The sequence below is a fragment of the Syngnathus typhle genome, linkage group LG2, assembly GCF_033458585.1.
Source record: "Syngnathus typhle isolate RoL2023-S1 ecotype Sweden linkage group LG2, RoL_Styp_1.0, whole genome shotgun sequence".
In the NCBI taxonomy this organism is placed as follows: domain Eukaryota; kingdom Metazoa; phylum Chordata; class Actinopteri; order Syngnathiformes; family Syngnathidae; genus Syngnathus; species Syngnathus typhle.
The window spans coordinates 21,454,586-21,564,173 of NC_083739.1; the positions used below are offsets into that span (position 1 = coordinate 21,454,586).

At 41.2% G+C, this 109,588-nt stretch overlaps 3 protein-coding genes and 2 long non-coding RNA genes across 16 annotated transcripts; 3 read left to right on the forward strand and 2 right to left on the reverse strand.

The window, feature by feature from the left end:
- The first annotated feature begins 1,599 nt into the window (after window positions 1–1,599).
- Window positions 1,600–71,325, forward strand: kazna (kazrin, periplakin interacting protein a). 7 transcript variants are annotated; one of them, XM_061264782.1, is made up of 16 exons: window positions 1,600–2,116; window positions 35,855–35,962; window positions 52,530–52,721; window positions 58,655–58,791; window positions 59,247–59,417; window positions 60,058–60,141; window positions 61,282–61,471; window positions 62,354–62,490; window positions 63,361–63,481; window positions 68,001–68,209; window positions 68,493–68,611; window positions 68,858–69,089; window positions 69,179–69,280; window positions 69,398–69,564; window positions 69,646–69,787; window positions 70,344–71,325. In XM_061264782.1, exons 1-16 carry the CDS (start codon window positions 1,942–1,944, stop codon window positions 70,500–70,502), a joined length of 2,445 nt encoding a protein of 814 aa, XP_061120766.1. In that variant the 5' UTR covers window positions 1,600–1,941; the 3' UTR covers window positions 70,503–71,325. The 7 variants fall into 7 exon arrangements, with proteins under 7 accessions (XP_061120766.1, XP_061120774.1, XP_061120783.1 ...); XM_061264790.1 differs by having other exon boundaries at window positions 59,250–59,417; XM_061264807.1 differs by lacking the exon at window positions 1,600–2,116 and adding an exon at window positions 15,942–16,312.
- LOC133143082 (uncharacterized) lies at window positions 54,056–56,883 on the reverse strand. Its single transcript, XR_009710353.1, has 2 exons — window positions 56,646–56,883; window positions 54,056–56,043 (listed from the first exon to the last, which is right to left on the reverse strand). It is a non-coding gene; the product is annotated as an uncharacterized LOC133143082 (long non-coding RNA).
- A 1,990-nt stretch (window positions 71,326–73,315) lies between the features above and the next one.
- On the forward strand, window positions 73,316–79,274 carry tmem51a (transmembrane protein 51a). 4 transcript variants are annotated; one of them, XM_061269667.1, is made up of 4 exons: window positions 73,316–73,660; window positions 75,865–75,960; window positions 76,408–76,890; window positions 77,335–79,274. In XM_061269667.1, the coding sequence occupies exons 3-4, from the start codon at window positions 76,460–76,462 to the stop codon at window positions 77,723–77,725; spliced, it is 822 nt and encodes a 273-aa protein (XP_061125651.1). In that variant the 5' UTR covers window positions 73,316–73,660; window positions 75,865–75,960; window positions 76,408–76,459; the 3' UTR covers window positions 77,726–79,274. The 4 variants fall into 4 exon arrangements, with proteins under 4 accessions (XP_061125651.1, XP_061125670.1, XP_061125641.1 ...); XM_061269686.1 differs by having other exon boundaries at window positions 76,434–76,890; XM_061269657.1 differs by having other exon boundaries at window positions 73,316–73,538.
- LOC133146203 (chymotrypsin-like elastase family member 2A) lies at window positions 79,132–81,870 on the reverse strand. Of its 3 annotated transcripts, XM_061269635.1 has the most exons (8): window positions 81,811–81,870; window positions 81,604–81,707; window positions 81,329–81,426; window positions 80,543–80,665; window positions 80,277–80,413; window positions 80,019–80,164; window positions 79,786–79,938; window positions 79,132–79,667 (listed from the first exon to the last, which is right to left on the reverse strand). In XM_061269635.1, the coding sequence occupies exons 1-8, from the start codon at window positions 81,848–81,850 to the stop codon at window positions 79,650–79,652; spliced, it is 819 nt and encodes a 272-aa protein (XP_061125619.1). In that variant the 5' UTR covers window positions 81,851–81,870; the 3' UTR covers window positions 79,132–79,649. The 3 variants fall into 3 exon arrangements, with proteins under 3 accessions (XP_061125619.1, XP_061125610.1, XP_061125627.1); XM_061269626.1 differs by lacking the exon at window positions 79,132–79,667 and having other exon boundaries at window positions 79,708–79,938; XM_061269643.1 differs by lacking the exon at window positions 79,132–79,667 and having other exon boundaries at window positions 79,835–79,963.
- LOC133146234 (uncharacterized) lies at window positions 80,666–81,483 on the forward strand. The gene is made up of 2 exons (XR_009711340.1): window positions 80,666–81,214; window positions 81,312–81,483. It is a non-coding gene; the product is annotated as an uncharacterized LOC133146234 (long non-coding RNA).
- Window positions 81,871–109,588: the final 27,718 nt, after the last annotated feature.

A 109,588-nucleotide genomic window follows, 5' to 3' on the forward strand; every position in this document is an offset into this window, starting at 1 on the left:
CCGTATATACTAGCCCTGATTAACTTTAAGCGCTCACATTTATTGTCAAATAATGAGACTTGCACAGAAATAAACTTTCCTTTATCTTGTTGCCAGGCAGTAAATAGCCTCACTATGTGTATGCAGCATGTATATGATATTGCTTAGCAACACAATTCATCTCTACTTTAAGGATGGGAAAAAGCAGGAAAAAAAATCACAGCATCCTAATAGCTTTTGTATTGAAGTGTCCATGGAGCACTTTTATTTCATGACTTAAAAGCAGAGTTGGTGCCTTGCATTGGTTGCAAAAGGTCTGCAGTGTATAGACAGATCCTCAACCTCAGCACAATGAAGGATGGCTGCAGACTTGCGAGTCCGCTCACCACTGGCTCCATTCACATGCAAATCCAAAACCCCGCCGTGCTCTCTAATTACCGGTCCTTCGCCACTAGGCACCGATTCACTCCACTGACCAGCACACGCATTCAAGACCTCCGACTTTAGCAATGGGATATTCATGCCGTCATCTCAAAGATATACAGTAGATTGGGGCTTGGATCACAAATAAACCACAAGCATTTGGAGATTTAATTAGTGTTTACAATGATAGTCATCTGAAACAGCTATGCAAGATATTTTCTAATTGCATATTCATCATCATGCACATGCAGGTGATTTTAAGGATATGGTTACAATGAACACAATATACAGTCTATTGTGAAAACAATGGATGACCACAATCGACTTCATCAATAGCAACCGCTAACCAGTATACTATAGCCACATCGATATAGTATTTCCTTGTATAATGGTCGGTGGTGTTTATTTACTCAACTCCAGTGAGAAGAGCAGATAATAAAGAAATAGAAACAATAACATAGCAGCCTCCCAGCAGAATAAAGGGGCACCACATTCTCAGGCTATACAACAACTAAATAACATGTTTTTACAAAATTTTCCAAGCATTGATTTTTTATTTTACATGGAAACTGGCACAATTAATGGCCTACATATTCACATGATAGTTGGACCTAATTACCACTGTTTGGTAGAAATATAACATTGTCAACCCCGTTCTTAATACAAATACAAAATATTCAATGTCAGGTGTTAGCATTGGTTTGTTGAATCAAAGCAAAATTTATATTCTTTTGTTTATTTTTGGACCCTCTTTCCTCAATGATTTTCAAAGGAATATATTTTTGTAGCATCCATCACATTTGGATGCATACAAATGCCAGTCATCCTCACAGCAGGAGGGTTAACTTGCTGTGATATTTTGATCGAAGCTTGATTTGTGAAACAACAATTATTTTTGCCTTACTATTACGTACTTATTTATCAACCTAATAACTTAATAAGTCCCTTCCCTTTGACCACTGAGGAGACACAGAAAAAGACGAAGGAGCAACATACTTTCACTTTAATCTCTTTTCTCACGCTTTGTAGGAGTACAGTTATTTACACTGCAAAGTGATTAACAGCAATATCTTCACAACACAGCTGTGCAAAAAAGACTTGTGACCTCTCTGAGCTCACATGTGGAGACTACTCCCCCCCGACTCTGTGTGCAAGTGGTACAGTCCATTTAAAAGGGTGCTTGTCATCTCTCAATGCGCTGTGTCCCTTCAACAGTCAGCTGCGGGGAGCACATTTCACTGAGGGGCTCTGCAGACTAACACTCTCACACATGTGCTTACAGAACTCACAAGCAGACACAAACACAAGCGCACGGACACTCTCCTGCACGCGCGCACAAACACACGCACAGTGTCCCTCCAGCAGATCCACATTTCCCCTGAGGAGAAGCAAACGAAAGGACAAACTCCTTTGAGGATTAACTTGGCTTTGTCATCAAAAGGCCAAAAAGAAGGATTTCTTTGGCTCCGCTGGAAATGCACAACTTGTCAGCATGACACCTTTTCCGGATTCTCCTTTTGGCAGGCAAAAATCCTGAAAATGATGGATGACAACAAGCAGCTGGCTCAGCGCATAGATGGGGCCATTCAGTCGGCCAGCCAGGAAGTGACCAACTTGCGCTCGGAGCTGAGCGCCACCAGCCGCAGACTGACCGAGCTGGGTGCTGCTGACCCTTCCGGCTGCATTCTTGAGAGCAGGCAGCACAACCACAACGGTAAGACACCGGTGCCTGCCCCAGAGTGGAATCATGTGCCGAGAATCACCAAACATGCAGAGACGCATACGAGTGCTGTCGTGTAGTACGAGCAGACACAGAGCACGTGCTGCAAACTGTTAGAAAACGCACACAGTCGAAGTGAGTGGTTGAGTTGCACAATAGAGATGGGAGTCGCAATTCTGGCTGCCTTGTGTCCACTCTCACCCCCTGCTTCCCTCCCTCTGTTGAATAATTAACCCTGTGAACCTTTAAGAGGGGGTAGTGCTGCACTTTGGTAAGGCTGGAGTGGGTAAAGTTACAGCCTCTTTTTTTGTCTCCTGACACACAGGACTGCCAGTCCATTCATTTCACACTATGCTGGCCAATGGATCCGCGTACCCTGAAGAGGTGGGCGGCTTTCGGGTTGCCGTGGGTTATGGTTACAGAAATCTCTTGAATAGTTGTCCCGTCTGTAAAATGCTGTCCAGTGTGTGTGTGCGCGCTATTGTTTACCCTTTCCTACCTTCCTATACTCAGTTGGACTTAAACAGCGGACAGATGTGTGTATTTACACATGGTCGGTGACATAAGCATGCTTGGCTTAGCAAATCCTGGCACACAGACGTACTTCCACACTCTGCCTGTTTCCATAGCAGTCAGCTGCTCCAGCCAGCTGTCTGTCTGCAGCATGTTCCCTCCCAACCAACATATTTGAGACACCTCAGAGGTCAAGCTACACTCATGCCGTAAAGGTTTGCACTACTTCCTCTTTGCATATTCACGAGGAAAAGAGGTCAGCCGGCATTCCCCGCTATGACTAAAAGTCATGTAGTCCTTGTTGACCTTTGTTCTGAGGAAACGTTAAACACAGCGAAGGCATGAAACAGCTGGTGACTTTCAAACTGCTCCATTTGCAATTGCTTTAGGTTCCTATGTGTGCAATTTTATTTTTTATTTTTTTGCTGTGAATTGTCCCCTTTAACTCTCATACACATTGCCATTGCCGCCGTTACCATAGCAGTTGCAGCAAAGTGAGTGACGACAAGCGTTCCTCTGAGAGCGCTGATGTCATTGTGCCTCGAACTGCTTGGCTGCTTAGATGAAATGATGGCCGCCGGCTTCATGTTCCGTGATGGAAATTACATGAATTTCAATTCTTATGACTTCTCTGTGACCAAAAATGCTCTTTGAAGAAGCAAATATGTGTGCATAGATCTTGCGTCTGCAACCAAGTGTTTCATAGTTCCCGGTTTGAACATGATTTAAAAATATCCCTGCTTTTATTCGACCTGCTTACCTTCCCACTCCTTTTGAAACGCGTTTATTTTTGCTTCATGCCTATCTCTCGTTATCTGTTCGTTCTCCCCGGAGCTGTCCTTTACCACCCGAGGTGTATGCGCGTAACGGCTGGGGCTTGGTGGATAAGGTAATTCATCATCAGTGGCTACATTTGGAAGGGAAGTGCGGGCTAAGGGTCGCCGGTTCATTGCACAGCCGGCACAGCGCGTGTCCTGAGGGAAGAGCAGTTGCTGGTGCTACCTGGCAGCACAGCAACAGAAGCTTGTGACCTCGCCAGCAGGATAGTTTTCTTCAATTACGTTGCTTCTACCTCAAGGCTGTCTTGTGCCGCACGGTGAAAAATATCAATATCAAATTGTATGCCCTCCTCTGCATATGTGCACTTAGCCACTTCATGAAAAGTTTGACTTTTTAGATCTGTCTGCTCATGCTCTGTCTTGCCATTTATGCACTGGATGGTCACTTCCTTCCTGACCTGGTCTACAATGGGAAAGCTTGTTTTCAAATACACGCGGCTTGATTTTAGAATGCTGTCACTCTGACAAAAGTCTAAAATAAAACATAATAGCTGTGCTAAAAAAAAAGACAACTGAAATCCATCATGTAATGTTGACAACAATCGGTTCATGGCACACAGCTGTAAAACTGCTCTTCTGATCAATGCAGTGCCATCGGTAAACGACGGATAAGATTAGATTGTGTCAGATGTAAAAAGTTGACCAGAGATCTTTTGTTATGAACCTTTTAAACATGCTCTCTCGATGAGCTATCTTTTTATTGCATGTGTGGTGAGATGCAAACTTCCAATCACTCTAAAATCACAAACGTTCCACATGGCAAACATGATTGTTTGTTTGCCGCTGCCGTGCACCTGTGCAGTGTGAAGGAATAGGAGATGGTCGCTACATGCACACAGACTGGCCTCCAGATGACTGCAAGCTGCAAAATCGGAGCTATGGGTGATCGGTTTTTATGATCGACAATAGAAATTGAGTGACACATGACGATCACATAGATTGGCTGATTGGTGCGCGATGGATTGGAGATCTGGAGCGCCTCTAATTTATACGGCAATCTCTGAATTTAATCTGCAAATCGCAAGTTAAACATCTGTTTAACATCTGACTCTGATGAAGGCGGAAGAACCCGCCGAATCATGTCAGGTAAATAAACCTAAAACAATTTGTTTGATATAGAAGAACCAGTGAAGTAATTGAAAAGGAAAAACAAGATGAACCTAGTACAACTAAACATCTGTTTGTTTCCTAATTGCATCTCAGAACCTGAATCTATAACATTCTTCATGAGGGTCGAAGATCAGAGCTGAATTAGCCTGATTATACAATTTATTTAACACAAGGGATTTACTGTCTACATGCATCATTAATGAGTAGCGGTATTTAAGCATTAAAATAGCACGAAGACCGCAGTGCTGTAGCTCTGCTCATGTAAAGTCTCCCTGGCCACTAACATAGGAAATTAACTTAGATATTATTGTTACATCAAGAGGCTGTCTCATTGAAAAGTAATTTTGAATAAATAGTCCATTAGAGCAGTTCAACGGAACCCTTGATGGGAACACTGAGAGCGTCTGCTTCTCTGTAAACCAATTAATTCAATATTCACTGTGTGAGCCTTACATATCTGAACACACCTTAATAAATTGATTAACTATTCAGGGGTCAGCATAGCCCCTCATCACCCTATAATAGTAGTAGTAATGGGACTAAGGACATTTTAATTTGACATTTTAGGTGAACTCGCATGCAAGAGAAGTATTGCATTTTTCAAGGTGCCTTTATTGGCCAACGACAAGTTTAGTTTTTACTTTTTCTTCAGGCCAGAGACCTACATCCGGCATGTTAAAAGTGGTAGGAGGCTTAGAGTTTGGAAAAGGTGGCCGTAGATGGAATGGCCTGGTGTCCAACTACATTTGTCCATGTAGTGCATTTCCCAATGTTGAAACAGTATGGATTAAGGCACATCAATTCCTCATGGCTGTAATGAATATCATTCCCAGACCGCTTACGTCTATTGGCGGTTGGTTGAGGTCCTGCCAAAATCCCATCAGATTTCTTGAGGTGTACAATTTCCTGACTTTAAATGATGGGTTTTTGCTTGAACAGCACTTAGTCCTGACATTTTATAACATGCCATTATTTTCATGCTTTTTTACATGCACAGGAACTAGCGTTAAACTTGCTGTCAATCACAGAAGCATTTGGTGTGGAATAACCATAGAAATAAACAACAAAGAGGAGAAACATATTGGGACAGTCCAATCACGAATGGCAGTGGTCAATTAGTTCTAGACGTGTAAACCGCACTCGTGAGATAGTTACTATTGATGAAGATGATATTGGAAATCCACTTCACAATGGGAAACAGGACCAACCCCCCCCATAAACAAACCGATATCCCTTTGCAGGTCTCATGTTAATAGCAGGATTGTGAGACATTTATTTGACAGTTGCTGTCCACACGACTACTCATTGAAGCAGTGAAACCCCACAGTCTCCTTTGGCTGACTTCATTTAGCACATCTCTTGTTGCCGTTACTTTCCCGATTAGGAATGAATTGCCACCCACCGGAGATAGTATTTCAAGTGTAACGACCTACGCTGGCATAATTAATAAGACTAAAACCTTAACAAGTGAATGAAGGGAGTCATTAGTTGCCTGTAATGCATGTTGATGATGGCTGATGCTAGTCTGGAACCCTACCATATGCTTTCCAGGCACTCATCTAGATATACTGTCCACAAAGGGATCATTGGAGAGAGACACAGAAAGAGTGAGAGAGACGGGATGTGTCATTTAGATTAACAAGCCATAAAAAGCTGTAACTTGGTGTTAGCCACATTTTGGGTGTGTATTCACTACACTGACGCTCTCACACCCAAATGTGGTCATACGTATACTGTAGCCTATTAGGAAAGGCATTAGTCATCCACTGGACCTATTCTCAAACACACATTTCTATACTCGCATATTTGTCTTGACTTTAGCAAACCATCATTGCAATTTGATAGGTCAAACCAGTCGGAAACTTTTGATTTTTTTTTGCTGATGTAATTTGAGTGGCTCTCCAATATGTAAATGTAGACCATTCTCTGTCTTTCTGCATGTATTTTCTCAAAAGAGATTCTCTAAACACGTTCATGCAGAAGCAGATGGTCCAGCAGAGTGTGCGGTGTGTTTAGTGTTGCCATTGAGTCAGACGTGGCTATAGCCAAAAAATGTGCTCGAGTATTGCTATTTTACAACAGTGATAGGCAATTAACATTGTTCTGTGTTACTATTATTGTACACAGGAAAAGGTTGTGCAATTTCAAAAGTCAAAGCAAAATGTTAAGGAACACTTGCAGGCGGAACAGTCATTGCTCAAGACTAAGAATCTATAACGTAGATGTCGAAATCATATATTTGTTAATATTTTCAAGTGTTCACAACTATACTTTTAAAATCATACTTTAAGTCAAGCAAAACATTATATTCAACTACAGATGAATGTTTTTTTTTTAAACAAAGTGAATCCAATGTTAAACTTTGGTACAGAATTTGCTTTAGCGGGCCCCATAAAATGATACAGTGGACCAGAATTTTCGAGTGAGTCAAAAGAATTACTTTCACAATTGTCCTTTTCCTTTTCAGAACCCTTTGACTGTTTGTTTTGTGCCACCGTTTAATATACAAGCTGAGGTAAAAAAGGGAGAGTAAGAGGCAAATGGCTCTCTGCTGAATACAGTATGGATGAAATGACAATAAATTGATGTCAATAAAAGAAGAACAAAGAAAAAATGTGTTTGGGTTAGGAGATGCTTCTCCCAGGCACATACTGTCAATCGTCCCTCTTCTCCATTACTCTGTCATGCTTCTTTAGACCTCGCAATTTGATATGTTAAGATATGCCAGTGCGTCTCAAATAGTGGGGCGGGGGGCTTGCGATGCCAAGGTTTGCGGGTGACCCCAGGGAACATCTTAATTAGCATACGATGTTATGCAGAGGTGTTCATATTACAATTTCATAGACACGTATTAATTATTGTCACTGAGTAGAGTTGGGGGGGCGTAAAATATTTTTTTCTTCCTGGGTGGGTGGGGTTTAACAAAATAAGCGAGAGGCACTAAGATATGCAGTGGATTACTTACTACTTTATTTTATTTACTTATTTTTACACTTGTCTGGCATTTAAGATGAGAGGTAATGAATATGACTGCGTCAACTGTTTCCAAATAGGTTGCTTGGCATTCGCGGGTTCACTGTATTAGAATGCAAACCCCCCGCCAAAGTTGCTGTGTCATATGGAAATGCTGCAGAACTAAAGTGCAGTAGAAATGTCAAAGCATTTATTATTTTGTATTTCCCTGAAGGTGACAAGCCAAAGTGAGTTATAGCATACCAAATAAAAAAAAAAAACTATTGTGGCCAACGATTAAAGTCATCCTAACATGATGAAAAACTATTTTGTTCCCCATTGTAACAACTATGATGTCCCATTAGTCTCCATGGCCTACTTTGTTGTTGATGTTTTGCCAAAGGCCCAGCAAAACAAATGAACCTTTCGATGCAGTGGAGGAGATGAATGTATTTTGGATCTACCATTGCCAGCAACAATGAAAGCAGCAAAAGTTGGACAAGAATTTATATTGCATTCGGGGACTTGCTAGCCTGCTTGCTCAAAGCCAAGTGGCCTGCGCTGCACTGTAGCCCCAGCCATTTGACTCCTCATCAATTGAGAAATGTGGGTGCTCGTCAAGTGCAGAGCCACCCCAGTGGTGGATGAATGATATGATGCGAATTTAGAGTGTAGGCAAAAGCGGAGAGTGACTTGTATAGGGTTCGCTGCAGGGCCTTCAAATATATTGTCACCAATTATTCACAGTGTGGCGCATGCATACTAGCGACTGTGGCAGCAGAACCGATAAAATGACATTTGCCTTGTTCATCTCATTTCTGGTTCTTGAACATTGAATGGATGTGAGCTTCATCTATTTCTGTCCCCTGTCCCATTTCTGGGAGGCCCATTGATGTGACAAATGCAGTACATGTGTTTGACGTGACTAATGCTGCAGCAGTAAAATTTGCCTGTCTTAGTGTCATCTTCTTTTGTACGTCTGGCATGAACCCAGTTTGTTTGAGGTTCCTGTGTAAAGGTTCCAACATCCATCTAACACATTTGTTCTTGTCATGGTAAGGAGTAGCAAGAGAAGTAGCTCTCCAAACTTTACAGACAGCATTGTACATTCTCCTATTCAAAGTGTGTATTTATGTGTTTGCTCAGGTTTATTTAGCTACCACTGGACGGGATTAATTTAGGATCCTCACTGGGTGTAACAGAGCATGTGAAATCCAAGATGAAAAAGATATTTTTGGCAGCTGTACAGATGAATGGCATTACTGTATAGTTCTGCAGATGGATTGCCATGCCTTGGAGCGTTTTCATACATCTGCACATGGCTCACGAGCATATTCCTCCATGTGAACGTTTAAGAACTGACGAATACAGCAGGATATGGGATCAGCGATTCTGTGAAGTCGCTTTAGAGGACAGAGGCCAGGAGAGCTGTGAAGGGTTTTGCAAGGCTCAGCCTTTGTGTATAGGGTGGTTTATTCTAAGGCTAAAGGACAGCCAATGTTAACACGAAAGAATGATGAGGCTAATATTGCGTAATAAACAGTTCAGTGGATGGAAACCTCCAACATGCCTCATAGAATGTTGGAACTTGGACATAAACCTCTGGCATACACTAACAATTCATAATCTGTCTGACTTGTTACTGGTAGAGGGGGCGGGGGGGGGGGGGTTGTTTATGCATTTCCTGGGGCTGCAAAAATGTAGCTTTACATTATTCAAATGGTTGTGTGTTTTTAAACAGATATGACTTGCATTAGGGCTGGACAATTAATACATTTTATTCATTCATTCAAGTGCCCCACAATACTTGTGAGGAGAAGCGTGTCAGAAAATGGATGGGTGGAAGGATGGATAATTCAAGTCCCTCTGTCCTTTTGCTAACATTAACATGGAGTTTGTGTTTCCAATTTTGGGATCTGGTTGCTATGTTTAGCAATTTTTCCAACCCCTCTGTCTTTCAAAAAAGCAACCAACAAGTTTGAGTCTCTGTAGGACGTGTCATCATACTTTTTGAGTATGACGAAAAAGCAGCTCAGTGGAAGGCAATCGGATTCACTTGCATTAAACATTGCCAAAGATGCACATTTTTTTCATTCATCAGTGTGTTCTTACACTGAAAATACATTTCAAAACTCCTCAAAGCTTGCATACAAATAATAAAATATCAGCTCACAAAAATGGTGGTATATATGTATGTGTATATATATATATATATATATATATATATCCCCAAATATTTTGCTGAGGTTGCCTAGCTTCATTTGTGCAACTCAAGAAAAGAACATGCAATTGATGCAAGGGTGGTTTTGAAAAGTGTCATTTTCTTTTTATGTCAGCAAACAGGAAAAAAGTAATTTGAGAGTTTATTTTTAGACCATATCTGCCAGGCTTAATATAGCTATTATTACACTTTTCAAATCAAAACTTGCGTTTGATCAAGGGTTCACAGACGTTCAGCTTCTCTACTGAAACCAAAAACAAAAGTAATATATGTACATAATTGAATAAATAAAAACAAAACTTATGTTTTATTGCACACAAGCCTGCTCATCAATAAACAGCTTGACTCTGACAATTGTTGACGCAATTAATACAGACCCATTTTACGTGACTTTTTTTACAAAGGCTGGTTGAGATATATGTGTTGCTCCAGGTACAAAATACCTTTTACAGTAAAATATTACTTTAAAAGTGCAAGAAGTTTTTCTGTTACTTACACATGTGAATTGTGAATAGCTGCTTATTTCCGTTTGATGGTTATTGACATTTCAAAATTGTTGCCACACTACATTTGGGAAATATTCCATTTAAAGCTCCCACAATACAACCAGACTTGTATATTGATGTGAGGTGTGGAAGCTGTGAATCATTCGGCTGTAAATTGTCCATTTATCAGCGTGCATGCTGTCCAGCCAGCTGGTGCCTGCTGGGATGAAGAAGCAGATTGAGTACGCCTGGATAACACAGTGGGTGCAGGTGGGCCTTGCCATCAGATACCAGGTTGCTCACTGGGACAGACTGGACCCACTCAGAGCCGCTCCATGGGGAAATGGACAGGGCGTGTTGCGGAAGAGTGAAGTGCCAAGCCTGACGAACTGGATGTGGCCTGTCGGGGATTGGAAGGCAGAGCCGTTGTGACTTCTGAGGTGGCTATAATACGAAGAAGCAGATGTGTGAATGTATGTGTCACAGCTGTGAGATCATGTTAAAGCAGAGGTGAGGGACAATATTTATGAACATGCACTTCAAGAATATGAGTCAAAATTGTGTGTGAAAGGAAGAGAAGGAGCTACCCTTTAATCGGGCTTAGAATGCTAATGTTGCTATTTTCACAAGTACAAAATATGTGTGAGGTGTACGGTTAATAGCTATTCCATGCATCAATGATCACATTAGTGTTTTTGTTCCAACAAACTTTTGTATAAAAATTACTTTTAAATGCTGAGGAGTCACTTTTATACTCGTTATACGTATACGCCGGAGAAAGTACGAGAACTTTCTTAGCCATATAAATAAGAGCCTATTAAATAGTGCAATATATTTTCTCCGGTCCTGTATTGTAAGTTGATTGTGAACTCCCATTGATCGCCCGAGTGCGGCTACGAGTAACGAGCTAATGTGTTTGAGGTCGATACGTCGGATGGCAGCACTGAACTAGAATTACACATGACCCTTCATGTTGGACCACGTGTGAAAAGCTGTAGTTGTGATTTCTTCATGCAGTCTTTTTAAACAGTGTCAATTTGCTGTAACCACCAGTAGCCACTGAATTTATAGCGGCAGAAAACTGCAGGCACATGAAGGACCAACAACGGAAGCTCAAGAGAAGGTTTTAACCCAATTTTATTTGCACAACTTCCCTGGTTGTCATTTAAGCATCAGAACCTAACGATCAGAAAGTATTATCCTGTGGAAAACGAAATGTTAACATATTTAAAACTTGATAATCTTCTCAAGGGAAGGTTAATGTAATGGTTCTCTAAACCCTCCCCCCCACACAATAAACTGTCACAGAGAGCACATCTATTCATATACTCAGCAAAATAGCAGCATTACTATAATAGACTAGCATTAACACTGCAAACAAGTCGATGTTAGCAAAGGCTGCTACGTTGATAGGGCGATTTATCTATGATGGGCCGTGACTGCGCAAAATCATAAATCCATATTCATTATGCCATGCCCAATCAAATGAGTGAACAAATTACAATTAATTTGATCAGAGCTAATTGTATCTGATACACATGCTTTTATCTATATTTGGAAAAGGTTTGATTTGGAGCTGCAGATTTAGTTTTATACAATTTTATTTTCACTCTTTGCTGCCATGATGGCTCTGTATTGTGCTGCTTTGGAGCAAAAAATCCCAATGGCCATTCATTCATGTAGTATTAATCCATTTTAAATTATGTTTTGTGACCTTTAACAGACATCTTCAAGTGCTTAGCGATAATGCCTGATTTTGCACACACATTTCAAGTCAAATTAAATGTGTGTACATGTATATAGCACTTAATCACAGAAACGTCTTAAAGGGCTTCACATCCCCTGATCTTAACCCCCAGGAGGGCAAGGAAAAATTCCAAAAACCTGAACTGGGGAAAAATGAGAACCCTTGAGCAGGCACAACAGATGGGAGTATCCTTCTTCCAGGACTGCCAGACTGCAGTGGATGCAGAGTCGGCAACAATTAACACAATGTAATATAAAACAGTATGAAATTAAGTAGTCCGTTTCATTAGATGAAGCCCTGTAGAAAGATGCCTTCAGTCATCATGGCAACGCTTTACGAGGAGATGGTCCACCTCCGATCTTGTCCCGGTCAGTTGGTGCAGAATCCAGACACCTAGGTCCCTCCTCAAGCCGGAGAGGAGGGGGCAAGACAGAGAGTAGCAGCGGTAGTCAAATCAGCCAACATTAACTAAAGGCAAAGGTATTTCTAGTGTAAAGGTTGCACGTAGAGTATCTAAGCCATAAGCAAAGCATAGGGATTGCAGGTTTCTCTCTCAGTCTCCAAGTCCTCCTGACACATCATCTCTCTTCTGCAAAGCGGCTTTGTCTTGTATCGCTTATCCAAACAAGGTGAGTTCAACCAGAGTTCAAAGGCAAGTTTAGAGGGAGGACGAGAGGTGACTGCTTCCCCTCATGTCTGTCTCTCTCAAACATTTGGGATTTATTTCTCACTTGAATACATTGATTAACTCGCACTATTTCCCTCTTTCTACGGCAATAATGCCACATTGTGTGTGGACTACGGTTGTACCAATTTGACTGGGGGATGCTCGTACACATTTCGGTAAGAATGCGATAAAAGTAACATTTCTCTTGTAATGTCGATCTCATAGTGCTCCTCAAACATTTGACAGCATCATGTCGTCAGAACCATCAACGGTGTTGAAGCATTTTTTTTAACAAATGCAATTTTGTTCAAAGCTCCATCTCACTTAAGCGATCTGACTGAATTGATGCGATGACTGTTGCAACTGTGCCTGCTCCTGCAAATGACACTCAAAGGGGAAAAATACTCATCCTTATACAGTACAGATGTGTGTTTACTTCAGTAATCATGAATGAAATGAGGAAAAGAAATTCAAAGAATGTTTAAAATGACATTCTCTATGGCTTTCTTCTTCCGGTGACATTGCTGACAAAGTTAAATGTCATGGTGACTTGCGTGGAAGAAATCCTACCACTGTATTGTCTGCTTAAATGTCAATGGTTTCAAACATTTCATGTGGCAGCCACAAAGCCAATAAATGATGCTGTTCAAGGCTGGTAAAAGATGCCACCTTTATTGTATTTTTATTTATTTTTTCCTTTTTACTTATGTATTGATTTGTAGTATTCCCATGCTATTTGGTGGGGAGAGGAACCAAGCCATGCCAAAATTTCTAAGACAGTAATTTTGCATCTCCCACCAAAATTCATAATTGTCTATTGATGGCACATTGTGATGGCAGAGCTTTGTCTGAAACTCCTGAAGGCCACAATATAAAAAATACAGCCAAGTGTAGCACTCTACTTTCCCTCTGTTGCCTCAAGACATAATTCAGCAATTGCACACAATCAACTAATTTCCTAATGATCAGATAAGGTAATCAAGACAGGTTAGCTCACTTGATATAGTCCTGTGCAAAATCCCCAAATTGTATCTAAGATAGTTGGCTTCATCTTTGCAAACAGTAAGATCAGAATGTGCCCCCCTCCGGTTATGCTCATCACGGTTATCGTGGCCTCATGATCACGCTATCAAAGCACCAATCCACGCGCCCTCATAAAACAGCACGCCGCAAAATTGGAGGAAAAAAAAGCTAATTTATGCCTAGTTAGGTGCGTTTGTTGGTTCAGCCGCTGCAGGAGCTCAGACAGAGTCCACGTGAGATAAGCGTGGACGGCGGCATTCTCGCCAAAGGGCTCAGAGGCCGGCACATGCGTCGGCTGCTCATTAGGATTCTGCACTGGCTGCTGGACGAGACTCAGATGAGAAGGGCCGTTGAGAGGACATGCAACAGAGAGCCAGAAATAAATCCAAACTAAAAGTGGACACGAAAAGGGAAGGAATGTTGTCTCTGTATTGATAGATGTGTTTGATAAGGCGCTTTGCGAGCAAAACGCCAAGAAGAATGGAATACTTAGCTGGCCAAAAGTAATGCAAACAGAGCATCAAAACAATACTGACATCAGAGTGAAAAATCTAAGGGCAAGATTTAACATCACAGCAGCCCTCAATCTCTTCTGTCTTCTCTCCCTTTTTTTCCTCCCCACACTTTTGCCATTCTGACTGTGATTAGTGGAGAGATAAGAGGACCATGACTCTTCCATTTTCTTCTCCATTAGTTGGCCGGTGTCCAAGAACACTCATCTTTTTTCTGGTTTTCCCACAGCCCAGCATCCAACTAATGGTATATTTATTATTATAAAGACATGTGATAGTAATTGAATGATGAGTGTTGCAACATTGTCTGAAAATCAACACTCAAACATCTATTATCACTTCCAAGGTTCCATTGGATGTTTCTGGAGTAGTCTTAAATAATCTCTTGAAAAAGTCTCCCACTCTGTTCTCACTTGGTGTCTAAATAGACCATGAACTCTTGGATGGCTGTTCAGGAGCTCGTTTGAAATTTAAGAGACATCGCCGTCCTTTTCACTTAACCTTTCTCCACTTCTCTTATCTTTCTGCTATTCCCCTTCTTGCAATTTCATTTGTCTCCACTTCTCTGTCTCTGGATCCACGAGCGGAGTGAGAGCAAATAGAGTGGGGCAGCGAGGTGGAACCTCCCGCCTCATCTGGTAATGAGTCTGGAAAGTTCCCAGTCCAAAGCTTGCTGTCACCATGGAGATTGAGGTAAAGTTGTTGGCGCTGCCTCTTTGAACGCTGCGGCGAGAGCAAACAATGCCAAGGTCAACGCTCCTAGGGGTCTCGTTTACCATCTGCGATCACAAAGGCAACCGACATTCTTCACGGACACGCTGGACCACCCTAGTTCTGAAACAAAACTCATTTTCCTTTGATTTAGCTCAATCCTCGCTCTCTCCTTTTTAGAAATAAATTGTTTTCATTACAGAAAAAAAAAAAGCCAAAAGCCTCACACAAATGTTTTTTAACAGTCTTTAAAATGGATGCATGGAAAGTCAAGCACCAACTCACCATAGTTCCGGAGGCTGTTGGGTCTTTTGACTTGTTCATATTCTGGAGCCATTTTCATCATTGGAAATGATGTCAATGTTGGCCTTAACCACCTGTCCTTTTTTTTTTTTTTTTTAATCACCCCTTCTGGTCCAATTCCATATTGTGCTACCACAGAGCTATTAGAGTTCCAACTATCTGGTTCCTTCTAATGTTCCTTCTAATAGTGGTACTCTAAGTCTTTCACTGTCTCCTTAATCACCCCCTAAGCTACCCACATTTATTGTTACATTTCATTCTTAATGTTCAGAAGTCTTGACAAGGAAACAAAGCAACCGTGTCATTGTTTTTTTTTGTTTTTCCACCCATTGGAGCTCTCGACTGCTGCCTCGGCTGTATTGCAGTTGCAAGTCATTGCCTGCTAATTGCTTGAAGTGGTATCGTCCCACACACAGAAGACAAGAGCAGGAGGTTTTGTCAATGTTTCTTGTCAAGATTGGCTTCCATGGTGTGTCATTGTTTTTTTTTTTTTTTGTGGGACCAGAAGCATCTTGTGTCTTACCAACTTTAGTTTCTAAAATATTAGACAATTTTCTGATAAGATGCTATGCAAACAATGCAAACAAAGCAATATCTCTCTGAGTCATTGTTCGATCCCATCAGGGCATGCTGTGGATACTTATTAGACTGTCTGCCACAGAGATTGGTTGTGCACAAAAAGCAGGTCTTTGTTTGATTAGGTCCCTTTGCAATTGTGTTTGTAACAATATTTAAAATTTAAACATGGTCCAGAAATAGCCTTTTGTTCAATTTCAGCAAAGTTGACATTTTCCCTTAAAGGAAAATGTGCTTTTTGCCAGCTTGCAAACATATTTTCTTAAAGGCTAAGTTAGACATATATATAATCACATCAAGTTAATCTTCAGTAGTGGCTGTGCTCATGCAAAGCAGTTGATGAACCGGAAAGTGAGGAAGTGTGCAGACAATTGCACCAAGATGTTTTCTCCTAAGTGTTGTGCACACAGGGTGCAAGCATCCGTCAGGCGAGACCAAGACACGTACAAGCCGTCAAAGTGAGAATCACACCTCGTCGTTGTGGTCGGGCGCGCTAGTCAAACCCAACCACCAGGACGTCTGCACTCGCCGGTAAGCACCCAGTGGGGAGGAAACGGCCATCGACCAATTGTCTCACAATGTTTTGCATGTTTAAATATTCATATTGTGTTTCTTTATAACTCGGCAACCTGGAAGAAGGTGTTGTTCCTTGATGGTCACAAGAACACACGAGCTTTAGTGTGAGGGACCCGGAACCCAGGCCTGTATTAGTTTGCATTGTCAGGAATAAACAATTGGTAAATTCGGTTTGATTGATCTACTGGTCTTCTCTTTGACAGAACAAACTCGCAAAATTGTTAAGTGCGCCAGTGTGTGGATTAGAACATAGCAATTCATGTGTTAAATGTTGATCATAATTTGGAGTCAGATCAATAGCTAAAGTCCGTAACTTAACACCCTCGACAAGATGAAATGTCAGGCAACCAAAGAAATGATTCACAGGAATTGAAATCGTCGAAACCAAATCTAAAAAAAAACACTTTTCAATCCTCCTGAGCATCAAGAGGTATTGATTAGAAGACACACAGTAGCTGTGTATTGTAGTAAATTTTAAAAAGTAGATTTTAACATCTCAACAAGAGGATTGAGATTATATTGCTGTTACTGTTGCAACGTGTAGTCTAGCGGGAATTCTGATCTGATGCTTTTTGTGCATACATTGTATGACTCCTTCTGTGCCTGTCCCGAAAAGCGAGGTCATACCTCAGCCTTAATTGGGACTGAGGGCAGACCCAATACAGCTGGTATTTGCACTGCACGATGAAGAGGATTTTCTGGGTTTACCACTCTGTGCACCAAAGGGCGGAGAGATGAGACAGGAAATTGGAAAGAGAAATTGCCAAGATGGAAGGCTCCAGTGGGGACTAAGCGGTACAGAAAATGGATGGATGGATGGACGCTCTTGCAGATTCTTGTTTTTTCATTTAAATTTAACCAACTTAACTTTCGCCCCAATTATTTTTCCTGACCACATTATGGGCTGATATTTTGTTTGTATGATTTTCTTGTCTGTCAGTGATTCATTTTGGGCATGGTCCGAAATGAAATATTTTCTGTTTACTGGCTAAAAATCACTTCACACAACTAACAGTTGTGCTCATTTGTGCACGTTGAAACATGATCAGTTGGGACTACCAAATTACTGGACCACTCAAATCGCTTACTACCAGTTTTCCTTTCCAAAAAAACCCCAAAATGCTCAGACCTGGTGTGGTGATGCTCACTTATTATGCTGACATCTTAAAACATGATTTAACTTTGGGCACGTTTCACCAGTATTTTGGTTTGGCTTGGATTTAAAACTTCGGGGTAACATGACGTATTCTTGACTGAAAGCATCCAGCAAGTTGCATCTTACCTCCAAGAACGTGGAAGAACATTTCAATTCCAGAAGGCGCTTACTCTCGTTTCATAAAAGAGTTTCTCTCCTTTAAAGCCATGCTCAACCTGTAATTACCTCTGATCGAATCTCCTTCTGACTTGTAATGTGCAAAGTTAACATGATGAATGTTGAGCAATAATCTGTCTGGTCCTTCCATCAGTCACAATTAAAAGTGACTGACAATTTGCATCTCAATCTACTGTACTGTTAGCGCTCAAGAAGACGGAGGACTACACAGAATATTAACACAAACACTGCACTTGGCATTAGACGTACTTATTTGATTTTATGTGGTTATCAGGCTAAGCGTTGGAGCTGAAGTTAGAAGCAGCACAAGAAGGTCAAAGATGGAGGTGTTTTTTACGACAAAGTTCGGCCATAGTTCTGGTCTGGCTGAGTCGTATCCGTCAGCGCAACTCACGAGCAGTAATCACACAATTGCTCCTGGTTCCTCTTCAGCTTCTTCACGTCCCACACGTATTTTGATGCGTGTCGCACACCCGCATTTCCTCTTGCTCCTTTTTTGTTCATTATCAGCAGTTTGTTCCGTGCAGTGAGTTAGGCACGAATTTTAGCAGCAACAGTTTAAAATTGTCACATTTTTATTGCCACTCCCAGTTGTGTTTGCTGTCAAGCTAAATATGAACAGATTGATTTATACATGCATTTAAAAAAAAATCATAAATTGACCTTAAAGTGCACTTGAGCTTAATGCTAACGCACAATAGTAATTGCCATATACGTATATGCTGAAGAATAGTACCTATATGACAGTGCTGAAACATTTTGCACGACTGTATCATGCTGCTATACGAGCACCATCTCACGGCACCACTCTATCATATAAAGGTTAGAATATTATATTCTACCCCCCACACAGGCAGCATTGCGGTTTCCGGCAGCACACCATCCCACTTAGCATGAGCATATTTATAATTTACACATTCATGCGTGATGCAATTGAAGGTGTCAAATCACCTTTTTCTGCTGCAATTAACTCACCTACGGAATGGTACACACCTGCTCACCTGCAACGCGACACGTGTCGCAGCTCTCGCAGCTAAGCTTTTTGTCTCTTCTCTGAATGAACATCTGTGCGAATTCTATTGAGACTGAAAAAGTGCACAGTATATGGTGCAATTTGAAGAAGACTGACTGCAAATGCTCTATCTTCAGGGACTAGCTATTAAATGCAGCAACGGTCCAGACTGCACTCCAAAGACATTTTGTTAACACGTGTGATGTGGTGCCCCCAGGGTCCCACCCGTTTAGTTTTGGCAAATTAGTCCGGTGTTTTTGTGTCAGCTATTTGAGGACGGTTTCTGTATTGTAGAGTTTTCTGTCTTTTACAACTCTTAAACTTGGGTGTTCAGACTCGTGAATGGCAGTAACTTGTAGTGCTACACTGCCAATCATCCAGATTAGTAATAATGCTCAAAACCCAAATGTAAGATTTATTTAGGGGAGATATACCTTTATTTTTTCCAAACAAGCAAATTCCAGATTTGACGTTCTTCGTGTCGTCAGACTTTGAGGCTCCAAGTCCAATTCCAGTGTGGAGTCTAATGGATTCCACTCTGTACTTTACAAAGTAAAATTATATTCAAATGAAGGTGAAAAGTGCATCCGCCGGGGCTGAAAATGTTTCCATTCGAGTGAGACTTTGCAGTTATCCTCAGATGAATAAATGAATACATTTCTTCGCTGAACTCTTCAATCCCACGTCAGCCATATCCACTCAATGTTATTTTCATAACTTTTGTTGTTTTGCTAGATCTCATCTTATACTCTTCTGCTGTCTGGTGCCAATGCAGAGAATATTTCTGCCAGAAGTAGTGAGACTTTATAATTTTGCTCTTAGACTTAACCTCAAGAGATTTGAAAGTGTAGACTTTAAGCATTCAGAGACTTTATGAACATATGGCACTTGCCATTTAGAAATGAATATGTCCACAGAGCATGCATGTGTGGTTCTGTGACCACTTCTGCTGTCTTACTGTGAGCTACTGAAAAGCAAGCAATGACCTTTGACTGGAAAATACATGGAATATTGTTCAATGGTAAAGTTGTGGTCTATCTCTAAGCCGATAAACCATTATGATTTTATTTACAAAATATGCCAAATTCTTTTGAGCCCAGGAAAATCCTCCTTTTTTGCCCATAAAATGGTTGTAATTCCTCAATATTAATCATCATATTTTCTTGTAAATGAAAGCTTGGATTCCACACTTATTCTTACTCAAATACTTGCATAACAAATGACACCACTATAGTCTTTTTAGTAAGCTATAATTGACCACATTTTTGAGACTAGAGCCCTCCTGTGAGGTGAGGCATAGGAAGAGGAGAAAACCCATACAATGTTAGGGAGAAAACTAAAACTTGACTCAAGGACACGGGAGCTGAGATTTAAACTCTGAGAAGCACTTGTCTACTGCATTGATGAACATTTGATCTGTTTCTAATGGGCAGGTCAACACAAGCAGAGTCATGTGACAGTCATGAGACCTTATGCTAAACAGAAACAGCAAGGGCAGAAGATGCCCCTAATTCTACCCATATGTAAAAACGAAACAAAATAGGTTCATAACAAGAGCGCTAACATTTTATAATGACGCCAAATAAACAAATAAAGCATGACTTAGAACAACATTTGCTGGGTATCAAATTTAGTTTTGTCAGGTTGTAATTTGTCCCTTGTATTTTTGTGCCCAAGAATGAAACTACCTGCTTTGTAGTTGTCATAGCTGTCCACTTGTGGATATCACAGGTGATGAATGTCTAAAAGCCTATCTGTTATCTCTTCTCAGTTTTTATCTTACTGCATTACTTCCATGTCACCACACATGATGGACTGAAGGAGCAACAATCTTTGAACTGTAGACTTCCAGCAGATGGTTTGCTACGTAGTAGAAAAAACAGGAAGTTGCATGTGTTCAAAGATATTTGTGCATACCTGTTTGCACAAGTGCAAATGAAATTGCTCGTGTGTGCGCGTGTGTGTGCGCTCACCCATACAGTGAAGTAGGACAAGTTGTGTGTGTGTGTGTGCGTGCATGTGCGTGCAGCAGTGTTGTCGTGCATCATCACCTCAGCAGATTGGAGCAGCATCTGATGGTGGTTATCAAATCCTCACTGGTTTTCCGTCAGTCTCTTTTCATTCTTGTCCTGCCAGCGTCTCAGGGGGTTACCCTTGCTGCAGCGGGCTAAATCAAATCACTTCCCACAGCCACACAATTATGGCTCGCCAAATGGTTAATCATCCAGAGAGGTGGCAAAAAAGGTGCATGGCAAGAGGCAACATGGACATTTTCAAAGTGCTAGGTGGCCCTCGGCCAATCAATTTCACTGTGGTTTCGTCTAAAGGGTGACAATACTGTAAAAACTATGACAGCAATGTACGCATGATTGACTCAAATGTTGTGTTTTGTTAAAAAAGGAAAAGAAAAAACGTCTGTGATGAATAAAATCAAAATGTGCAGGAAGGGAAAGTGTTTAAAGACACACTTGAGTGGGATATTTTAATAATGCTCTATTGGGACACTTAAGCGCAACAAAAACATCTTTTTAATGTTAATAAAAACTCTTTTTAAATCCAGTTCCCACAGTATCTTTTCTATTTTCTGCCTCGTCAGCCTATTTTAGCTGAGTCTTCTAAGATTAGGTTTCCTCCATATAAGCCATTGTAGGAGTAAAATGTCTTTGGTAGTGTTTCATCCTTGTAACAGGAAATTCTCCTGAGGGCTTGAAGAGAGCACTGGGTCACTGTGACTTTTGGGTCAGCGGAAATGTTTCTGCAGACTGCACAGCAGCAAGTGTCTCACTATTCTGTGGTCGAACACTTCCATTGGGTGTCAGCAGCAGGATGAAATCCACATGGTCAGTGAAATATATTGAGTTAAAAGTGTAGTTCACATGCTGTTCTTGCAGCTCATGATTTAAACTTGGGTCACATTTTACTGTCTTGATTTGGCTTTGACGCATCAAAATCTTTCTTTAATCGATGCAAGTCTGCACTTTAAGATGCTGGGTCACCACAATTCACATGGTCCTCCTTGTCCAGCTCGTTTGCTGACCTGATGCCGGACGTGAGCGGTCTCGCGTCACATGCATTATTTACGTAGCTAATGGTCATGAGCCAGATGCCGGGAGACAATTATACCACTGGGCAGACGTCCGTATGTATACACACTATACTCTCACTGAATTTAATTGGTGTCCCAGGAGTTTTTATTTTGAAAGAAGACTTTAGCCAGAGTACAGAATAAAACCTTGTACACATGCAGTCGTCATTCACTGCACTAAATATGAAGTTCGTAGTGGTTTTCTTGGTAACCACCTGAACACCAATACACTGTACTATTAATATTATGATTTTGAATCACTGGTAGATATGCGTGAAGTAGTTACAGCTTCATGATTCTGGTGTCCTTCATGATAGGATCAGTCAAAAAGAAAGGTGTAGCTGTGTGTTGCTTTTCTACCAAACGGTAACGTTTAGTTCAGTATGTTAGCCTAGGTGTTGCCTGGTGTTACAGCACCATGACGTTTAACCCATTCTCTAAATTCAACAAATGAAGAAAATAACACGTGTATTTTGACATTTTGTCTAAAGCACAACTGTGTAAATCTTTCCGACATTGTAAAGCGATAATGACACTTGCCACCTTGCGGTTTTGTTTTCCTCCCATTACTCTACCGTAATGAAAATTCAATAGATAGCAGTGTGTCTTGCGCCACCCTTAGGCACACATTTCGGTAAAAGTTCCTCCAAGATAAACTTCTTACTTCAAATGAATGCCTGTAACTCTCCGCAGTGGAATTCATAAACACATTCACTCTGAAGAACTGCAATAGCATGTTCAAATATTATCAGGTTGTCTTGGATCCAAAAGAAATTCTGGAGTTGTATCTGGCAAAATCAATTCAACTCAACTTCACTCATTTTGTGGCAGAATAAAGAGGTTGAGTCATCCATATCCATTTGGGAGTTTTTAACCAGCAGTACTAAATGATTTTGAGACTTGAAATCTAATATTGCTAATTGCAGTCATTAGCATGACTGTGAGTGAGCAACTTTGTCCTGTGAACACGGACCTTCATGGCTGTTTTGTTTCGTTTCCTCCAAAGTGAACAGTGACAATATAGTGTTGGCTTGGGTTACGGGGATGTTTTAATTAGCCAACTGGATACTTGTCCCCTCCTGAGCATTCCCTTCGTGTGCTGCCCTTTTCTCTGTACAACTTTACGTGAATGCCAGTGTCCGTGAATGCCCTGAATGTGTACGCACGCCAAACACTGGGGCTGCAGCTAATGAGACAGTCATTTGTTAAATGTAATCACCCTGGCGCAGGAGCTAGCCGTGTTATAAAAAAAGGGCGTGTTTGACTGTCATTATCACATCATTTCTCACCTCTGAGTCTCTTCCCCCTAACTCCCTCATCACATCATCTCGGCTGCCAATGAAGCAGCCGGCCAACACTGAAGCCATAGTTCTATTTTTTTTCTTCCTGTTCCTGTTGTAGCATTCACTCAAAAAGATCCACCACTGAAAAGGACACATTTTGCCAACCCATTTGGGATAGCCAAGTGTCTGGCTTATATGCACAAACTGTCTTTTCTTTATTGTTGTCACCATTGAAATATGAGTGATGGCATGATATGAATGAATCGAAAATAATAAGAAAACTATTCAAACTAAAACAGATTCAATATGATGTGTAATGGTAAGAGTAGCAAGTCGCGTGCTCTTTATTAGGAATGTCCCAATTAGGTTTTTGCCCTTGAGTCACTTGAATTGGAGTATCGGCTGATAACTAGTTTAGTCGCTACCTCAACAATACATGAAGAAGTAGGGATGGATGGACAGATAAGTATCTTAATTAAACGCATGGCTCAATGCAGCCACATGCTTGGTTGTTCAGGGCTTGACTCTGCTCATCTGTACATCACTATTGATTATTTGCCTCATCAGATGCAAACGGCGAGGCAGGGTTTTGCTTGTCAGAAAATGGTTCAATCTTGATACATTTTTATTTCAAGGTAAGTCAATTTGTCACACTCTGATCTTAAAATATGTTGCTCAGTGAGTTGTTTGGTTATATTTCCACATCTCATTCTAGGCCTTGTTCTTAATGAATTACTGATGAGCTGGAAAGCTTGTGGTTGTTTCAAACACAAGGGCACGTTGGCTACTGTTGTCACACAGGCTGCTGATTGAAGACAATTCTGTTTATAATATATATATATTTATATATATATATTGACATATTGACAGAATATATATATATATATATATATATATATATATGTATGTATATATGTATGTATATATGTATATATATATATATATATATATATATATATATATATATATGTATATGTATATATATATATATGTATATATATATATATATATATATATATATATATATATATATATATATATATATATATATATATATATATATATATATGTATGTATATATGTATGTATATATATATATATATGTATATATATATATATGTATATATATATATATCTCACCCATTTCCGCGAGATATGGGCGAGATAGTCAGCTAAATGGCAAGAACAAGATCCGGGCAATAAACAGCTACGCCCTGCCAGTCATCAGATACCCTGCAGGAATAATAAGCTGGCCAAAGGAAGAGACGCAGACCACAGATGTCAAGACACGGAAGCTCCTAACCATGCACGGAGGGTTCCACCCTAAGTCCAGCACCCTGAGACTGTACACTAGCCGTAAAGAAGGAGGCCGAGGACTACTGAGTGTGAGAGCCACTGTTCGGGATGAAACAGCCAAGATCCATGAGTACATCAAGGAAAAGGCCCGAACGGATGACGTGCTCAGTGAATGTCTCAGACAATGGCAAACAGAGGAAGAGTGGCTAGAGACACCATCATGGGAGGACAAACCCCTACATGGGATGTACCATCGGCAGATAAGTGAAGTGGCTGACATCAAGAAATCCTACCAATGGCTGGAAAAAGCTGGACTGAAGGACAGCACAGAGGCACTCATCATGGCTGCACAGGAACAGGCTCTGAACACCAGAGCAATAGAGGCCAAGATCTACCACACCAGACAAGACCCAAGGTGTAGGCTGTGCAAAGAGGCCCCTGAGACAGTCCAGCACATAACAGCAGGGTGTAAGATGCTAGCAGGGAAAGCATACATGGAACGTCACAACCAAGTGGCTGGCATAGTGTACAGGAACATCTGTGCAGAGTATGGACTGGAAGCCCCAAGGTCAAAGTGGGAAGCACCCCCTAAGGTGGCAGAGAACGGGCGAGCCAAGATCCTGTGGGACTTCCAGATCCAGACTGACAAGATGGTGATGGCGAACCAACCGGACATTGTGGTGGTGGACAAACAGCAGAAGAAGGCCGTTGTAGTGGATGTAGCAATACCAAGCGATAGCAACATCAGGAAAAAAGAACTTGAGAAGCTAGAGAAATACCAGGGCCTCAAAGAAGAGCTTGAGAAGGCCTGGAAAGTGAAGGCCTCGGTGGTGCCCGTGGTCATTGGGGCACTTGGGGCAGTGACCCCCAAACTGGAGGAGTGGCTACAGCAGATTCCAGGAACAACATCAGACATCTCAGTCTAGAAGAGTGCAGTGCTAGGAACAGCCAAAATACTGCGCAGAACCCTCAAGCTCCCAGGCCTCTGGTAGAGGACCCGAGCTTGGAGTGGAAAAAAACACCCGCGGAGGGTGAGAGGGGAATTTTTTTTTATATATATATATATATATATATGTATATACATATATTTTTGGGGCATAGACTTCAACTCACCCACAACCCTAATAAGGACAATATACACCTGACAACAGAGATGTTCACTTTTTAAATATATATATATATATTCACAGTAAGTATTGTCTTATTTCAAATCCTAAATATTTTTGTCAACTAGTTATCTTCCAAAGCTTGTGCAATACCAAAGTCTCACAAACTGAATCTGCAGCAAGACAGATTTTGTTCAGGTACTTCAAAGATGCCTTTTAGTCTGTAGAAGCTTAGAAACATTCTGGCAGGAAAATGCCTTTAATTTAGAATTCTTTGACCACATTTGTAGAGACTGGTGCTTGGAAAATGCTAAATGTATTGTCCTCCCCTCACTAGCTTCAAACGTCTAGTGCATCTCTTCATAATTACTCTAGATATATGGGGTTATGTTTTGAGTCCAATTTAGGGACTAGAACTGATGCTTCACTGCCATCCAGTGGCAGTGCAGTCGAGAAATAGACTGGAGTAAACCACAACTAAAGATCACATTTATGCTGGGACTACAATTCCTTCTCTGAATAGTCAAGCTTGTGCAAAGAAAGGCGAGTGAATAAAAACACCGCAAAAGTGAGTTTCCAGATAGATCTCTTATAATTGGAGAGTTTATTAATGCAGAAGGCCTGTAGGCCAGCTGAGTTAACCTCTTGGGGCTTACTGTCCTGTCAATGAGGGTCAATTCAATGCCTGAGACTGGGATAGCAGCTGGCTCGTCTCCCCCACCACAGGAGATGCCAGATGCCTTTCCCTCTGTCCCCTAAATAAATGATGGTGTGTTTTAAAGGTGCAAACAAAAGAGGAAGGTCACGTGTCTCTTCATTAACGTTCGCTTATCAACTGGTGAACTTGATTTAGTTCTATTTTTGACATCTTTATTCGTACTCTGTTTTTTTTTCAAATCCTCTCCATATTTTTATTACGTCCTCAAATGCCCCAAATGAGAAGCAGAACTACATAAAACACTCACACGATTTAGCACGACAGTTCTAAAATAATAACAATAGTGATAATAACAAGTTCTATGTTAATGTTAATATGTGTAGTGACTCACTGTGTTGTCTTGTAAGAGTGATGCTTAACTCAGCCTCTCTACCTCTAATTTTACGCCTCTATTTAGGTAGTTAAGCTGTGAGATGTAACAACTTAACTAACACTGCAATTAAAAAAAGAAGAATACTTGAAAAGTTTTTTCTTATTTGGATTCTTAGAAACCCTGCTGTGGTTTATGTTTTGTTTACATCATTTGATTGGCTTCCCTCAGGGCGCAGGTTAAGATGTGTGCGTTGCAGGACTCAAGAAAGGAATCTATACATTCATTCCTTCAGTAATTCCTCTGTTGATTGGCTGTTTCCTTCTCCAGCAGGGTGGCAGTGCTTTAAACTTGAGTTATGTAGGATTATTATGTGAAATTAATGCACAAACACTTCATTTCACAGCAAGTCCATTACTATGAAAAAAAGACAGCTAATGTCGGATGACCTACTTAACACATTAGTAGAATTGTTCTAATAGTCACTCATGCAAATGACAGTGAATTATCATGCCACTTTTAAACATAGGTTACAAAGACAGGCTTGTGGGAGCAAGAGTGTTTCTTTTGTCTTTGTTGAATTTTCACTAAGCAATTTGTTGAACATATTTGCTTGCCAATGGATTGAAACGTAGAAGACAAACAACCAGAGTACGATTAGAAATTACTGTTTGATTACCAGAAAGTAATTTCTCTTGGAAGAGCAAGTCACTTGTATATACACTACATCATGTGTACAGAGGGAGATTGGACATTCACTGTTATTAAACAATTTTTGTTGAAAGGGCTTATAGGCGTATACCTACATATTTCTCCTGTCAGATAGAACACACTATACATTATGAGCCCAAACACGAGAGGAGAATCAGCAAGTCCTTAATGTTACTGCTAAAGGTGGAATTTAGGAAGTTATTTCACCAGTCAAATTCACACATTGCTGGGGATTTTTTTTAACTCTACACAAAAAGAGAAAATGGTAACCTAAAGTAACGTGATAGCTACCTATCTCACTGATGTACCTATTTAAAATTAACGTATGTTTGTTCCCTTTGCCTCTTTTTTCTCTTTTTCTAAAATACGAGAAAAAGGGTGTCAAAGCCCCAGGTAACACTCAAGCTGTAATTGTGTCGAGGAAGTATGTTGAAGTGATGCATATGGACTGTGAAACTATCTACCGTAATTTTCAGACTATCGCATTTTTTTTCATAGTTTGGGTGGGCGGGGGGTCGACTTATACTCAGGAGCGATTTATATATGGTTTTATATGTTATGTTTTTTTTCACAAATTTTTACTTGATCATTAACACATCACTTACTTACAAGTATAGTTGACCACTTCACATGTTATTTTTAGCAGGGCTGTGGACTCGGTCGGATTTTTGCTCCGAGTCCGGCCTCTTGACCACGAGTCCGAGTCCGGCTGTCCATTTTTTCTGTTAATTCGTGTTACTGCTTAGTCTTTATTCAAGGCTAATTTAGATCAAAATCTAAATAATTACAACAGTTTTGTAATGGCTTTGTTTTTATTAAACATATAAACGAATACAATAAACAGATACTTTCAAGTTTTAATCATTAATTACACCATTATAGCTCAGACATTTATTTAACACAAATAATTAGTGACGACCCCACAACTATCAAAACACATCAATGATATAAGATGGGTGACATAATCGTCCTTGACATTGGTACATAATGTAAACATTAGCCTAAGTGCAACTCAACGTGGCCGCATTGATCGTAACTTACGCTCCGTTTCCCCCTCAAATCTAGAGGCAAAACATTGTTCTCTCGCTGCTCCCGGGTTCTTCCATCTTGGCTGCGCGCGGGGCATTGTGGGTCTTGTACGTGCACACACGGAGGCAGGCAGGCAGGCGCGGGCGCGCACGCAACAACTAAATTTGTCTTCATAACAAGCAAGCAGGGCTGTGGACAGTATTCCTACGCGCATTCTCAGCAGCATGATGAAAATAAAATTGAACGTATTTTTTTTATTGTCGGACTCGGTGGACTCGGTCAAAATCGGCACAGAGTCCGAGTCCGGCAAAAATGACCGAGTCCGACCGAGTCCGAGTCCCCGAGTCCGAGTCCACAGCCCTGATTTTTAGTATAGTTGATCACTTCACATGCTTTGATATCTTTATCTTGAACATATTCAAAACATGAAAAATAGAGATAAAAAATCAATTAAGGTAATTAACACTTTAAAGTGCCATATCCTCTGGATATGTCCTCTGTCACCAGGATGACATAAAGGACGAGAAATCTGATCGATGGATTTAATGATTTGGAGTGACACAAATGGTTTGATAATATTGTTGTTTATGTGATAGTTATTTAAAATATAGTTTATACATCGTTGTATGGGCCTGTGGAATAATTTGAACTGCGGTGCGGCACACGGCATTGTTGACAAAGGACGATCGATGGATTTAATGAATTGGAGTGACAGATGGTTTTATAAACGTGTTATTTATGTAATTTTTTTTTTAAATAACTGAACGTTACGTCAGGCCTGTTCTCAGCTCCTCGTTTGTGTTTGTCACGTTAGCATACCGTATTGTTTAGCCTGTTGTTGCTCGTTCATGTCTGTTCTTGGTGTTGGATTTTGTAGAATAAATTGCCCCCCAAAATGCGATTTATACTCCGGAGCGACTTGTATATGTTTTTTTTCACATTTTTGGGCATTTTATGGCTGTTGCGACTTATACTCCGGAGCGACTTATAGTCTGAAAATTACGGTAGTCTTTATGTATATCTTTTGTTGTTGTTTTTTTATTCATTTTGTCCTACATTTTGTCTTTATGTATATTTTTTGCTCTACTGAGCAGCTATTAAAAAGCTCAATTACTTGTAAGCCATTTACTTTTAAGGGCAATTTTGGTTGTGCGTACTCATGTTTTAAGCTCAATAGGCTTTTTTAATGGGTGGTGTCCAATAGTTTTTTGTTATTCGTGGCAGACCTCAGTCTCATTTTCTTTTCCTTTTGGCTTCTCCGCAAATTGTAGTGTCATATTGTCAGGCTTCCACAATAAAACTGAAACAGTTTGGCTGTAGAATGTTGTCAAATAGTGTTTTTTTTTAACACAGCATTGCCTGAACAGTATGAGATGGATTTAATTTTTTTTCGAATCAATTGGCCGTAGCTTGGATGGTTACACATGTTCATGTCGAGTTCCTAAATTTCCCACAGGTACTCTTTCACTACCAAAAACAAAACAAAGACAATTTTGGGTTTATTTCCAGCCCAGGTCCCCATCGCCATCAGAACATGGGCCACAGTTTTTCTTTGAGTCCAGAGAACAACTGACTGTGTATTGTACTGTATATTTGCCAGATAAATAGCATGTTGCTGTTGGCCCGAGGAAGAAACTGGACCGTTGGCGCAAAGAAGATACAATACAATTTATTCAAAATCTCATCAATAGCCGCTAGGGACTGCTGACCACTAACAATTTTCTGTGATGGAAGCCATGTTGTACCATAGTTGACCTACTTTTCCCCCCGCCCCGTTTGTTTTCAATACTGAATGGCCAGCAGTCCGGTGTGTAGCCCGCCTCCAGCTCAGCCGTGACCCTGAAATGGGGAAAATGGATGGATGAATCAATGTGTACACTTGCTGTTATTGTCTAGCAACCTCGGAATGCCAAGAAAAAGGAGTGCACCAATATTCCACAGTCCCTTGATTAACAATACCTTCATTAACTCTATGCAAGATATTGCTTTTGTGGCCTTACTGCTACCTCCCCCCACACTCTTTTACGCACTTCTCCCTTTGCATCTTCTGTTGGTTCTTGCTTATCTGCAGTTGCGACTGAGGCTCTCCTCTGTGGCGGTGGGAGGTTAAGAGCCTTGTTGAAGGCAACCTCAACCCACACTTTCCAAACCTGATCTGAAGCCATTGACTTACTTTCTCTGCTCGGATGTCACTGTGGGGGACACACAACACTCACTTTCCCTATTTTTCCCTTCTGTTCACTTTGGCCTCCTTTAAAAGTTTCTTTTTTAAGTCTTGGATAAAGTGGAAGAATTTTCAGCACTTCCTCCTGTTGTCAGAAAGAAATCAGCTCAATAAATATCAAATTGTATTTTTGTCTCGATTTCAGAAAATGCGCTCAAAGTTAAAGTTAAACATTAAAGTTAAAGTCCCAATGATCGTCACACACACATCTGGGTGTGGTGAAATTTGTCCTCTGCATTTAACCCATCCCCGTGTGATTTTGATCCATCCCCTGAGGGAGAGGGGAGCAGTGAGCAGCAGCGGCGCCGCGCTCGGGAATCATTTGGTGATCTAACCCCCCAATTCCAACCCTTAATGCTGAGTGCCAAGCAGGGAGGCAATGGGTCCCATTTTTATAGTCTTTGGTATGAGCCGGCCGGGGTTTGAATCCACAACCTTCCAGTCTCAGGGCGGACACTCTACCACTAGGCCACTGAGCAAATCTGCTCTTGCATCATTTCAGTGTTGATTTCTTTGTGCCTTTGGACTCATCTATCTTGGATCTTCTGGACAATCTGCTCTAGCAATTTAGAAAGGTTCGCTGAAAAGGAAAATATCATTTTTGACACCATGCAGCTTGCTTGATGTCCGAAAAGATCGGAAAGCCAACAGCAACCCTAATTTAATTCATTACTTCAACTGTTTTCCAGTGTCACCAATGAACCAAGAAAAGAAACTTTAATGAGCAAGAAGTAAAATTGCTACCATTAAGACCGTTGTTTCTATAGTAAAATATGGTGAACTGATTGGAAGTTCCAAAAATGCAACTACCAAAGGGTCATTTCTCCATATTTCAAAACTGAAATATAAATTAAAATAATTGTTTGGATGGAATGTTACTTGGCTTCAGTTAGTTGTATGGTTTATCTTTGGGTTGAAAATTAGATATTATATATAATATTATATATATTATTGTGATATACTTGATTACGCTAATCATCCTTTAACTGCTTTGTTACTTTTTTGGGGGGTTACGTTCTGCTTTTAGCAGCATGTATAGGAAAACCAGGGATGCACTTTCATTGGCAGGCACTTGCTTTCGGTCTGTATGTTGAAGAAGCTAGAAAATTAAGTGTAAAGTGGTTGTCAGTGGCAACTGTGCCAAAGTGCATTCGCAGATGTTCACCCGTGTAGCCCCATCACTCCAATTTGCCTATATGTTGGCACAGAAGGTCATGTTTGAAGTGTTGATGCAGAGTGGGAAGGAAAAGGGCTCAGTCACAGTTGTAGCCTCCCAAAGAAGCAGACAATTTGTACTAAGCAGTAAACAGGAGAGTCTAGAATATAAGGTCTTCACAAAAAACAACTGTATAGCTACAGGATAAAAACTTCTTTTCACTTTCACTATTGAGAAATGGCAGAACCTGAATGTTCTGAACTCCTATTTCTCTCATGTTATACTGGTTCTCAACATTTCATGGTTGATGTCATGTTCTTGTTCTTGTTCAGGTCACAGGCCAGCTGAGATTGAATCATTGGCGGTTGTTGCACACTCCATTCTACTGTAGTTACTTTTAGACTCAATAAATCAACTGTCACGTGATTAAAGTAAGTCGCTATGACTACTCAATTTATTCATTTTGTATGATACATTTGTGGTCTTGCCAATTATGATTTTTATTTGTGGTGCTTGTTGAACATGATCATCAAGGCAGTGAATATAATGCATGGTTCAATACACCGGAAAGGTGCTATAATATTATTTGTCACGTCCTTTTCTCTTTCGACCTGCAAAACCTGTTTGCCGATAAGTAGTATTGGTCTCTGTTCAAAATGCAGTAGATGTAGCCCGGACAGAAGTTTCACTTCTTGGGTACTTTGATTAATAAAATGTCTCCTGCCTTTCAAAAAGCTGGTCAAAAGGACATTTCCACTGTAGTAGCAAAAGGCTTCTCTTCATCATTTCTTCATCCTCAGCTTTTACACAAAATGTCCCTCCGACGTTCATTACAATATGAATTTAGGTGGCAGGCAGTTGGTGTTGGCTTTTCCGCCAACCTTAACCACTAGAGACTCCCCTCAATCACACTCTTGGACCATTATGATGTGCTGTATATTTAGAGGGACCCTGAAATTGGGGTCTTGGGGAAGGTGGATGTGATTAATGCATGAATTCGTTTGCTTTATCTCAAGTCCGGCAGCCCGTGAACCGGGGGATGTCAGTGCAATTAAAGGCGCGTGGCAGGCGGAAAAAAAGCACTGCCTATCTGCAGATTGCAGACCGACTTGAAGAACGTGGGCAGCTCAGTGAAGGTCCCAGCAATAGCGCCTATTCAGTCCTTAATCACCTCCACTAGTCATTAGGGCCTTCTTTTGTTCCACCCGTCGCTTTTTCTTGCAGATAAAATTTGCCTGGCACAGTAGTGAGAAGTGCTGGGGGAACACCATTAAAAAATAGTCACAGAGAAAATGAGGAAGAAGGAGAGGTGATGGAGTCAGACGAGAGAATTCACAGGGACAGACGGACCATGAGCACTGTAGTAATTCATTTTCATCATTCCCTTTAGGAGCATCAAATGGGAGACATTTTATCTCGGAATCATGTCAAGTTCAGCTCGGTGTAGCCGTGACTACTTGATTTACCTTTAAATGAATGTTCTAACTTTGAACTCTCTGAGAGTGGCACAATGGGAACTAAAGCAGGGACTTCAATTTAAAGTATGGCTTTTGTTGAATAATTCCATTGCAAATCTTAAAAGAGTCTTATCAGAGTCATCTTGCTGCTCTTTGGTATGATGTCATTAGTCTGCTAGAAAAGACCACAAAAACCTACCTAACCTTATCTTAGCCTGTCAGGGCTAGACTGTCAAGTATACAAACTCAAGTCTCTATTTAGCTGTGTTTCTAGCTGATATATTTTTTCCATACCGTTCCAAAACAAAGTAAAACCCAAGGTCAGCGGCAACTATTTTTTTTGTGGAAAAGAGGTGTTGGACGGACATTTAAATCAATAATAGACTAACAACTGTAATGCAGCACTACCAAAGAATGAAGTCTACGATATAGCGGGACTGCAATATTGGAGGGATTACTGTATACTAACACAAGATAAATTTGTCTACGATATTGCGGCACCACAATATTGAAGGGATTACTGTATACAGACATAAGCTACATTTGTCAACCCTATTTATATATATATATATATATATATATATATATATACACACACACATACATATAGTATATCTTAAGATATTATATTCTATCAGGTTAACATTACATTAACAAGGTGTCAGGTGGTTGAGGTGCTAAATTATTGTCAACTTAATTGAAGCAGTTAAAAATAAATAATTATCAGTTACGGGGATATGTAATTGATGCATCACACAAAGCTGCAATGAAGCTTGGGAAGCCATGCATTTGAAAAGCTTTAAAATAATCTTTTCAAAGTGTCCTGTATTAAAAAAGCAATCTCACTTCTTTTTTTTCTTTTTCTTTTTTTTTTTTAATATATTCAAGCAATGTGTTATTGTAAGCATGCTACATTCTTTGCATTATTCTGAAAGGTTGTTGTCTAACTGAAAATGCGTACAGTATTAGTCTTGTCACTGAATGTAGCAGATATCCACGCATGGAAGCTTGGATGCAAAGCTTTGATGATAACACTGTAATACTGCTGCTGTTGGCATATTGGGAAGATAAGGGTTGAAACAAAAAATAAGATGGAGGCAAAGAGAAAATGATGCTCTTATCCCAAAGCTTTACTCAATCATCCCACATGGGATTTATAGAGCAGGTATGAAAATGCCTCGATTGTCACATTCACTCAAAGGCAGACATTTGAATGCAAGGGAGTGACGGAACTATAGTAAAAATGTTTTAACACCTCTCTTGCACTCTCTTGAGCAATTTGAAGAAGGCACCTAGGGTATAGCAGAAAGACTCTTTGTATTTTTGTTAGCTTCATTATCCGTAAAAAGTTCATTCTATTCTATTAAAGGAAACAACAATTCCATCAGCTAATTGAGTGTCACATTCATGCATAGTAAATCAAGGGGATTTGTTAATCATTCCCAACACCTCGCGAAAGAATGAGCATCTGCAATTCAGATTATCAGATGTACTTGACTTGAGGTGGAAGTCTGCTTGATGTCTGTCAAAAACTGATCCTGCGGAACATTTTGGGTCATGCTTCAAATTGTTCAAACCATTATTAAGAAATAATACATTCGATTTATTTGCCTTTTAATTACATTCCTTAAATGATTAGAATAATTAGAATAATAAGAAATGATTAGAATTCATAACATAATACCACCTTCATTAATATAATAAAATGTCAAGTGATCATTTGATCAAGAATGTGTATACATTTTAGTAGTTTTTGACCATCATCGGAAAAGCTTGACATTTATCTTGACAGTGTGTTATTTGTTGCCTAATTAAGTCCATTATGGCAAGCGCGATGACTGTTCTCGGGAAAGAAAAAGAAAAGGCAGCACCGCCCCTTGACCCCCTGCTTTTGCCCCCAGACACATTGCTGTGTAATTACCACAAATAGTTCAACCACTAATGGTTTCCTAAAAGCTCACCAGTGGGTACTAATGGTGGTGTGTTGAGGAAGAGTAGCTGAGCAAAGGGGCGCAGATGTTTCTTTTTCTTTTTTTTTTTAATCTCAAGAGTTGCATCATGCTTTAAATAAATAAATACTAAAAGTATTGCATGTCCCCACCACCACACAGCAAACAAGTCAGGGTCTGAGTGAAAGAGTCCTTTAAATCAGTCAAGCCTTCAGTGGTTACTGCAGTATGCTCTTATTTCATTCCGACATGATGTCCACTTTGACAAGAACTACACTTGGAATGGTCTCGCTTATTTTTATTCCGATGAACATCAAACGCTGACTGCGCTCGCTGCAGTTTTGTGGACACTTTAGGGAGGTGGCCGGTAGCAATGGATTAATTATACTATCACTGTGTGCCACCGGTGGTTACCGAAAACTATATTAAAGTCACTGAACCTCATCACAGGCAAATCAAACTCGAGTCATAAAAATGTTAATATTTGCGTGACTGTGCTGAGTTTAGGCTGTTTTCCATGATGTTGCATTCATGGCCTTCAGTAAATGCTGAATAGGCTTCTCCAGGGAATTGCATAGAATGTGAAGTGAAATGTGTATTGAGGAGAAAGCTGTACTCCATAAGTGACTGTAATGTGATGCGCGGTCCTAAATGTCCTCCAATGTTCCAAAATGATTGTTGATTCACGTCTTGGAGCAGTTAAGGGTTAAGTGAGCCTTTGAATCACATCTGTTTGAGCTCTCATGAAGAGCTGTTAAATATTTCAATTTTTATCCATTAAATCTTGAATGTTGAATCGCCAATGTCTGTTATTTGTTTTTGTGCCAGATACTTCTCCGCACTCGAGGCAGAAGGCGCCCTCCACTGACCTGTGCTACACGAGTGAAATCAGCAGTCTGATGGACTTCAACTCTCCTGATGCCTCCCTAGACAAAGGTAATGCCTTGCACATTTCTCACTCAAGATTATATAAAGTGTACAAATACACTGTGGAAAAAGTTTGCAAGTTTCCACGGGTTCAGGAATACTCTTTGTTGCAGACGTTCTTTCAGCCGACATCTACGTATTTGCCATTAAGTAGATCGTATTTCCTTAATTCCAGAAGAGCACAAGCTTGCAAAGATGTTCCATTTGCATCACCTGTGGTAGTAATATTGGCCAGGTGTCCCAAAAATAATGTAATAATGTCTCTTGTCAACAAAAATAGCATCATGCATCTTTATCAACATCTTCATATATTGACTTTCTGTAAAGAGAGGAAATGTTTGCTCTGTTGTTGGTCAATCAGTTTTCATTGTAGCTGTACATAAAATATATACACCCAATTATTCACGATAATGTTTAATACTACAGAGAGCACACTTTGCATGCTTGCACATTATCACCCAATTTCCAGCCCTAAAAGAGGAAGGGTTTTCAATTTTAAAACTGCCTGTATAAACCGGACTCATTAAGAAAGTGATCTGTGGGGGGAATAATCTCTTTCAGGCATCCTGTGCCTTTATTTATTTATTTATTTATTTATTTATTTATTTATTTATTTATTTATTTATTTATTTATTTATTTATTTATTTATTTATTTATTTATTTATTTATTTATTTATTTATTTATTTATGAAACAACCATACTCGGAAAACCAACATTCTGATACAAAATGTGTGATTCATTTGCTTTGTTCTTGTGGGAACACAAATCACAGGTCACTGGGTCACACCGGCATCTTCATGCTGATCTATTACTTTTGGCTTCAGAAACTTTCTTAAATGTATAGTTGTTTCACAATTCAAGTTCTTCTCCATTCTTACATCCTTGTGATCTTGTAAAATAGGGTGTCCAAACTACGGCCCGCGGGCCAACTGCGGCCCGCGGTCCAGTTTTTATTGGCCCGCAGCAAATTCTGAAAACATAATTGAATGTTGCCCGCACAACAGCTTGAGCACTTCTCAGTTTCCACACTACATAGAGCCCGCCACACAAAGCGCTTGACGTCCAATTAGGAACCCCCCCCCCCGGAAGAGAAGCGAACGCGCAGCGTTTGATTTGACGTCACACTAAAACTTTGACTTGTGCTGTTGGTGATAGAAGACAGGAGAATTTATATAGATATCCAAATACACCTGTCCCCTACAGAACTCCAGCAGACGATCGGCACCATAAATAATATCCAAGCATCTCCACTGCCATTTCCATGCGTCAATAATAGCTTCCCCAGTAATCTCATTCAAAATGGCTTGGTGAGACATTATACTGCCTCTTACCTCATAATTATGACCCTGTGGACCGAGTTTTTGATGTTCATGGTCATGTTGCAGTGTGCCTTCTTTGCTTGCTCAAACTCTCTTTAAGAAGTGATTAGTGAAAGATGCAAAATGAAATCAAATTGTGGTTTAACGTCATCGATTCAAGCAAAAGGGTGGCCAGATGGCGCGTTTAATTTATTGCACTAGATTCTGAGGAGAATGAAAGGTGAATGCCTAAAGCAGAAAAATATGGCAAAATGTGGCAAAGTAAGCCAACATTATAATATTTTTAGAGCAGCAATAAATGCTCGTACACTGTTTAGTTTGATGTCAAAACAAAAGTCTTCAAGTTGATATTTTATTGTTGAGTCACACTGCCCATTTATAGGCTGTGCCTAAGGTGACATAGGGAAACGATGCAGGGTGAGATGGAGGTCGTGGCAGAGGAATGGACATCCCCAAGATTTGAACACATCAAATCCCAATGGTTATCCGCCAGAGATCCCATGTGGTGAAATGTAGGAAACTGAAGGAGTGAGGAATGTGCTGACATAAACAACAACTTTCTTGTCTTTGCTCATGCGGGGATTCACAAACTGTGCTACCACAGTGAAACAAGCAGAGCAACACATTTTCCAGCTAAAACATGATGAGCATTTGGGAAATTCTGCTACGTCTTGATTTTTTGGGTGTGGGGGGATTTTGCAGTCCACTCAGCTTGGGACAGAAGTAACTTAATATCAGTCTAAAAAAACTGGTCGCAAAACAGTACAAACATGAATCATGAGTTTTTAGAAGTGCCAAGACTTTACTAAATGCTGTACCAGATACCACAATCAGTACAAGGACCAGCCGAAAGCCTGTTGGATCACTTGTCAAAGACAGGGAAGTCCAAGTGACAGTCATCAATCAGACCAAAACACGAGGCTACGTACAGAAAATTGAGTTTATAAACACTCGGAAATAGTAAAGCCTAGGGCTGTCTATCAAAATTAGCTTTGGAGATGAATTTAAATGATATAAGTGGTAAAGATAAAGCAGTATACTCAATTTGATTTACTTGCTGTGGCATCGTGACTTGTGCTCACTTTGTAATCAAATTTAGAGTCACTGCCGCAAAGAGGAACAAAGATGGGCTTTTAGTAGTTTTATGTTTTCCATTGCTGGACAACTCATTGGAGAAATCTAAAACAAATTGAACACGTAAAGCCAAGTTCAAAAGTGTACATTGCTAGCATCTCATCTGACAGCAAAAAACCTTGCCCGAGTTACCTCCATGAGAACTTGCCTGACAATCAACACTGCTGGCGCTCATGGGTGCTGGCGCTCATGGGTTGATTAAAAGTTTAAGTGAGACATTTTGAGAGCTTTTTCTGTAAGAAAAAAATAACATGCCAAAAAAGCTGAGTCACCTTTTGATGTATTTAGAAGAATTGTATTCAAGAATGAAACTAAGCTGTAGTCTGACTCTAAATATGTATTGTATTTAATTACTCTAAACTTAACTACTCTTAACTACTCCGTGAGTCGTCACCATAAACGTACCCCTATGATCCGATGTTGTCTGGGGCTTCATGCCCCTGGTAGGGTCACCTATGGCAAACGGGTCCTAGGTGAGGGGCCAGACAAAGCACGGCTCACACAAGCCCCTTATGATGAATAACATGAATGGATTTGGTTTTCCTTCGCCCGGCCACGGGTCACCGGGGCCCCCCTCTGGAGCCAGGCCTGGAGGCGGGGCTCGAAGGCGAGCGTCTGGTGGCCGGGCCTTCGCCCATGGGGCCCGGCCGGGCACAGCCCGAAAAGGAAACGTGGGTCCCCCTTCCCATGGGCTCACCACCTGTGGGAGGGGCCAAGGGGGTCGGGTGCAGTGTAAGCTGGGCGGCGGCCAAAGGCAGGGACCTTGGCAATCTGATCCCCGGCTGCAGAGGCTGGCTCTTGGGACATGGAATGTCACCTCTCTGGCTGGAAAAGAGCCCGAGCTGGTGTGCGAGGCAGAAAAGTTCCGACTAGACATAGTCGGACTTGCCTCCACGCACAGTTTGGGTTCCGGTACAAGCCCTCTCGAGAGGGGCTGGACTCTCTTCCACTCTGGAGTTGCCATCGGTGAGAGGCGTCGAGCAGGGGTGGGTATACTTATTGCCCCCCGGCTGAGCGCCTGCACATTGGGGTTCACCCCGGTGAACGAGAGGGTAGCCTCCCTCCGCCTTCGGGTGGGGGGACGGGTCCTGACTGTTGTTTGTGTCTATGCACCAAACGGCAGCTCAGAGTACCCACCCTTCTTGGAGTCCCTGGAGGAAGTGCTGGAGAGCGCTCCTTCTGGGGACTCCATCGTTCTACTGGGTGAATTCACGTGGGCAATGACAGTGAGACCTGCAAGGGTCCGTTGGGAGGTTGAACCTCGGATTCAGGAGGAGCAGTGTGGCTTTCATCCTGGCCGTGGAACAGTGGACCAGCTCTACACCCTCAGCAGGATCCTCGAGGGTGCATGGGAGTTCGCCCAACCAGTCCACATGTGTTTTGTGGACTTGGAGAAGGCGTTTGACCGTGTCCCTCGGGAGGTTCTGTGGAGGGTGCTTCGGGAGTACAGGGTGCCGAGCCAACCGATAAGGGCGGTTCGGTCCCTGTATCATCGATGCCAGAGTTTGGTCCGCATTTCTGGCAGTAAGTTGGATTCGTTCCCAGTGAGGGTTGGACTCCGCCAAGGCTGCCCTTTTTCACCGATTCTGTTCATAATTCTTATGGACAGAATTTCTAGGCGCAGCTGAGGCGTTGAGGGGTCCGGTTTGGGGACCTCAGCATCGCGTCTCTGCTTTTTGCAGACGACGTGGTGCTGTTGGCTTCTTCAGGCTGTGATCTCCAGCTCTCACTGAAGCGGTTCGCAGCCGAGTGTGAAGCGGTCGGGAGTAAGGTCAGCACCTCCAAATCCGAGTCCATGGTCCTCGATCGGAAAAGGGTGGAATGCCCTCTGCGGATCGGGGATGAGATCCTGCCCTAAGTGGAGGAGTTTAAGTATCTTGGGGTCTTGTTCACGAGTGAGGGGAGGATGGAGCGCGAGATCGACAGGAGGATCGGTGCAGCGTCGGGAGTAATGCGGACTCTGTACCGGTCCGTCATGGTAAAGAGAGAGCTGAGCCAAAAGGCAAAACTCTCAATTTACCGGCCGATTTACGCTCCTACCATCACCTATGGTCACGAGCTATGGGTCGTGACCGAAAGAACGAGATCCCGGATACAAGCGGCCGAAATGAGTTTTCCCAGCAGGATGTCCGGGCCTCCCTTAGAGTTAGGGTGAGAAGGTCAGTCATCCGGGAGAGGCTCGGAGTAGAGTAGATGAGGTGGCTCGGGCATCTCATCAGGATGCCTCCTGGACGCCTCCCTGGGGAGGTGTTCCCGGGCATGTCCCACCGGTAGGAGACCCCGGGGACGACCCAGGACGCGTTGGAGAGACTATGTCTCTCAGCTGGCCTGGGAACGCCTTGGGATCCCCCGGGATGAGCTGCATGAAGTGGCTGGGGAGAGGGAAGTCTGGGACTCCCTCCTGAAGCTGCTGCCCCCGCGACCCGACCCCGGATTAGCGGAAGAAGATGGATGGATGGATGGATGGATGGATGGATGGATGGATGGATGGATGGATGGATGGATGGATGGATGGATGGATGGATGGATACTCTATTTTGAAAATAAAAGTACGAGTATAAAATATCAATATGATAAATTGCAGAAGAATGTGTGATTAATTAGTTACAAAAAAATGAATGCCAGCATGAATAAAAAGACAAGTCATAGACCAAAAAAACTACCACTATTCATAAAGGAGCAGTGAATGAAGCCTCAAGTGAACTCCAGCCGACGCCATGACCAGCACATTAGTTAAGTAGCTTTCCATCCCATAGGGAGACATGATAAATTACACTATTACGGCTTTTCTCCAGTTTCTCCTTCTTGCAATTCAAAGATATCGAGTACAAGGCTATTGCGTTTCAAACTCCTATAGAAACAATTTCTTGCTGACCTTAGAAAGCTGATTATTACCCGTTTTAAAATTGCTTTAAGAGCTTCTTATGAGAAAACCCACAGCCTAAAAAGATTGGAGTTCCACTTACATTGTCTGAATTCACTTTCATTATGAACTCATGTGACTGTAACACCAAATTACCCATCCATCCTTTCATCCAGCGTCAAAAGATTTCGGCTATCATCCACTGTGATTTAATCCAGTGATATTATATTAAAAAAAAAAGGTTGCCAGTCAGTGAAAAGGGATTTTGAATTTGAGTTAGGTTTATTTTCAATATTTTAACACAGATGAGTTTCATAACTTCATTCTTCAAATAGATGTTTGCTCATTTTATAGTTGTGGATGTCACATTTAACCATGCAATTTAGCCGAGTTTTGTGACTTATTATTGAATAATTGATTGATGTAAACTCAAATATGCAATGCAATTACATGTCATTAAATAGAATTACACTTGTTAGCCCATGGTCATGGAACCGGTTCCTAACCTAGAGTTTCAGAGTCACCTCTTATTGTATCCCGTGTACAGTAAAATTTGCACTATAAGGTGCAACGTTTTCCCCAGCTTTAACCACTTCTGCTTATAGATTTCTACGTGCCTTTTCCACCACCCCATCAGTGTCTCATTCTGGACTTTTTCTTTAGTCACCAAAATTGTTTAAATCAGATTCTGTCAGACTGAAGTATTTGGATTGGTAAATATTTAGTGAATATTTTTGTGTATATTTTGTTAACCTGTGCTGTTTCAACCTTTTATTTCCTTCAATCTGATTCATGCTCTTTTTCCCGTATATTTGTGTATTCAGCTCTCTCCTGAATATGCAATATTTAGTTTGGCAGATCCCAAATCTCTCCAAATGAGAGGTAAAGTGTTATTGCTTCAAACTGTTTATATGTCATAAATGTTCATTCAAAGTACTTTCAACACAGCCTCACTGCCATGGTAACTACCCTAATCTAAGTCGGCTATCTTAATGACGATTTAGACAACATAGACAGCGACTGGAAATCATTGCCAATGCGGTCGTCTTTAACCATCAAGACTGTTACTCTAGCATAAACATGTCACAAACAGTTACGAATAAAACATCCAACAATACTCGCAGCAATCTACAAAACAGAACTGCAACATTTTCTCATCTAAGAAAGTGAGTTTTGTGGGACAAAGACCTTCTGTGTTTAGCACAGCCATGCATTATTAGCATATTGTTTGTGCCGACCCTGAAGCAAGTCACCAGCTGTCAGGCATGTTGCTGTGCATCCTGCCATGGTGAGCACGCATTCGCACTCACCTGTGTGCAAAGCCGCACCTTGACTTGGCTCCGCCTTTGTTTGTGTGTCTCGGTGAGAGTGTTTGAGCAACATGGGGAAATTGTGACAGCCCCACTGATCTCAGTCTATCTACTGTTTGAATGGCGAAGGAGGAGCCCCGTACATAAACGGTCGGAGTCGCCTTTCACAGGTACACTAAGAGGGAACACCGCAGCAGCAACACCTGGGTACTGGATATTTTCTGGAGTCGATGCGAATCTAGGCACTTGTGAGCTGAGTGTCGGCTGTTAAGGAAGTTTTGTGAATCGTCAAAGGCTTTGGCAGACTACTGACTGATCCTGGAATCCTTTGGAGAAGACCCCTCTCAGAAGGGGATGAAGTCAGACAGGGAGCAGACCAAGTGTGGTGAGTGCAAATAAATGCTTCAGGCCTTTTTTTGTAAGGGTTTGAAATGGGAATGCAGCAGGTGGTCATTATTTTCCAGAAGGGAGGATCTCACCTGTTTTTTCGCATGTTGAATAACATGAGTAACTTCATCTGTTGGTGAGTCCTCCCATCCAGTCAGCTGTTTAACGGTCGAGCCGTTAGGAGACTTTAACCTGCCTGTACTTCAGTGGAGGTTTTTGTTTTCTTTCTCAGTCTGAACTCTGTTCCGACCTTTAACCTACAAATTCAAATGACTGAACAGCAGACAAGAGTGGAGTTTTTCATTAGTGGTGAAGGTTTTCGGCGAGGTCACTCTCGAATTGTGTAAAATGAAGTTTGTCCTCAATCTCTGTTTTGCTGTTGCTTCACTCTGTAAAAGGTCAACGTGTCTACTGTAAACACACTCATAGAGGTTTGTCGTGATTGTACATTTGCATTCCAACTACAGTTTTATATCTTATTCATTCCACCTAATTATGTTTGATATTAGTTTCCGCGCTGGACAAACATATACGTACAGAGGACGGAAACCCTGCTTGTCACGCTAACTGTATGAAAGTGTTTCAAGCCACATAACACTGATGTGTCAAATTAGACAAAGCAGTCTATTTTTCATCAAGCTTAAGTGAAGGTTTGGTTGTGATAATAGATGATTTTTGCAGCAAAATAAACACCTGGAAGCTACGGAGTGCTTTCTTTGTGTAAAAACTTCAAGTGTTGCAATGCATTTGCAATTGTGCCTGATGACTCACCTTTTCTTCTCGGATTTCTGTGATAGCGTCTGTGAATCCTGCTGAAGTCGGCTGTTTGGCTATTTGGCTTTGCAAAGTAGACCTGGACAACATTCAAGATTTGGTCATTAAAGCCTGTGACAATCGAAGCATTGTGTTGAATAATTTGTAGATTGATGTTTGATCTTTGAGTACGAGCCAACTCGAAGACAAGACTTTTTTTTTGCCCCCTGTCTGATACTTGCAATGACACTGAGAAAGAAGCAACAATGTCAGCATTGTTGTGTTTAAAGCTGAGTGAGCTTGTCGTGCAATTGCCTTCTTTTCTTCGTAGCCTGCTGCAGGTGATGGCAGCAGGAAGCTCCCTCGGCCTTGCATGTTGGTTACTTCCATCACACCGTGGCTTGCTTAATTAGATTTGGAAGTAAGATCACCACTGGTCAAGGAACTCACATTTATCTCGAGTCAAGGCACTTTCACCCTTCACCCTGCTACAACTTTAATCTACTAAGCACGTTTGTTTTCCAACTTCTCTCTGCGACACAGCATTTGCGGAGTACCAAACACTATTAAAAGAACGAAACTAAAAGTATCCTCACTTGTGTGCTGGTGTGCTGTTGATTTTTTTATTTTTTCCACATAACTCAGAAATTTAACAACCAGCAGTCATTTGTTTATTGGTGCTCTTGGCAAAGCTTGCAGCGCCGCAGAGCAGAATCCTGTTTACATTCTTGTGACCCCCTTAGTGATGTGACGTGGTTTTTTGTGACACATTCGTACGCTTGGGATTTTTTGGTTGAACACCAAGCAAACCAGAGGGGATGTGCACATTGTTTACAAAAACTCATCCACCGCTGTCATTTTGAAAACAGTGAAATCATTTTATAAGTCTATGGATGTGAGGATATTTTGGTGCCTTAGCATGTTTAGTTGGATTCAAAAACATTTTCTTTATGAACAAAACTTTCAAACAAATTTTCTTTGACTGGTAGTTATTTTTCGACATTGGTGCACTCATTTTGCCTCACATCATAAAATTATTCTTATTTCTATAATTTCACAACCACACCTCTATTTCATATTCAAACACACCATTTTGGATTTTTTAGCAACACAGTTACCATTCTGTTTTTTGTTGTTGTTTGTTTTGGCATCGTGTGCCTTCTTACTCCACCATTATCCTCGTCTGCAAAGTTTATTTCTGAACAATGCAGTAGACAAACAGAGACACCTGCACTGTCAGAAAGATATGAACCTCTTAGTTCCCCGTGTAAATGAATATATTTGCACACATAATAGGATTAATCTGTCAAAAGAGAACCGCTTTCTTTGCAATGTTTTGAGTCTCACTGCAAGAATGTCTAGCAAAATGGACAGTATTGTTTTTTCTTTGTTCTGTATGTTCTGCTTTATGTCAATATGGAGGGAGGGAGTATGGAGGGAGGGAGGGAGGGAGTGAGTATGGAGGGAGGGAGGGAGGGAGGGAGGGAGGGAGGGAGGGAGGGATGGATGGATGGCACGACGAGAGGAACCATTCCTCAATTTTCTTCTTTTGCTTACTTTGTAGCATAACACGTATTAGTGCAAAACATGGCTTGCATGAGATCATGAAGGTAGCCAAATGGCAGCCTGCAACTCCATTGCCGCACGTTTCTGTAGTTGTGTTTTCCAAGCGACCAGTGCCTTCATCACAAACAACAACTCTACCCCCATGTCATCACTGCAACATCCATCCAGTTTCTTGGAAACGCTGCTTAATCTCACAAAAGCAAATATTATCAAAGGATTACTTTTAATCCACAGTGCAGACTCGTTCTGAGCCTTCAAAGAATTGTCCCTTGGGCGAAAACAACTCATTGTAAAATAATTTTAGATAATTTTTTTTCACAAAGAATTTCTCCAAGAACAAATTACATTCGGAATGCATATTTAAATTGATCTATCCAATATAAACGACCTTGTTCGAACATGAGAAATAAACATGTTGCAAAAAGGTGATAAAACCTTAGCAAACATAACGAAATTACACTTGCTCGACCAAAGTCTTCACGGTCAAAAACGATTACCGTCTGTACAACCCAGGACAAATTGAGGCCTGACCATCATGTTTGAACCGGCACTCGAGTTGACTGCGAGCCAGCATGAAGCGGATATACCAGATTTCTCCTTTTTCTTTAGATCTTCTAAATTGTGAATAGATTTCCACATTATCTCTCTTCAGAAATGTGAGTTTTAGATATCATAAATGATATGATCGGCAGCCACAAGGCCAACACGCAGAGATGGTTGTGGAATGTGAAGATTACAGCTTATCTTTTGCTCTGATCACTTGTCTGCTCACAGTCAACTCGAGTGCCGCTTTAACCCCGCTCTCTCGAGTTCAGTTGTCGTTGATGCAAGCACTCCAAGCATGAAATAGTCTCGCTTCGAGGCTTGTGGATGTCCCATGGTGGGATGGAAACTCCTTGATCCACACAGTGACTGATGAGAGCAAAGCGAGTCGTGTACCGATCAACATTGTTAGTTAAAGGCATTTGATGCGAAGTGTTGTGTTCTGCTAAATTTGTTTATACGGGGGCAGTGGGGAGTAACAGCGTAAAATAACTGTTCTTTCAATGACATTCTTATCATTAAAGTAAAAATGAGCAAAGTGTTCCTCCTGTTTATCTTTTCATGTTTAAACATTGGAATATTTATATTCAACTGCAAAGAATATTGTCATCTACCGCAGGTATTTCTTCTTCAACTAAAGGCAAAGAATATGAAAGTTGCCATGCAATTTTTTCGGATGCAGCCATTTGAAGAAAACTTTAACGCTTTACCTCGTGATGAGGAGGAAACATTTTGTCGTTGAGGCAGCACATTGGATGAATGGTTAGGGCACCTGCCTCACAATCCTGCAGTCGTAGTTTCGAATTTGGTCCCTGGCCTTACCGTATGTTCTTCCCACGTTTGTGTGTGTTATCTTTCAGTACTCTGGCCTCTCCCCATGCATGATGCATGCATGATCTGACGAGTGGGAAATGTCAACATGGTTCGCAGGGTGTACCCCCGCCACTTGCCCAAAATGAGGCAGAATAGCATTTCACTTTACCATTGTGGGTAGAAGGATATTCTTCTAAATTACTGCATCTCTGTTTAATAGTGGATTTGAATAAGTCCAAATCTCATTTCAGTGATATATTCTAGCAATAGCCTCGAATATGTAATGAAAAAGCATAAACGTGTTTAAAAGCAGGCACAGATCACAGACACTTGATTCCTCTTCCCCTCATCTATAAATAGCAATTCACTACTAATTCAATACTCTTTTTGTTTTTTCATTGTCCTCGCCAGTAATACAAAATATTACCGTTTGGCTTTTGTGATTGAGTGCCTTGCGGGAAGGGTTTTTTTTTTCCTTCCATCCTTTCTCATTTTCATCAACTGTGACCCTTTCATTCCCTCCAGCAACACAGGGAAGATTGTTCGGCTCATGAGAATTGACTCGCTAATCCTGCTCCAAGCACCCACAGACCAACTCTGAAAGCTGCCTTCATCACTCACACCTGCTATCGTCATGAGCCGCTGATGAATTTGCTATCAGCGGCTTGCAGTTTTTGGAGTTAACATAGTTTACAAATCTACTTTGTTTTTTTATAGCGGTCAAAATTCAGGCATCTTTACTCATGGATTATTTCAACATTCTACTCTATTTAGTTACAATCTCTGCTACTTGGAAAACTCCAATGATACAATATGAGAGTGGAACTTGAAATATTTGAATGCTTCTCAAGTTCTACTATTCATAACAATATGCCTCAACGGACTCGCAAGACTCCCGAGACTGAAATGCCGTCACGCAAGATGTCACACAAGACTGCGGAGTACCTAACCAAAGCCTCAGTCTAGAGAGCCTCAAAAGCTCCAGTTGATTATTTATTTTTGGGATTGTTTTTGTGCCAAGCCTCACCTAGAGAAAATATGATCAATATTAGATACCCAAGCCACCACTCGCTTTGTTTCTTCTCAAAGTTCAGGCCGTATGTGTTGTTGTTGTTGTGTTTGTGTTACTGTGGTTTGTTTGCTTCTTTTTACGCTTGTTAAAAAAAATGGAGCTGTCAAAGATGTAGCTGCAGGGCCTTTGCATGACACTCTCATCAGTGATTTTTCAAAGTGAATCTTTTGTTTTAATATTGCAATGACTAACTACAGTGATTACCGTTTTTTTTCCATGTATAATGCGCAAAATTTAATTAATTTATTGTCCTAAAATCTGGGGTGCGCATTATACATGGGTACAATTTATTTATTTATTTATTTTTTAATTTTTATTTTTTTATATCCGGATATCATACAGAGGCCGCCATTACAGATGCACTTTCTTCTCTGCTGTTCACTTCAAACACGCTCCATACGAACACAATGCTCTCGTATCAGACGCTTGCTCGATCACCTGCTCGTTTGCTGTCACAATGTACCCTACACAAATCTGAAACATTTCTTCGCTATTGAGTTTGCTAGCGCATGCGCAGTGATACTGACCGGCAGAATAACATCCGGTTATTCCCAAAGATGATCTTTTTTCTGAAATAATTTTACGTTTACGGACTTGAGTAGGAGTCAAAATTTGGGTGCGTATTGTACATGGGTACAGGCTTTTTTCCAGCATCAACATGCCATTTTTAGGGTACGTATTATACATGGGGGCGCATTATACATGGAAAAAAACGGTCATTACTTATGGTAGTTTTTTTCTTGCAATGTACTTGATTTTTGTCGTTGCCATGGGACTGCTAAATTTCCTAATTTTGGTGTCTAAAATACTGAGTCGATCTTCAAGTTTGGACACCTTTAATATACCGTTTTTTTCCATGTATAATGCGCCCCCATGTATAATACGCACCCTAAAAGTGGCATGTCGATGCTGGAAAAAAGCCTGTACCCATGTATAATACGCACCCAAATTATTATTTTTTTTTAAAGTCCCAATGATCGTCACACACGCATCTGGGTGTGGTGAAATTTGTCCACTGCATTTGACCCATCCCCGTGTGATTTTGATCCATCCCTTGGGGGAGAGGGGAGCAGTGAGCAGCAGCGGCGCCATTTGGTGATCTAACCCCCCAATTCCAACCCTTAATGCTGAGTGCCAAGCAGGGAGGCAATGGGTCCCATTTTTATAGTCTTTGGTATGACCCGGCCGGGTTACTTAAGTCCGTAAACGTAAAATTATTTCAGAAAAATCATCTTTGGGAACAACCGGATGTTATTCTGCCGGTCAGTATCGCTGCGGATGCAGTAGCAAACTCGATAGCGAAGAAATATGTGAGACTCTCAACAGGATCACCAATATTTGAGTGATGTTCCAGTTATTTATCACAATTAGTTTACCAAGTCTGTGTTTGGAGTTCCTCCAATAAACCCTGGTCCAAGCTGCACTTGGTCGCCCCGCTCCTTTCCACACTCCATCCGTGACAAGATTTTCTTCAAAAATTGTTGTACCATGATTTTCTTCAAAAAAAAAAAGAAAAAAAAAATTGTACCCATGTATAATGCGCACCCCAGATTTTAGGACAATAAATTAGTTACATTTTGCGCATTATACATGGAAAAAAACGGTACTTCAGCATTTGAAATCGAACTTGAATTCATTTGGAAAAATGCAATTAATATTGAATGTATGAATTGATGAAGACTAAATCCGTGGAATTTCTTTGCTTTATTGGGCAAAATGAAAAGAGGGATTGGTCCATGTCAGAGGTAATTCGTTAGCCCGGGGGCTTGCTTCCCGGCAAGATTTTTGGAATAATGTCTCAGCACTTGTCACTGCATCATTGGAGTTTGCATGATGAAGTGCTAGCTTAGTTACATTTGTTCTGCCACAGTTATTTTCAGTTCAGAGAGTAGTATCTTTTAGAATGACACACAGATGCGAGTTCCATTTAAACTATTTCCACTTCAACTGATTTATAGTTTTCGTTATGAAGGACACACTTGGCATTAGTAGAGAAATGTATTTCTCCCAAGTGCAACACAACAGATGGGACATTACTGAATGGCAGGAAAAATATCATTGCTGTTTCCCCCCCCAATATATGGTATAGTGATATATCACCATTTAATCTGCTCCACTGAGAAAGCCTTTGAAATTGGCACGAGATAGAAGTTGTCATAGTTGGTAAGTGTTGATGGGAACCATTGTTGCCTTGAGAATACACATTGTTACCACATAGGTGCATTCAAGGAAATTCAGTTTCAGTGAACCCCCACTATTCCTGGGAGCTGAGCCCCGCCAAGATTGCCGATTAAAAAATCTAATTGTGCCTACCAGATGGAAGTTGAGCATCTTAAACATAAATGACTATTAGTAAGATAAACTATTAGTAACTGTGTTGGGAGAGAAATATGAATATACGTTCACTTTTGACAAGCACCAGGTTCAAAACGTGCATTCAAGGGCCACCCCAAAACAGGAAATCTCTAATACAGATCATCAGTGAATTAAACCTAACGGCAACACCATGATTCTACCAGATGGCACCAGAGTTTAATTACTTTGGCCTGAGCCCAAAAACAGCAAACAGCCAAGAATTTCAGTGAACAACAGGGGATCGGTTCCAAATAACTCTGTTAAAACGTTAAATCGCTGATGCCGAAACGGCAACATGCAGGGGTCACATTATTGTTTACTCTCATGTATCCTGTGCCAAAAACAGTGGATGACTCGAAGTCAAACTGGCAGTGAATTTTTTTCCGGCAGTCCCAAATAATTACAGTCTGTATTTTTCTCTTTTATGCTGAGGATACAGTGTTATGACATTAATATTTTCCGTATTTATATTTGCATCAGATGCGTGCCATTAGATGTGCATGCCCTGTATGGAGGCGCTTTTGTTGGCGTGAGTATGTTGCCATTTAACTGTTGTCATCGTCTTAACAATGTGCAATGTAGCGTATTGTATTAATTAAGGCTACACAATCATAATGAGCCCAAACTACATTCAAGTAATCCATAGAGGCTCCATGTTAGTGTCGCTGTTCCATCATGTCACGGCGGTTCATGTATTCACACTTTCTGCACACACTGCGTGTAGTTACGACAGTGCCCCCACTGCAGATATCACACACATATACACGCTGTGTCATTCACTATCAGCTTTTGCCCTCCAATCTCAAATCAGCCAAGTCCAATTTCATATGCCTCGTGGCCACTGGCCTCTGTGACAAACTGTTGGATGTCTTTTTTCTTTTAGCTTTGCTTTCCAATTTCTGCTTTTTTGTGTTAATGGGGGGAGGTGAGTCTGAGTCTGACAGATCGAGAAGCTCCATTGATGTATTGTCTAAAAGCAACTTTCTCTGTTAAGCACCACAGCAAAGGCAATGTCATTACTGTTTGAAAAGAAAACCATCATTGCATGTGTCCTGCTGTTTTCCTTATGCTTTATTCTGCCTTGATGCACCAACCTTTTCAATTGAAATGTGATATTTTTCTGGCCACACATGAATAATGATCATTACCTGTGAATTGATTGGCTGTTAAAAAATTTGAGAAAAAGAAAAAAAAAGCTCTCAAAATCTACGTCCATGCGACAAAGACTCTCTTATTGCTAGGCTAATAGTTATAGTTGTTTGTTTGTTGACTGAAGCAGTCGTTGACATGAATGACCAACGATGGAGGTTCAATTTACTGTTTTAGTGAGCCATAATCACAATAGAGCTGAGCCTGTTTAGGACAGTCAGATGGAATGGAGGCGTAGATGGATGACAGTGGGTTCACATACGTATTTGTTTGCTGATACATGCACAAACAAAGGTCAGATACCATTAGCCTCCATTTGGGCCATTTGTTGCTTGATAATCTTTTTTTTTTCCAAGTTAACATTGCCGATTTTAGCAGTGGTGACTTTTAGATTGCCCTCAATTTTGTATTTATTTGTTTACTTATTTTGTGGTCAGCATCAGGAATGAAAACATTTTTTTTATTCAATAATCTGTTTGACAGTGAAGCATTTACCTTTGATACATGTACCTATCGGCAATATCGGCTTTACTATGTACTTGCATCTGTACCTTCTGTTTGCAGAAGCACAATTACTTGACATTAAAACTAAAACCAAAAACAATATGCTAGGGTGCCTAAAAAAATAACAAACAAAACATGCTGATTTTTGTGCTGTTGTGAGCCACAGTGAAATTGGCAACTGCAGCAGGGTGGATGCTGCGTACACTGTGTACACCTGCAGGGGGATGCACACATCAGTGGGCACCCACTCAGAATGTCATTTGTAATTCGCAGCTTCAGTGCATGTGTCTTTGCCAACCTCCGGGTTGGAAAAATAGGTGGCTGTCCACTGGTTCCAACCCACTGAGACTTCAGTCTGACTTATCAAGAGAGCTCACATCACACTAATACCGTATTTTCTGGACTGTAAGTCGCAGTTGTTTTTCATAGTTTGGCCTGGGGTGCGACTTATACTCAGAAGTGACTTATCTGTGAAATTATTAACACATTATATCATTTCACATGTTATTTTCACACTAAACCTCACGAGAGCACTCTAGGCCTGTGAAATAATTGGAAGTGCAACTGACGATGAGTCTGAGGTAAGCGACATAGAAGAGGAAGTACCTCATCTTCTACTTCCAGGGTTAGCACAGTTGTTTATAACTGTTGCTGCTATTTCTATTTGTTGTTGTCAGTGATTTAATGTAGCTACATAGAGTACAGGTGTCTTATACTAGCGCGCGTCTCAGTCACGCACGTCATTAAAAAAATCCAAGCAGCCTCTTGACGCTTCACCTTCCTTCCTTGTGTGTGTGTTGTTGTAGTTCTACTTCGTGAGGAGGTGGCCCAACTGCAGGAAGAGGTGCACCTGCTGCGCCAGATGAAGGATATGTTGAGTAAGGACCTGGAGGAGAGCCAAGGAGGATGTTCGGCCGAGGTGCTTTCTGCCACCGAGCTCCGCGTGCAGCTGGCCCAAAAGGAGCAGGAGCTGGACCGAGCCAAAGAGGCTTTGCAAGGTCAGAACTTTAGCCGGGCAACAAATAGCTGTGTGTGCTCTTTAATACGCAACAAAGTCACCCGTATGACCTGCTGTGATTTCATTTTTGCGATAATTAAATATAAAGAGTCAGGCCCCTTTTCCTTCCTTGAACATGTCCGAGAGGTATCAGTTACAATACTATATGTTTATTATTGTGGTTGCAATGCCCATTTACATACTACATTCAAGTTCCATTCTCAAAAGAGAATGTGCCCACAGGTCCTCCAGTCTTTGTTTATGGGCCGACCGGAAAGCAGGGCATTATTTTCATGTCACCATAATGATAATGAGATGCGTTAGCGGCTGCATATAAGATGTATCATGGACCACCAGTCAGTGTTTGTGGGATGCTGCTGCAGTTCAATGAGGCACATTTGCTAGAGTTTCATATTTTCTTCAAGCTTGAAATAAATTATTTTTAGTAAGGCTGGAATCACTCAAACTACCGGTATGCACAACTGAACTCTAAACTACTGAAATATCTTTTGGAACTCTTTATTTGAGAGTTGATTCAAAATTTGATCATACAAATTTTTTCTACTGGGAAGGAATGTATCAAGAAAAAAAGACTGAGCCCAGTATGTAGTGATAGTAAGCAGCTGCTAATAAAAGCTTCAAGAAGGGGAATTTAGGTTGGCTCACAAGTTTGGGAAATATCAAGCAGGGGATGTGCTGCTTTACCATTAAGACAGCGTGTGAAAGTAAAAAACAGGAAATTGTCAGCTATACTGTTTGTTGGGGGTAAGGTCAAAAAAGCCAGTGATTAACTGGGTAAGTTGGGTATTTTGCTTTATTTGAAAAAGAGAACCGGTATGAACGGGTCTAAATGTGAGAATGTTATCAGACTAAAGTTGTATTTTTTGTGTAATGTATCCATCAGGTAACATTATGAGTACGTGTATTTTTTTTGAAGAAATGATTTGAACAGTGAGTGGGCTATTACTGCCCCTACCCTGTTCCCTATTTCAGTGGACTGCATGTACCCCTGCAGATTATGGAGTAATGTAAGATCTAAAACGTTATGCAAGTGAGCATCACTTAAGGTTACTGAGCAAATAGAAATGGGATTTGTACATTCGATTGAAGCAGCCTTGGCTTTTTCTCTAGTCGTGTTCTGTTTCTGTTTCCATCTTGCTGTGAAAAATGACACATTGGCATACTGTAGAAAAAAATGTTGTGCTGTTTTGTCTTCAAACACGTTTTCGTTGGATGTAAAATTAATCGGAATTTACACAAATGCAAAGAGGAAGTGGCTCCAACGGCTATTTTTCACCATTCAAAATACATTCACGCACTAACACACGAACAAACCTCAGTCAAGTTTTTTTTTATTTTTTCTCTGCATTATGTCTGCAATATTGTAAACAATTAGATCTGGTGATTCGTTGTAAAGGCAAAAAAACTCAAAATGAGTCTGCATTTGACCATCAACTTAGACCACACTTTCTGAGAACCACCCCTTTAAAGGACCTAGGTATTTTTAAAACAATTTTTCAGTTATTTATTTTACAGACATGGTTATGGGCAGTTGCCGACTGGCTACGTTTCTTCTTTTCTTTACCTGGATGGCTCCATCAAGGCAGTTTTTGTACGACCCTTGTAATCCCACTCAGCTAACATTACATTCCGTACAGTCAAGGAAAACATCAAAGTGACCAGCAAGGCCAACAGCTCCTCTCTCTCCTGATAAAACACAACTTCTAGTCCATGGCTGATGAAACGAGATTGAGGCTGAATCAGTAAATATGGGCATTGTTTCATAGTGGGCAGGATTTAAATTTAAAATGCTGGCAATTGGTAAAAGTATAATATTGACATCACTTCTCAAACTAATTTGTGAAATACTGGGACTGTGAACCGCAGAACCCGCAATGGAGGGATTTTACTCTACTTGCATAAAACAAATAGTTTCTTTATTACCTTGAGACAAATACTGCAGTATCAACTGGTGAAAGAAGCTGTCCTTAATCGTGTTCTTAGACTTGGACATAACTCATGCATTATTATCTCTCGAAACAACCTCACCAAAAAGGATTTTTGATTGTAATTTAAGATAGAATTGGGAGTCGTGTGAGCTTAAAGCTGTTGTGTCAACAGGAAAACGTAGAGCTAAGCCTTTATCAACGCTCTGAAGTGTCCATATTTCCTGTTTGGCAGCCAGTGATATACAATACTGTATCCCTTCCTGTGTGGGCAGTCGAAGCTGTTCAGGAGCAAAGTACCATGAAAGCGACCAGCACACAAAGGCTTTTAACACATTGCAGTAACGGATGTTCCCATTAAACACAAGGGTTTTGGCAGCAGAAAGTATAGGCTGGTTTGGAACGAGATTAGGGAAGAGGACTGAGGTAGTTATTTTGGATTAGGCATCTACTTGGTCGAAAAAACTTTGCTTCCTCTTAGATTTCCTTTTGCCACTCATGTCATATGCCTCATCTGGTGGTTGTTATTGTATCCTCAGAAAATGGAAAAGCAGTGCACCTCTAGGCCACATATGTGCCGAGCAATACAATTTCCACTGCTTTAGATTAGGTAAACCCTGAATCACGCATGCTGGGACGGTGTCCACTTATTTTCCTTGATAAACATCTTTTTAATGTGTGTTTTGGTCTTTTTTTCCGGCTGCTAGATGAAAGATCGCAATTACCTGTTTTTAGCCATAGCCAGCTGTATAGTTGTCGTCTTCACAATCTTTTTCAGTCTCACATTCATCCATTGACTTCAAACCTTAAACCGTAATTTTGGAGAAGTGTACTTTGATGATCACTGCGGTATCCTGAAAGACCTTAGCGCTAAATTGGGCAATCCTGGAAACACTCCTGTCTTATTTTTGTTGCCTGGTATGAATAGTTCCCTCGGAGTCCATGAATCAGACAGAAGCAGACATTAGTTTAAATTGTACTTCAGAAACACCTCCTACTCCAACTGTGAAATATATGTGGCAGGTCGACACAAAGCCAAGGAGTACAAGGAGTGAATACGGCTGTCAACTAACCTTTTCCAACACAGTTTATCAGCACAACAAGATCCTCTTCATCATTTGTATTCCATACGTAAACACTCAAATGTTGTTGACCTACTAACCATCAATGGTTTCTTTTACTGAGTCACAGTGGGCGTCTTGTCTTGTCAAACATCAGGCGCATGGCTGCTGCCCAACGGTCACAGGTGCAGGATATAAGACAGCCACAGTGTTTTTGGCTCATCTCAACAGCATCTTTGAGTTCACTGAGGCAGGTGCAACGAGGTTTCTTCTTTCTCTCTGCCCGTACAGGAGCTTTTTTAGTCTAAGAAACCTGCTGTTGTGCAAACGCAGAGAAAGGGAGCAATGAGTTTTTGTGCAGGGAGGGAATGAAAAACAGTAATTGAGGTTGCATTTGAAACTGACTAGTTCTTTCCAATATTTTAACCATTATTTATGTCTTGCATCACTAGTAGAGCTAAAATTAATGTTAAACAGTCATAGGTCAAGGACAAACATCAAATTTGGTGCTGATGTATTGTATTGAATAGGGGTGTAAATCGCGGGTTTTGTCACGATACGATATCGTATCGATACAAAGACTCACGATACGATATTTGCCGATATCTTAAAGCCTGCTGTGATTCATTCACGATACATCGCGATATAGTGCTCTACGATCGATATAGAACAATTGTGTGTTGTATAGAACAACAACACAACACGCCGCGCACTGCTCCCGGAATGAGGAAGCAAGCAACAATGACCTGGATTTCAAAATAAAGTCGCGTCTAATGTCCGAGGTCAAAAACGGGCGATATAGATCGATGTTTACGTTTAGCATCGATGCCAACAAATCGTAGAGCATCACAGAAAACTATCATTTCAGAACTCAAAAGATCTATTTCGGTCCATAATAACTTAAACAAATATACATACCAACGATGCCTTGTATAACACAAAATGTAGGTAATTGTTTTGCCGAACTGCAGGAGAGAATAGAACAAGCAGCGTTCTCTTTCAACACTGTGCTGAAACATGCCCTTACTTCCTGATTCTAGTGACATGACCTACTCTATCGCAACACTGATCACAGACTACAAAGACATGAGAGACACGACAATAATTATGTTTATGGGCTTGAGTCATACTGATGTTTGCGCTCAAGAAATGAGGAATGAAGGTCAGTTGCAGCAGGCCAGAGTATGTGTAGGAATACAAAGAAGGCCAGTGGGGGTGGCAAAGGTTTAAGTGCATGGGATCTATTGTTCAGAGCAATGGAGAGAGTGGAAGGGAGCAGGGTAGTAACACCAATCATGTATGGTTTGGAGGTGGTATCAATGACTAAAAGACAGGAGAAAGGGTTGGAAACTTAAAGGTGTGAAGATTCACCTTGGCAATGATGGACAACCTCATCAAATAAGATCAGCACATACTGGATACCAAGCAAGAGAGCCCAGATTTAAATGGTATGGACATGTAGAGCAGGGACAGTGTGTACGTATATCAGACGAAGCATGCTGAAAAATAGAGATCCCAGGTAGGCAGCAAAGAGGACATTTGTAGATGTGATGTGAGAGGACATATGCATAACTGGAGCTGTAACCAAAGATGCAGTGGACAGGGACATATAGAAAAGGATGAATTGCTGCGGTGACCCCTGGGTAATACCAAAAGACCAAAAAAGGTCATTTCAAGTAGCCCCCACTAACATTAATCTCAATGTGTTTTTTATCTATAGTGAGAACGTTACAGACATTGTCCTTGTACGATATTCCCGGTCCCCGACCATTCTCCCCAGATGCAACTTCTGGAAGCGGAGCTGTTAAAAAGTTCGTTCACAGACACACAGATGGCTCGGAGCACAAACGAGGTAAACAAAGAAAGGCGCATCAAGAGGGAAACTGATGTGATCCTTCAAAGTACCCAACAGTCATGGGGCTTCTGTGCACAAATAATAGCCAAGTTATGAGATGGATGTGGAAAGTGTGAAAATGGAGCTTATGATATAAATGTGTAATAGAAGCTGTCAGCCAATGTCTGGAAAATTTTCAAGCTTGTGTCAAAGAGACAGGGAAGGGTCTTTGAGATATTTAAAGGCTGCGTGAATAAAATGTTTTATAACATCCTTTATGTGTGTCCCACAGAGGGAAAATATGACAATGAGACTAAAGAGCAGACTATACAAGTTGAGATGTGGAGATGTTTTCTTTTGTAAACATGCAGACATCGTATGTATGTGTCTTTAATGGTCCTCGCTTGTGCAAATGCTTGAAAGCATCTTCTTAGCCATGCAAATGGATACAACCAGGCATACACAATTAAGTATCAAGAGCTCAAAGTGTTGAATCAATATTAAAATGTGCCTGTGGATGGATGGTTGGATGAATGGACGGACGGATGGATGGGCGTGCGGGCGTGCAAACCTATTTGTTGAGATACCCTGGGCGCAGCCATATTGCCTGAAAGAAAGGGGAGACAAAGGAGGACCGTGACACAGTGGCGTCTTGGCTCGGCTGCCTCCTCGATACATTGTGTCATTTTCTTGGTCAGATTCTGACAAATCTGAGTCATCTTCCTTCCTTCCCAAACTTGGATTGTTTTCGAGAGGGCCTGTTAAAGGTTGCCCACAAATCAATATAAGAATCGGTTTTCTGGTTTGGGGCGTTCTGTTCAAATAGCAGTGCTACTCATTAATCAGATTCAGAAACCATTGATGTACAAACACATACTTGTATCAATGTCGATAGTACTTGAAAATACACCGTGTAAATATTGCACCTAACGAGCCAGGTTTATCGTGTGTGAGAATGACCAATGATAGTCCTGGGAATTTGTAATGTTGCAAAGGTGCTTCTACAAATGTTTTCTCATGTAAAACCAATGAGCCTGTGCTTGCACACAAAACAGTGCTAACCAGTGATCTCTCTCCCTTTCCTTTCTATCAGCCATGAAGTCAGACCGTAAGCGTCTTAAGGTGGAAAAGGCAGACCTGGTGAATCAGATGCAGCAACTTTATTCCACACTGGAGAGCCGAGAGGAGCAGCTCCGGGATTTTATTCGCAACTACGACCAGCACAGAAAAGTACAAGAATATATGCATCAGCATTTTTTTTTCAAAGAAACTTCCGCCTGATCCCCATTAAGCATACAAACATGGATTCTTTTTCCCGTTTGTTTAGACTGGCTTGGAGCAAATATTGAAAGACCGACAATTACACTACAATTTATTAAATGTAGAATAACACATTGATTTTAATCTCTTTAAAAGGCAAAAAATGGTGGATACAAAGGTTAATTGTATCTTCTGCCATCTAGTGGAAGTGGAATTGTTCTGCCTGTCACGACGTAGAGTATGGCATACAGATACATAGACAAACAGATATATTTGTTGTAAAGAAATCATAATTTTCATACCAATTATTTTGCGTAGCACCTTGGGATAGCTACTTGTCATCAGTATGTGTTTTTACCAGGGAATTGCACTTTTTTATTGTTTTGAGATGTACGCACTAACTTCAGTTTTTCGCTGTCCACCAGGAGAGCGAGGATGCGGTGAAAGCTCTTGCCAAAGAGAAAGACATGCTGGAGAGAGAGAAGTGGGACCTGCGGCGACAGACCAAGGAAGCCACCGAGCACACGGGAATGCTGCGAGCACAGCTGGACCTCAAGGAAAACCGCATCAAGGAGCTGGAGGCTGAACTGGCGATGGTGAGATGAAATAGGGGAGGGGGTGGAAAAAAACTATTTCAATGCATGAATGACAAAGCACTCTGTATTGGTGCATTTATTCATCACTTTATTAATGAGCAGGCTTCTTCCTGCTTGACGAAGGATGACATAACATTATAGACATGTTAATGGGTTATTTATTGCAACAATTCCTCAATCCCAGCTTTATCTGGATCGGCGCTCAATGCAATCTGCATTAAATTAGAATGTTGGTTGGTCTCTTCTCGACACGTGCTCCATTGCAAGAATATATAACAATAATCGTTTTTAAAAGTTGAATTAAATGCTAGAATGTTAGTTTCAACTGTCAACTAGTTGAGATTGAATCAATATCACCAGTGCTATTTTCAGCCAAGTAATGAAATCGTGTAATCAATTTTGCCCCACATGGTTCAAGAATTGAATTCTTAGTGACAATGAATCCCCTTATCAAGTATGCCTGTTAGTTTCATTGATACCTCACTAAAGTCAGGTTTATAGATTTTGTTTTATCATGATCATAATAAAATAAAAAAAAACACCTCTTGACCATAACATTTTAGGTATATGCTAAATTAATCGTGAAGTCATTTAAATGTGCAGTTTGGCCCTGCCTCATGTCTCCACCCCCACCCTTCAGATCAGTAACTGTGTCAATCAAAGAATGGAGTTCCGGGTGTTTGAGCGGCTCGGGGACAGGGACTTCTCCCCGAGGGTTATGGCGGTAAGATGGAGCCTCGCCCTGTTCAGCTTTGACTTGAACCTTTCTTAACCCCCACTTGTTCCTCGAAAAGATCCCTTAAATGTTGTCATGGATACGTGTTTGACTAATCCCCAGCTCACCCCAATCTAGCCCCATCATTTGACCGGCGGTGATCCCAAGGATTTCCCGTGTGATTGATTGGAATGTGATTGAGCTCTAATTCAGGAACGAGACGTCAGTATCGTGACCACGAATGAAGCGGTGTGATTCCGTTTTGTTTTGCATGTCAGCCTTGGTGATTGATGATTGTCTGACCGGTGTAATGAAGTGGTTGTTTGCAAGAAAGATGATTGTGGTGCCGGTGGTGGTGATTTGCACCCTCCTTGCTTTGCATGGAACAAAACAATACATTTAAAGCATAATTTAGCGGACATTCTTATTAGAGTTAAAACATAGAAAACCATTGACAAAATCGACTTGCAACAATTGTATTGTGGGCCTTGTCAAAGTATTGGCTGGTTAATGATGTTTTCAATATGAAACAACTGAGTGCCAACCACTTAGTTACACTGCATAACAGGAAAATTATAGTCCTCAATTTTACAGATTTTATCAGATGTGATTTTCCCAGACTCCAGTTGCAATGTTTGTTCTAAATAGTATGGGCAATGCACATTGTTTCTGATTTATGAAGAAACATACCAACTGTAGATTTTAGTTGCCATCCAGAAAATGCAATGACAATCAACAAAATTCTTTCTCCTGGCTTGTTACTAGGTGGCATTCATGCTGCTCAATGATATCTTCCCCATAGGCTAATGACAATAATCTACATAAAACAATCACATTCACTAGAATATTTGACTGATAAATTGAACACAAAAAGATGAGTGTGAACACTTGCCTGTTTTTTTTTTCCCCCCTGTGGATCCTATCCTTCGCTATTCACTGGAAAAATAACTAAACACGGGCAGGGGGGCATCAATTACAACACAGACCTCAGTCCCCCTCCCTCTTGAATACCAGCACCGATCCTAATAGCCAACACTGACATCGTAATCTCGTTCCATTGGAGAATGCACAGTTCATGCCTGTATGGGCGGTAAGCACGCAGTAAATCCCCCTAAATGTGTCTATTTGTCTCTCTTCACTTCTCCCAAGGCCAAACAGTCACTAGCCACCCTTACCAAGGATGTGCCTAAACGTCACTCCCCGGCAATGCCAACAGAGCCGGTTGTCAACGGTAACAACCAGGAGTGGGTGATGCAAGCTGACCTTCCCCTCACTGCTGCCATCAGACAGAGTCAGCAGACCCTCTACGTGCACACGGGCCATCCCACCGACAGACAAGGTAGAAGTAGCTTCACTGACTGGCCCGCATGCACCCAATTATGATGTGTGTTCTTGTGGGCGTGCTGTTAGCCATCATTCCATGCGCTTTTTGGATGAAGCAGCGGGCTCACTTACCTTATCTTGCACCTTCCAGTTGTTTATGCATCGCTATAAAGAGCCGCAGATCGACAGAATCAAACCAAATGTGGTGGCCACCTGATTTATCCCCAATGTAAACATTAACATGTTTCTATTTCTTATTGAGTTATACAAAATATTGACAAAAGGATTGAAGTGAAACAAGTGCTTGAGTAGTTTTGAGTCAGGCCAGCCACAATAACATACTTCATACTTTGCATAACGGCAATGCGCTGCCGAGGCAAAATACAGTAATACTTTGACATCAATACCTTGGTAGTCTTTTATTTTGAAGTTGGCGCTCGCAGCGCTGGTGGCGTTACATACTAATGTTTCTAGACAAGAAAATATCCTCGATTAATCTTCTTCGACTCGTCTTTGATTGCATTCTAGGCATCTACAAGACCGTCTTTAGTCATTTAACTTCATAACGTGTGCAGTTGTTGTGATTCATGCTGTTCAAATTGATAAGGTAATGCAAACTGAGTCAACACACAAGCAGAAAAAAACGAAATGGCCGTAAAATCACAGTCAATGTGTACGTAGCAGTCTCACTGGTGCATGTTCACTCACTGTTGCTTGGCAACTGCACATGATTGCATGTAATTTCAGGCTTTTGATTTGGTATTATGTTTATTTGTGACTCCAAAGAATGTCACAAGAATCCTATTTTGCAGTCAGTGCCAAAGCCCTCTCTTTAGAAAAAGAAAAAAAAATCAAGCTTTCATGCCCCAATCCCCCCTGCCACTCTCATCCCATTTAGTGGCTGCTGTGAGGTTGAGCCCGTGCCACTCACGTCAGCCCTCCATCATCTCCGATGCCTCGGCTGCGGAGGGAGACAGGTCGTCCACACCTAGTGACATCAACTCTCCACGTCATCGGACACACTCACTCTGCAATGTAAGAGATGCTCGCTAACACCGCAACATCGGAATTTTATCCTTGCCTTGAAATACAGAGTTCATCCAACTTTTTTAACAGAACCTGACAAAAAGGAAGACAATGTCCTTAAATCCAAATTACTATTTGAATTTCTTTATTCAGCAGATACAAACAATTCAACACATTATTATTTCATTTATTTAACTGTATCTGCTCAATGTCGGTGAGGATTATGCTAATAGTAGAACAAAAAAAGTTTTTCCACATCAGATATGTATAAGGATTGGGACAAAAGCATAAAAGTGGCATATAAGAAAACATGAGTGGCGTTCCTTTACTCATTCCTGTATATTCGTTGATTTGCACACTGGTTTCCACTATTTTACGACGCTGATAACACGAACCAACGTATTCAACAACATTGTGAAATATCGTGTTCCAATTCCTTCTTTCAAATTCTTGACTGTTGTTGGCTTTGCGAGGTAACCATTTTGGGCTTTGGAGTTGTCTCTGATGTGAGCGGTGGTGCGTTGCATTGGTGGATGCCTCGGAAATTGTCCTCCAATTTTTTTAAAAATGTTTTTGTGCTTCCAGTAGCACTTTACGACAATTTTCTCCCTACAAAAGTTAAGCACTGCAACCAAAATGAAAAAAAAATAGGAGTAATGGCAACACATGAGCTCCTCTTCCGTACATCTTTGTTTGGTGCTGTGCCGTGAGATTTTTTTTGTAAACTGGAGATATACTGCTTCCCCATTACATGCTCGGCATATCAAAGTGACATTCTTGCTGCGTTTGTGTGTGCTCGGCTGGCAGCATGACAAATGTCACCCACACCAGGCATTTATCACGCATCTTTTGTGCTGCCTCCTTTTGTTTGTCCTTCAGTCTCTAGAAGATCTGGAGGTGGCCAAATGTAAGAAGAAGAAGGACAAAATGGGCCTGGGTTCTTTGTCGCGAGTCTTCACCCGAAAACAACGCAAGTCCCTGGACCCGGGTCTGTTTGATGGTACTGCAACACCCGATTATTACATAGAGGAGGACGCCGACTGGTGAAGGCCACACAGAGCCTCTGTAGAAATGATCGGAGGATGGCGCTAGGTTTTAATGTGCGTCACGAACAGCATGTGTGAAGGTGTGCGAGTGTGAGCCAGCAAATCGCACTTGTACGTACGGTATGTACATTGATGTAAATAGTGCGCAACATGGTGAATTTCAGTTTCAATTCTCTACTTTGATTTTCACTCAACTGCAAACTTGAAGGACTGCTGTACATGTAAATAACAACAGTTGACGTGCACTTTGTGTGTGTGTGTGTGTGTAAATGTCTCCATGTCCTGAATGCCTTTTCTTATTTTTGAATATGTAACCCTGACTACCTTTTAAGTCCCCGCCACCCACGTTTACCGTCTTGCCTGCCTGGTTCATTCCCCGTCCTGAGAACAGTTTTCCTGTGGGCGGCATGCAGACTCCTCAAATCCATCCCATTCTCTCCACAGTCAGGCAAACTACACAAACGCCTCTTTTAGCGGAATGAATCGTCCACTCAAGGCATTTTGTTCCCTAGCAACATGAGGCCTAGCAGGGATTGTGGGAACTGTGATTTCTATCTGTTCAGATAGAAGCGTTTATACGTACATACATGCGTGCCGTATTGTGCCATGCATGCACATACTGTCCCACAGCGCATGCGACTCTGACGCCACCGTCCGTAAAATGAACTAACAACTGTCTGCTTTGAGAAAAGAGAGGTCAGTTACCCCTGCCACACTCTCAAACTTGTCAGGAACTTGTTAGCCGTTGTAACTTCAATAATTCTTAAACACACACAGTGACTAATCAAACATTAATGGAAAGTTAAGTCAACCAAAATTATTCCAAAAAGAATCTCGTGTATGCCATACGTATTTGGTTTCTGAAAATTAGATGTTTTTCTGCATAGAGTGTAACCTTTTCATAAGATTTGATTCTCAGCTGTTATTTTCCACCAACATTATGTCACGTCGGTTAAACTGTGATGATTAGTGTTCATATATCGGTTTCATTTGTTATTCAAATTTGATAGGTATTCTTTTGAACGATAATTTATCTTTATGAAATGCTTTTTGTTAACATTTCAAGGTGTCTGGAACTGATAAACTGTATTTACTTGATTTTTTTTTTTAAATAGAAAATTAGGTCCATTTTCAAAATATGTGGTTTGGGTCAGAACAACTGAGCTTCTGCTGTTTAAATAGTGCACTTAATGCATAAGGTCTCCTTGTGCTTTGCGTAATTAAAACTACAAATGTTTAAAAAAAAATTCTAATCAGTTGCAAAAACATTCTAGATTATTTTTATGCACTGATATTGAATCTGACTCCCCCCCCCCCCCCCTTCTAGCACAGGGGTGTCAAACTAATTTTTGTCGCGGGCCGCATCGTACCCAAAGTTTCCTTCGTAGGGCCAATAGGACCTTCAACCCAAATGAATGTATGAACTTCTCATATACAGTATAGGCTACACAACAAACTGATTTCATAACTAGCTTTGAAATCAGAGACTAGTAAGAACTGTTTAAATTTTTTAAAAGATGAATGGTAATAAAAAAAATGCTTGAAACGTCTGAAACATCTGTATTTTTTAAAAGTGAAGACAATTTGAAATTTTAGTATTGACACAAAGTTGATGCTCAATTTGTCTTCGTGGGCCAAGTATAATTCCACTATAGACCAAATCTAGCCCGCAGGCCAGAGTTTGACACACCGCTCTAGCATATCAAGTTTTCATAATGATAATAATAAAATAACCATATAATACAAAATATAGGAATGTATTTTGTAATACTCGTGAATGAAGGGTTAAGAGCAGCAACAGCTAAAAAACAAATTCAGAAATGTCATAGTTATATAAATTATGACGCATGGTAAAATCCGGAATCTGCAAAGCTATACATAGACGGAAAATATCTGAATATACAATATATTTAGGGACACATGTAGCCATCTCTGACTAACATTTGCTGTTGACCAGTGTTATTAGTGCTCTTTTGCTGGATCGGGCTGGAATCTGCAGTGCCTCGCCCCCAGGAAATCTCATCTCTAGATCCTAATCTAACCTCACTTTCCCCTGCAACACTAGTGCTGGCTGTGTGCGGTGGTGGGTGCCTTCAGCACAAAGCTCGCCCTGCAAAACTTAAGCTATAAAATCAATTATGAATTGGACTGTATGCATAAGCACTTCCAATTGTTTATTTCACCAAACATTTCGGCTTTAATTTTGTTCTCTTGCCAACTTTCAGAAAAAGCCAAGAGGTCATTTCAGTCTTTGAGACCATTTCTGTGTTTATTTTTTTAATTATTTTTTTGCTCAAATGTTTTACTCATTGTAAATGGGACAACAATAGGGAAAATTAATATTATTGAAGAATATTAAGAATGACAGTGAGAGAGCAGAGAGCGGCCTTTAATTGTAAAGTTGTGAGATGTGTATGTGTGACGATTTAAAAGGCATGGTTAAACTAAGGACAAGGAAACAAGGAGGTGATATAAAATCTAAAGAAGTAAGAGTATTTTAAAATGAAAATAAATCATGTTGAATTTTTACGTGACTGTCCTCTCTTTCCCTGCGTATTAATATTTGTGTGTGATCATTCTTCATGGTTCTAATCTTGTATGCCTTGTGTGTGCATGCGTTTAAGGATGCTTTCAAATGGCCTCCTTTCCTCTCCCACCAAATGTGAGCGTGCATTCGCAGCTGACATTGAGAGGGAAAGGACACCATGCTGGAAACACGTGACTTACCGTAACTCGTTTGCACTAACTACACTGGTTCTCATCGCTTCCCAATTATTGACGTTGAGGAAATCAAGAAGTGAAGAGAAGTTAAGAAAATGTAAAATTGAAAACATAAATCACTAGGTTAGAGATGTTCGGATTTCAAGTGAAATTTCAAGCTACATTTATTTTGTTTTCATTTTAAGCTGCACTGTAACCTTTCCAAGTGAACTTAATTTCACTTTCTCTAAACCTTCCAACTGTTCAAATGTTTTGGTACTTCTGGGGTTGGGGTTTAGGATTTAGAGGTTTGGGTTTAGGTTTTAGGGTGAGTGTTATTGATTAAGTGTCATAGTACGATTTCAAACTAAAGTCATCTTTTCAACCTAGGGTTAGGTTCAGAGTTAGGGGATAGTGTTAGTGGTTAGGGTTGGCCCATTTCTCTTTGCAGCGCCTCCCAAATTTCCTTCATGTCTGCCTTATGGGTTGTCGTGGTAAGAATTTGAAGGGGAGATTTTTAAAATCCTTTTTGGATTAAGCCTGTAAAACAATATGTGGACGACTTACTTTCTTGATGCACTGGGTGGGAAATGATGCGTGGGACAAAGAACGCAAATAATTTTAAAGTTTAGGAGTCAAGATTGAAATGATGCAACTTTGTGTCAAACATATTTAAAAATGAACAGCCTTTTTTCTTTTTATCACAAGCTTTTTGGCAATAGTTACTTCCGAGCATGTTTTATTAATGCTTTGATTTAAATCCCTCTCTTAGCTCAGGAAAAACATAATGATTTTCTACCATGTGGGCTAATAAGTATTGATTTATTCTGACCCTGTACGGGCATATGTGAAAATGTACAGTTGTACCCAACAGGAAGCAAACGAGAAAGTGTTTTCCAACATACATTTTAAAAAGCATTTCATGATTAGCTTATTTTAGGTACACAAACAGGATGAAGTGCATTTTAGTTTAAATGGTTAATTTTGCACTGAGAAGCCCATGATTCATGATGATGCCCAAGTCTCGCGTTCTTGCCCGTCTGACAATTGTTGGCTCCACATTGCCATCTAGTGGTGAAGCCTTTGCTAAAAAGCTCACCTTGCAAGTAGTTCTTGTTACCTACCCTGTATACTGCAGTGTCAGACAAAGCAAAACTACAATACAGTACTGCAACAATTCTGGGTTTGAAAATGTGTGTTTGAAATGTCCTTGCATTTCAACGAGTGCACAAAACAGGGCTAATATTATTAACAGAAACTGTATTGTGAAGGAAAGTTATTACCAGGCCCGTTAGCCACAAAATGTCTGCTCCATTCTTTAATCTGGCCCACTGAGCATTGATATTTTCACAGTACAAGTACTGCAATCTGAGCTGTGTTAATTCAGACAGTTTTTCATGAAATTGGTCAATTAATTTGTATTTCTTTGTTTATCTTTTTTAAATTCCATTTACCTTAAATAATGGGCTAATTGACTACATCTTAATATGTTGAATATTTGTAAAATATATTTTACATAAAATAATTAATACATCATTTCATTGTAAATAAGTCTACATTCACATTTTAATGTGTTTTCAAAAGATGTTAATGATGAGCCAATGTGGTTAATAGTTATCTAATGTGGACTATGAGCACCCAAATTTGTCCACCGCTGCGCTTGAAAATCGAATGTGTGATGTCACAACTCACTCTCTGCCCTCACTCACACTGCCAACCACAACACCCACATTTTCTTGCCCTCCCCCTCTCCTCATTCACCCACTCACCCAGACTCAGAGAGCCTCACCAGCCTCAATCGCCTCAGCCTCAGCTTGCCAGACGGCCCGGAAGAGCCGTTGGACCGCCTGCAGCAGGTGGAGCTGGCCAGGGGCACACCTATGTCTCAGTGGAGGGCGGGCACTGTGCAGGCGTGGCTAGAGGTCGTCATGGCGATGCCCATGTACATACGTACCTGCTCGGAGAATGTCAAGAGTGGCAAGGTAAGAAATACAGTGAACCGCTACTATTCCTGGGCGATAGGGACCAAGCCGTGCCACAAAAATCCAAGTGTAATTGACATAACCCAAGAATAGCCTGTAGAGCACTACTTGCGTCAAAATGAAATTCCTCAAAACACATCGACATTCTTGATGGCGCTGACACTGAATGGCTACATTTTCGAGCAAATAAAACCGGCGGATTCCAACAAATGTGCTAATGGGCAAATCGACCACATACCGAACTGCAAATGAGCAGGGTCATGTTGACATGTTTGTTTTGTAGGTGTTATTGGGGCTAACCGATGAGGACCTGGAGCTCGGTTTGGGCGTAACCAGTTTGATGCATCGTCGCAAACTGCGTCTGGCCATTGAAGACTACAGGGAAGCTGAAGATGGAAGAGGGTGAGGAAGGCGAGACAAACCTTGACTTAGATGGCAGGAGGAGCCTTCCATCATATGGCTGGGTTTGCTATTGGTCCAGCAAGCTGCTCTGATTTCCATAATACCACAACAGTTATCAATCCATTTCCATTGGCACATAGGAAAACAGACAAGCATTCATCCTCAAATTCATACCAAGTCTGATTGGGAGCTGAACCCACACTGAAGTAGTTGTCCACGACCATGATTGACACTGCTCCTCTGCAGTTTATCCAAAGCTGCTGACATGGACCACCACTGGGTAGCCAAGGCCTGGCTCAGCGACGTGGGCTTGCCACAGTACTCGCAGGCATTTCACACGCACTTGGTGGACGGACGCATGCTCCACTCCCTGACCCGCCGTGACCTCGAACGCCATCTCAACATCTCCAAAAAGTCCCACCAGGTCAGCTTGCTGCTGGGCATCGAACTGCTGCACTCGCTAAATTTTGACAAGGATGTAAGTGGCAATGCACACAGCACCATCCGGCCTCTAAAAGGTGAGAGAGTCTCACTTGAATGAAAGGGTCTTGTCAAAATGCTCACCAGGCACTCCAGGCCCGCCGAGTACAGTGTGAGCACCAAAACACGGACCCTTTGGTTTGGACCTCTCATCGTGTCATTAAATGGCTTAAAGACATCGACCTCAAGGTGAGCATAAGGGAATGAGCAATTTCAAACTGAATTCACTTTTTCTTACAGCCAAATTGAAACTGGCTCACTGTGCTTGGCTGAATCACCATGTAAACCTTCCGTCCATCTGTGCAGGAGTTTACAGAAGGTGTCGTCTGCAGCGGCATTCATGGAGCGGTCATGGTGCTGGAACCGAGTTTTTCCAGCGACACTTTGGCCACAACAATGGGAATTCCCAGCAGCAAGCACATGATTCGTAGACACCTCGAAGAAGAGCTGACAAATCTGATCGGCCTGGCCAGGTAAACCCATGCCATCCAGTACACTTTTGTTTTAGCACCCACTCAAAGCAAGAGATGTTAAATCTTCTTTGAATTTTGCAGGACAGATGGAAAGCAAGGCGTTGAGCGCTTAGTTTTGGGAACACCGCCAACTCCCATTCGCCAAAACTCCCCGAGCAGGTCGCCTGGCTCTGCCAGTCGACACACGGACGATGAGGGTTCACTTAGGAGGAGGGCTGTCAAGGTGGGAAAAAGCAGTTACCTTATCTTATCATCTTGAACTGCACACATTGTATAGTATGAATATCAAAATTAGTGTTGGGCAAAATATAACTGGTAATATATGTTATATTTTGAGTCATTACCATTCAAAAGTAATTAGTTTATAATAAAATACTAACTTCTCTAACCTTAATACATTGATGGCCTTAAAGTGGAACACTTTTATTTATTTCCTCCAAAATAATGTATTTTATTTTTGCATGCAACGTATATTAAGAGGCAAAACAAACAAATGCGTTTCTAAATGCCAAAAAGTACATTTAATCCAGGTAGCTCCCAAGGACCACACGAGTAGCCCGTGAGCCTGTACTAAAAATAGCTCCTGTGATGGGAAAGATTATATATTTTCTAGCCAAGTTGCAGAAGTACTGCCAGAGATATATACGTAGAAAAAAAGTGCTGCATCTGTTGCCTATTATTAAGTCGTTTGAAAACATTTGTTATTTCATAAGTGTGCATCATATGGTTTGCCCTTGGCATGAATCAATACCCAAGAAGTGTCATTTCTTTTGCTGCAGCCGCCGACCGGATTCAGCCCTAAGGCACGCAACGGACGGGACTTGAGCTATCACAGCAGCTATGGGTCGCTACCTCGTGAGGTCAGAGATCAAACACCTCCGAGGACACAAGGGAGCCCCGTCCGGGCTTACGCCAACATCGGGGTGACCAATGTGTGAGGTTGTGACAGTGCGACACGTCGCCGAGAAACCTTTTGATGACAGATTGCACTTACGTCTTCATTCAAATGTCTGTTTAAAAAAACAGCATCACCTTGAACATGTTTTTTTTTTCTTAACAGAATCAAAAGATGGAGATCTGAAGCTATTTTAATTATTTTTGTATTTGTCGTTTGTCTGGATTAATGAGATTTGTATGGATGGATTATGTATTCAATAGGGTACTTGATTACAAAGATGTCTTATAAATGTAAAAATGATTAGCATTCATACTTTTTTGAAGCTCTGATGTGTGATGCCTGATCAATGTAGCAAATCTCAATTAACAAAAACTGCTGAGTATGTTGGTCAATTTCATTTTGCACACAGATATACCCATGCATGTGCGCACACACACACACACACACACACACACACACGCACACACTTGTACGCACACGCACGCGCATACACAGTTCTTGACTTTCATTTGTGGTTTCGAAATGAATACAAGCTGTGTGTGAAAGTTAAAGGTAGTTTCGTTTTTTTTTTCGTTTTTTAAATCGAATATAAGTGAGATGTTATGTGTGCTGTGTCACAGCCAGCAGGAACCAGGAACAAGATGCAAGTGCTAAAGGTGATGCTAAACAAGAATGATGCAACCTCCGAAATAGATTGTCTCGGAGGGATAGTGTAAGAAAGATGCCAATAGGATATTATTGTATAACTTACTTGACATATGCAGCTCAACAATTTGTGTTTTTCTGCCGATTCTTTTAACAGATAAATGGCATTGCTTGACTGTTTCAACAAATAAAATAAGGGTTCATTAATTAACGCTGCAGATCTTTGCAGGACTGTCTTATTATTCACTGATGAGGGCCGTGGGCACGCTGGAACCTATCCCAGATGTGCGTGTGTGTGGGGGGGCGGGGGGCACCCTGAACTGCTTGCCAGCCAATCGCAGGGCACAAAGAGACGAACAATCACACCTACGGGCAATTTGGAGTGTTCAATTAATCTACACTGCATAATTTTGAAATGTGGGAAGAAACCAGAATACCTGAAAAAAAAAACAGGTAAATGAGGAAATGCAATTTACGTATGAAGCTTGGGCTTTACCGTATTCTGATGATTCATTCATGACTTGCAGGTTTTCTCAATTCCCTGTTAGCATTTTGCAACTTCCTCCCTCCTGTTAGTCATTATGACCTACAAAGTTTGCTAATGGTGGCACAACCTTAAATGTGTTTACTGTCATCTGACCAAAAACCAAATTTTTCCTTTGTGCTTTATTCTATTTTTATTTCCCCTGCCAAATATCAGTATCACGAGTCTAAAAAAACTCCATATCAGTCAGGCCCTAATTTTGACAGCTGTCGAGAGACAGGAAAAACCAAAAAGCACTTTTATTACTATATTATTTCTACTTTAATGATCTGTAGAGCGAAGACATGGTCTATCAATTTCAAATGTATGGTTTGAAAATCAAAAATATCAATATCTACTGCATGGTTAATGTGAAAATTATTTGACCGAATACAATTTCATTTAAACCACACATATGCTCGATTTATACAGTACATTGAATTATTTGCTTCAAGGGAAAGCCTGAGCTGCAATCAAGGCTTTTCCCTGTTCTTTCCTGTCTCAGTTCCTGCATGTGACTTAAAACAGAAACAGCCAAGCAGGCAGACAACAGTGTGAATGGGAAGAAAAATTCCAACCAGAACTATACAATCCAGTGGCTTGGCTTTAGGTTGCTTTTGTCATTGTTGTCAAAGAGGCCTTTGCTTAAGTCATAGAGAAACACAACTGAAAAATGGGGTGGATTTGTTTGTGCAACTTTTGACATGTCCATAAAACAAATAGCGGTAGTGAAAAATAAAGCGGGTGGCAGTTTGAGAACTAGCAATTGGCTAATGACCAACGTTTGAACTTCAAACATTTGTCAGAATGACCTTTATTAATTAGGTTGTGGGTTACTTTTCATGCTATCGTCTCATGCCACCTTGCTTTCAAATATGTAAACTCTTTCTGGCATGTAAGTTCTGCAGGACGTTGCCTACGTCAGACTGTTAATGGAAGAACAAATGTTTGCTCAAGCACAATGTGTTGCATGTTAAAGTTCCAGTTTGTGCAGTGTACTATTTAGGCAAAACTACTCAGACTATGCATGTTCAACACTAACTCACAAAGAGTATGGAGTACCAGGTATTGCTATCACTCACCTTTCAAATTAAAGTTTTTTTTGTTTTTTTTTAAATAAGCTTAATGTAGGTAACAAAAAAGTAAGGCAAAAAAAAAAGTAAGCCCTCAAAACAAATACCAGTATCTTTGAAGGCTTCTTCGGATAGGCCACGTCATAAGATAGAAAAGAGTCTACAACTTCCTAGAAATAAATTATTAACAGTCCTACTTCTTACGGAACCAGACAGCTCTCAATACCTTGCTTCAATTACCAACATTCAATATCAGTTGTGAAGCGTGATTTTCTTCAATTACAGAAACAAACAAAAAAGAAAACTGGATGTAGTCATCACACTTCAGTAATTAGGTTCTTTCTATGCCAGGACCCAAAAAGGGTTGGGGACCAGTGATTTAAGACAAAGATTTAGTTCACGGAACATGAATGTTTTGTTAATGTAGATTGGAAATCAGGAGCTCTCAATTATACGGAAAACATAACCATTAGTCCACAATGCTGACAACATGCATTTTATGATAATGATTTTATTATTATTTGAAGAGATTAAATATTATTTAATCCATTAGATTTGCCCGGGAGAAGATGACAGTTTTAAGGCTGAGGTCAGTAAAGGGTTAACCCAGAAGTAGAAGCAAGCAACCTCCTTCCCTGTCTGATACTGGAAGTGTGTTTGTCTCTCGCTCTAGCGCCCTTTGTGGAACCAACCGTCTAATTCAAAACAAAAGCAGCTCGTTTATTCCAAGGAGGTTTACCACTAGAATGTGCTGCCGGCGATTTATTTGAGCATCATATTCATTCGACGACCAAATGCGGACAACGTGGCGATCCTGAGAACCGTTTTACGGGAGGTGACTGTACAAAAAATCTCATCGCTTTCTTCTTCCAAAGCTCAAACGGCACCAGAAGTTATACGACGACCACTTCTTTTATTTACAAAGTTTACAACAACCGCGGGGTGTGTCGCTACTTGGTATGACGTAACATGTATGTTTTGTTTTTTTTGCGTTGGGCGTAGAGTGTCTGAACTCGAGTTGAACTGCTGACTGTAGCAGTTTATCGCTTTAACTTTTGCATTTACTTTTTTTTTTTTGCATTCTACTTCCTTGTTGATTGCACTTGAGGCGCCTTATTTATGGCTTTGAGACGGTAGCAGTCATTGACAGAGACCGCTTGACATAATGGGGAGACTTTGTTCAGCTGTCCACGTCATAATTTAAGCTCATGCCACGCATTCTTTGGCGATCTATTGTGTGTGCATGTTGTTTGCCACTGCATTTAAACTGACCATCTCCGTGGAGTGCATTGCACAGTGGATGCCTGGAGCAATGTAGGGCCTGATTGTGGGGCGAGAGCGTTTTCATGGAAGATTTTCAAATTGACCGTCTTAGATATCTACTGCCTGATAGGCTTTATGTCATGTGTTTGGTCACATGGTCTTTCCTACTATTCGAAGTATGTACGATTCAAATACGATTGGGGAGATGGAAGGATTGGAATAGTTTTCTTTTTAACATGACAAAAGACATTGCTGCCCTGGGGGGTCTACCAATCTTTGGATTGATAGCCTGACGTATGATTCCTCTAATGTTTTATAAGTGGTTTGGAAAAGTCCGCGATCTTAATTGCAGTGGTGGCATGTCAGTCATTTTATTATTCCAGGCCTGCCCAGTCTGTTGTTGTCAAGAATGTACTGTATTGACCCGAATATAAGACGAGGATTTTTGCATTGAAATAAGACCTTCGGCGTCTAGTTATACCCATTTTCACTTGTGGGCAACGGTAAGTTTAAAGTTGCTGTTATCGACTGAGTATGTTGTTGTGATCGTGTGCGTTTTTGACGCAAAGTGAGTATATACATTTCATTGTTACTCTACTGTCCACTGTTTTGCCGTTTGTCCGATCGCGGTTTGCTTCGTGTGCGCGCCGTTTGATTGACAGCTCCAGCGCGTTCTGTTTACCTCACATGTAAGAGTATGCAGCGGCACGGCGAGTAACGGTCGCCAGCAAATGTATTTTGTTGTCTCGATCGATGACTTATGTTTGGTGTGTTGCAGAGAGTATTTCATTTATGATTATTTAGTATAGCGGAACCGTTACGCGCAGTTAGTTATGTAATGTGTGACGTCTACGAGTGTTGTGTGACGTCAGCGATTGAGCATTGACTTACGTGTTGTATTTTTGTCTGTTGCAGAACCACACACACCCCACAAACCACACACACCCTTCGCACGCTTCACACAATACCCTTTTGCCTGTATGCCCCTATGAGCCACAGTGCCTGTTACTTTTTTGCCAATAATTCAGTAAAGCAATCAAACTGAACCACTAATTCAGTAAAGCAATCAAACTGAACCACGTCTTCCCTCCTGTGTTCTGACCGACACCCGGGGGCGAAAAGAGCATAACTATCCGAGCCAACCCCCTATACAGTCCTCAGGCTCCCCAACAATAGCGGTAGCAGTTTGCATTATTTTATTGCAATGATTTTCCTTATTCAGATTTGATTCAACACTACAGTTACTGTTAGACTTCACTTTGATGGTTAATGCAGTCATGGCAATTTTGTTGTTTTATCACGGTGGATTGGTTTATTTACATTTCAAAAACCAGAAGCCATTAATTTACAAATGTGATTGCACTTTAGGTTACGTATTTAAATGTTCAAATATTAAGATGTGATAGACAGTTTTTGCCTGATTTGAATGAGGCAAAATATCATGCTTTTTCTCTCAAATATAGTATTGTTATAATCATTTGTTTCAGATGTACTGTAATTATTTTCTGTATAAAAATTAAATTTGCTGTTTCAAAAGTCTTTTTTTTCTTTTTTTTAAACTTGAGTCAAAAGTCTTTTTTCAAGTTTGAGTCTTGAAAATGAGGGGGTCGTCTTGTATTCGGGCCAATACGGTACTTACTACAGTACACGTAGTTGTTGACGCTGCAAAATTAAGAATGGACTCATCACAGAAACATTTTCAGAAATGAATTGGGGATAAAGCAAACAAAATGACTTGGCACACCAGAGAACCAAATATTTCCATACAAAGAATATAAAAAAAAATTCTATGGTGTGTCCCCTTCTAAAGCTATTTATTATTTAACATTTTGTGTATCCGCATAATCATTTCATCAAGAAGTAGACATTTTCAAGACATTTGTTTCAATGCTTTTAAGGTTGGCACAAGTCCCAGGCACTGCCATGGATGAGAGGAGATTTATGACCTACACTGCAAGCAGCAGCAGCAGCCAAGAAGAGATCACGGTCTTTTGGTAAGATTTAATTGTTTCTGTTTTGGTCTTTGGCATACATACATTTAGATCTGTGGAGTGCCTGCTCTCCCATCAAGTGTGAAATGATACAGCCAAAAACAGTGGCTGCCAAGATGCTAAGCAGAATTAGCCATATTCAATGTAGCTGGATCCAGTATAGCATATAGCACGTTGGTTGTTGTGTGTCTTTTTACAGTCGTCTGTCCTCACTGTGGAAAATCCTTACTTGCAAATATTTAACTTTTCAACACACATAGACGTGCCTGGAATTATGTGTCACTTTGTTTTATGGGTTTTCTTATGAAATCTGGCCCAAAGTGGGTGGAGGCAAATTCTTATCTCATAGTTTCATGCATGACATTGATGTTTTGACCAGTCAAAGCCTCACCAGATAGCTCTAAGTTTTTTTCACAGAAGTGCTAATTACTTGTGTGTTTTTCGCTCTAGTTTTTGACCACGTTGCACTTCATCAGCTAATTGAATTGGAGTGACTATCAAGATGCGTTCCAGTGTGGATGGACAAGCCAGCCCCCTCAGCAGAGGACACACAAATGACAACAACAACAACAACAACAACAACAGCAGCAGCATCAATGAAAACAATGGAAATTCAGGTTCCCAGTATGCACTCTGCGCTCTGGGCGTCGGACTCGTAGCACTGGGCATTGTCATGATCGTATGGAGCGTGGTGCCTGCAAGCCCGACCGGTAACAACAGCAACAGTAGTGCAAGTGGAGGAGAAGGTGATTCTTATGGGAACAGGAAAAGTAAAGCTTCCTCTGTGGCCTTTGTCCTGGTGGCCTCGGGGGTGGTCATGCTGATGCTGTCCTTGTGTCTGGGAATGAGGAACAAGCAGAGGGAGCAGCGCATGCTCCAGGAAGCCCAGAACCGAAGAGGCGTGACGGCCAGGGAAAATGGGGATGTTGAAACGTAAGTGGAATTTATAAAAACATTACAATACAGTGTTAAAATATGTGTAATTCAGTATTGATGAAGTGCTGCCCCCACAAGTGAAAATACAATCAATGCATTTACTGTCTTATTTGGTGCTCGCTTTTTCGTTCAGATTCAGATTGGAACCAGGATTCCATTCTGCACTGTAGCCAAGGATAGAATCAAATAAGGCTGTCTTTCTTTTTGCCATGCGTAACAGCGTGAGAGGTTTCATCGTTCATAATAAGAAACATTTAAAGCTCATTTGCTGGCTAATTTACTGTTCACATCAGATATCATTTAGCTATTGGTCACCAGATTGAATGGCGATGCGAAGGAGTGGCCCTCTTGTCTGGTTTATGTTGGTGTGCAACAGCATATGATAGCAATCCAAGATACTATGTCAAGGTGTTTGGTAACTCCAACATTTCCTGTGTGCAGTGCCGAGCAAGACACCCAACGCTATGCTGTGCCCACCTATGAGGAGGCAGTAGGCAGTGGCCACTACCCTGTCCGTCAAAGTAATCTTCAGCCCAGCCCCTCCCAGCTGCCCTCCTACGATGACTTGGTGCAGGTAGACGGGGTGCGGTATGAAATTGAAGGCGCAGAGCTTGCCGATCCTGGATCGCAGCTTGGCTCCACCTCCAGCACCGCACCGGCAGCTCTTTCTGCCTCAAATCGGAAACCTGGTAAAAGCGCCCGGAAGCTCCTCCCCATCAAAATCCGCAGAATCAAATCGGAGAAGGTGCCCAATTGTCAACCGACCGCCAGCATTAGTATAGAACCTCTCACCCCTCCTCCACAGTATGATGACAAGGTGGCCCCACTTTGATGATGACTCTTACACCTGCATAGAATCTTCAAATTTGGACTAGCTTTCAAACAAGTCTCGCTGAATTCACCTGGTAGAGCGAATTATGTTTGTCTCTGCAGGCTTGACCCCACACCCCGAGTGACGGTGATATCATTGCTTTTTTAGCTTCATAACAAAGACAACTTGGACAAGTGTTGGCTTCTGTTCAAGAAGCACATCCCTCATTACCTAAGACCAACATGCTTTTTGATTAAATCAAATCTGGAGGAGAATTCAGCAGGGAATTATGCTAAAATCAGCGACAGTATTATACAGGAACTGTATATTTCCCAGCAAAACAAACATCACTTCACCAGCATGATCTGCAGCGTCACCTTCCAAGCAAGAAGATTTATATTTCATTAATATTTTTTTCACGTAACACTTTACATTTATTAATTACAGCGTGGATTTTTCTTTTTCTATATACTTATGACTGCATTCTGACAACCATCTCCTTTCATTTATATTTATACATTTTGTAATTTTCATAATGTTGTGGAATGCTTTTTTTTTTTCCACAGGACTTTGTCGACGTGGTTAAAGATTGTGACTCTACATTTATTGCATCACCAAACAACAAACAGTTTACTTGTTACAAACGCACGATGATGTACTCTTGAAATCATGACCATTCTCTCAGCCCCCACTTTGCAACTTCACTGCCCCTACCTCAATCATTACTACCAACCAAACTGACTTGTGCTATTCCCAATAGAATAGACTCTCAGTTGTTCTGTTGAAAACATCCGGTTGGGAAAGAGAAGGGAACAATAGAAGAAGCTTGTGAAAAGCCACGGGGCTCGACTTCAAGTCGTAGTCACGGGAATAGCAGTCGCACTCAGAAAGCAGAGGCATAGACATCACGTAGGCCTTTTTTTTGCGGTTGACCAACAGAGAGTGTCTTTGAGTGTGCAGCTGCACTGTTCGAACTGCAAGGCTTGCTCATCAACCGCAACTTGACTCACAACCCTGTTTTCTCCTCCCAATGTTGGCAATGAGCCCCGCAGCACAAAGCTCTCCATTCAGTGCCAAATGTTGCCATTAGCATGCAGTGTTTTATCACTACCTGCCAGAACACGCATGGGAATGCACGGATCGAACTTTGCAAGCGTTCTTCGGCCCTGTGCTTGAATGGAGTCAAGTGGTGTCATTATTGGGGAAAGGAAAAAATGATACACTGCGAGCATTTGGATGAAAGAACTTTGAGTCACTAACATCTGCTGGAATAAGCCTTCTCTGTTGTACTTACTTTTTCTGGTCATGGAGGACCTCATTTGCTCGTAAGATTTTATTTTACAGAATAATGATTTTAATATGCTGATAATGTTTGTCGATGGCAATTGCTGAAAACGTGTTTCCGTTGAGTGTCTGAAAACATGTAATGCTGTTTCGTATTTTTAAGGGATTAATTTCAATGTTTTTTTTTTTATCTATTGTGAAAATATTTTGGTTATCACTGTTCACCACTGTGAACTGAAAGCACATTATTTTGAGAGTATTATATTGAAATAAAGATTTCACTGCAGTTTTTTTTACTTTGAAAGATGAAAACATGATATAGGTTTTTAAACCTGCTAAGCTAACTCCAAACTGAATGTTTTTATTTCCTACAATAAGAAAGGAGACAAGGGCGAAGAGGAAACTTTGCAGTCGACTCTAAAATTAAAGCAGCACGATGCCGACATACCCATTAACGGACTTTTGCAAATAGTCGGGTGTGTAATGCTAGGAAACACGTTATATATTTTTTTCTCAGTAGGAGTATGATGTGCAATTGCGTGTACGCGTAACAAAAAAAAAAACTGAGAAGCAATGCTGTAAATGAATATTTTCTATTGTTGTTCAAATCAAACCATTTCAGTTTTCCATTTTCCCAATGACATAAGTTTGAACAGCCGCATCAGTAGTTGCTCTCAACCTGCAGAAACAAGAGAAAACATATTACATACACACCCTGGTTTTGCTCAAACAAAGCTTTTTATCTACCTATGATTTGGCTATGCATGTGGAAATGAGTCACAAAATGTGTTGCTTACTCTATCAATCCAATCCAGATAGGAGCTGACTTGAGTAAACACTGTTGGCTTCTGAAAGAAGTTACAGCCCTGCCCTGAACCAAAGCTCACCACACCATGTACAGTCCAGGAGCCATCAGGGTTCTGGCAGTTCAAAGGACCCCCAGAGTCTCCCTGTCAATCATGCACAAAAGAAATCCTACATGTTTGTTTACAATCTCGATGACTTGATTGCAGTTTCCCCTTTAGCTCACATTACAGCCAGCAGTGACGCCATCTCCACCAGCGCACACCATCTTGTCGGTTGCAAGGACACCCCACCATTCGGGCTGTGAGCAGGTGTCATGGTCGATCACGGGCAGGAGAGCCTGCTGCAGGATGTCAGCTGGTGCACCCTCAGCTGAGCGAAACCATACAGACATGCTAAGTAAAACTAGGGGCTATTGCTTGAGCTTTCTGAATAGCCACTCAGCAGAGCACAATTGACACATGACCCTTGACTGCCTACTCACTGGACAACCGACCCCAGCCAGTTATGTAGCATGCAGTGCCATGGGGAAGGACGGCATCGCGTTGTGGGAGGCAGGATGGGATGATGGTGTCAGAGAAGACCACTGGGGTAGAAAGCTTGATCAGGGCAATGTCGTTGCTGCAAAAAACACAGGACATACGAAGCGAATGATTGTAGGTCAAACCAAAGGTTCTGACACCTCAACGAGAGCTCACTTTCCCTGCTGATATGAAGTCATGTGGATGGCTGTCGTGTTGATGGTGTTACCGGCTGAGCAGGATGTTGTAGCCTTCATGGGTGATAATCTGGGTGGCCCACCGAGCTGCTGAGTTCTCCTCACTCGCCGTTAAGCTGTGTTTACCCATTTCCACTCTGTAGTTGTAACGACCACTGTGTGAGGGTACATGACAGTGTTTCCTTTGAGAGATTAGACAGAAATATTGACTCTTTTTGTGTGTGATCCATATTTATGATGACTTAGGACTGCTTGTCGTAATTCTTGTTTACACTTGTTTTTGTTTTTTTTAAAAGTTACTGGTCTAGGATTTTATTTATTTATTTATTTTTTGCCTCTCTAAATTGTGATCGCCTGACTGCAGACTAAAAAGAGCTCATCTGATGCAGATTTTGAGAATCAACATTTTCAAGGTTATTGTATTTTCTTCTCCCCTCAGAATTGAGTGGTTTCATATTTATTTCCCTCTGCTTGGTCTGAACAAGCACTTGACTGCTGGAGCTGTCATGGTTCTTGGTTCTGACTGTCCAGTGTTTTTCCACTGCCAGAGCCAGGTGGATGGGGGGAGCCTCTGGCACACACCTGTTTGGTAGCCTCATGAGCTGACTATTTAAGGAGATGGAAGCTGGCCGCCGCAACGTTGCATTCTGCTGGTTGTGCTGTTTGATTGTGTGGTTGATTTCCATCACAGTTGTCTCTCTCAAGTAAGTATTTCTTTGTTATTTTGTACTTCTGTGCATTATTGTGCATTTTGTCCCCTACCGACTGAGTTCTTTTTGCGTTGTGCACTTGTTCATATAGTTTTCAGTCAGTCTTACTTGATGCAGTGCGCCGCAGTGAGGACCCACTCAGATGCAATCAAGGTTCCCCCACAAACATGACTCCAGCTCCCACTGCTGTCTGACTGAAGGGAAACCTGCACAACACAATTACATAGCAGGCAGACAGTATGAAATGCGTAATTTTGATCCATGGTGGCTTGCAAAAACAGGACCCATCTGTGAATAACTCATGTGGCCTTTAAATCAGTGCAAAATTATTACAGATATCATCAATTGATGCAGACAAATGCCTCTCAATAGTGAGACATCACCTGCCAGGGCCAACTGTGTGGCTTGACGTCCACTCCTGCTACCACTCGACCCAGCACAGGAGGGTAGGCGGCAAGGCCGCATCCAGCAACACAATTGAATGTTCCTTTTGGACATAAACACAAACTTGCACAAACTTCTTTCATTTAACAAAATGCCCTCAGAATTTTGACAATAAACTGTAACACTCAATTGTAGTTGAGTCCTACCGTGAGCTACCATTAAAGTGAGAAGAAGCAGCTTCCTCATGGCTGCTCTGTGTCCAACTGGCTAACTTCAGAAAAACAACGCAATTCACACAGATTTCGAGCTGGGAGGGGTTGACATGTGGTTAGTGAAAGCATTTTCCCATCACTGCTTCTCTGAGGGAACATTGGATTCTTTGGTTTTGTTCATTGTGTTCATTAATGACAAGTTAATAGAACAAAACACTAAACATAAAGAACGATGTCCTATATTAAACAGATGCAATCTGTTCAGTTATGATATAGATGTAAATTATTTCAGTTATTCATAAAATGGAATCAACAGATATAGTTTGACCAAAGAATATACTTTTTTTAAAAATGTATATTCTGTGCGTCTCGCTTTGTAATTTGCGATTTAAATCAAATCTTGAATCTTTCAAAACACGTAATTTACTTAATTTAATAAAATGCATTTTACCCCCCAGTGTAGCTCGTTCATTTTTTTTTTTTTAAATAATATTGAACACTTCAAGACATCAAAATGGGTAAATGGGTAGTACAGATATGCTGTGTATTGTAACTATTTTGTAGTTTTATTTTTGGTTCAGTGGTTTGGTAGTTTTCCACCTCATAGGCTGGGGGTTACATCCCAAGCCTTTGTGACCATGCTGAAGTGTCCTTGAGCAAGATACCAAACCCTCAGTTGCTCCTGATGCTGTGTCATCAGTAGTTGAATGAGAAGTCAGTGTGAGATGCTTTGCTTTGTATGGTAAGCAAATGAAAGACCATTTGCCATTTTAGACTGAAGCATCTGTGATGTTCCCATTGAGCTTGGCCTTGGTAGATAAACTCTCAATGTCGATACCTAAGTTGCTTCACAATCCCTCCCCCCCACAGACACACCAACCCCCTTCTAAAATCAACATTCGGTCTTTATTTAGTCATGTGCCAACGGGTCTCCTTGTTCCCATCAAGATGCCAATCTTGATTGCACGTTGGATGTTCATTCGGGGACGTGCTAGAAAGTCTCTTAAACAGCATTTTAGTACTGTTCCTGAGCACAAGGTTAATCAAAAGACAAGTCAAAATCCTTCAGTAAAATGCCTTGCAGAAAAACACATCAATCGGGCCCTTTACTCATACTGCAGTTTGCCACAAGATGGAGACAAATGATTGCATTTGCTTTTGGGGAAATTCGAAAGCATTTTTCTCTGGGCATAATTTTATTTTGATTACTCACTGTGCTTGACACCACTATACAACTGCATGTAGTAAGATTAGAAATTAAATTTTAATGGTTTGAAAAAATATATATAAACCACTTGGCGTCTATGGCCTTTATTGGTCTCCTTGACTACATCGCAACTGTATCAAGTATGTGTACTTCAAGCTCAAGTTGAGCGCTGAGAGGGAACTTTTCATCAATTATTTAATCATTGATGATTGTTGAGTTTCTTTTGTCTGAAGGCTCAAAACAGGGTCCATAAAGTCCTGGTGCTAAGGGACATTGTTCTATTCAGTTTTTTTCAGTTGTTATAAATACATCTGAGGAATTTTGGAGTCTAATTTTCTTATCATTAAGTATTTTATAATCAATAATAAGTGTGGCCTGCCGTTGGCCTTGTGAGGCAACATGATCATTAAATTATCAATAATTATGATGATGATTCTTGAAAACATGCTGCCATGCTCGGAACCTGAACAGTGGCAAAACCTTTTTTTTTTTCCTCTCCTAATTTAGTGCTATTCATCTTGTATAAGTAGCTCAAATTTGGTAGATTGAAAAAATAAAAAAAATCTTTGAAGGGCTCTGAGAAATATCAAACATGAACCTAAAATGTCTGACCAAAGCTAAAATGACCTCGAGTTTGCTGGTTCCAATATTGCAACGCACTGCATACTTAGTAAGTGTGCTGGTCAAACAGGAAGGGTGAGCACCCTAATCGACAGGGCTTTAACAACATATAGATGAAGTCATCATCACCATGAGTGAGTGTGTGTGTGTGTGTGTGTGTGTGTGTGTGCGTGCGTGTGCGTGTGCGTGTGAGGGGTGGGGGGGCATCATGGGACAAAGTAGCCTTTATGCAGTGTGCCGAGCTCCAAGGCAGAAACATTGTTGAGCATTATGACATTGTGTAACTAAAACCACATGTTCCAAAGTGGAGGACAGACAAACACAGACTGACTGCTACTCAACGTCAAGAAATGACAGTCCAGCTTCGGGAGAGAATACAACAGATGAAGACATTTGACTGACACGTTTGCCAAGGGCATTTCCTTTCTAGTGAACTTTGTTTGAAAACAATGAAATAATCCTACTTGCCCTAGGCCATCATGATACTGCTTTACGGATAGTTTGATGAATCAATATGTACGTTCTATGTCTACTGCAGTATTAGTCGTCAACAATGCCCTTTGGGGTGAGTTTGGACGAGGCAGCCCTCCTGTCTTAAACTTGATTTATAATTTTTAATGTTGACTTTTGCATAACATTAAGAAATGAATCAAGGTTTTATGATAATAAGTATTGTTGGACCCTGTAACGGATTCTCTATATTTCTATTATTTGCTACTTCAAAAAAACAACAACATGATTTTATACTCAAACATCTTCCTGGAAAAGATTCTTGTGACTTGATATCCCAAGGGAAGAATGATCATTTAATGTGCCGACCACACAGGTTCTGCCTTCCATTATAAATGTGTGGGTCCAGAGGCTCACTACAAAGCTCTTGAGAGCTAGTCATCAGAGGTTGATGCATGCTCACAGTCAAACAAAACCTGAACACCCTCACCGCCACCTGCTGCTCTGCCACCTCCTTCTCTGCCACCTCCTTCTCTCAACCCAAATAAAGCTCCATCTGACTCTCGTCAGACAATCAACTTTTTCCATATAGGACTAGGATTTGCTTTATCCACCAAAGCCTTTAAGCGCCCTCACCTTCACCTTTCCAATGACCTCACTGTGCTTCTCAATCCAGTATAAACACCGGAGGATCCTCATAGTCTGTTGCCTTGCTTCCTGGATTCTCAACAGCGCCCCCTCCACCCTCCCATCCTTAACCAGTCCCTGACCACCTTGGCCTCCACCTCTATATGATATGATGTGCCAATCCCAATCTAATTTATGGAATATTTTGGAGGTAACTGTATACGACAGCAGGGGAGATAACATCTCCAGGCTCCGGTGAGGAACAGGAACTCTGCAGTATGTACTTAATAACATGAACTGGTGAAAAGGACCCTGGCCTGCGCTTTGGCAGAGGAGCACCTCGGTGAGATGGATAGAGAGTGGGGAGGGGGATCCAGCGTTCTGGGGTGTGTGTGTGTGTGTGGGGGGGGGGGTAATTGAGACCATGTGAGACCCCCAATCCTTACATCCACTGGACTGGATTAGAGAAGAAACGGAACCCTAGCAGCTCAAGATTGCTTTCAATTAGATGCGCCCAGAGCAAAGGTACAGGGGAGATAGCGTAGATGAGTAGGTATTGTAGTATTTATACTATTTGTTTACTATTAATTATATAAAGGACTGTCACACTTTTCCATTGCCAAAGGGGTTTTGATTTCCTTGATTTCATAAACCTTAAAATTTCTTAAGTATCTAGATAGATTGGTCTCCCGAGTCCCCACCGTGTACTCTTGGATACTCAGTACAGTAAATGTGAACTACAGACAAGTTTTAATTTACGGGCCTTTCCATCAAATTTGTGCTATTCGCATCTCCAGTAAATACATGGAGAATAGAATTAACTGAAAATATATATGTTATGCAGTGACCTTGACATTGTGGGTTTGATTTCGACTCCGCCCATCCTGTGTTAAGTTAGCAAGTTCTCCCCGTGCCTGCGAGGGTTTTCTCCCATATTTCAAACACATGCATGGTAGGTTCATTGGGCACTCTAAATTAGGTGTGATTGTGAGTGCTTCCTTGGTTTTATATGCCGTGCGAACGGCTGGCGGCCAGTTCAGAGTGCCTACTGTAAGATGGCATAGGTTCTTGCACGCCCGCGACCCTCGTGAGGTAAAGCGATTCAGGGAATTTTAAAAACAAATTAAATTAAATTACTTTGAAAGTTGGGCAAATCCAATTTGTTTCCAACCCCCACTCTCTAAAATTAGAGTTTACCATACAATATATCAATTGAATTTTTAAGGAAAAGTATTTGCTACATATTTGTTTTACTTCATATTCTATCTACCGTAATTTTCGGACTATAAGTCGCACCGGAGTATAAGACGCACCAGCCAAAAAATGCCCCAAAAAGTGAAAAAAAAACATATATATGTATATAAGTCGCTCCTGAGTATAGGTCGCCCCCCCCCCCCAAACTATGAAAAAAAACGCGACTTATAGTCCAAAAATTACGGTATATGTTATTTATTGTTGTTGTTGTGCTTAATGTATTGTTAAACAAAACTAAACATTTCGGTTAAATTGTTCTTTGGTTCTCAGCCAGTCTTGCTAAACTAACACATTATTTCCTCTGCGAAATTTGGAATATTCCAGAAGTCATACTGATCCACATTGATTCACATCGCTTGGAACCTCTGCAGTCCACAGAAGGCAAAATGTACATTCCTTTACTTTTATTTTTATATATGTGATGGTATTTCAGCTATCCCAAAGTGTGCTGAATTCCATCAGTCTTGGGGCGGCAGGCAGATTACGTACACAATTGCAGGGAACACGTAGACAAACAAAACTCCACGCTCACAATCACACCTACAGACAATTTGGTGTGGTCTATCAGCCTACCATGCATTTTTTGGGAGGGAGGGCCAGGGGGGAGAGGACCTAGAGTAACTGGAGGAAACCCAAGCAGGCACAGGGAGAACATGCAAACTCTACACAGGAAGGCTGGAATCGAACCCTCCACCTCAAAACTGAGAGGTAGACGTGCTAACCAGCTCATATTAGTAGTATATGAGCATTGATTTTTCGTTCCACTTTCAGGGTTCACCATTAAAAAAGATGGGTTAAAAGCAATCTATAATTGGGTTAAAAAATTGGACAAGCCTTTTTTTGTACAAAACCAATTGGGTCACATTTTTCTTGAGCAATCCTGTGTATGTATATGCATACACAAGATACCACAATTTAATTGATAAACCAAAAACTGCCATCACTGTTTCTTACAATCTCTCGCCCCTCCTTCGTTTCCCGTCTCTGCTCGTTACCCTTTTGTACAAGCTGCCACATAGCTGTTTGGGTTTTCCGTGGCATGAGGCATGCGGAAACCCTGATTGGTCAGACTAGGACGTTTATTTTCATAGTCTTTAAACGTTTTTAAGAAAAACCCCTCGTCGTCAAAAACTGACAGCGTGAAATCTCTGCCTTGTGCTTTCAACATCCTTTAACTCAAAGTGAAGGCTTTAAATGCATTAGTACTCCCCTAACTACTTTAAAAGCAAGATTGAAATTTTTCAAAAAGACACAAATTCCCTCTGTTACTAACAAAATGTTATTATAGGGCAAAGCTTGTTTTCATTTCACATTTGTACTCTTAACAGAGCGAGAGAATATGAAGCATTTACAAATAGCTTTTGCTGTATTTTCTCTTTTTTTTACCACTTCTAGATAATTGGTTAATATTATTCTCGCCTGCAATTCTTTGAAGTGCTTTTATCCTTTGTGTTTCACTCTTTCTATGCTACTGTTGCCAAGTCATTTGTGTCATAAACTCAGAGGAACATCTGAGGATGACATGTTCATTTGCATCACAGGCTTCCAGGAGAAACTCCTGGATTAAAGTCAAACTATTTGTTAGTGACAGTCCCATCGATCCACTCTTCATTTTAATGCAGGCATTCGTGTATTCTATGAAAAAAAACTCCCATAGAAATTCTTTAGCTTGATTGCCTCTGTGACATTGCCACAACCAGCCAGGTACAAAAAGGAGAATAAAAATAGTTTGATACGGTGAATCCTAGGCACTGCCCTTAACTACCTAATTCAACCACTGCAAATGTCACTAAATAGAAACTGGATTGATCAACAATATAACAAACGTGCGTCAAAAGGGTCCTAGGACAAAGCATTGGAAAAGTATTATGTTTTGAGGGTTGACATTGATCAATACATTGTCTTGAATGTGTCCTGAATTTGGGTGCAATTGCAACATTGTGACCCTAGTAACTTACTTTCCCAAAGTATTCAAAATGATCAATCCCGTCCCTTTTCGACGCCGCTGATCCCATTCAGGGTCGCGTGGCATACTGGAGCCTATCCCTGCTGACCAGGCACGTGCACTCATAGGAGGCAGGTGAGGCAGTGACTCACCTTGCCACCAGGGGCGGTAAAGGGCTCAACATGGTTTCCTCAGCTGTCACCATAAATTGTTAAAAAATGAATATAATAAAACAAAATATAATATCTGTCCTGTGGTCTATGCTTTTAATGCAATTTTGGTGTGTTTCCGATACATTTGGATCATTTTCATAGTCAAAATAGCTGTATTTCTTTTTCAAATAACGGGAGACAAGAATCATGAAGGCTGAGGCAGTGACAGGTAGTGCCTCTCACGGTGTGCGTGTGAGAGTGTGCACCACTCACACACTGTACTGAGCGCGTGCAAACGGCGCGTGCTTGCAGTCAGCGGGAAAATACGGGCCTTGAGGCTGCCAGTACCTTTGCCTCAAAGATGGGGCGATAGTGAGCCTGCGGCTAATAGTTCACGACACGAGTAAATGCGAGAGTAAATTAAGAAGAAAAAAAAAAGAAAAGAAAATCAACCAGCAACATTCGGTGCTAACGTGTTGCTATTTGGCTTTATTTTCCCTGACAATGGAGGATATGATCTCGAAAATAAGAACATTTTCAAAACTTGACTTTCAGTCAAAGCAAGAAACCACAAGTAAGGGAAGACCAACGCCAGATTTGCGAGGATTAATTCAAACTACGGGCCTCCCGGGACGGACTACAACACGTTTCAAAAAGATTGGTACTCTAAAAAAGACTGGCTTTGTGGTTGTGCTGCCAAAAATCGACTTTATTGCTTTCCCTGTCATCGCGATCTTCGTCCAGAAGGACAGGAGAATGGACTTCATTTACAAGGAAAGGTAAGAATACTGCAGTGGTGTGTTTAAATGTACAGTGGTGTGTTTAAAATGTTATTAAATTGAATCAAGAATGGGATAACTACCATGTATGCATGTAAATCTGACGATCGATGGATTTAATAAATTGGAGTGACACAGATGGTTTTATAAATGTCTTATTTATGTAATAGTTTTTTTTTAAATAACTGAATGTTACGTCAGGCCCGTTCTCAGCTCCTCGTTTGTGTTTGTCACATTAGCATACCGTATCGTTTAGCCTGTTGTTGCTGGATTTTGTCGAATAAATTGCCCCCCAAAATGCGACTTATACTCCGGAGCGACTTATATATGTCTTTCTTCACTTTTTGGGGCATTTTATGGCTGGTGCGACTTATACTCCGGAGCGACTTATAGTCCGAAAATTACGGTAAGTGCCTTAGCGTCATACAGTACGTTTGTAAATCTGACTCTGAGTCAGTGCCTCACCAACCCCAACCCTCACCGCACGTCACTGCTGCTGACATAGGGTGAGAGGCAAACTACACCCTGAATTTGTCACCAGCCAGTCGCAGGGTACGAACCAAAAAAAAAAGGTTCTAACCATGAAGCCACTACTGACCATCTCACTCTACATTGCAAAGAGTTCAGTCATTATCAATAAATATGGGACAACTCTGCCACACTTACTGTAAATCCCTTCATTGTTCTCTTTAAATGAACATAAAACAACACAAAGGAAAATACACGGTGGCTACAAAGCACCATATTTTCCAATTCTTTAAACTTGTGCTGCATATAGGCGACCAGTTTTCTTCTTGAGCCAAGAGGCCGGCTGGAGAGCTCAATGTAGCGGATTGAAGGCCACAGTCATTGTCAGTCCCTATGAGGTAATTATGTGTTTATGTTTAGATCATATTGACTCCTACTCTCCTTCTCCTCTGCACTCCATCTTTCCGACCAAGACGCAAAGCCACCCCCTCCCTGGCCCCCCCGCCCGCCTCCCTTCACTCTGTTGTGTGCACAAGTCGTCTCCCTCTGGGAAGAGGTGCATGAGATGTTGGCTCGGCCATACATCTCTGTCAAAATCTCTATGAATAAATTAACCTTTTAAAGATTAGTCCACCCTAATACCTCAGGGTCTTTTAAACAGAAGAGTGGATCCCCTCCACCCTACCCACTGCGTAGCAAGCCTCACCAACTTGGAGCTATTAAAAAAAAACTTGGACCAGGCACAGCACAGAGCATGTGCAGAATTTAGTTTTATTTATTTATTTGTGTATTTTATGCTTTATTTGATCAGAATCTCTTTGCTCCCACGTCCTTATGTCATCAGTTTTAGTATTTGCACCGAGAACATCATGTTATACACATATTTCAAAGAATGATGGCCCTGCTCATTTTAGTTACATTTAATGGTGCACAAGACTGGATTAAAACATGCAGGTCACAGCTATGTTTTTTGTTTACAGCCCAAATTTTGGACTTTCCTTACCTAGTAACTCAAAAGAAGATCACAGAGAACATTGCAATCATGTCATGGGATCGGCTCAAACCTCGACGCATCCCATTAGAGGGCTCTAATGACATCTCTACGTCTTAATGGGTCATATATGACATCTGGAGAATACAGCGACCTTTAGCTCCAATTTTCTGAGCGAATTGCATTTTACTGTACATTGTACGCATTTTTAATTATTATTACTGGTGGTTGGCACCCTTAAACTCCCCAAATTTATGACAGAGTTGAATTTAAAAAGTGTGATGTCTAGTGTGATGAGATGGTAGCAGTGCCAGATTCATGTGAACGGGAGAGACCAAGAACAAAACGGCATACATTATCTGAACCTATATCGTCATGTAGCTTGTTCGGACGATACGGAAAAACTCCTGTCTCTTCTGAAACACATTGGCACACTGTGACTGGACGCTGAATCACAGTGATGAATAGCAACAGCATTATTGTGAATTCAGCCTTTATTGCAATTGCAATGACTGATCAAATTTCCCCATATAGGCACATATATTGTGGTTATAATTTAAAATCTCAAGTACTTGATTTTTTTTTTGGTACACCCTGTATTCTTACATTCTCTATAAATGCCCTGCAGGAAGTAAAGCCTTATTTGCCGTATGAAAACTCATCAGCTGTTTATTGCCTGAGGTATGTGTGTTTGCTATTGAAAATGATTTAATTTTTGCTCCTTTTGCAGAAATGTCTCCCAGAGGCCTCAAGCAGAGTGCTCTTGGGTTAGACCCTCTTTCAGAATCCGAGTTATCTAGCCACACAGCTTCCAAAGTCTTCATATTGAATGTGTTTGACTCAACCTGCCGTTTTTACAACATTGTGATGCATCAATTGTCTGAATTTTGGACTGAATTGTTATAACTGCATGTTTGTGGACTGTATACAGCTTCAATGTAGTTTGTCATTGTTTTGCAAATGTGAAAAATGATGCAGAACATAACAGTGGTCTCTTGTTGGCAATTGGGCCAAGACTATCCACCTTGGTTTTCCAAACAAATCAGGGTAATTATGAAGAACAGGTTTTAGGTTGAAATTCCTCGAAAAATAAACCATTCATGACAGAGAGAATATGACATGTATTGGCTATGTCACTGGTTTTAAGTTTCACTCTTGGGGTAAGCAGAGGCGTCTCTTGGACTTCCTGAACTCTAACTTGTGCCAATTTGTGTACTTCAGACTTGGAGGTCTCCTCCTCCGTTATTTTGGCTGAAGGGGGGGGGGGGGGGGGGGGGGTCAGTTAGGGAGGGGCGAAGGACAAGAGTTTCCCCATTTTGCTAGTGCTTGCGGTCTTCAGTCTGCCCTGTTCGACCTCATCGCTCAATCTTCGTTTGTCCCTGACAGTTTTAGCCAAGCACTCCTAGACTTAATTTATTTCTCTAAAGACAAGCTTGGCCAAGGAGAGCTTCCAGTAAAAGGCCATTGCCTAAGCCACTGACCCGCACCCCAACATGATGACTAATTTAATTTAATTTCTTTTCGACGAGAGAAGGAAGCAGTAATGTCTCTACTACCCCAAAAAAGGAAAAATACCCTACCATCTTTGGAAATGTTAGGCTACACACATGTTCCCTTGAATGTATTTTTTCCTTGACCCAAGGAAGACTTCTTGTGATTAGAGGAAGAGGGTCACGCTGACCTTGCTGCAAATCCTAAATGGCTGACGCCTTGAAGCTCACTGACATATGAAACACTTCCTCTTACAGAAGAAAGATGTGGCAGAGGGTCACCCAATTAGATGAAGTTGTGACCTTGAGATTTATGGCCGGAATTCTAATGTTCAGGAGTAAGGTTAGTCTGAAAACATTTTTGGGGCGAGCAGTGGTTAAAGCTGTCGAAAGTAGACATTAAAATTCTTTGTTGTCTATAGTAAAGCTATCTTAAAGTCATCATCAGTCATGTGGTTTACAATATTGCTTTATATGCCTTAAAACCTGGAAAACAGGACACCGGCTCGCCCTGCAGAAGAGACCGTTTTTATTTTAGCACAGTAGGGGGCTCTAGAGTTCACATATTGGAAGAGCTCAGACATCTTTTGGTAGATTGCCCTGCCCCGGTGCTTTCTCTGCCAGTGCCAGACCCACAACAGCAGCGGCAGTCCACATATGGAAATGCTTGATTTGATATAGTGTCATTTTACTTTGCCGAAATGGGCGTATGCATGTTCTCCCCCCTGTCTGCAGCCCACCACAGCAAGCCATTAAGAAAGAAATGCAATCTGGTGTTAGGACCAGTGTAACCAGGGGCAAGAAAATAATACATTTTTGCAAATTGGCCCTAGAATTATTTAGGATATTTTGATTGAATATCATCCAAATAATTTCACACAGATTTGCTTTAAAGATTTCTTTTTGGAGGAAAAATATGAAGATACATTTCAGATTTTGAATCTTAAAGTATCGTACATGTAAAACACATTAAGAATTTTGTCTGTTTTCTTTTTTTTTTTTTGCGCCCAGATTCAAAGTATACAAAGCAGCTTCAGGCTGCATAGTTCCAAATCTTAGTGGGCCGGTCGGGTGTCGAAAAGTTCACTATGACGGACTGTGAAGGGCCGGCGTGCATGTGTGTTCTCAGTTTGAGCACAAGGAATCTTGCATGTATAATTCACATATGCCGCAAAACCCACAGCCAAGTTTGCTGAAACCATGGCCAAGAACAAAGTTATTATACAAATTGTCAGCCCTTCAAAATATGATGACAGTTTTGATTTATTGATACTTCCCAGATTTGAAAAATGTCATTGTAAGCTGGCGGCAAAACACCGTGAGAAACTGCTTGCTGTACACAAATGTTCCTGTTAGTCTGAAGATATTTCTCCATGCGGACACATATGTGTTCACTGTGTCTGCTCAAGTATGAGCAACCAAGATAGAGGTTAGTGTAAAATAGCTAAGGTATATTTTCAGACAATGCAGAGTAGACTTTATTCCCAACAGGCCAGATACTTTATTTTTTATGTAATGGGATTCAACACAGTATGTAGTCTCAACTGGTACTGCCAAAAAGGGATTATTTTGACCATATAGTTGATTTGCTTACTTTTGGTGCGAGTCAGTTGGCACTTTATTCATATATCTTACTGTAAGATATTTTCCCAAGGCGCCAGGATTGAAGTCGGCGTTTACTCGTGGTGAGTTTATTAATTGCATGTGCTTGAATACAATTCCCTCTTTGTCAGGCATTAGTCCTGTGTGACCGCCACCAAAATGATTTCTACAGCTCAAATCAAATTGTCGTGAGGAGAGTGAACGGAGCGGCTATCTGTTACCTGAGCCCGATTTCTGTCTGACTGAACAAATGGACCTGTCCTGCTGTTGGAGGACAAAAGCACCTACCCCAATGTAGCCTAGCAAACGTGCTCAAATGTTTCCTCCGCCCCAGATTCTGGACTACTTCCCCTTAATCTCCGCAATGCTTGAGACCTCAAGAATCTGTCACCTTTCCTGTCATGCTCGGCTGCCTGCAGCCCATTGGCCAGCAGCAGATTTATTTCTCCCTGTCAGGACCAATAGTGTGGCGATGTGGCTCAGTCCACTGTTTAGTTACAGTGACAAACATGCTGATTAGAGAGGCCCCGATGATGGATGGCTCCTCGCCGTGGAGCGACCTGAGTTTTTAGCAGGTCATAATGGGCCTGACACTGCGCAGCCCCGCGTTCTCCTTCCTTCGGTCCTCTCCGAGCGGATGGGCCCCTCCCCCGCAGGTCATACTCAAGAGGTCAGGAGTTAACGGGCCAGCCTTTGCGTACTGCCGCCATATCAAAATGACCCTGTTTGGATTCATATTTGTAGACACTCCATCATCATCATGGCCACCGCGACACATCTATTCCCTCCATCCCCGTGGCCTTTCCTCTTGTGACCGCCGGCGCCCACATGGGCAAAGCTTGTTGGCTTATTTAAACTGCTGAGCCCTCTCACTCACTTTTGTGCCTCTGAGACGCTCATGTGCGCAACACACACAAACACACACTCCTTCGTTCAACGTTGAGCTTTTTTTCAGTTGTATTGAATTCCGTTTGCAGAGATTGAATCGAGTGTGTCGGGAGGTTTAGTGTTTGGAGTCATGCTTGGGAGATTATTCTATTTGGAAATATAGTAAGTGTAGGTCGACTGCACACTCACTTAAAAGAGCTGAAGTTATATAGGGGAGGATCATGATGATGCTGTTGGTGATCGCAATTCCGCTAAATTGAACTGATCAATAAGAAATTTGTCAAATAAAACATGATTTCACTTTGGTCTCTCATTGGTCACAAGAGACAGTGCAAAGTTTTGATTAGCCAGAGCAACTAAAGCAGCACTTGTGGCAAATATTGTGCAAATGCAAAACCAAAGAAATGTTCATTAGCTAATTTAAATTTAATTCTTCATCATTTCAAGACCTGGCAACCCCTTTCATAGAATCTTTAATTTCATGTGATTGCCGAATGCATTTATGATGCCTATGCTGTGTGCAGTGTGCATTTAACAGTCAGCACAGCAGATGCCTTATTCGTAAATTGACACTTTATAGGTAACATGAGCCAGCAACTGAGTGTGCAGCAGCATTGCTGAATAACTTGAAATGTGGGGAGCCAGATGTTTAACCTGTCTGGGTGACTTAAAATATGCAGCCAGTCAAATCCGTCGAGATGGTTCTGGCTTAGCATTATGGAGTGCAGATCCTTTGGGCCACCCCCCAACCCCCGGAACATTAGGATGTTTTACCCAGAGGCACTGTGTGCGTATGTACGTATCTGCAAGTGTGGTGCTGGGGGAAGTCTGCAGTTGGACAGCACCTCATTTGTATTCTTTTCTAAGCAGATGCCTGGCTGCATTAATGACTTCTAACTAAAACATTCATAAAGTGTTATTGGATTTTTCCACGGTGGGGTTAAGACGCGTGACCTTGGAGGTCTGTAGGTTGCCATCTCCCCTTGCTTGTTGCTTGCTCGCCTCCTCTCTTTCCTTTTGTCTCCCGGTTTGGACGCTCCAGTGACATCACGCCAGCTCTGCTTCAAATTGGATGCAGAGTGAGAAGTTCAGCACTAGCCTACGGCGGTGAATATTTTTCCATTTATTTGGGGAGCGCAGAGATGGAGTGGGGGCTGTGCGGGACATGCAGACAAAATAAAGAGGCAGAATACATTACTAGTTAAGTAATATGTAATCAAAATAATTCCATCTTTGTACGTGGGTACTCCAGTCAATCTCATGATTAGGTAAACCGTAGCTGAGCTGGGCTGACCATCCCAAGGACACCTGCTGCAAAGCGAGGGGATATATGTACTATTGGTAGGTGATCATTGGATTCTTCAGAACTGCTTAGCCCCCCCCTCCTTTTTTTCTTTTTTTTCAGTTACGCATAGTACTTTAGTAACAAATGAGCAGAAATTAGCTGTTAAAAGGGAATCTGTCATGGGTATTAGACAGTCAGAGACTTCATTAATGATGCTGTGAAATAATTGGTGCCACAAAAGTCTACAATGTACATAAAGCTGTAAGCAACTTTAAGTTCTTCAACAAAATGTAGTACCCCATAGTGAATACAAGCAGTACATTCTGATGGTCTTAAAATATACCAATTAACTGATATTGTCAGTCAAATAATGACTTTGACTTTGACTTGAAATAAGTACATGCTAGTTGTTACTCTTCAACTAGGCAGTTATCAACAGTTTTTTCACTAGAAGTCCCTTTCAGTCCCACAAAATGTTTTTACAGCAGCACTGTGGACAATAATAATAATAATAATAATAATAATTAATGAAATTTCCCCAAAGTGTCCCTGGAAATGAGAACTTATGCATATGTGAACAACAAACTGCACATGAATAAGTTGATACAGTTCTATAGAAGTGAGCATGAACCGCAGCAATAATAATAGATTATAACAAAAATAAACTATACATGTGATAGCTGACGGCGTATGTGCATTACAGGCAGTTGAGAATGAAATCAACACCAGTAATACTATCACCAATGGAGTGGCAGGCATACAGTACATAAATAAATAATGTGAACAGAGTACTATAGCCAACTATGCATGTTGACATCTGTTTGGTTTGTGGTCAGACAGAAGTCTCCCATTCGCTGCAAGTCATCTCATTCCTCGGCATCTCTTGATTGATCCTCTTTGTGGCTTGTGGAACGTGCAGGGGATTTGTGTATGTTTGCTCCAGTCATGAATCTGTCTATACGTGTACTGTATACTGGAGGGCTGCACAAAGTAATCATTAAAAATTACAAGCCGTTGTCTGAGGATCCTGGTGAGACTGTGCGGTGAGCTGAGCACTTTCATTTTGTGTCCCAGCCTGGGCCTGGAGGAAAGGCCATGTGGCAAGAAGCATGCTCTTCATTTGGAGTGCAACATCATCTATCATGTTACTGTGCTCTCAAAGTAAAGCCATCCAGGCACATTATTTTACTTGAATGTAAATGGCCGTGCATTGTTTTCAATTGTCACCACTATTCTTGTTTGTTCCTCTCTCTTAAATAAGAGCTTGAAATGGATTTGATAAATAGGTCAGAGGACGGGCCAACCTCCCTCCCACCTTACTCATACAACAAGTGTTATCTAGTGATCTAGCAAGAAAGTAACCACCATAAAATAGAGGTCGGTCTTTGATACAAGTCTCAGTTTGTCTTGTCACCATGCCAAACCATCTGCACGGACAAGAGGGAAACAGTATTTTCTCCAGTCCATCTTTAACTGCACAGGACAGGACAAACGGAACGGAAACCCTTAACGATGACTACACAATTGAGTTGAGGTTATGCTAGCCAAGTCATTCCACACCAAACACATCAAACCATGCCTTTATGGGCCTCACTTTGTGCACTCGGGTACTGTCGTGTTGGAAAGCGCTTTGCACTAAACTTTTCCCACAATGTACACAACACTTTTGTCCAAAAGTCTTAAATGTTGAAAAACGAAGTCGCAGGGGTAACACACAGGTCACAACTAATGTCAGAATGATTAATTGGGATATACTGGATATTTAGTTGCCCACCACATGTGATTTCTTTGTGCGTAGAAAGCAGGTCTCGGTTTAATTTGAGATATTGACATTAGCCAAAAGATTTAATTAATTTACTTGATGAGCTGGAGCCCATCGTAGCTGAAATTGGGTGATAGGCGGCATACACAGGTCACTGGTTGCTAGTCATTCGCTCTCAAAAAGCAGCATCCCACTCACATTAGGTTAAGCTAATTATGTTTTGGGAATGTGAAAATTATAATTCCACACTAAAAGGCCTAACCACACCTTTTGACTGTGCGGCAGATATTAAATTCACTACTACCTTATTCATCACAGATGTCTCAATTTTAAAGTTCAACCTAGACACAACATACAGCAACTATAGTGTAATATTCAGGTGTAATACATTGTGCTCATATTCTATTTCTAGGTTTGTCACGGTAATTCTTGCCCATGCGCTGTTTAAATGAAAAGTTCTTGCGCCCAACCACACAATAAATGTCAGTTATTTTGTTTACCTGATCACCCTGCAAATGAGAGTGAGTGCGTTCAAGAAGGATTTGATGGCTTTTAATAGCGCCTGTTGCTTTTCATCTGTTTGCACATAAGCTGTTAGCTGGTGGTCAAGTTGATCTCAATTTGATGCAGTTTGTCTAGTTATGCACTAGTTGTATGATAGTCACATTTTAAAAGAAAGCTTTTTTGGTTCGCAGAATATCTGTCTTATATGGTGGTTATTACACTGAGCATGTAAAAAGAGCTACATGGCTAGTTGGCCGCATCTTTAATTTGACTTTCTAACAAAACGCTACACAGGGAGTAACATTCCTTAACCTGCTTTACCACTCATGGTGTTGAACTCTGTTTCACTTTACATTTTTTGCTTTAGCGTCATTTCCCCATGTTCACATGTGGCTCATATTGACAGTGGGCATGAGCAGCACATCAAAGAGAATTCCATAACCACAATAATTACTAGCGAGGATGCAATTACTGATATTATTCCCTTAATAGTCCTGCTTTCGCATTGAACATACGCCGTGAAAAAAGTTTAAAGTTCTCCAACCGCTGCTGTTAATTCTTAACCTTTCTGACACCACTTCCTCTGCATCGTCCTTCAAGGTTAATATCTTTAATAAAAGTTAATATGTGCAAAAGCTAACATTCTCCTGCTCTGTCCCTCTAGAATAAATTAGCGCTCTCCATGGACCTGACCTCTTGCTATCATTTTTTGGGGTGAGCAAATTGCTTTCTCATGCTAGGTGCGCAGGCGGGACTTGTGTGCTTTTGTCCGACCTGCAACTCCTTAACGCTGTCACATCTTTAGTTGTCGTTCTCGGGTAGTGTTCAGTTGTTTTCTTCGTGTTTTTTCTTTGTGTTTGTCAGTGTTCGTGACCCAGGAAACACATATTTATTTATTTTTTTTGTCCCACAAATAAAGTGTAATTGCGCAGCCACTACAGTGGGTGGTAGTGGTGCTCTCATAGTCAGTGTACCGTATTTTTCGGACTAAAAATCACTCCGGAATATAGGTCACGTTAGCCATAAAATGCACAATAACGTGAAAAAAATCTATATAAGTCGCTCCGGAGTATAAATCGCATTTTGGGGGAAATTTATTCGACAAAATCCAACACCAAGAACGAGCAACAGGCTAAACGATAGGTATGCTAACGTGACATAAACACAAACGAAGAGCAGAGAACGGGCCTGACGTGACATTCAGAGTTATCCAAATACAAATATAGTAACTATTACATAAATAACACGTTCATAAAATCTGTGTCACTCCAATTCATTAAATCCATCGATCGTCCTTTATGTATACAATGGATGGATGAATGGATGGATAAATATTATAGAAGCAATAATATTAGCAAACCATCTGTGTCACTCCAAATCATTAAATCCATCGATCAAATTCCTCCTCCTTTGTCAACAACGCCGCGCGTGCGCCCTGACGTCAGCCTCGTCGTTATTCCACAGATCTAGTATATATAACTATATTGTAGCGTTAACAAAGTACAAGGAAAGACGTGGGTTTGGTAAACGGCTCTTTATTTAACAAAACAAGAGTTCAACGAACCAACAACTACTGAACTGTAACGATAAAAACATATACAAGTTGCTATACAAAATAAAATATATCAAATAACTATAACATAAATAGTTCACCGCCACACGGCCCCAAGCACCGGCATCGACTTCCAGGCGTGTGGCGGCGTGACTTCCATACCCGGAGGTGGCACTTCCAGCCACGGAGGTGGAAGAGAGCTCCATAGAATAGGACCGGACGTGCGTAAAAGCCATGTCCGAGCCCCATCCACCGTCCCCGGACAGCCACCCGGCCGAGCGCCGGTCCCCGACTTCCATCCACGTAGGTGAAAGAGAGCTCCGTAGAGTAGGACAGGGCAAGGGTAAAAACCATAATAGTTTTTCAAACCTTCTGTGTCACTCCATATCATTAAATCCTTCAAACTCTTCGTCCTCCGTGTCACTTACAAACAAAGCCGCTAATGATGCCGGTAGTACGTGGGGCCCTTCGTATCTTTGTTTTCCCGTGATCGAATCTTTGTCCTTTATGTAAACAACCGCCGCGCCGCGCTGCTGACGTCACTTGAAATTCAAATTACAGTAATCCCTTGCTACATCATGGTTCGTTTATCGCGGTTTCACTTTTTTATTTTTTGAATTTTGAACATTTGTGAAAAAATTCACACATAAGTCACTCCTCAATATAAATCGCCCCCCGCCCACCCAAACTATGAAAAAAAAACGCGACTTATAGTCAGAAAAATACGGTAGTAGCGCTAAGGTGAAGAAGATGTGAAGTACAGTGAACAAATCTTTGAGAGACATCCTGGAAAAAATATTTAACAGGGTTGAAAAGAAAGGTAAAGAGAGAGTAAACAGACAATCTACTTTGTTGTAAGTTGATCTCTAATGCTTTAATTTTTTCTCAAGGATAGAATGTTATACAGAGGTTCACTAAAAAATTAATAGATAAATGATGCTATTGACTGTATAGTCGTGGCTGAGAGTTGGTGGGGGTGTAGAATATTTTCTTCCTGGCGGGCACAACAGAACATAAGTGAGAAGCCCTGAGTTAAACACATGTATGAACTAGGTATAAGGCAGCCAATTAAATTGTCTTTTTGTCAACGTACGTCTGTGCACATATGTGCACAGAAGCGTTAAAGGCAGCATAGCTTGCGCGCAGCCACACTCAAGTCCTCGGGCCATGTTTGCACTGAGTGACAATAACCTTTTATTCCACGTCCGCCTTCACCAATGTTTTGATTTCTACTTAAAGTTTTATGTCAGTGCCCTCCCTCAAGGGTGCCATTACCTTGTATGCTAATAGAGCTATGCATATTCTATTACTGCTGTCAGGGCAAGATAAGGGACGCGTTCGGCAAAGCAGCACTTAGGGTCCAATGAACCCAGCTAGGGGTCCTGCTGCTCCCGCATTATCAGTCATCTTCACATGTGAATGGAGCTGGTTTATAAGCCTTCTTCTCCCTCTCGCTCTCTCTCTCTCTCTCTCTCTCTCTCTCTCTCTCTCTCTCTCTCTCTCTCTCTCTCTCTCTCTCTCTCTCTCTCTCTCTCTCTCTCCTCTCTCTCTCAACCGCTGCAGTAATGACCAAGGACTCTTTTCCGTTATAATCAGTCACTGGGAAAGAGCCCGATCCCTATCTAGCACACACCCACACGGAGGCTGCTACATGCATGCGCGCACACACATGCCAAACAACGCACAGCTGCAAGGCGACCGCAAAGAATGTAAGAGCAGGGCAATAACACTAACACTGTCACACAGAGACAAACATGTCTCATTTGGGGTCAGTTTGGATGGGGCTAAGTAGCTCTTTATTTTCAGACTGACTGAAGTCTTCTCTCCCGCATAATGGTAATGAAGCCATATGGTATGTGGAATGGGATTACTAACAAATGTTCCATACCGCCATCTTTTTTCCTGCCTTTCTCTCGCTCTCTCTCTCCTGCCTCACTACCACTGCCCCCCTTCTTCCCTTCGTGTCACTGTCCCCGAATAAAGCAGCCTTCTCAAATTGAAACAGCATGTTTTCTCTTGAGTGAGCACCTCATTTATTAGATTAAATTAAAAGCCAGCCATGCTTGGACTGCGTTTTGCGATGGTGAGGGCGCTGGTGAGGAGGGGCCTCCATTCAGCTGCGCACAATCATCTTCCTGTCTTGTGATTTGCTGGTTCCTGGCGGTGACACCTTCTTCCTTTCACCTGCTATGATGTGTCAAATGCCACACCTAAGACTTGAGAGCTAATAGAGACAGGATTGCGGGGCCTCGGGTCTTGCGAGCGGACGCTTCGCAAGTTATAGCGGTCTTTGTAACATGTGTTGTCAAGTTGCAAAACATCCTCGCAGGTTTGTCCCGGACACAATGAAATGATAAATCGCATTCCCAGGCGAAGTGCCCTTGCAAACTGCTCCATAAATGCAAGAAAATCACATTTTACCCTGCACCATAAAACTGATGAGCCTTTATTGAAAACGTGGAAGTGATTAGTTTAAAGGGGCGTATTTTAGTGTAATTCCCAAATGAAACGAGCAGAGCCGCATTTATGATGCCTGGAGCACAAAAAAGTCGGAGCGCTTAATGAGGCAATTAAAGCTAGGGGTCGAGAGACTTTGATCTGAAGCGCTGTGATTTTTATGAAAACATTGCACACTGATAGATACTCATAACTCAGGGGCCTTAATTGGGCTTAATTTGTCTGGAATAGCAATGTGCTTTCAATTAGATCCTGGATTTGGGCCTGTGTGTTTAAAGGGGGCTGTCAGGGAAAATTAAGAAGTAGTTGGGTCCCCCTCCAGTGTTACTGTTTTTTATCACAGTCCTCAGGTGGACATGCAAAGAGGCCTAGCCCACGACAGAGATGTAATTAGCCAAGAAAAACAGAGCCTCCAGCAGAAGCCATGGTTGGATGGATGGTTCAACAGAAGCATTTCTTTATCTCCTTCAGCTCACACTTATCAACTATTGAATACTCTTATCAAAGTTTATGCCATTGCAAAGTTGAAACACTAGAGATCGACACCATTAATTGGTTGATGATCTGGTTTGCGGTGATCACTCACCATGTTGCTTCGAACAACGAGTTATGTAAACTGAGGAGAAAAGTTAAAAAAAAGGAAGATTACATATTTCTGTGGAATACAATTGTGGGATGAGCATGCCATCAAAACATTAAGAAACTGAAACGCCCTTTTGTACGCTATACACCACACCAAATGTTGCACTTAATTGTTCTTGCATGTCATTAAGATTCATTTAATTGTCACTTGGAAATGACAGGAAACTGTTAAAAACAATCCTCCCCCATATTAACAGCCCATCATAAACTCGTTCAAGTTGTTGTTCTGTAATCAATATACAGACAACGGTAACCGTTTAGCAGCCTTAGCTGAAAATCTTTTTTCCTCCTCAGGTCGCTTTGCATCAACTCTTTTCCATGGCGCTGTCAACTCTTGTTTCAGTTGTGAATTTTTGTAAGCAGCAGCCTTCACCAATAAATGTCAGATACTGTAGTTAGAGTGAAAAATGGAGCATCTTTCGAGTTGATTTATCTCCCCTCTTGACCTGACCAGTGAAGTGTTTTGTGTGTTGTGACAGCCTGATTGAGATTGTAAGAAAGGAGGAGTAAAGCGCTGGTGTGACAGGCAGACTCTCTCCTTTGCTGTCTCCCGAGGTCTTCCACTTCACACCCCATTACACCCGCCTATCTCCATAAGCACCTTGTCCGTCATTCACTCAGCTCTCCCTCTCCTCGCTCTGCCTTCTCTTCTGCTTTCACTCACGCTTGGTCTCTTCCCTCCGTGTCTGTCTGCTCTGCTTGGTCGCACATCAAGTGTCTGTTGCAATCTCAGCAGACGGATCCACTGTGGCGTGTGCGTGGGTGTAAAATCAGAAAAGTGATGTTCCGCAATCTCCGCTTGTCTCCCCCTTCCATCCCTCGATCTGCTCGGCTGTCAGGCTCACTGAGCTCCTTATGATGAGAGGCCACCGCCGACACTCACGTGGTCTCCAAGGAGCTGTTAACGTGAAATTCCCAAAGCGAGGATACCCGACGGCCATTTACAGCTGACGGAAGCACCTGTCATTCTGTTACATCTCTGTTTTTAATAGCTGCTTCTGTCATAAAGGTGATTGATAAGTTATAATGACAAGCTAAATGGGCTAATGTCTCTAATATATCTGTACTTAACATTTGGTGCATTTTATCTTTCTTTCAGTGAGCTTCCTCAAACTTTTTGACACATCCCGCTGAATCATCTAGGAGTAAAAACCTGTCTGCTTAGCAAAATTCCATGAATGGTTTTCTGCCTTTCTCTCAGTTGGCTTTGTTGCTGAGCTGTGACGGGGCACAGAGGCTAAAAAGAGCTTTAATTAGTCTGAATAATAGCCATGCTTATGTGGATTTAATCCCTTTGGCCAGCACCACTCTGTTAATGGTTTCCTTGTCATTCACCAGGCACTGAATAAAAGCACACTCTGCTTTTCCCTCGCAGCCATCTTTTAGTTTGGTTCCACCTCCTCTTGCCTGCCACTTGCAGAACATTTATCCTTCCACCTGTTGACCACTGCAGGTGTCTTTTCTTTCCTGCTTTCCACACTATGCTTTTTAATTAAGCGCCTGAAACACGTGCACTGAGACTCGTCTACAAAACTCGAATACCAATGGCCTGTTTTTTATATATACATCAGGATATAGATTATGTACATAGTGATTCAGAGGATATCTCGGAAACACTCGTGGTTCTTTGCTGGTATTTAGGTGAAATTCTCCAAATGCCAATGGCTCTGTTGCAGTACATAGTTTTTAAGTCAGTGACAGCAAAGGTGAGAGCAGGAGGCCAGTTGCAAAGCACTTCAACTCCAAAGACGCTCTAGGTGTAAATCAATAAAAGATGGAGCAAGGCAATGCATTCTCATTGTCCAGCTTCTGTCTGGATTGTCAGTGCGTGACCAGCATCAGCAAAAATAGCTCAACAATGTCTAACCAGGAGCAATATTGAGCTCGATTTTGCGTCTGGTTCATTTTTTTTTCCTGCCTGTGTCTGACTTTGCTTTTGAGTTCAGATTTGTCTTTTGTTAAGCACTCGGGGGCTTGCGGGCATATGTAGTTTTAACATTTTAAGACAATAAATGGCCATGGATGTCACAACTAAAGTTGTTCTAGCCTGCAGTTCCAAAGACTCTGTATAAATCTTTTAAATTATAAATCAATAAATACTTAATACAATAATAGGTATCTTTATAAATATTTAATAGGATTGAGAGAGTGGATGCGGGTCTCAGTTAATATGCATGCACATAAAGTAACATTGGCACATGTCGTCTCATGCAGATTAACAGCAGAAGCACGCATGAGAGCGGTAGGATGTCGATTTGGAAGAGATTTTGTCAACACAGCACACTCAGCATTGACATTTGTCCCAGCACAATGTACAGTAAACACATTTATTTACGGATAACATTTTTCTGCCCATGTATGGCTAACAAAGACAAGCTGTTACCATAATAAACAGTTACATGTTTAAAAGAAAATATTTTTTTTTCTGTTTCTTAATGAGTGTCAGTTAAGCTATGCATTTATTGTGAAGGGATCTGAAAACTGGAGTTTTGGCATCATGTGAGAATTTTTATTGGTTGTGCAAATCATCACGATTAATTACATGTCTGTTTTCAATTCATTAGGTAATTCTTTTAATCTAATCGCATCCCTTTTTATAGCTTTTTGAAAACATTTGGAAGAACATGAGATTGGCAGTATGTTTACGGAAAGACAATGGGTTCATCATGACAGCTTCCTGGAGATGAGTCTGTTGCGACAGTTACAATAAAAAACATTTTTCTAAGGGTTGGGCTCTGGACTAGCTTTCATGTACGTAGTTTTGAAATACTTGGCTGTCAGAAAATGAACATTGTCCTGCTGCAAATACTGTCTAGAAAGATGACTCATGACTTGGGGGAGTTGAATTGCCGGTTATGAACCAAATAGGGTCATTGCCAAAATGTGTTTTCATACCATAAGTGAGCAAAAGACAGAAAATGGAGCAATAAGCTTTGAATTCACGAGCACTCCTTTCTGATTTCTGCCTGTTTATCCTCCCATCCTTCTATCTTCCTGACAGCCGTCCGTTGAGAGTTAATTTGCCAGAACATTCCCGCTGCACATTGTGATCACCCTGTGAATACGGCCATAATTCTCTCTGCCTCTGCTTCTCCCTCTCATCCAGCTATGGAAATGACACAGTGCGTTTGACATTTCAATTTACTTGTAACGGATGTTGGCTATCATGCCAGCAGCCGCGCGCCAGCCCTTTCCCGTTGATTTTCCTTTTCATCTGCTAAGGGAGGGATGATGCCGGAGCACGTCTGAGGCGTTCACCCTGCTGCACTCTGGCGGTGTATCGTCCTCTCCGCATCACTGCTGGTCCTCTGGGGACTTGTTTATGCGGCCCTTCAATATGCATATACTGTTATCAAGCAAATCCATAATTGCTTCACTGCCCCTGGCCCACCCGCTACCAAAACATTGCTCTTTTCCCACCCCATAATTGTGGAGTTATTGATCTATATCTTTGGTCATGATGCCAGAGGCGTAGCCAGGAATTTTTCCAGTAGGGGCGCACGCCCACAGGAAAAAAAATTCTAACATCACCCACGCCGTTCGCTGATCGCTAAAACAACATCCGGGTCGGGGAGGCAAACGGTGAATGGATAACATCGCGCACATAGAATAGCGCAAGCACATTCGCGCAGGACCGAAAGAAAAAAACGGCATGAAAATGAAGAATTGAAAAAGGTCGATTTTTTTCAACCGGGGCGCACGGAGTCCGAACCGGGGCGCCGCCCCGGCTCGCCCCAGCTTGGCTACGCCTCTGCATGATGCCTCTCAGCTTGTTGTCCCCTCAGTGGCCGCTCCCAAACGACTTTTTTCTTTCCCCTCGCCTTTTTTCCCTATTACCTAGCTCCATTTTGAATAAATCCTGGCGACCCCCCCATGATGATGTGCATTATTATTATTATTATTATTATTATTATTATTATTATTATTATGCATTATTGAGCCGAAGCAGACATTTTTGAAAAATCTCAACACACCAGTGAGCATGTCACAAAAAATTTGATACTGAACAAAGATACATTAATAGTTTTTTTTTTGGCCAGTCAAGTGAAATTTGATCATTTCCTATTGCTCTTAGGGAGAATATCAGGCTTTACATCACAGAGTTTGCTTTGAATTGATCGTTGCTGTATATAATAATATTGCTTTGCCGTGCAAATGACTTGAGTAGTTTATGAATATGATTAGACACTAGTTGTACTGCAAGAGATTTTAAGATGGCTTCTCAGTTTGTTTCTGCGGTGTCACAAAGGAAGAATCTGTAGCCACTGAGAAATTAAATTGGAGGCCTTTATTATTTGGCCTAGCTGTGGATCACTTGCACTTCTCCGCTTGCCGCTGGGATGTGCAATTGATGGCAAGCCTGTGTGAACTTCCCACCTGCAGTTTGGACTCCACTACTCCTAACAAGCAAGCCTACAGCTCCATATATTTCAATATCCCAGAGATGAGCGGTCCCCAAACTTTTTTGCGCCACAGACCAGTTACATGTCAGACAATATTTTCACGGACCGGCCTTTATATAAATATATGAAAAAATAATACATTTCTAATAAATATACAAATACGATGAAATAAAATGAAAATAAATTCTTACTCATTTTTGCTAACTTTGCGAGCTCGAAACATGGGGAAACGTGTCATGTGACCAGGACGAGCGTCTTGACCTGAATTAATTGATTGTTGATTATATGTATATATATATATATATACGTATATTATTATTATTATATTTTTTTTTAATAAAAAAAAATTATATATATAGATATATTTTTTTTTTCTGCACGGCCTGGTACCAAATGACCTACGGACCTGTCCACGGGCTGGTGGTTGGGGACCGCTGCCCTAGATGACAATGTCTAATCAAAGCTTTGGCTTTCCTGTGTCCGAAAGTCCAATTTAAGTTGAGGCACTGGTGTGATACAAAGATGGGCACACAGGGGCATACAGGTTTCTCTCTGCAATTTGGTCTAATCAGCATCTGATTCGGATTCAGCCGAGGCACCATGTGAGAAAAGCAGCCGATTGACAATCAGCAGACTATCAGCATGAAGGGACATGCGGGCTGGCTTACGGAGGAGAGCACTGGAGCAGAATAAGAACCTTTTAATAATGACACTCAAAATCCTGTCACCGTTCAGAAACATTTAGTCAGACACTTTACAATATCAAAGGACAGAAATCTTGTAGTAATTATTTAAAGAAAGCATTTTGTGATTTTAGTCATTGCCACAATTTAAGTTTTGAATAACCAGGTGAAGTTGATCTGCTGAACCAACTGGTAAAATCTGGAACTACCAGATCGGGCCATTCACTTGTTTTATAAATGTACCCCTGATGGAATCTGGTTTTGTTCTTGTATTATGGTATAAATGATCAATAGATTCTTAAATCTTCAAATAACCAAGATTCTTACCACCTCTACAATATCAGTGTCTTAGACTAATCAAGCAATGTTGTTAATAACGTCGACTTTTTTTATGTTGTTGCTGATGTAATCATTCTCTTCACCTTAAGTGAGCTGTTTGGAATTATCACATATTAAATTACATATTTGAAAAAAAATGTACTTTGCAGCTTTGTGTGTCTTGTCATTTTTCCTACCTTTTGTCTAAAAATATCCATCACACACATATGCACAGTTTCATTTGACTTCTGCCAAAATATGAAGTAGCTCATATACCTATCGTATGTTGATATTTGCATAGTCATGATGACTACCTTCGCAAGTGATTTTTGTGACATACTTTGGGACATACCTGAATGTGTCTCCTTAAATTTGTGATGCACATCTTGGATCTTGACAGGAGCTTATTTTGGGTCTTGCAGAGTCAACACCAGAATATCAGGGGTCGATACAATTCATCCTTTTGCAAGTTTGTATCATTGGGTTATTATAAGGCTGGGGCTGAAAGTCCTTACACAGCTCCAATAGAGGAGAAAGTGCAGTCAGAGCACTGTAACTGTAATGGAGGCATGGGTGAAAGACATGGGGTGGGAAAAAAAAAACAGATTTTTCAGCACATTTTCAGGTCAAACATTCCTTTCTCTACTTCCTCTGTCCGCTCTGTTGAAACATTACGGCCTGTCTGTCCAGCCCAGTACGCCATTTGAATCTTTAAGCAGAAGGCGATGATGAAATGCATCCTCAACAGAGCCATGGTTAATGTTTAAAGAGAAAATAATGGAAATACAATGTCAGGATCAAAAGAGTGTTTTATTACCAGGAACCGTGATTAAATAATATATTAGATGTGCTTGTTTTACATTGTTGTGAATATTGAAACACTATGGAATGGCTTGAATGCTGACAAGCTGTGGGCTTCTACTGGTGCAAGAAAACAAACAGGCAAACAAGATGTTTTAATGGATGCCATTGCATGTTTGATAATGGACGCAAGACATGCACATGGTCTTTTAGGCAAAACGGCTGTGACAGTTTTGTTTACGTGTTTTGTTTTTTTTCTTTCTCTCACTATTCCTAATGTATCATGCAGCCAAACGTGAGCAAGCGTTTCCCGTGACAAACCAGTTTTGGAGAAATGTCACCTTTAACACTGTTCTACAATTGTAATGACCTTTGAGGTCATATTTTGCAACCTTTATTGTGCCCAATCCCAACCAAGCAGAACCAACTGTTAACACAGCATTCACGAGCACTGTCGCTCTTGCGTATGCAGGAAGGTCAAAGCAACTCTGACTGCCCTCAGGACCGCACTAAAGTCACTCAAGCCTGCTTTAGTGTCTGGACAATCCAATGCTCTCACACAGCAGTGAAGAACGCCCAACACAGGCATGTAATATAACTCACATTGTCTTTATATGGCTTGACATTTGGGTATTTCATTACAGCTATACATTTTGTTTAAGCACAAAAAAAGGTAACGCTACACGTTTATCTATTGCGGAGTGTGAATGATTTCAAAACTTTCTTTTTGAAGTTATAGCCCCTGACACCAGGGGGAGCAAGCCTACCAGAAGTAGTCAGTACCAAAGGCTGCCTGTCAGAATATTTAGAGAGGAGGTTTAACACCACGGTCAATTTGTGGTGAATTAAATAAAGAAGGCGGCAAAATATATTTTCAGCTCAAATTCGGGA

What these genes read in the sequence shown, in the direction of transcription:
- kazna (XM_061264782.1), top strand. Translation starts at nt 1,942, where the DNA reads ATGATGGATGACAACAAGCAGCTGGCTCAGCGCATAGATGGGGCCATT. An exon ending in TGGAGGCTGAACTGGCGATG is followed by an intron (nt 59,418 to 60,057) that starts GTGAGATGAAAT and finishes CCCACCCTTCAG; the next exon opens with ATCAGTAACTGTGTCAATCA. An exon ending in AATCTGATCGGCCTGGCCAG is followed by an intron (nt 69,565 to 69,645) that starts GTAAACCCATGC and finishes TGAATTTTGCAG; the next exon opens with GACAGATGGAAAGCAAGGCG.
- tmem51a (XM_061269667.1), top strand. Translation starts at nt 76,460, where the DNA reads ATGCGTTCCAGTGTGGATGGACAAGCCAGCCCCCTCAGCAGAGGACAC. An exon ending in GAAAATGGGGATGTTGAAAC is followed by an intron (nt 76,891 to 77,334) that starts GTAAGTGGAATT and finishes TCCTGTGTGCAG; the next exon opens with TGCCGAGCAAGACACCCAAC.
- LOC133146203 (XM_061269626.1), bottom strand. Translation starts at nt 81,850, where the DNA reads ATGAGGAAGCTGCTTCTTCTCACTTTAATGGTAGCTCACG. An exon ending in TGGCTGGGGTCGGTTGTCCA is followed by an intron (nt 80,165 to 80,276) that starts GTGAGTAGGCAG and finishes GGTTTCGCTCAG; the next exon opens with CTGAGGGTGCACCAGCTGAC. An exon ending in GCGTCACTGCTGGCTGTAAT is followed by an intron (nt 79,939 to 80,018) that starts GTGAGCTAAAGG and finishes CATGATTGACAG; the next exon opens with GGAGACTCTGGGGGTCCTTT.